At 41.4% G+C, this 137782-nt stretch overlaps 2 protein-coding genes and 1 non-coding gene across 4 annotated transcripts; 2 read left to right on the top strand and 1 right to left on the bottom strand.

The window, feature by feature from the left end:
• The first annotated feature begins 17441 nt into the window (after nucleotides 1-17441).
• ROS1 (ROS proto-oncogene 1, receptor tyrosine kinase) lies at nucleotides 17442-97831 on the top strand. Its single transcript, XM_016198704.2, has 44 exons — nucleotides 17442-17580; nucleotides 23740-23784; nucleotides 24470-24529; nucleotides 26229-26255; nucleotides 28823-28883; nucleotides 29701-29849; nucleotides 30515-30653; nucleotides 33386-33587; nucleotides 34227-34303; nucleotides 35752-35874; nucleotides 36038-36222; nucleotides 37236-37333; nucleotides 40584-41080; nucleotides 42383-42595; nucleotides 43340-43450; nucleotides 44487-44665; nucleotides 45209-45400; nucleotides 48038-48138; nucleotides 48948-49162; nucleotides 49479-49639; nucleotides 50005-50149; nucleotides 52333-52595; nucleotides 53283-53346; nucleotides 53650-53852; nucleotides 55441-55646; nucleotides 56772-57058; nucleotides 60116-60295; nucleotides 61682-61884; nucleotides 62862-63006; nucleotides 63772-64004; nucleotides 64107-64283; nucleotides 67718-67886; nucleotides 68540-68657; nucleotides 69710-69900; nucleotides 71573-71656; nucleotides 74618-74753; nucleotides 75949-76111; nucleotides 77575-77639; nucleotides 78574-78703; nucleotides 84183-84280; nucleotides 84498-84701; nucleotides 86028-86162; nucleotides 92804-92967; nucleotides 96750-97831. Exons 1-44 carry the CDS (start codon nucleotides 17458-17460, stop codon nucleotides 97058-97060), a joined length of 7032 nt encoding a protein of 2343 aa, XP_016054190.2. The 5' UTR covers nucleotides 17442-17457; the 3' UTR covers nucleotides 97061-97831.
• Nucleotides 63051-63123, top strand: LOC148093117 (small nucleolar RNA SNORD36). The gene has a single exon (XR_015714593.1). It is a non-coding gene; the product is annotated as a small nucleolar RNA SNORD36 (small nucleolar RNA).
• Nucleotides 97832-107103: 9272 nt separating the features above from the next.
• On the bottom strand, nucleotides 107104-114722 carry VGLL2 (vestigial like family member 2). Of its 2 annotated transcripts, none has more exons than XM_087817579.1 (4): nucleotides 114566-114722; nucleotides 112104-112410; nucleotides 109564-110112; nucleotides 107104-108449 (listed from the first exon to the last, which is right to left on the bottom strand). In XM_087817579.1, exons 1-4 carry the CDS (start codon nucleotides 114644-114646, stop codon nucleotides 108406-108408), a joined length of 981 nt encoding a protein of 326 aa, XP_087673705.1. In that variant the 5' UTR covers nucleotides 114647-114722; the 3' UTR covers nucleotides 107104-108405. The 2 variants fall into 2 exon arrangements, with proteins under 2 accessions (XP_087673705.1, XP_087673704.1); XM_087817578.1 differs by having other exon boundaries at nucleotides 107104-108305.
• Between the last annotated feature and the right edge of the window lie 23060 nt (nucleotides 114723-137782).

Below are 137782 nucleotides of genomic sequence, written 5' to 3'. Positions count from 1 at the left end.
GTCCAGGGCTGAGTAGGACTGGGTGAGCAAATCTTCCCAGTTCTGTGGTTTGGTCAGTAGGCCCAGTTGGGCCTCACACTTCCCACCAAGGTCTATTGGTAACACTTCCCATTTTTTCTTTATGACTTAGGTTGTTTATAACTGGATGGGGGAGATGGGTACTATTTATTGGGAGCAGTCTTGGAGACTGCAGCTGTCATAGGCATGAAAATAACTTGAACTGTGTGGTTTTTATTATTTGGGAACTGATTTTCCTACCGTCTTACCCATCTGCACCAAGGTGCAGCCTGCACTTGGCGAAAGGCAGCCAAGTTGAGGCACAAAGGTAAAGTCCTCACCACCAGAGAGGAGGAAAGCCACTATCAGAGCTTCATATCAGAGTCTGTTGACTCAGGTTTATGTGCAAAATTAAGTTTACAGATTAAACAAGCTTGCTTATCAGGCTTTTGCTGGCTACTTTCGATTACTACTGTGTTCCTAGGGTGGGGTATACTAGAAGGAAAAAGGAAAAGGGAACTGTGGGAGGCTGGGAACCAAGGACAGCAGAGGAAGTGGTAAGAAAACCGAACAGCATATAAAAACCTTAGTCTTGGTGTGCCTCGTGCTGTACAATAACTGAAGTCCCTGAACCTCAGGGCAAAACAAAGGTGATTTCTGCTCAATATATTCAGTTCAATTAGGTGAGAAAATAACTCAGTTTTAATGGATTGCCATTAAAGATAAAAAGCCACTTAAAATGGTTAACTTCAGCTGTTTGAAAAATCATTAATACGCCATACCTAATTCCCCACCCTTGTTTGATAAATGACTTATGGCTTCATATTACTCTTTTAAAATCATTACTATATTTACAAAGTCTACTTTTTTGTGCCCTTCTAAAAATGTACACCTTATTCCTTTCTGCAGTTATCCAAGTAATAAATCCAAGCTCATTATAATGGGTTCTAAGGTCTTTGCTAAAAGCAGTCAAACATGGAACTGCTTTAAACAAAGAAGTGTCTTCAGTTTAAGCCATTATGTTAAATGCTCCATTGCTTTACACAATGCTGTGAATTTGCAATATTTGTATTTTGTATTATATAATTGTAGACTTTGACCAGAAATATATAGCTACGTAGTAATCTGTGGTAAATTTATATTATATATATAGCTGGGTTTGCAAAATTTCTTTCCAACTTAGAATGCTAATAATGACTTTTAACTTTAATTTCTTCAGTTCCAATTTGAGGAAACTGTGACTGTGAAACTGGCTGGAAATAATGTTTCTAATATTATTAGAAACATATGTCTTCCAAGGTCTGTACTCTGATCTCTGCAGTGGTCATATTTACTCAGATGCTTAAGTCTTCTGCACACTGAACTGGAAGAAATTGACATGAAGATGAGTAGGCATCTTTATAATATAGACTAGAAGTCTGCTAGGAATTATTTATCACATAAACTCTAAAAGCCAAAGATAACCAAAATTTTAATTATTTTTCTACTTAAAATGCAATATGTGATTACTGTAAAAGGGAGAAAAAATTCAGAAGGACAGAATTAAAGTCTTTTGTTTTCTTAATTCCTTTTCTGCACCCTCCCAAGATAACCCGTTAAATTTTTGTGTGTATTTCTCCAAAACTTCCAGAATTGAGCCTTGATTTTGCCATAAGAATGTTGTTATTTAGCGCTGGCTGGTGTGGCTCAGTTGGTTGGAGTGTCATTCCATACACCAAAAGGTGGCAGGTTCGATTCCCGGTCAGGGCACACACCCAGGTTGTAGGTTCACCCAATGGATGTTTCTCTCCCCCACCCCCAAAATCGATAAAGCATTTAAAAAGAAAGAATGTTGCTATTTAAGTATAATTATTATATAATGACTATTGACCATCATATAGATAAAATTTTGAAATGCAAGATAAAATTTGGTTTAATATATGTAAATTTATGAGATGGCCTTTAAGAAACCATTTTGCAGTGTTAGACCTGACTCATTTTAGATTCCATTCTTTTGAACAAGAAGAACTGGTTAGGTCTGTTTTTCTTGGTTTTCATAATCTTTTCCTGGCTCAATTCAGCTTTACCCAAAATTGTTATATACCCAGTTAAAACTTGCTTTTGCACTTAATTATATATTTTTACTTTTAATAATTCTAAGATAAATTACTTTTCTACTTTTTTTTGTAGGAAAATAGCGAGTATAGACAGTGGTTTAAACTCTGATGAAAGCAGTAGCTGCCTTTGTCAAAGCAAGAAAAGCTTTTGGGATGGTTGATACAAAGTTCTTTGCACCTGGATGGATACAAAGGCTTAACAGCTTGTCATTTTACACTTTCTAGTACATTAAAGAGGTAGATAATTGATCTCTGTTGATTTACAACCAAAATTCTTGGCATATCAAATAGGGTTAGTGAATATAAGGAGAGTAATTTTCAATTTTATATTTCCAATTATCAATGTTTAATTGAAGTGAGAAAATAATAAATGCATCTAACAAGAATGTTGTAATATTATTAATATATATTTAGTTATTGTCATATCAATATTTACATTTGTGTTCCTTTTAACCCCTCTTCTTCTTAAAGAAGTTCCTTTAACATTCCCTGCAATACTGGTTTGGTAGTGATGAATTCCTTTAGCATTTTCTTGTCCGGGAAGTTCTTTATCTATCATTTAATGTTAAATAATAGCCTTGCTGGGTAGTGTAATCTTGGTTGTAGGTCCTTGCTTTTCATCACTTTGAGTATTTCATGCCAATCCCTCTGACCTGCAATTTCTGTGGAGTAACCAGCTGACAGTCTTATGGGAGCTCCCTTGTAAGTAACTAATTGGTCTTCTCTTGCTGCTTTTAAGATTCTGTGTCTTTAGCCTTTGGCATTTTAATTATGATGTGTCTTTGTGTGGGCCTCTTTGGGCTCATCTTGTTTGGGACTCTCTGTGCTTTCTGGACTTGTGTGTCGATTTCCATCACTAGGTTAGAGAAATTTTCAGTCATTATTTTATTAAATAGATTTTCAATTCCTTACTCTCTCTCTTCTCCTTCTGGCACTCCTATGATGTGAATGTTGTCATGCTTGATGTTGTCCCAGAGGTTCCTTAAACTGTCCTTATTTCTTTGGGTTATTTTTCTTTTTACTGTTCTGTTGTCCACTACTTTGTCTTCCAAGTCATTGATTCAGTCCTTTACTTCATCTAATGTGCTGTTGATTTCTTCTAGTGTATTCTTCATTTCAGTTATTATATTCTTAATTTCTGATTGGTTCTTTTTTATGGTTTCTTTGTCCTTTTAAAAATATATACAGTCTCTTTGTTGAAGCTCTCACTGAGTTGATTTATTCTTTCCCTAAGTTCATAGAGCATTTTTATAACCAGTGTTTTGAATTCTGCATCTGGTAGATTACTTGTCTCCATTTTGTTTAGTTCTTTTTGTGGAGTCTTCTATTCTTTTGTTTGAGAACTGTTTTTTTTGTTTGTGTTGTGTTTTTGTTTTTGTTTTTTGTCTCCTCATTTTGGATGCCTCTCTGTGTTTGTTTCTATGTACCAGGTAGATCTACTATGTCTCCCTTTATGTCTGTTATTATTTGCTTTATATATTTAGGTATCCTGTGTTGGATGGGTAAAGGTTTACAAGGTTTATATCCTCTTGTTGGATTGATCTCTTTATCATTATGTCTCCTAGTCTTGATAGGGTGGCTTTACGTAGTAGGTGTTCTGTGGGGCTCAGTGGTACAGTCTCTTTGGACACCTGAGCCAGGCACTTGTGTAGATTGTGTGTGCCCTCTTACTATAGTTGAGCCTTCATTGCTCTTGGCTTGTCAGTTGCTGGGTTTGACCCTCAGGCTGACTGGGTATGAGAACTGACCACAACCACATTGGGGGCTAAACCCATGGAGCAGGATATTCCCGTGGTTCTGTTGCCTGAAGAGAACACCCTCTGAGTGTTCCATCTGTGAAGCTAATTGGGTGTTGCTCTGTTGTGGTGTGAGGCTGGCTGTATGTTGCTTCTGGTGCCTCTTGGGAAGGACTCACCTGAAGACTGAGGTCAGCCACTGCCTGTGCTCAGCTCAGGGCCACCTGGTAGGAGCTACAAAATGATCCTCAGTTGGCGGCTTTCTATGCTTGGCCTAGAGGCACATAGGAGATACCACGGTGTTACCTGAGGCCAGCTGCAACCCACACTGGTTTGGACCACTCAGCAAAAGACACAGGGCATGCTGAGGCCAGCTGCTGTCTGCCTGGGGCCTGCAGAATTTGGAGAGTTTTTAAGAAATCTGGCAGCACAGGCTGAGGATGCCTGTGAGGCACAGCTGCTGACAGAGCCAAGGGCAGTGTGTAAGTTGGGTGGAGCAGGCTCTTAGGGACTCACCAGTGTGAGGTGAGCGGTGTTTACCTGGTTATGCAAATTCAGATCTGAAGACTGCCTGCCCCTGCAGGCTGTGCAAGGGGAAGGCTCAACATGATGACAGTGGCAGCCCTCACCCCAAAGTGACACAACTCAGTTTCTCCTCATGTGTCTTTGGTGCCTTTTGAGCTGCTGTCCCTTTGCTAGAGCTCAGGGTGAGTTCCTGTAAGCAAGTGAGTCTGTACACCAACCCTTTAGGAGGAGGTGTGGGTTTTCAGCAACCCTCAGTTTCACCAGGGTAGTATGAAATCACTGCTGATCTCACAGCCAGCTGCTGTGGGGACTATTCTTCCTGTCACTGGATTCCTGAGCTGGGCCAAGTAGACAAAAAAGGGACATGCTAAACCTAAGAAGCTCAGGGGAGGCCTGTATGGAAGGCCCTACAAACTCAAAAGTAACCACAAAGGATGATCTGAACATAAAAATTCCTAACTAAAATGAGTCATGGCATGTAGTCATGTCTTAGGCTGGCAGCTTCCCTGACAAAGGTCAATCTTTAAGTGAGTCTGTTATTTGTTTCCATCTAAAATAACATACCTTTGGAATGTCAGTGTGATATCCCTTTTCCAGATCCCTCAGAGTAAAGCCTCACACCAGAACATGAGACCACAGAATTTATTATTATCTTGTTCTAATACTACCTCTATGTGTTGAAAAAGTTAACTATCCTGTACCTACCAATGTAAACGTAGTATGTGTCTCTTTTATTTTTTATCCTATCTCAGAGATTTCTGTACTTTGCTTTCTCTCACCTCTCTAATCTACCACCAATGAGTTTCCTCTAATCCCCCCTTATACCTTCTCCTTAGGTTCTAGTGTATAAAATAAGCTGTAAAATTGCTATTCTCCAGAGCATTTTCTCAAACTATTGAGATTTTGCTTCTCGGCAGTTGTCATCAATTTTATTCAAATAAACTCTTCTAAGACATTTTCTTAGGCTGTATGCTCTTTCCTTGAGAGGAGCCTGGCATGGGGCTGAGACACCTAGCTCCTTGGTAGGGACCTCTCTAGCCAAGATATCCCTCTCAATTCTCAACCTCCACACATTGGTATGGGACTAGCTCATTTTGCATCTCTGCCCTTCCTACCAATCTCAACTTGGCCTCTTTTTCTATCCTTAGTTATAAGAATTTCATTCAGCTAGTCTTCAGGTGGTTCCACAGGTTGATTTTTCTATAATTTAATTGTAATTTTGATGTGGTCATGAGAGAAAGGGAGCATGGTGCTTACCTACTTTGTCATCTTCACTGGAACCCCCTGTTAGGTGCCTTTTTTTTTTTTTTACCACAATAGGAAGGTAAATAAATAAAACCCAGATACCTTAAAACACATCCTATTGATTATATTTTGATGGAGGGCAAGTGTTCTGCTCTTGTAGTGCTAAGGCTGGGGTAGAGCTCTCCAGTTTTCTCACCTGTGAGGTAGGACCCGTGTCACTCTTTCCTGCTGCCTCTTGGGGTAGGGGTACCAATGTTCCCCAGACAAGCTCCTGGTACCCCTTGTATGAGGAGCCCCAGAACAGCAGTGTGCTGCAAGAGAATATTACACCCCGGCTCTAAATCACTTTCTGTACTAGGCAGGTTAATGTGTCTCCCAGCCTTGGTTTCCTCATCTGTACTTGTGGATAACAGCCATTTTGTAGGGCTGTGAGGATTAGCCAGCTAGCCTTGTGAGTAAAGCATTCAACAAGTGCCCATTGTTATGATTGCCACCTCCAGACCATTCTAGTTTGACTTTCAGGACCACTTTGATAGCAACCCAGACTCTCAGGGGAAGTTCCTGGGGACAAATCTTAATGAGCAACCAACAACAGGCAGGTTATCTGAATGGACCTTTGAAATTGGTTATAAAGGTGAGCAACCATACCTAAAGAAAATATCAAAGACACAGCTCTCAGAAGCATCATTCATATCAGAAGAGTGTTTTGCCCAGTCTATCAAACAGGAAGTTATTATATTAACTTCAGGATCTATTAAGAAACTGTCAGTGGGAAGTCCCTGGCCTCTTGTAAAAGAGAAAATAATTATATTAACTAATTAGCCACTGATCACTTCACATGTATCAGGCAATATGATTTAGATAACGTATTACTTAGCCCAGAAAATACATGAATTTCTTAAGGAAAGAAGCTTTCACAGTCCTAGATATATATATTTTATTACTCAAAGATCGTCAGCACCAAGTGGACTGAAGTCCTGGAGGGCACTTGTTAATATTAAAAACAAACAAAAATGACTTTTTAAAAACAATCTAATTGTAATTGTACAGTGGTTTAGGAGAGGCCTACAAGTGGACATTTAGAATCACAAAACAAAATCCATAGAGCAGAATAAGACTTTAAATGTACGCTCATTACCTCTTAGATTAGACATTCACTGTCTACATGTTTGAATTTCGGCAATGCCATGGTAAATATCTGATTTCTGAGTCAACACAGGCAAGCGAAAGACAGAAAACTAAGATTAGGACCAAAGACCCCTGCAAGAAAACAGATTCCAGCAGGAAGAGCCCTTAGAAATCTATTGCTTTTGATTCATGGACATTGTGACCTGACATAAAAAAGGAAGAGTCTGTGAATATATGACACTAGGTTCCTGCTTAGTCTGCGTGGTTCTTTCCCTCCTTTGCTAATTTATCTTTACTGGGTTGTTGAGTCTATACTGTCTCCTTATTAACAGAAGGTGAAAGCTGCCCGGGAGCGCCAGTTTGAAGCTTTCCCAGGCAAGCTGCTTTTCTCAGCAGTTTCAGTGTTACTGTGCAAGAGAGTAGCCCATGCTTTCCCTATCCTTACCTTTAATGATGTGAACAAACAATAAAACAGTTTCCAAAATCGAAGTTAGCTGCTGTTTGCAGGAAAAAGTATACATTTTCTTCTAGACTCCATTTTTTCTGTAAATAAAGAAATACATATAATTTATGAATATCAGGTCTGCAAACATTGGGTTTATGATAATAGAACCAATGCGAATTAAAGGTAAACTGGTTTTGTGTCCATTTCTCAGATAGGTAATAGTTAAGAATGTTCTAGAGGGGACTTCAGCATTCAATGAGAGGTTGTACTAGAGTTATGTTTTCTCTTTTAAGAATTTTAACATATTCATGTGTTCAGATTGTGTGTAAAAGTAATTTATTTCTAAAAATCAAGTTTAAGTTAATGTAAAGAAGATTTGAGATTATCCTTAAAATACCCCTGTCCCTCACCTGAATTTTGATATCCCTTCTTAAGTGGAGGGAAAGGGGTAAAGTTATATTCTATGAAATGTCATGGGCTTGTATAGAATCTGAAAATGTAACCTATTCTGTGGTTTTGGTGGAAAAGATGAAGAAATATTAAATTTTGTGCATTTTAAGGCTTCTAAGATTCCATAATTGTCAGAGCAATTAAAATAAAAAGCTTTATAGAAGGCTTGAATCTAAATTTGTATTTCTTGCCTTACACCTGTGGATAGGAGACATCAATAGTTAACCATACGTGGCTGTTTACCACTATGAAACAAAGCTCTTGATCTCACAAGTAGTTAATTGGCCTTATCTATTTCCCCATTAAAGTACAAAGTCCAAACAAAAGACTTGGTTTCATTAAACAGCTTTTATTTCAATTCTCTTTAGGTTTGTGGGTGTCACACTGCCACCCTGTGGACATGAGGCCTATCAGCTCTTAGTGAGGTCTTAATTACCGTATTAACCAGCACTCCGCCTAAAAACTATGCAGGGCCATCCGCTGTAACAAATGTAGCACAGGTGGGTACTGGAATTATCAGGGGGAACCCTTGTAAAGCATATGATTGTCTAATCACTATGTGTACACCTGAAACTAATTCAAAATAATATTTAATGTAAATTGTAAAAACTTCTAAAATGTACCACTTGGGTGGGAGATTTTGATAACGGCGATGGCTATGCATGTGTGGGGGCACTAGGTATATGGGATATCTCTGTACTTTCCTCTTAATTTTGCTGGGAACCTAAAATTCCTCCAAAGAATAATAATAATAATAGTATTTAAAATATCACACACATACACACAAAGCGGGAAAAATAATGTGCCTGTGTGTGTATACACATGTATATGTAATAGCTTTAAAATTAGTATATGTAAAGTTTTCAGGCATTGTTCACCATGGGGGAATTAAAAGAATGACAGATTCCTTCTAAAATGAAACTATGTAAAATGATAGTTACTGCATAAGCAAATTTAAAAACATGTAACTATACCTTCAGGAGAAACCACAAAACTCATCCCTGGAAGTGAGCTTTTCTAGAATTGCCTTTTGAGCTCAGTCCCAGTCTAGGATGACCAACTGTCCTGGTTTGTCTGAAATTAAAAGTTTTCTCAGAACAAAGGACTTTCAGTGCTAAAACTGGAAAGTTCTGGGAAAAACCAAGAAAAGCTGATTACCTTAAGTATGACACATATTGGTTTCTTGCCCAGGGATTTTAACATTATTAGTTTCAAGTAATTTGTCCTAGGCTTATCAGAAACCATGGTACTCTCTTTAGGGTAAAAGGAGAGTCTGATGAATTAAAAGTAAACAGAGCCAGCCCTGGCTGGGTGGATCAATTGGTTAGAGTGTCATCCCTCTGCCAAGGTTTTGGGTTCAGTCCCTGGTCAGGGCACATACAAGAATCAACCAATGGGTGCATATATAAGTGAAACAACAAAAATTGATGTTTCTCTCTCTCTTCCCCCCCCCCTCAAATCAATCAATTATTTTTTTATTAAAGCAAATAGAGCCAACATCATTAGCAGTATTATTCATAATAGCCCCAAAGTGAAAACAATCCAGAAGTCCATCAACTGTTGAGTAGATAAATAAAATGTGGTATATTCATACAATGGATTATTACTCAGCAATAAAAGGGAATGAAGTACTGACACATGCTACAACATAGATAAACCTTGAAGACATTATATTAAGTGAAAGAAGCCAGGCACAAAGGCCACGTGTACGATTCCATTTATATAAAATGTCCAGAATAGACAAATCTGTAGAAACAGAAAGTAGATTAGTGGTTGCCAAGGATTGGAGGGAGGGGGGCTGGGGAAGGACTGCTGATGGGTAGGAAATTATTTTTTGGATGAAGAGAGCATTTTGAGGAAATTATTTTTTGGATGAGGAGAGCATTCTGATTAGATAGTGGTGGTGATTGCACAACTCTGTGAATATACTAAAAGCCACTGAACAGCATACTTTAAATGGGTGGATTGGATGGTATGTGAATTATATTTCAGTAAAGCTGTTTGGGTAAATAGATCCTTGGGCTACTCTAAACTTTAAATGAATAGTATTAAATAAAATACATACACTTCCCCCTTAAAAGGAGCAGGACCATTCTAATGAGATATTCCAGTCCAAAAAGATGAAGAATGCTGATAACCCACTGCAAATATTACCTGGCCAAAGGCAGTTTAACGTCAGAGTTAAGGTTATAGATTTTAGGGTCAGATAAATACGGATTTCAGTCACAATTCTGCTATCTCCTGTCTATGCGAAGCCAAGAAACTTTTTTAACTTTCTCAGGCCTCAGTTTTCTCGCCTGTAAAATGAATATACTAATAATTATTTACTGAATAGTAAGAGAATGGAATGAGATAACCCACATGAGCCATTTCTCAGTGTGTAGGATGCAGACACTACCCATTAAGTGTGTTAAGAGGATGTGCCTCATGTTTGTTTCACAATAGCTGTGAGTCTCTGTGAATCCATAATTCATGGTAGGAGAAAGCCACCAGAACTATTCTGCATTATACATACGTTTAAAAATAGAGAAATTGAACTTTGATATATAAATAAAAAAACCAAATAGCGTATCTTCAAAACTCCAGTTGCAGGCTCTCTCTTCCTTAATGATTATCTTTTAAACAGGTCTTGTGATCAAGGCCCCCAAAGCCCTTCACCTCCCGGGGATTTCACCGGCTTCCACGATGATACCACAGCTCTGTGCTGCCCCGGTTCTCTAGGCTGTCTGCTGTTAATGTTCTGACACCTGCTGTTTCAACTCCCCTGTTTCTCCAAGTTCAGTCTTTGGAATAGATAAGTAAATATTATATTATTTTAAATTATGTTGTAAATATATTTTAGTAACATTAAATTATATTATTTAATATATTTAATATTTAATTATTGCATTAACACATTGTAATTAAAATATTAACTGTATTTTGATATCATTTAATTAAAATATTTTTAAATATTTAGAACACTTAAATATTTCAATAGCATTTAAATAAATATTAATGATTTTAAATATAAAGTTATATTATTCTATACCCCTATTTTAGAGGGGTTTTAAAACCATTTTGCACTGTAAGATTACTTTGGATACAATTGGAACCTCTCTCTGACGTATATGTTGCAATATCTGCAAGGGCAATGCTGCAGATAAAGACATGCAGGTTCTTGCTAAATCCGAAGTCATGGGTTCCTCGTTCTTCATCTCCCCTGAGTTAAACAGAAGGTCTATTATCATAGCAGCAATAAGAACTTCTAAAAATAACACTTTGTTCTGACTTGTGATCTTTACTTGTAAGTTGTCAAAGTGCCCTGTTGAAAGTATGTGAGAGAGACTGAGAAACTTTCTAAAGGAAACTGTGCAAATGTTTTTAATTTGTGAGCAGATAACCTTGTTATATTAGCAAAGACTAGTTCACTGTTGCAATTAAAATCACAATATTACAGCTCATTTAGTAATAGAATTATATAAAGTTTATATAATGTTATAATATCTAAAATAGCAACCTGCAGGCTTAACTCTCTAGCTCTGCAAACCTGTCCTTTTTTCTCTTTAGAACTTATTTCCATGACATAACTTAATACATGTTTTACCTGTTTATATCTATTCTGCCTTCCTCTGGCCCCTGCCCCTGTGAGGACAAGGGATGTTAACCGTTGTCTTCTCAGCGCCTTGTGTGCCTTTGGCGAGCAGTAGGCCCTCAGTAACGGTTGGATACTCATTCAACAATCCATTATGACTAATTTAAGCCTTAACTGGAACACCCCGAATATCTAAAGTGACAAACTTCTTAAACATGTGGAGAAATTGATTAAGAACGTACCGTGTGGCCAATCCTAACACTGAGATTGAATCTCTTATCATCTTCATTGGAGGCCAACAGGACTTAGCTAACGAGCCCCCAAGCTCACTAAGCGCCAAGGTGGCGCCGGGCTTGGACACAGGCTGGCGTGGGGCCCGTGTTCTAATCACTGCCGTTCCCAGGAGACGGGAACGCTGAGGGCTCTGGCTTTAGAGAACTGTTGTGGGGGATAAGAGAAATAAAGTTATTTGAAACCCAGTAGCATGCCTACCACCTATTAAACTCCCCATACATATTAAGAGTCAAGAACCATTTCCTGATTTACCAAGAACAATAATTCTTGAAGCAAAGAAATCTGAAAGAGTCCCATTTTCCTCTTTCCTAGGTGAACTTTGATGTACCCTTGGAAGGGCATTTTTAAGTCTGAAGTCAATATTCAAAGCTAATTGGTTTTGTGCAAAGGGTAATTAGTCATAAACAGCAAACGTTCATAAATGATATAGTGGGTCATTAGTAGGGTTTCCTTTTTAAATAAATTGATTTCTCAGCATCTGTAATAAGGCCAGTAGTTTCCCCATGTCACTCACAGCTTAATAATGACAATGATGATCGCACATTTCTTAAAGTGTATGAATTCTCTGAAAGACAAAAGTCCTGGGGCTTGGCTCTCATGAGTCGAAGCCTCTGCCTCCTTCAGCTGCCCAGCCGCCCTCGGGTTCCCTGCTTGAGCCGGCCCCACTCATGCTCTCCCTGCCGCTCGGCCCACCGCCTGCCCTGGCGTAGTGGCTTTCTTTTTTCTGTCCGGATATTTAATGCCTGGAGTAAGGGTTTGAAACACGGCCGATTCTGGCCCAAGAATTGTGATGGGGCGAGCGCGGGGTGTGTGGCGCAATCTGCAAGGCCATCGCGGTGCTCTGCGGCCCTGCGCTTGGGCCTCGGCGCCCCAGGCGCTGGAAGAGCTGCATGAACAGCAAAGGCCGGTGCGCTCTGAGCAGCGAGAACCGTGGCAGCTCAGTTGTAGACTCTGGTTTCTCAATGTCTGAGCTGGGAGAGGGGGAAAGATTCAGGAGCCTGACGCTGCTGTTAAAACCTTTCACCTTGTTACTAAAGCGCTTTTCACTTCAGGGCTAGCTTCAGGTAAAATGCTTCAGTGGTTATCCAATATCCGGCCTCAATGTCTGGAAATACCTTCCAGGAAGACACTGTCTACAATTACTCTTAAAAGGCTCCAAAATGCAAATACTTTGAAGATTTAACAAGTAGAAAGCAAGACTTTTCTTAGGAACAGGCGTAAAGAAGGCACTGGGTGCCTGGAAGACACGGGGGTAGGTCACCCTAAAACTGTGGGCAAGCTCTATGGGGGCCAGGAAGTGGAAGGCAAGTATTCACCTTGGAGGCCAGTGGGCCTGACTGCCCAAGGTTCAGCCAGCAGCCAGGGCACGGGAGTCAGGCGTCAAGGAGCAGATTATTTGTAAAGATGTCTAGCAGAAGTTTACGGAATCTTATACTCTGGGCAGAAACTCAATAAATGGAAGTGAGTCACATGGTTAAAGTGAGAAATACAGCAAAGTCGACTATGCAGTCTTCACCTATGGGATGAGAGTGCCTTAAATTCTGGGCAGTGGGAGGACTGAGAGCCCAGATGGGTCGGGGGGCATGGGTGAGTTAGTTCACCTGGGAGAAGATGGGGGCTATGGGGGCAGGAGGGCAGGGAAGCAGACAAGAAAGATGCTACGAAATGCAATCATTTTTAGCTGTGAAATCAGTCTAAAGAAATCTACATTCTCATTGCAGTGTATGTCTCTTAGACAATATGTGAAATAAAGAAAATTATCAAGAAACAGGTGTTTTTTTTAAAAAAATAACACTCAGAGAAAAATACTTTGGTATATTTTTATCCACTTTTTCCTGTTTTGTTATACATACAGGGTGTGCAAAAGTAAACTTACAGTTGTGAGTATGCAAAATGTGGCTTATTCTTGTATTATTTTATTTATTTATTATTGTATTATTTATTTGTATTATTGTAAACCTATTTTTGCCCACCCCTGGAGATGAGACCAGTCTCTCAGTATATAAATATACACAAGTATAAATATACTTCTTTCTACCTCCTCTCACAGCATGAATTCCCTCAACCCATTAAAAACTCTTCACTGGGCTGATTTTTCAGTAACTTAAATAATGCACACAAAGAAAAAGCAGCCACTTAAAAATAAGCCTTCTTGAACTCTATGCGCTCCCTACTTGGAAGCGCAGGGAAAGGCTCAGAACAATAACAACAACAACAGTAATAATATCCCCTGAGCTCTAGTGGTAAATAAATATATGAAAAGAACTCCCAAAGGCCCCAGATCCTGCCTTTACATTGTGACATCGTGTTTCGTTACACCAGGCCAAAGGCCCACCTTGGTGGATACCGGTTCCCTCCTGAAGCCACAGGGAGGGGACACCCAGAACGAGAGTGTCAAATGACCCACTTTTGCACTTCAACCACCAAGGTTCCAGGCTAGAATAAAATTTTGACTTGATGATAGTATAGCAAAAACCAGTTGCAGGCCAGAAACTGAACTTTTGTGTGTTTTTAGCTTCCTTTCCTTTAGCCTGGAAGCTTGGCTTTCGAAACTCAAAGGTTAAGTAAGTAATATTTCCCTTGGTGACATTCTGTGGCACCATCGCTTCCCCCAGGCATGAAGGTGAGAGGCTCTGAGGGCAAGGAACTTATATGCGGACCAATGCCCCTTGATTTATGTCACCAAATATCCCTCCAGAGAAAGAATTATTGCTCCGGTGGTGTCAGTGTGTCAGTCTTTGGCCAGTTTCAAGGTTCAGCTTCTGTGCTGTGGTCGACCATGATGGGGTTCCTAGTGGGTCTGATGAAGCAGGTAAGAGATGATGGCAGAGGCCTTGAATGTGGACATGGGCCCCTCCAGAAATAGTACAAAAGGTCCTTGTCTGGGACTCCTTTTGACAACTATAAATTCCCATTTCCCTGGAGTTATGTAATGCTGACAGAGTGCAACTGAGTTTGAGGAAGTACATTTTATATTTTCAATACATGTAATTTCCGAACTCAGATATAGTTGATCATATTAAATCTATTCCGTGCTAACCCATTGTACAACTCATTCTAATGAAGCAGGGTAGGTCATAGGAACACTCCAACAATTTCTCCTTTCTCAAGGCCACCTCAATCTATGATCCAGGCCGTTATTTTAAAATATGATCTCTTAATTGCAGAATTGATCCCACGGGAAAGTTGATTTATCATAAGGGATTTTACAGGTGTTTCAGTCTTATTTGTTAGGATAAAAATTTTAATTCAAGGACCTAAATTTTTGTTCAAAGACACTTGGAGGGAACTTGTTTAGTCTGAACTCTTGTCATATATTTAGAGTATCTGATTTTAACTTGAGGTGAAATTGGAGGCTTATAAGTCCTTTACTTTCCAATCCTTGTGCAGAGTATTTTAAACATTATTTTTAAATTTATTTTTAAAATCTGTAATATGTGCATACTGTACAAAATTCAGACATTACAAATGGGTAGTCAGTGAAAAATAAATCTTTCTTTTTCTCCCTTGAGGAATCAACCACAGTTGCCTGTAAACTATAATCCCACGTCCCCCCATGCCCCATCCATGGGGCTTACTGTACAGGCCATCCTTGTTTTGCGAGACAGTACAGGACAATAAAAATGACTGTGCGTGCCAAAACCATGCAAAGTGATCTTAATAATGAGTGGGGGAAATTAGGATTGTTCCTTGTCATTGCTTCATCCTACAACTTAATTCAGAGAGAGCCCCTTTTCTACATCTTGCACACGCCTAAGTTTGGATCAGGATCCAACATTTTATCCTTTGCATTTTCAAAGTCATGAACTATCTCCAGTGGACTGTGAAGTTTTTGGCCAGTGTTACTTCCTCTGGGACATCTTCCTTTCCATCACGACTACTTTCCTCATTATGTCAATACATTTACCTTTTGCTACGTACCTAGAAACTGTCGAACAACAGCAGTGTCAACATTCTCACGATCAGCGATTTCTTCTATAACTCCACTGACACTGCTTTTCCTATTGCCATATAATTTAAATATAACATTGTGTTACTTTTAGATGTACAACATAATGGTTTGATATATGTATACATTATAGAATGATCACCACAATAGGTTTCGTTAACATCCATCATCTCACAGAGTTACTTTTTTTTTCCCTTGTGATGAGAAATTTAAGGTATACGCTCTTAGCATAGCCATCATCCTGTACATTACGTCCCCAGGACTTTATCTTATAATTGGAAGTTTGTACTTTTTGACCACAGTTCACCTAATTTCACCAACCTCCTCCCCTACTCCCTGCCTCTGGCAACCACTGATCTGTACTCTGTATCTATCAGTTTTCATGTTCTTAGTGAAGTAACAGTTTACAAATATTATTTGTGCTAATCAGGTAAAAGGCACTGGTAATGCAGTGAAGAAGGTACATTTTGTTGGGATGAAAAAGCCCCTTAGGCACAGTAGATTATTCTCTGATTTAAAAGTGTATTTTGTAGAAAGAGGATCATATTCCTCTGACCAAGAAATCGAATGGTTGTATATTCTTTAATCTACATTCTTTAAAATGCAGAAAATGAACAAAGAATAGGTGGACTGTGCAAAGTTGTTTTTAAGAAAACAAGTTTTAGGGGTTAATTATGGAGTCAGTACCATTCATCTTTATGTTGTATATCAGTTTTGTCAACATTCACTAAAAGATGTCAGCTCAAAACAAAACCTTATGCATGTGCTGCTCGCAATGAGAACCGCATGCTATTAAGAAAAGGTTAAGTCCCAGCCGGTGTGGCTCAGTGGTTGAGGGTCGACCCGTGAACCAAGAGGTCCCAGATTCGATTCCGGGTCCGGGCACATGCCCAGGCTGTGGGCTCGATCCCCAGTAGGGGCCTTGCAGGAGACAGCCGATCGATGTCTCTCTCACCATCGATGTCTCTATCTCTCTATACTTCTCCCTCCCTCTCTAAAATCAATAAAAACATGTTTAAAACAAAATAGAAAAGGTTAAGGACATTAGTATCATTTATTTAAGAAGATAAGGAAGTTTATTTGATACTTTAGATTGTCATGAGAAAGAACACCAACACAAAAATATCTGACCTTAAAGAGTTAACCCTCAGCAATCTGAAAAGTAGTTACCCAGAATGACTCACTGCTGTATTTTGCAGATTCCAAATTCTTTGTTTAAACTTCAGCTTAACTTTATCTTGATGCTAGGCTAATTGACATTTTTACAATATTTCCTTTTCAAGACAGCTGCACTTGTACACCCTCGAGTCCCTGTGGTGGCTGCTTTCGGCCCTCTGTCTCGCTAGACCTGATAAGGGAGCCAGCATTTTAGTTAATGTGTAGTGAAGTTCTGAAAGCACTCTCACAAACTTCCCCTTCTTCCCTTCGCCCTCGGGGTATTTGTGTATTAATTTCACCTTTGTTTGCTTTTTAATTTTAAAATATGCTCTTGGTTGCAGAGGGTTCTGTTTTCCTTTTCTGCCTCATCATTAGATTTAGGCGCTTCTCTTTTTCTAATAATTCTTTATTACAATAGTGCTCCTGTTTGCTAAAGTATAGATGGTCAAAACCTGATTCCCCGCATAGCTGAGCAACCTCAAGACAGCGAAGCGGTGGATGACCCACGGAAGCGTCCGGGCTTCAGACTGCGCCCATGTCACATGCTGCTGAAAGGCCATGAGCGTTTTATACTTTGTTTCCTTTCCATGAGAAGCGCTCTCCTAAGATCTCAGCTTTAGTCAGCGGGTGATTTTCTTTATGGGCGTAAAACAAAGCTAAGTTACAAAATAGATGCTATATGCATGTTACAGGCTATCTAGGATTCAAAGGTCTAAACTAAAAGTTTGGTCTAAATATATTATTTAAAAAAAAAATAATCTGCTGGCCACTCTTTCAAGCGAAGTGATGAAACCCAAAGAAGTCATGTAGCGAAATGGAGAGAGTGAGAACGGTCACCCGAGGAGCCGCTGCGGGAAGGGATGAAGCGCGGTGCCCGGCCTACCCTGGGGTCTGCCCGCGTCCTCACTCTGGGCTGCGTGTGGATTTCCGTGGCTCAGGGCACAGTTTTAAACAGCTGCCTAAACTCATGTGTAACTAACCTGGTAAGTTTTACTGGTCTACGATCTGCCTTTGCGGGAACTAAAACATACAGAAGTCAGCTTATTAGAAAGGGTTGAATTATTTTCACCTTACAAGAAGTTTTCTCACGAGAAAGATTCGATTTTCAAAGGAAGTTAGGACCATTTATAGTTATAGAAGGTAGGGCAGGGCTATTTTATTTCTTTATCTGTTCATAGATTTTGGGAGGGCCGGGATTTGAGTACAGAAGGATTAAATGGAATCAGTTTTTCATGCTTTAAAAAACTATCCTTTTAAAACTCACTTATTGCAAGGTCATTTACATTTGTCTTGAAGCATGAAGTAGGTCTGGACACAGGGCGATGGCTTCTCGTTGTAAACATCAGTGCTGTTTACCCGGGGTGTCTGATTGTATGGGGCGGTAGGTGACCAAGGCGCTGGGTGCAACGCCATACAGAACAACATTTTATTTTAAAGGCACGAGCTGTTTGTATATTTTTCTATTGCTATCTGTGCATTTGTAATTTTTTCAGGAATAAGGGATTTTTTTGAAATTTAAATTTATGATTTCCCCCCCTCATTTCTGGGTGTCAGCCCTCCTATATATATTATTTCATATCTTTTTAGTTATTAGGGTTAATTGTACTTAAAACAGTCACTGAATCAACTTTAAAAGCCAAACATGTGCTAGCCAGGGAAAGATACACTCATCTAAAGACAAAGGAAATAGCATGATAGCTTACATGTGACACTGCTTAGAGTCGTGCTTGAAAACATAATGAAAATAAATAAAATACAATGCTCATTACTGTCCTGAGTTATTGGAGATAGAAGTCAAGGGTAGATTAGAAAAGGTATTTATCTGTGTTACTCTCTTTTTTGTTTGAATTTAAACGACAGCGTGTATATTCATGGATAATAGTATTTTTATATAAACCTTTGCTAAAAGCTTCATTGTCATTAATGTGGAACTGTATGCTTTAGGTTTTTGCAGTTGTAATTCAAACTTAAAAATAGAAGACTGGGACAATTAAATGTGGTTTTTTATTAAAAAGTTTAAATTTTTTCTCTGCTTTTAACAAGAATACATATTTATTGTAAAATACTTATAAGATAGAGAAGAAACAGAGAATAAAGGGAAAAAAGCCCCTACAATTCCACCACTATTAACCTCTGATTGTGTTTTCTTTCAGTGTGATTTCCTCCCATGTGTGTATAGTTTTACACACAGCTGTGCACCCAGCTTTTTCACTTAACATTACATTATGAGTTTTCCCTTATACTCTGAAGTTTTTATGGAAACAGGATCTTTAATGTATTTAGAATATTCCATCGTATGGGTGTATTGCCATAATCTCTTTTATTTATTTGATTTTATTGTTAGTTAAGTTTAGTTTTATTGTATCTTTTTGTGTGGGCTCTTTGATTTTGGGGTTTGGCAGCTGGAGCAGACAGTTTGTTCCTTTGCTAAGTCGCCTTCCGTTCACCACCTACAGAGACAGGCGCCGCTGATGTGGTGGCGACTGCGAGAGACACGGTCTGCTGGTCGGACTAGCGACCCTAATGAAGGTTCTCCATCTGGGGCTCCCACGCAGGGGCCGGAGGGACAAGGGCTGGGTGAAAGGACAACGCACACAGCAGGGACCAGGGGAAAGCCTATGCAGAGTGCTCTAGTTCATTATGCTGTTTGGATTTTTGTTCTGTGTCATCCTTTCAGCCTGGGCATTTGCTGTGAAGGTCATCTTTGATTTTACTGGGTGGTTCTTGATATTGAGACATCTTTGCTTTTTAGAAAGAAACAAAAGAGTATTATACAAAGGAATGTTCAAAGTTGCTGTCCAGAAATGCACAAATGCACAAATCGTAGTTCTATGGGTGAGCATGGGTATTTTACATCAACTGACTTAACATTTTTGAATTATATGTGCCAAGTGCTGCAGAGAGCAGAACATAATATTCTTCAGAACACTGGTACTGTGAGATCCTTTGTGAAAAAGAAACAAAACAGATTCATGGTCAAATAATTTAGGGAAATGCTTTTTGCCATACCCTCTTTTTATATAACCACAGGGCACAATAGCGTATGAGTGGCTTTGTTTAATTGCAATTTTCTCACCTTTTTCAGCAACAAAACCCTTTTTTTGAGTAATGAATCCCAACAACTGTGTAACTAGTGTTGAGGAAGACTCTGTTAGAAGTATCAATTCAGTTCAATGAAAGACTGTTGGAAGCAATAGAGTTCAGAAGGTTTTCTTGTTTTCAAAAGTACAAACATTGATAGTTTTCTTGGATATAATATGTAACTTTATAACAAGATAATGGAACAAAACCATAGTCCAAAAATTCCATACGCTATCCAGAAATGAGCACAGTTTGCCTTGGTGTAGGAGTAGACAGGCCAATAAAACAGAACAGAGCCCAGAAATGAGACCATGTACACAGGGGAGTATGGAGTATATCATAAAGCTGACAATTCAAAGTGGGGCTATCAATTCAGAATGAAGAATGGCTCTCTCCTTCAGTAGGTGAATAAATAAATAAACCATGGCACATCCAGACAATAGAATGTTATTCCGAGCTAAAAAGAAATGAGCTATCAAGCCATGAAAAGACACGGAAGGATTGAAGTGCATGTTGCTAAGTGAAAGAAGCCAAGCTGAAAAGGCTACGTGCTGTACGATTTCAGCTCCTTGACATTCTAGAAAAGACAAAACTATGTCGACAATGAAAAGATCAGTGGTCGACAGCGCCAGGGTTTGGAGGGGGGAGGTGAGGGGAGGATGAACAGGCAGAGCGCAGAGGGCTGTTGTGGCAGTGAGAAGGCTCTGCGTGATGCCCCAACGATGGCTCTGTGCCATTTACATTTGTCCAAAGCCACAGCGTGCCCAGCACCAGCAGTGAACCCGAGCATAAACTGTGGACCTTGGGTGATTAGGATTTGTCAATGTAGGTTGATCCTTAGTCAAAATGTACTGTTCAGGAGAGTGGTGTTGGTTATGAGGGAGCCGGTGCATGTGTGAGGGCAGGGTTAACATGGGAAGGCTCTAGCTGGGTCTCAGTTCTGTTACAAACCTAAAACTGCTCTGAAAAATAGTCTTTAAAAAAGGTTTTGTTTTTTAAAAAAATAAACCCCCCAACTCCTTACATTACTGTCAGATTCAAATAAATTCCAGGAATTATTTTTTTAAAGGTGTGATTTAAATACAGACAAATAACAAAAACACAAAAAGACTTTACCCCATAAAATATTAAAGTTAATTAGGAGCAAATATTTCTGTAATCTTTGAGTGGGAATGTCTTAAGAAGCCTGATTCAAAATCCAGAATCCCTAAAGAAATTATTAATAAATTTGACTGTTTAGAAACTTAAACTATAGGACAGTAAACAGGATACAGTGAAAAAAGTTAAAAATGGAAAAAAGGAATACATATGATAAATAAAATTTTATCAACCCTTATATATATAAAAGTATTTAAAACATGTTTAGAACATGAAGGCCTACTTCAAAAAAAAGAATTATAAATGGCTAAAAAGCATGTGATGTTTAACTTAATAGACACCATAGAAATGCACAGTAAAAATGAATTATCAACTTTTCTTCTATCAGTTTGGCAAAGATAAAAACATTTAGTTGGCAAAGTTTGGATAAACTGGCACTTTCATGTACTGTTTGTTAGGATGTAAATTGATAGATTTCTAGAGAACATGGGTTAATAAATAACAAAATTAAAAGGAAAAATATACTTTTAACCCTGAACATCAAGAAATTTATCTGAAGAGATTACTGCATAACTAACCAAAGATATGTCTGCAAAAAGCTGTTTATAGCAAGTTTGCACATAATATTAATAAGAGACTTCTAAGAGCCTGGCACTGTACCATAATAATTAATGCATTATTTAATTGAGTCCCCACGGAACTTCATGAATTAAATATTATTTTCCTTTTGCCTCAGGTGAGAATACTAAGTTTGGACAGCAGAGGTTAAGTTTCAAAATACCACATCGGGAGTAGTGGGATTAAAACACAGATCCTCCTGCTCTGTTTCATTTATTAGGGCAGGAAGTAAATGAAATCAGTTCCGGCTAAGGTGGGCAGGATAGAAAATCTTGTGCCAAGAAGTAGGTGGTGGGGTAAGAGGACTTGAGATCCAGAACTGGGGCTGTGTTTTAAGCTGATGATTTGAGCAAGTGGAACTAAGGTAAACTGGGCAGCTCCCAAAGTGAGAAATGTGAATTTGGGGCAGATTACAGGAGGCATCGGTGCTTTGGTTAAGAGCTCGGGTCCTGGAGGCAATTCCTGTCATCCCCCTTCAAATTCTAGCTCTTGGGCAATTGACTACACCTCCTGTTTCTCAGCTGCACAATGGGGTTAATAACAGTACCTACCTGACAGGGTTGTTGAGTTGCTAAGTGAGATTTAGTGTAAAACACCTTGAAGAGTGCCTGGAATGGAAGAGTTCCTCACAAATTGTTAGTTGTGATGACGAAGAGGAGGGGGACAGAGATCCAGTGGAGATCAGGGAAGCTGACAAATGCTTCCTCAGAACCCCACACACCTGACTCTTGATGCCACTTGTTATATTTAATCTTGAGAGCTGCCCACAGAAGGACTCAGCACTGTTACGATAGGGCTCTATGGTCAAGAAACACCTCTGATGCCCTATTGTTTACACTGGAACACAAAAACTACCCAGGGTCCACCCTTTTGCTTTTATGAGCTAACAGATTTTTTGAAGAAATAGAAAAAAATTCGACTGCAGATTCACTGTCTTACACTCAATTGTATATGATCGTGGTTCAGGCATATAAAGGAGAATCAGAAGCTTCATATTGAACAAAATCATGGAAACGAAATACTATTAAGCGCGTAGTTGCACAATTAATCTAAAAGATACAGTTCTTACCAAGTATTCATCATCTAAAAACAAAAGCATATTAGGCATCCTTCTTTACATATATAAGTGGTTGGGGAATGGCGGTTAGAGGAATCTTTATTCACACATCAAATGAGAGGAAAAAAGGCAAGATGTGTTCTTTGGTTCCTCTAGTTGATTACTTCTCAAGCGCAGCCCCACAATGCGAGGCCCTGGGCAGTGCTTCCAAGGACAGTGCTTCCAAGGACTTCTGAGCATTCCTAAGCAGCAGCCACCCTGAGTTCATGGGTTTATTCCTTCAGCACGCATTTCTTGTGCCCCTGTTACCCTCAAGCACTGTTCTAGGTACAGGGGACTTACATGGAAGGGAGAGAGAGTGCTCAGTGAACTTAGTGACCAACATCTTTTTTCTTCCCTCTGAAAAGCATGGGATGTTCAGAAGTCCCCAACGGATGCTTACCCCCCTCCTTCCCCTCCCCTTGGATTTTCTGCCGCCTCCTGGGACACGTCTTGCTTATAATGCTGAGTCAGCCAAGGACAGAAGGTGTGCTCCTTGCTGGATTGATCACTTCTCCGATTCAGTGGTTCAAGCTGAGCAACTTTTAAGGGGAGGTTCTGACCCGTTCCAACAAGAAAAATTCACTTAGTTTTCCACATAATGTTAAGTACGTATCTGGTTATCATAGACCCAGTATTGCCATCCTTTGTGAGCCCTTCTGTTTATGAAGGACCCCATTCAAACAAGGAACGGGAGAGAATGCACACTTTAGAGACCTTTCCCCCCTCAGTTCCTATGTCTTTTATTTTTCCCCAGCACAAAAAGATCTTAAAATTTGTTAAAATGTGAGAAATAAAGAGTAATCTGATGTTTTATGCTATGTAAAATTCTCAATGTGTATTTTTTTCCTGCTCTTAACAAGATTGCTTTAAAAAAGGAAAAATCTGCACATAGTTCATGTTTAATCCAAGAGTGCTCTGACTTGATTACCTGACGAGTGTCACAGGCTTGTTGAATACTGTGTGAGACTCTCTCCAATGCCCGCAGCCCCTCCTTACAGCCGCACCCCAGCCCACCTTTACCACTCTGCACAGTTCTTAGACGTTGCATCACATAATGTGTCCTGGCATTTTGTCTGATTTCATGACCGGCTTAATGACTTTAAGACATTTTTTCTCCTCACTTTACAGTTAGAAAACTCTGAGAAGGCAGCACTATTCCAGGACGCTTTTTTAAAATGAAGGCAGGGTGGTTATCACTGAGCACGATATTGGGAGCTGGTGTTTACTGCTTGCTTCCTCATTGCAGGGCAGACCTCTGGACGGTGACTCGCCGTACAATCTGAGGGAACCGGTGAGTCATCGCTTCTATGGTTAAGAACTGTGCGGTGTTTGCATTGATAAAAAAGGGGCAATGGTCAGGTTTTATTACACTAAGAACAATTCCTAAGTAAAATCTCATTTATTTGTCCCTGCTGGGGGAAGAGCAATAAAAAAATAGTTATGAATTATGGTATATTCAAAAATGAAGTCAGGGATAGTGTAAGTGGGAAGAGCACAGGACCAATCCAAGTCCATGATTTTGACTCTGCATATTGGCATGGCTTTGGGCAAATACTTAATATTTCTGAGACCTAGTTTTATTATGTGTTATCTGAGAGGGTTGGATGAGACAGTCTCCAATGTTGCTTCCAACAATTAGATTTATGGTTTTATTACTTTTCTGCACCTGTGTCCATTTATTCAACAAGTATTTGGTGACTCCAAGCGTAAGTATGAACCAGGCGCTGTGCTGGGTAACAGAGACTGAACTCCACTCAGCACCCCTGCCACCTTTCAGTGAACCACACCACCCTGCTGTCTGTAGACAGGACGGCTCTGCTCATAACCCCCAAAGATCCTGGTTCTTTTGAGGCCACAGATTCCTGGGTAGATTTCTATTTCTCAAATACCTTTTGTTACTATGTTACACTTTCAGGTGACAAAAAAAAGTCACACTTGTTCAGTCACCATGCATGGTCTCTTACTGTCTCTTGCAGTGCATCCAAGGATGTCATTTTTGGAACTCTGTAGATCAGGAAAACTGTGCTTTAAAGTGTGTAAGTATTAACTATATTTCTTTTTTGATACTAATGTTTCCCCTCAAGAGAAAAGTTGTCTAAGTGGATTCCCATTTGAATTTCCATTGGCTTTCAGTTAGTTGGCTTGACTCTAAAGGGAAAATAGAGTACATAGTAATCTGGAAAAACTGAGATCACCATTACTAACACAACTGGAAACCAAGGAAGGTTAACACAAACCATGAAACCCCAGGGATGCCAGTTGCTGCCGCCTAGAAAGGCCGTTTAGTGGGATGTAAGGTATTTGCTTCATTTCCTGGTCCTGCACTTCTCAAATGTTAATTTACACTTAACGGGGGATCTGTTGAAATGCAGATTCTGATTCAGTAGGTCTGGGAGGGACCTGAGACTCTGCATTGATAACAAGCTCCCAAGTGAAGCGATGCTGGTGGGCTCCAGACCCCTCTTTGGAAAGCAGGGCCCTAGGTTATGTCCAAAATATCTCTGTAGGGAACCTGGTAGCCATTTAATCCAGAGGTCACAAGCACCTAGGTTTATTTCTCTTTCTGTAGGAAATACATCCCCCCGATACTTTATTTTTTCATTTACCTCGGCTTTGCCCCTTAGTGTGTGACTTAGGTAAGGTGCTTAACCCTTGATACTGTACTTTCCTCATCATTAAATTAGGATAATAACCGCATCTCCCTTCTAAGGACAGTGCTTGATGCACCGTAATTACTCAACTGCACAGATAAAAACTGTGTAATTTAAAAGTGGGTTGTATTGCAGGTTGTTCAGGTCACAGATTAAATCAGTAAGGTTTTGGTAACGTTGGGTAATATCATTTTCTATCAATTACTCAAATTGTAGCATTGAGATGTAAATAAGGACACTGGCCTCCTCTGTAGCCCTCCTGGCTGTTCCTGTGTAGATGTCCCGCAGATCCCCTTCACAGGAGCTCACTCACACCCACTCTCAGGGTTACGACCGGGTGCTTCATAGGGCGGAAGTTACCAGAAGGAGAGGCAGGAGCCGCCTGGACTTCAGAGCCATTGCGCGCCCTGCAAACCCTCCTGCCTCTCCTTGGCAGCACTCCTTAGAAATGGCAGTTGAAATCGTGGTTTGTCTAGTTATGTGCTTTGTCCCAGCATGTGAGCCCGTCAGGGCGGAGGCCCTCGGTCCTGTTCACACTGTTTCCGGCGCTGAACACAGTGAGGGGCAGATAGTAGGTGCTCAGCCAGCACTGAAGAGCGGGTGGAGGGAAGGCACCAGCTGTGCTGAGAAAGGGCCCAGGAGCAGGGTGGGCGCGGGCGTGGGCAGCCCGGCGGGGCGGCCTGCTGGCCTCTCTTAGCTGCAGCAGCTGGTGCTTTTCATCCCGGTTCTGTCCCCCCTGGGCACCTGCCAGCACCCCTTCATTCTCTCACTGGGCCCATCACAGATGACTCATTGCTTGACTGGGGCGTTCTGGAAGGCATCACGCTCCCCATTTTCTCAGTGATACAAACAACATAACTTTCCAGCTGTTTCTTCGGTGGCCTGTCTGGACAGAAGGGCCAGCTCTGGGCTCCCTTGTTTTGAATTGTTGAGGTTTTTTTGTTTGTTTGTATGTTTTTATTGGTTGTTTGCCGATGGTGGGATAAGAAATTTATTCGGAAGAAATGTAGAGCTAAGTGTCGTTAAAAATTATATACAGCTTTAAGGATTTTAACTGGTTTTGCTTTCCTTTTTTCCCGTGCAGAATGATACCTATGCCACAGTTTGTGAGGTAAGTTGGCAATTCCTATAGAAAGGATGTCATCCAGCTCCATGTCCTTATGCCTTGTTCAAAAGCTGGTGAGACAGGAATGAAGAAACCTGGTCATTGCTGGGGCACAGAGACACTCTTGGGATGACTCTGGGCGTAAAGATGACTGTGTGATTCCATTCTGACACAAGTACTCACTGTGTTTTGTACATCTATGTGCATATATATGACGCACATAAAGAGGCATAGGTGTGTATATGTGTACACACATTCATATATACACATATATTACTCTGATCTGGTTTGAAAAAACCTAATTCCCGAAGCCCGGGTGGGAGAGAGGCAGGAGCAGCTGCAGGAGTGTCCTTATTTCTGCTGATTTTATTTTTTCCCCCATAAAGCATATGCTCTATCATTAAATACAATGCATTAGAAAAGAACACTTTAGTTGCATTTTTTCCCCCTTATTTGACAAACTCCTTTGACAACATTTTGAAACACAGCTTTTTTCTTTCCCTTGCTACGCTAGTAAAGGAGTTGCTGACTCTGGCTGCCCAGGGCTCCTCTCACTTCGCGCCACCAGGTCCTTCTCCAGGCAGCTCCCCCAGCACTTGATTTTCTCTACTCCTTCAGAAAGACCTTAGGACTTTGACCATTTTTTACTCAATTTTCTTTAACTTAATTGGTTCTTCAGGATTCATTTTAGATTATTGACAACAGGTATTTATAACTACTTTATTTCTCAGTTCAAATGTCCTTAAAACCAGAAAACAGAACTAACTTATCTTGCCTGAGGAAGGGGTACAAATGACCACCCATTAGTAAAAGAGAAAAATTCCCCTTTAATAGAGAACAGAAATAAAAACAAAACATTTAAATTGGAATGCTTTCTCAGTAGTCTGTGATTATTCTGTACTGAGTGGTTTTTCCTTGGGAGTGGAAGCTGGTGGGTTGGCTGAGAAGAGGTAAAATGCGAGGCAAAAGTTGCCCCTATGTAAATAGACAAAGAAAGGTCTTTTCTGGTTGAGATTAAAAATACAAAACCAGAACCCTTTGATGTGATAAAAGCAAAGTGAGCTAAAACAAAAACAAAAATTCGGGCACAAAAACAAAACCAAACAACAAGAGCCCCAGGAGGACGGTGTGTAGAAAGCCAGAGAGAGTTCAAGCCTCACGAACGCCCCGGGTTGGATGGCTGATGGGATAGTTCCCTCGGATCCATTACGCTGCCCAGTAGTTTGTGTTTCCATAGTCAGTGCTAGCTATATTTCCAAATAAACGTTATTCCATCTCTTTTCTTCTTCCTCAGTTTTTTTTTCCTTGCTGCCACTTGGTATATTTATTCCTTACAGATAATAAATGCGTTGAATGCAGTTTACTGAAACCTGCAAAGATGTGAAAAGTATATTAAACCCTTAGGCTAAATAATCCTGAGCCCAAACTGAGATGTTTAAATTAATCCTTAACTGAGCAAACCTGGGCTTATCAGGCTCTGCTTCCTCTGCGCGCACAGATCAAATATTGGACAGCTAGTGTTTGAAAATCGCAGCCCTCTCCCTGGGGTGATTAGGGCAAGTGCACTGTCATCACGAGAAACAAGAGCATGTTGTCCTAGGTATTATAAGTTGAATGAGACCAGGAAGACTGATCATGATTGTGTTGTACTTTTACAATGTGTGTCTTTTCTCCTTTTTTGTTTTCTATAGCTAACGCTAATACATCTGTTAAGAGGTGCAGGAAATTTGTGTCTCAGTCACCAAAAATGTTTACTCCGGCTTTGGTTAATGAGATATGTTAATCATCATTGTGCTTTTGTAGACCTTAACATTTAATGTTGGTATTCAGACCTCCATTAAAATGTTCAGTTACTATAAGGAGTATAGTCAGTTTTTAATTGTTCAAGAAAGGCATGGGTATATGAGATAAATAGGTATAATTTTAGGCCAGAGTTTTAGGTTATTAGCTCACCAAACCTTTGACCGAGATGGCAAATATAATTGCATTGTTGAGCTCAGTGTTTTTTCAGACTGAGGTGTGACCCATTAAAGGGTCATAAAGTCAATTTAATGAATATAGTCCCAATAAGCAAATGAAATGGGATAAGATAGACTAGACTAGACTAGACTAATAGAACTGAACAGAACAAAGACTGCATCACAAGTACAGGATTTCTTTTTGGGGTGAAGCTGTTCTAAAATTAGGTTGTAGTGATGATTGTACAATTCTGTGAATATACTAAAATGCACTGAGCTGCGTGCTTTAGACGGGTGAATTTTATGATGCATGAAATGGATCTCAATAAAACTTAAAACGGGAAGAAAAGTAAATACTGTTTCTAGAATGCATTTTCCCCAACCTGTATGTGTGCACTAAGTTGTTTCATTTCATGTATTTTGGAATCTGAGACATGATTTTAAAAGTTTGAAAGGTGCTGTTCTAATCCCACTGGCAAATGGGAAGTTTATTACTGTTGCAATAATTGGTATACAGTTATATATCAGGTGTTCAGATTTCAGAATTTAGTTGAAGCTTATCAGCCCAAGCAGTACAAAGTGTGCCCTGACCGGCGTGCGACCTGTCTCCCGCAGCGAGAGTCGTGTGAGGTCGGCTGCAGCAGTTCTGAAGGTGCATATGAAGAGGAAGTCCTAGGTAAGTGGGCGTAGGCAGAGTTGGCGTAAAGGCAGACAGACAGACCAATGGACTAGGATGGAGAGTCTGGAAATAAAACCTTCCATATATGGTCAAATACCTTTGACAAGGCTGCCAAGACCATTCAACTGGGATAAAGACAGTCTTTTCAACAAATGGTGCTGGGAAAACTGGATACCCACATGCAAAAGAATGAAGCCGGATCCTTAATATACAAAAATTAACTGAAAATGGATCTATAAACTAAATGTAAGACCTAAAACTATAAAAAAATCTTAGAATAAAACATAGAGCAAAAGCCACACAACAGTGGACTTGGCAATGATTTCTTGAATATGTCACCAAAGGCACAGGCCACAGAAGAAAAGAAAAAATAGACAAATTGGACTTCATGAACATTAAAACTTTTTACAGTAAAAACAACAACCAACAGAATGGGAGAAAATATTTGCAAATGATATGTCTGACAAATGATTAATATCCAAAATATATAGAGAGAACTCCTAAAACTCAACAACAACAAAAAATAAATCAATCTAATTTAAAAATAAGGAAAGAACTTAAATAGATGTTTATCTAATGAAGATATAAAAGGGGCCAATAAGCACATGAAAAGATGCTTAACATCCCTAATCCTTAGAGAAATGCAGATCAAAAGAACAATGAAATACCACTTCACACTCATTAGGATGGCTACTCTTAAAAAAAGAACAAAACCCCCCAGAAAAGTAAAAGTGTTTCAGAGGATGTGAAGAATCCTGTACACCGTTGGTGGGAACGTTGGCACATGGTGAATGAAATCCTGTTTTCTCCCCAGAAAATGCAGACCTCCCCACTGCACCCTTTGCTTCCTCCATTGGAAACCAAAGTGTGACATTACGATGGAAAGCGGCCAACATCTCTGGAATAAAATACATCATCCAGTGGAAATATGCACAACTTCTGGGGAGCTGGACTTACACGGAGGTATGAAAAGCTGCCCAGGTACTTAAACACAGCCTCCCCCCCTAAAGTTAGTAAAAATGCCAAATTACAGGTATAGACATTCTGGAGAAGATTCAAGCATAAAATGAGTGGTTTGGAGCAGGTGAATTTTAGTCTCTGCTACTCTGTAACATGTTAATGCTAAGTAAGCCCTTTGTTTTTGAGGAAAATATATTATAGGACAATACATTATTCCTTCAGCACAACATCACATAACCAACTACTTGTATCATTGGTCGTTATCTGCCCATCCCATTTAAAATGATTCTAACTAGGACAGAGGGCAGGAAGGTCATCAGAACTGTCCCTTTTAGGAAAGCATGAGCCAGTTCAGAGAAAAATATTCCCAAGACACCAAGAATATTGACATAGAAAAATTAAAGTAAATCCTTGTGGTAAATGTGAAATAACTGAACCCATGATTTCGCACTGTTGAAGAAGGGAAGAGTCTCTATGTGAATTATTCAGACTGACACCTGGAGGGCTCAGCTCTAAGCTCCAGACCTTCATTTCATCTGGTCTGGCAGGTGCCGTGTCACCCCTTATCCAAACAGCCACCCATCGTCTCCAAATTAATCTGTGTCCTGGAGTCACAGTGTATGGTGGTGATCCTGCAAGTGCTGACGATTGCTCTCTTGTTGATGCAGGCCGTGTCCAAGCCATCATATGTGGTAGAGCCCCTGCATCCCTTCACCGAATATGTTTTTCGAGTGGTTTGGATCTTCACGGCCCAGCTGCAGCTGTATTCTCCCTCAAGTCCCAGTTACAGGACTCATCCTTATGGAGGTATGGCATGCACACGCGGCTTAGGAAACAGATTATTCCAAAGCTTTGGTTTAATTTGTTTTTATTTTAAACAATGAAATAAACCTATTCCTTTAATTGATCCATTCAACTATTGAGTTTCTATGTGCCAAGTAGTGGTCCAAGTGCTCATCAAACCTCTGTGGTCAAAGCAAAAATCCCTGGTCTTTTGGAGCTCCCATTTCGGTGGAAGAGAAATTAAGCCGTCAGCATAATAAGTAAGGAAAGTATATTGTAAGTGGGAAGGTGCTGTGCACTATGGTAAGGGGAATGTTTGGAGCAGGGTCTGTCCTTTGGGGGGTTGGAAATGGGGGGTTGAGGGGAAGGAGAGTCAGGTTGCAGTGTAAAAAAGGTGGTCAGAGTGAGGCTCCGTGAGCAGTTAGGAGTTGTGGGAGGTTTTAAAGCAGAAAAGCAATTGTTTTACACACTCCCTAAAAAGACAATTTTGGCAACAACACATGGAATTGATTGAGGGAATGAAAGAGATTGCAAAGTACAGAGGCAGAGAGACCAGCTGGGAGGTTCTTAGAATACATTTTATAATACGTTTTATCGGAGATGACTAAAAGAAATAGTGCGCATGTTGGTCCTTTTTTGGTCTCTCCTTTTGAAGATGTGACTCATATCAGGAGAAGGGTGCATGGATGCCTGGGGCAGGAGAGCTGTGTGGCACCCTCACCCTCAGCTAGCTGAGGGCACCTGTGAGGGCTTGCTCCAGGCCAGACGCCAGCTGCCCCAGCCCTCAGCTCCGGAGATTCAGCTGTGCGCAGGGGCCCTCAGGTTGAACTAGGCCTTGGACCTAGGTAGGCACAGCGGACAGATGAAGCTGATTGGGCATGTCCCCCTTCCCCGGTTAGTGTCCCTTTCTTGCTGGTTGATTTTCGGGTAAGTGTGGCCATTTCTGCTGGTTATTCCGTGACCATTCCCTCAAGCTGACACTGGGACTGGGCTGGGGCCATGTTTGCAACGTTCTAGATCCGAGTAGAATACATGCAGCCTTCTTTGTTCAGAGAAGTGCCTCGTGTACTTCAACTGTGCTGGGTCATTTTCCAGTGCTGGAGAGATACCATGGGCCAGGGCCTAGGGCTGGTCAAATTAAAGTAGTTAAAGGAGCAAATATTGCTTTCCATCTCTGGGCCCTTCTCCTGGCTATGCAAGCCCACCTGCCCTCCAGGTGCCCCAGGTACCCTTTCCATGGATAGCACCTCATGCTTCAGTTCTCTCGCACTTTTCTAGCCACATCAAAACATAAAGTTACCTGCGTGTGTTCCGTTGCCTCATGGCCCTATTCTTGTTTAGCTGTGGGAGTGATATGATTTTAGATGGCATGACTGCCTTGTCATCAGGGCCCTTCTGTAGATCACTTCTTAACCCAACAGAATGGTTTTGGGCAAGGAATACCTTGCCTGACCTGACCAGCCTTTCAGGGAGGGTTTTTGTGGGGAAAATTTGGACAATAATTGCACCATGTAGGTGGTATCTAACTTGCTCGAAGTGGAGCAGATGATATCTAGGCATTAACCCTAATGAGTTAAACTTTTTGACATAATTCAGTGGGTGGTCATTCCTACTCCCTTCTTCACCACCGGGACGGAGTGTACAGAACAGCGGAGTGAAGCAATGTTTGTGTTTACCAAAGACTAGTCGGAGAGTCGGGGAGGGGTTGTATCAGAGAAGGGCTGCGTCGATTAAAGGCCATTTTATTTTATTTTATTATTTTATTTTATTTTTAACTTTATTTTTATTGTTGATACTATTACAGATGCCCCCTACCCCCCTTTCCCTTTTTAAAAACCCATCCAGTGTGAGGGCTGAACTACCTCATTTCTCCCAACTCTAACGAATCAGGGGTGATACAGAGCGTTTGTCAAAATGTTCAGAGGGCGAGAAGTCTACTAAAGAGCAAAGGGACATCAAAGTACGTCTTTCTTTGGAGAGAGGAAGTAGAAGAGTGTGGTTTCAGGGGCTGGGAAAAGTAGGTGGAGACATGCATGTTAGATCATTTGTTTCCTTTCTGTTCTGTGCCACTTAGGTAGCTTTTGAAGTCTATGAGTGGATGCTGAATTAATTAATTCATGCTCCTTTAATTCTCTGCAAGGGAGGGAGTGTAGCTAAAGTACAGTCAACCTGGATTCCAAGGGGCCCTGGGATCCGGGGGAAGGAAGGTTGTCTGGCTCATCAGAGGTGGTGCCAGCAAAGGTGAAGCAGACTGTTCTAGCTCAGGCTTATCTGAACCCATATCTTCAGCTGGAACTAGTCAGGCATAGCCCTCTAGTGTGTGAAAAGGCCCCGGGACTTAATTCTTTTAACTAGTGCTAATCATTGACTCAGTTTTGTTACAGATGCTCTTCTCCCTCCCGACTTGGTCTCATCCCACATTCAGTTCTTTTAAGTCTGGAGATTTTTGACAACTTTTTCTTAGAATATTTATCCTATTTGTATAGTTCCGCATTTAATTCTAGTCCATAAAGTAGAAGTGAGGACAATAACGTTTGAAAGAGTCCCTTGGGAAAGTAGCTAACTCGTAAGATTTAGGATCAAGAGTTGTAGCTCATAGATATCTTACCACCTTCTCTCTATCACTTATTTGGAATATTAATAAAAGTATTTCACTTATGTACTTTTCAAAAAAACAGGACATTGTTTTCTATCCTATTTAAAAACATAGGCCCTGTACATGTTCCTGCTCATCCTGTCACCATTATCTCTTCTAGTTCCCGAAACTGCTCCTTTCATTAGAAATATTGAGAGCTCAAGTCCTGACACCGTGGAAGTGAGTTGGGATCCACCCCAGTTCCCAGGCGGGCCTATTTTGGGTTATAACTTAAGGCTGATCAGCAAAAACCAAAAATTAGATTCAGGAACACAGAGAACCAGTTTCCAGTTTTACTCGACTCTACCAAATACCACCTACAGGTAAGAATTAAGTGATGTAAAGAAAATGTAACCGGCATGGCTGCAGGCGTGAGAATTATTTAAGCAATGTGGCTAAAAAATAGTTTAAATGTATTTTGAGGAGTTCCATTGAATATGTACTGTTGGGGTGAAGGTATTGTGTTTTTCCTCAAGTTTGCATGCTTACCAGATCACCATCTTAAGCAGAAACATTCTCAGGTATTTCTATTATATTCAGAGGATCCTTATAAATATGGGCTAATAAAAGACATCATAAATACCATGATGTTTAATTCAACATAAAAAAAGTAAGGAGGTGAAATTCTGTTAATGGTATTTTTTATTAACCATTAAGGGTTATTATTTTATTATTGTTAGCTTCTCTAGCATTTACTAAGACCCTTTAAATTAGGGTAGGAATGGGGGTCATGTAGATAGCTGAGTTCAGTTTTTGACCTCTGTGACCCTGAGCTGTTCTATGGGAAATGCAAACAAGGATGTGATTGATGGTCATTTTAGTGCCCAGCACTGGCACCAAGTAACTAGATACATGCATTGTCACATTGTCCCCCAAATAACACAGTATTGCTCCTTCTATTTTTATCTCTTGTTCACACCATGCCATGTGAAACACATCTCTCCAAATTGTCTTTGGAATAGGTTTTCTATTGCAGCAGTAAATGAAGTTGGTGAGGGGCCAGAAGCAGAATCTAGTATTACCACTTCATCCCCAGCAGGTATGGACCAAGGTGCTCTTCTGTTACACAGAACTTGGGGTGGCAAGGATGGGTTCAGATTTCAGAGGTCCTGGGTCATCTGGTGTTCATCCAGATCCCACCTTTTCTACTCAAATGGACACTGACTTTTTGGTACTTGGTAAGCTTTCAGTTTGACAAATAGAAGTAAGTTGTTAGATGGAAAGAATTCACATTAAAATTTAGGAATTTAAAAATTAAAACATTCAGGGATTTTAAAAAATGGCCTCAAGCAAATCCTTGGTTTCAGGTAAAATCACTAGTGACTATGACTCACATTTACACACTTAGGGATAACATATAATCTTTCTGCCTTAACCCCCATTTTATATTGTGTATCATCATTTAATATATACCAGATATCTTTTCTTCCAGTCTCCTTAAGGTTTTCAAATATATCTGGACTTAATAATTTTTTACCATTTTGTATATTCAGTCTACCAAATTAGCTTTTGTTATTATTTTATAAGTACCTTTTTTTGGCCTTTGGCATTTTAACAGTTGCCTCGAGAGACTGAATACTTATTGCATGATACCTAAGTGAGCAAAATAATAAATGAGAATGCTTTCTAAGAAGCACCGGAAATATTTGCGGGGAACTAGTAAAAGAGTTTTGAATAACACAGAGATTAAGAATTTTAGAAGCCTGCTGTCTGTTTTCACTAAAGTCCCATTTGCTGGCTTACTGCCCCTTACCTAACTGCGCACACCTATGCCCGCGGGGATTGAATGTCATCTGTCACCAGCCTTTGTTTTCTTTGGCTGTTACTAGGCTCTGGGAAAGGAGAGGTATTTTTGCTATGCAAAACACACGTCCAAAGGTCAAGTCAAATATAGAGCGGGCTTAAGGTTGTCGTTGCTGTGATTATTGCATAACATTTATTAATTGCCCTAAAAGCATTCACCAACCAGCACACCTTTCATCAGTCTCCAGTGGAGCAGGACATCAAGCAGAGCTCTGCAGTCCTCAAATTGCATTTCTCCAAGGATTTATCTCCTGCCTCAAAGGGAGAGATGTTGAGGACAAATTGAAGACAACCAACATCTGTCTCTGTGTGTGCGGGCTGTGTGACAGTGCACCCCGGCCTCGGCTGGACCACCTCCACAAGCAGTCAAATTCTCATGGCTGCGCACAAGGGGCTGACCTTCTCTAGGGGCAAGGCTTTGAGAACAGTGATGCCCATGTGATGTTATTTTGAGGGCATTTAGGGGCACACACACATGCCACCCACTTGACTGACTCTGTACTCCCTACCCCAATCATAGAATAAAGTGATTTATACCACAGTTGAAATGCCCCAGTGCCTTCAGAGAAAATCTGACCAGTCTCTTTCGAGTGCTAGTCCCCTTGCTTTGGAGGGTGGCATTGATCTGTTTGTGTCAATATGCATATCGTTGGGGTTGTCTCTCCGTAAATCGTGTTGTTTTAGTTCAAGAAGAGGAACAGTGGCTCTTTTTATCCAGAAAATCTTCTCTAAGAAAGAGATCTTTAAAACATTTAGTAGATGAAGCACAGTGCCTCCAGTCAGATGCTACACACCCTAATATTACAGGTCAGTATAATAGAGGGAGATGTTTCCTTAATGTGAAAAGAAAGATCCACATTGACTTCTATTTTAATCTCTTTATTAAAAATTAAAGAAATAAATTACCTTTTAGGTAGGTTTTTTGTCTGGCACTATATAATAACACACATGTATTTACCTGGTCTTCTAGGAATATCAGTTAATGTCCACCAGCAAGCTGTTTATTTCTCTGGAGGATCTCTCATATGGGCAAAGGAGGCTTCCAACATGTCTGATGTGTCTGACCTGAGAGTTTTTTACAGAGGTTCAGGATTAATTTCTTCCATCTCCATAGACTGGCTTTATCAGAGAATGTATTTCATCATGGATGAGCAGGTTAGTCTGAGACTTTAAAGTCAATAACCAGATACTGATATTCACATGTATGTTATGGTATATTTATAAGTAAACATAGTTCTTTCATTCAATAAATACTCATTGATTATTTACTATGTCTTAGAAACTAGGTTAGCAATGAATCATAGGTCTGGCCTATAGGAAGGTCTAGACTTGTCCTAGTACTAATCTTGACCTACCATTAAATCATCTTTATTGTGATTTTTAGAGCCATGAGTTTATGCTAATGATAATTCATCTTCCATAAGATAGTGGTGGTACATGTTTTATCAGTGGGTAGGACTGCCCATCATGGTCAAAATTAGCTGCAAGCATTTTAAATTTAAATTATATAATAACCAGGGGTAACTTTAGTAGGTCTCCAAAAACCAATATTACTGAAATCTGAGAAGACACAGTCTTTTTAAAAAAATATTATTATTATTATTATTATTTTTTAAAATATATCTTTCTTTATTGATTTCAGAGAGAGGAAGGGAGAGGGAGAGAGAGATAGAAACATCAATGATGACAGAATCGTCATTGATCAGCTGCCTCCTGCATGCCCCTGACTGGGGATCCAGCCCGCAAGCTGGGCATGTGTCCTGGCCGGGAACCGAACTGCAATCTCCTGGATCCTAGGTCAATGCTCAACCGCTGAGCCACGTCCGGCTGGGTGAGAAAACACTCTTGAGGTGTTTCAAGTTTCTTTCTTCAAAACGGCAGGCTTATCGCAGTCCATATGGTTGGAAATCCATAAACTTGGATGGGCGTAACTATTAAACATAGTTGAGTGCCTTCCTAAGACAGGTACTTGTATTTCATTGATGCCAGCAGGATATGAAATCATTACATTACAGGATGTAAAACTGACTTTTAAGGGCATTTCCATGTTTTCAGAAAGTGCTCAGTGACCTGCACAATTCCAAGCATAGAACAGATGCTCAGGAAATATTTGGCCAAACTGCGTACAGACAGACACTAATCCTACTGATGAAATTTTGATTCCCTAGGCTTATGTCTGTGACTTAGAAAACTGCTCAAACATTGAGGAAATCACTCCTCCCTCAATTACTGCACCTCAAAAAATTGTGGCTGATTCATACAATGGGTAAGTGAGTTAGCCTTGTAAGTATGAATTGGCAAGAAACTTCGGGAAACTGGCTTGCTAATAAAGCATCACAGTACCAGATGGGTCAATCTATGTATCTTATCTCAAATTTAAATGAATCCAGGTAAAGTGTTCATTCTACAGGGCCAGGAGGGAGTTTCTTTCAGACTTGATCCACAGCTTCACTAGTTAGGTAGTTTTCCCTTTCTCATTCACAGTAAAATATGGGTATATGTGAAAGACCTCTTGTCTGGGACTCAGAGACCTGAGTTCTAAGTACTCTCACTATTTTATGGTGCAACTCAGGGTCTCATTGCCCCCTCAAAGAAGCCCTTCCTGCTCTATTTCCTCCTTTCATTGTACCATTTCTTTTGCTGAGCAACTCAGCACTAGTTAATTTCTCTGGTCTGGTTCTTAAATCTATCAAGAGGCTGATCAAGAATTCCTAGGAGACAAGAATGGATGGTTAACGACAAGTAAAACTTTTCCATTACAAATAACTATTTTTCCCTTTGCTGCAAATGAAGTGGACACATTTTAGCTCAGTTGTGCTGTTAAATTGCAATAGCGCCTCCAGCACATAACTTCATGTCTATGACCTTTATTTAATCCATCCATATGGAGATGACAATACCCCTCTGGGTTATTGTGAGGCTAAAATGACGTGTTCACTGTGAATGTATTTTGTGATCTCCAAATGCACATAAATGTGCAGAATGAAAACATAGGAAGTTACCTTGTAGTTTATTTCCTAACAAAGACCAGATAATTATAGGTTAGTACCTAATAAGCAAGCCAATGTTTGTAAGATTAAACACTTTTTCTTTCCTATAGGAATAAAGTTATTTTCATTTTGAATGAAAAAACAACAACAGTCCATAATACCTTTTATTTTTCACAAAACAACCTTCCTGAATAAAAGATTGCTCATTATTGATTTAAAATCAAGCCTTTCTAGTCATATTAATTCATAATTTACTAGATATTTATTTTAATATCTTAGGTTTGAAAGAATTACTGAATTATAGAAAAAAACTTAAAACCCTGCAATGTAGGGCGTCCTTTGGACTCTGGGTCTTATTTTCCTCATTTGTAGAAGTCTAAAATCCTATGAAGTGTACCTTTGTTGCTGGCAATTACACAAAACTACTCATTCTGAGGATAATGAACTTAAATCAGTTTCTCAAAATGCATCTCAGCAAGGTCTTTGGTGGCTCTTTTTTCCATAAATTTAAGATTGATTTGTGCTTAGGTTTTGAAATGTGGCTAGGAATAATAGTGATAATTAATAGTTATTAGTCACTTAATATGTGATTTCAAGCGCATTACTTCAATAGTTCATTTAACCCTTGCTCAGCCCCTATGATGTAGGTACTTTTAATATCCTAATTTTATAAATAGGAAAGCAAAGAACAGGGTGACTTAGTAATTGCCCAAGACCACACAGCTATTTGGGGATGAAACCAGTATGTGACTTCCCGCCCCAGGGCCTGTCTCCTAATCATCTCCCCAGGGACGTGAGATAGTTGGTTCTCCTGCTATTAAACATGGTTTCCTTCATGCTGTTGTTTCCACCATGGAATTATTAGCTCACTGGGCCTGTACTTACCATAGACCTTTTCCCTTCCCCGCCTTCCCCGCCTCGTCCTCTTACCTCTGTGTTCTTCCTCCCGCACCCCAGCCCTACGCATCTTTTTTTTCTTTTTCTTTCCCCCCCCCCAAATGGCAATGAACATTAGAAACAGGCTCTGCTTCCAGCCAGGCATGGCTCAGCGGTTGAGCATCGACCTAGGACCCAGGAGATGGGGGTTCGATTCCCGGTCAGGGCACGTGCCCCGTTGCGGGCCTGATCCCCTGTTGGCGTGCAGGAGGCAGCCGATCAATGACTCTCTCATTATTGATGTTTCTCTCTCTCTCTCTCTCTCTCTCTCTCCCTTCCTCTCTCTGAAATCAATAAAAGATATATTTTTTTAAGAAAAGAAAGAAACATGCTCTTCTCCCGGCTTCAGTATAAGAACTGTAATCTTCGCCCCATATCTTTTTCCTTCTGTCTACTCTGAGGCCCCTCCAAACTCCCTTAACAATTTGAATTTGGGAAACAAAAGCAGGGAGTTAAGATGAAGTCGCTTCTGCTTTCTGCCTGCCACAACTCCCCCTTAAGCTCAAGAACATAGGTTCCTATCTCAACATGGAGTTTATATCTCAGGGAATGTTCTAGCGCAGGGTCTTGTGCGTGTTGATAAAGGTTTGGAATAGTCTTCGGGACGACAAGAGTGGGACTGAACAGGACGAGGTCGATGATTTGACAGCGGTGATGAGAGTTCGAATCCTGCCAATCCATGGGTTTGTGATAAGAAAGATTTACTAAGCAAAGGTACGCTGTTGTCAGCATCTGTCGCCATGACCACAAGTCCAAAATTAGCTACATTCTAATTATTAGTTTTATGCTTTAGTTAAAATTCTGACAGATTTGATTATCAATGAAATGTTTCATCAGTGTTTCCTTTTTCATTATTAAAAATTCACCAGCATCACTACCTTGATGCCTGGCTCCAAATTATGTGTTTTTTCAAAATTCTTCCATTGGCTCCTTTCTTCTGATTACTAACTAGGTGGTTCTTCTTGGCTGTTTTGCTCATTTGTGTGGTATTTCTTCATGATTTGTAGAGTGGTAACCCTGTTGCTTCAATGGTAAATATTTTAAAAAGCTTAGTCTACTACAAAATGCAAAGTAGTTTTGCTAAATATGTATTTATGGTAAAATAATAACAAGTTTTTAAAAAAATGCTTGAAATGTTTTTGCTTTCTTCCATTTTATCATTTACAATGCATGGGAAATTTATTGACAGAATTAGACTTAAAAATATGTGGGGTTTTTTGGAGAAAAGTATTTTATAACAAATAGCATGTTTCGCTGTGTAACCATTATATGATATGCTTTCCTTTAAGAGTAGGTTCCATTTAGAAAACCTTTAAAGACCCTTTTTGTTTTTAAATTCTATGATTCTAAAAAGTCCTGTATAATACTGAGGATGCTGAGCATTATAAATGAGGCTGACATTTTCCAGTGTTTCAACTTCTAACTTAAAAGAATAGTGTACCTTTAGTACATATCTTTACTCTTTTGCCCCTTGGGAAGCCCTGCACTTATTAACTCTGGAGATAGCAGTGACTTATTAATTCTGATTGCACAGCTGATAAAGCAGTGGGCTGAGGAGGTGATTCATCTGCCCCTCGTGTCCCCGCTCAGGTATGTCTTCTATCTCCTGCGAGACGGCATTTATAGAGCAGATCTCCTGGTGCCGTCGGGTCGGGGCTCGGAGGCCGTGCGCATCGTGGAGAGTCGCTCACTAAAGGACTTTGCAATAAAGCCACAGTCCAAGCGAATCGTTTACTTCAATGACACCACCCGAGTCTTCATGTCAACATTTCTGGATGGCTCTGCTTCCCACCTGGTCCTGCCTCATGTGCCCTTTGCCGACGTGAGGAGCTTTGCCTGTGAAAACGATGACTTCCTTGTCACGGATGGCAAGGCGGTTTTCCAGCAGGACGCTCTGTCTTTCAATGAGTTCATCGTGGGATGTGACCTGACACACATAGAAGAGTTTGGCTTTGGGAACTTGGTCATCCTTAGCACATACACCCAGCCGTACCCCCTGCCGGCCCGCCCGCAGCAGCTCTCGGTGCTGTTTGGCTCCCACCAGGCCCTGGCTCAGTGGAGGCCGCCGGCCCTCGCCATAGGAGCCAGTGAGTGCCCCCTCCCCAGCGCCCCTATGGCCTCCCTGGGGAAAGGAAAGAAAGCCTGAACTGCTTGACACTCTCACTCAGTTTTGAGAACTCATAAGTGATTATTCATTCATCAACCACAAGTGCTACTTAGTTCAAAAAAGTTTTTACATGTTTATTCTGCATTTATTAGTTTTGTATTGGGAGGCTCTCTATATTTTCCACTTCTATCCCAACAGACTGGTTCAAACATTTATTGAGTGTCTATTAGGAGCCAGGCACTGACATTCTAGTCCGAGTAAATATTAGCCAGGGGGATAGAGTGCTTGGGTTGAGATTTTGTGTCCATCATGAACTTCTGTCTCTGGAGAGGCAGTCTGTGTGGTGGGTAAGTAGGTGGGCTCTGGAGCCAGTCTGCAAAGGCGGGTCTTGCCATTTATTAACAGAATGACCCTGGGCAAGTTACTTAACAAGTCCATGCATCAATTTCCACTACTGGAAAATGAGGATACTCAATATGACTTTCTATGGGATTGTCATGCAGATTAAATTAAGATGCATAAGTAGAACACCTAGCACAGACGTCAGCAAACTTTTTCTTTAAATGAAGGACCAGACAGTAAATATTTCAGCTCTGAGGTCATACGGTCTCTAATATAGCTACTCAACACTGCCTTTGTAGTGTGGAAACAGCCATAAATAATATGTAAATGAGTAGCTGTGGCTGTGTTCCAATACAACTTGATTTATACAAAACAGGCAGTGGGTTATATTTGGCCCCAGCACTGTAGTTTGCCAACCCCTGGTCTCCTAGACTATTTGGCAAACATTGTTTATTTTCTACTTTAAGACAAGATTAATTATGCCTGCTTGATGTATATCTCATAGACAGCTGAAAAGAATAGGCAAATTATTTTGTATTGTTTGGCTTCTGGAAGGAAGGTGCTCTGCAAGCACCGGGGATTATATTAGAGAGTCACCACAAAGCGTTAGTTTGTTAGGAGCCTGGTTCCACCTGGCGGTGCGAGAGAGCACCCCTCTGACCAGTCTCTGCAGCCAAGCACACAGCTTTGACAGGGGAACAGTGTCCTCTGATTTGTGGGGGATAATTTCTCCATCAATAAGCAAAACGAGTGGCGTGGGTAGAATGGACACTGTTCTAGACATGCTGTCAAACCAACCCTAATGATTAGTGGGGAACAGGTATTGCTGCTCAACTACCCTCCCATCAAGGTGAGGCTGTAGATGAATTTACTGACAGTCTTTTGTTTGCCCTTGCTGATGTCATCCTGGCCAATAATATTGGATAATTCTTCTGATTAGGCCCTTCCGCCTGGCAGAACTGGACTTACGAAGTGAAAATATCAACCCAAGACTTCCCTGAAATCACGCGTGTATTCTCTAACATAAGTGGGACGGTGCTTAATGTCCCCGAGCTGCAGAGTGCTACAAAATACGAGGTTTCTGTGAGAGCAAGTTCTCCCAAGGGGCCAGGCCCTTGGTCAGAGCCCTCGGTGGGCACTACCCTGGTGCCAGGTGAGAAAACATTCTTGATTTAGGGAGTGATTCTGGCAAAAAAAGGATTACTACCTGTGTTCCCTAAAATTAATCACTCCAAGGTGGTAAAGGAATTAGAATGAGGGTGTGATGATCTCTGGAGTATGAGTTTATCTGAGATTAGGAAAACACATAACGCATTGTGTGATATTATGTGTCTAGCCCACTATTTTAAACTTTCCAAGATAGTTTGTGGTAACAATGTAATTTACTTCTTCATGGTTTTCTCCTTTCTAATGGTTTATTAAGCCATAGCACTCCTTGAACTCTGAAGGTCACGGGGAGAGAAGTTGAGGGGCTGTGAATTATACTAAATTCCATCCTCTTGGCAGAAAGAAAATGGAAAGATAATTGTACCATTTATTCTGCTGTTGTTATCACAGTTGCTTCTGGGTGCTCTGAATGGAACTGTGGCAACCCATAGCCAAAGCAAAAAAAAAAAATCTGCCATGGTCATGACATTGCTATGGAGGCAATATCTCCACTCATTTTTCTTCATATTTCAAATATTTACATAAAAATCAGAAAGTATGTTTAATATGATATGTAATTCTATTAAGCAGGTACAATTGATACAATTGTTCATAGTCTTCCACAGTATTTTTAAAATGTTGATATTCTTTTACTTTATAAAGGAAACCTTAGGGTATAAGATGTGTGCCTAAAAAAGTGTGCTTTCTGTGATATTTCTTTCAATTTCTGTTTTTCTTTTTTATCAAATAGCTACAGAACCACCGTTTATCATGGCTGTCAAAGAAGATGGGCTTTGGAGTAAACCATTAAATAGCTTTGGCCCAGGAGAATTCTTGTCCTCTGATATAAGAAATGTGTCAGGTAAATACCAAGTCCCTTTACACTTGGAATGACAGGTTTTTACTCATTGGACTTCCTAAGCTATTCAATAAATCAAAAGAATTGAGTGTTTTGGTATTAGGCCAATAATGAAAGGAGGAAACCTTGACTGAACTATACTGCCAGTGGTAGTATTAAGAAAATGTTAGTTCTCAAGTAGGGATGCTATTTATTCTTTCATAAAATGTGAGGTTACTTACTGATTTATGCCCATTTCAGGAAGGCTTCAATATCCTTCTCATGTATTTTAATCTATCCATGTTGTCTCACAGTAACAACCTATCATGTTCCACTAAGACAGCTATGCTTCAGTAATTTATTGTGAGTTGGCTGTAAGACCGGAGCGTGGAAAGGCTGCATGAAGATATAAATAAAGAATAAGAATTTCCTGACGAATAGTATCGTTAAGTAACAAGTAGGTAATTTTGCCAGAAGATATTAGAACGAAGAAAAGTCTTCATTATAGGGCGATATATAGTGACCTTGCCAGAAGATGGCATCTTCTATAATTATCTAATTATTCAGTCTATTTGGTTGGCCATTAAAAGTACAACAGCATTTCTGACCAACAAAGGAGTTGGGCTTAGGAGATAGTGTGGCACTAATGGAAAGGCTGCTTTGGAGTTGGCTTGAATCTTGGCTCCCCCTCTTTGCACCTGTGAGATCTCAGGCAGAATAGATAATCTCACTGAGTCTCAGGTTTTCCATGTCAAAAATGGGGATAATTCCTATTTCATAGCTTTGTTTTAAGAATTAAGTGAAATATGTAGAAGTGCCTTGGATCAAGTTCAGGAAAGAAGAGATGCTTAATGAATATTAGTTCCTCTCTCTAGTTCCAGGGGTAAAGATTTTGGGATAATATTATTGAAATATTCTTGACCAATCCCTGAAGTTCTAGTAACCATCTATGTCAGCATATACTTTATAATTAGATTCAGGGGCATGTGTGATTTCTTGACTTGCTATGCTTATGTCAGCACATAAAAAAATAACTGCTGCCAATTCACTTTGTTTTGAGACATGGATTGGTATAACAACAGCCTCTACTACAGTGACATGAAAGGGGACGTTTATGTGTCGCTGCTGAATGGGACGGACATCTCAGAGAATTATCACATATCCAACATCGTGGGAGCAGGGGCCTTAGCTTATGAGTGGCTGGGTCACTTTCTCTACTGGGCTGGAAAGACGTACGTGGTAAGTTAAAGCCTGGCAGTGCCCACGTACATCAGTGACTTGAATGTTATTTTCATGATTTTTTTTCATACCAGTGTACTACCATTGCTATTCTTTATTTAATATTTGTCTTTAAGCTCCATGAGGGCAAGAACTGTGGCTATTATGTTTACAAGGTTTAGCACGCTGCCCAGCACATACTGCCAATACATATTTGTGGTTGAAAAATGAATGGATAAATGCAGCCATGTAATAATGACTGCAGTAAACTATTCAGAAATCATGTCGTCAGCCCAGCCGGCGCGGCTCAGCGGATGAGCGTCGACCTAGGATCCAGGAGGTCACGGTTTGATTCCCGGTCAGGGCCCAGGCCCAGGTTTCGGGCCCGATGCCCAGCAGGGGGCGTGCAGGAGGCAGCCCATCAATGACTCTCATCACTGATGTTTCTCTCTCTCTCTCTCTTCCTTCCTCTCTCTCCAATCAATAAAGATTTTTAAAAAAAGAAAAAAGAAATCATGATGTCATTTGAAAATCATTAACTGATCATGTGATTATGTTTTATAGATACAAAGGCAGTCTGTGTTGACAGGACACACAGACATAGTGACGCATGTGAAGCTGCTGGTCAATGACATGGCGGTGGATTCGGTTGGTGGATATCTCTACTGGACCACACTGTACTCAGTTGAAAGCACCAGGCTGAATGGAGAAAGTTCCCTTATACTGCAGGCACAGCCCTGGTTTTCTGGGAAAAAGGTGACAAGTTAGAAATAAAATCTGATTATTTAATAATTCTGAATAGTGCCGTTGTAGTTATGATAGTACTGTTTCTGCTTATTGTGGGTGGTTAAGGTAGAATCTGAAAGGAAATATTGTTACAGTAAGGTCTTGGTGTAAGCAAAATTCTCTAACTTTTATTTAATTGTCATACGTGTTTAGTTTAAAAATTTAAAATATAACACGGAAATGTTTGTAGTTTGCCTTACCTCGAATGGTCCACACTTAAAAGCGTTTTATTTTCTCATTGTTTTTATAGACTCATGAATTCTGTTGCGTATATTTAAACTTGTTGGGTAGTAATTAGGTGTTTTTTATTTTTGATCAGTTTTGGAAGTTGACTGCTCTAGAAACTGTCTGACCCATAGGCAAATTATTTGGCTTCTCTCTGTGTATTTTCTTATCTGAATAATGGGAATATTAACAATTATTCTCAGTTACCACTCAGGCTTGTTGCAAAGATTAAATGAGATAATTCATGGGAAGTAATGAAAACAGTTCTAAACACATGGTAACTGCTTAATAGTTAAGCTCTTATTATTGTAACTCAGCCTAAATAACAACTTGATACAGGAATATTTCTAAAACAAATATTATTTTTACTTCCTCAGTTTCTAGAATCAGTGCCTAGTTTTCTTGATCCTGTTTAGCTACCTTCTATGTATCCATCTAAATTTCTGAATTTTTGTTTTTTCTGATTATAATAGTAATATATGTCTACTGTAGGAAATTTAGAAATTACAGAAAAGCGTGAAGAAGAAATAAATCATTCATACTCTTTCTATCTAGGATATTTCTTAAATTTTTAAAATGTTTAAAGTTTTTTTGTTAATGGAAGTAAAATATGCATAATACAGATATATCAAGTCATTTATAAACAAAGAAACAAATTATTGAGTCAGTTGATCCTCAGTTTCATAGGATATATGAATAATAATTCACAAGACATTTAAAGGGACCTGATGTGCATATAGAAACTGTAACATAGATATTTAAAAGAAATAGATATTTACACACCATATCCAGAAATTAATCATTCCTATCAAAAAATAAAATTTTGGAGCTGCTTGAGTTTGAATACAAAGAAAGTATTTTTTATGTCTCAATAATAAATGTTGGGGGAGAGCACTTTTATTTTTGTAAAAACATATTAAAGGTAATATCTCAAGAGTAACTTCCTATCCCTGGGGCTTTGTCAGTAATTTCTCCACGGCTCTGAGCTGGTGTTGGAGCTGTTTCCACTGAGGAAAGCTCCGGAGTGGCCCTGGGGCTTTTCCATAAATGAGTAGATCTTAGGTTTCTCAGCATGCTTGGTGATATACACCTTTCTTTAAACTCCTACTCAAACCCTGTCAGAGGCGGCGAGTGTTGCTGCTGCCTGTGAAACCCGTGTTCTGGTCCACGGCGTGATGTCTTATCCCTCTGCCTCCATTAATGCTACTGGGCATTTTGAAGGCAACGCATTTTGCGCCAGGCAAAGTTCTCTCCATGTCACTGTCCTGAATGTTAGTCACAGATTTATCACGGAGTCATAAAATACTTTGCAATCAACAGTTCTGATAAAATAGTGAGACAGTTATTTGTAGAAAAATTTACAGTATTTGTGTGATGCTAAAAATATAGTCATCGGCCTTAATCCTGTCTGATACCTCTCAGTGCCTAGACTGCCACAGGGAGAACCCACTACTCTGAGGTCAGACTCGGGCAATCTCAGCTTGTTTGAAGAATACCTATAAAGCCAAGAAAGCAAGAAAGATCTCTTAGATTGTAATTTGTATCTCACGCAGCCTAGTCCATAGGAGAAACACTTTCCTCAGGCCTCTTCTAGACAATTGGGCATAAAACTAAGACAGGATGGTAACAAGAAGTCAAAGAGAGAGTAGTAAGAAGTGGTTTTCAGATGTCAGCTAGAAATAGGACTTTATATATATATGACTTTATCCAGTTATAACACATAAAAACTCTGTGTATTGTATTTTTAAAATGTGTCAGGGTGGTTTTGGTTATAATGAACAGAAGATACAATTTAAAATGGTTTAAACCATTGTTTCTCAAACTTGGTGATACATTGGAATTATGTGGGGAGTTAGCGAACATGCAGGGGACTGGGTTTCATCTCCAGAGACCATACTTTAATAGGATGCAACCTGGGAATTGAGATGTTTAGAGAACTCCACAGGTGATTCTAATGTGCAGCAGTGTTTGAGAGCAACTGATTTAAACAATGAAATTCTTTGGCTTATGTGGCTGGAGAGTCCAAAGTTATGGCTTGCTTTAGGCGAGGCTTGACATGACACAGAGGCTCCAAGCTCCTGATTCAGTAGGACCTGGAGTGTGGTTGAGAATTTGTAGTTACAAGTTCCCAGGTGATGCTGGAGGTAAGTATACAGAAGTAATAGTCCCTGCCTTTTGAAGATTTTTAGGAAACCAGTACACTTAGATGCAAACTACGTTGAAATAGGCATACTTATATTCAGTGAAAGGTGAAAAACAACACTGAGTTTATTATTCCAAAGAGGATCTTAAAGAGAAATCTGTAGCTTCAGTGTGACTTGCTCACAAAGCTATCCTTCAGATGAGTATTCGATTTGTCTCCTTACCTTATGTTCTGTTTAGGTAATCGCTCTAACCTTAGACCTCGGCGATGGGCTCCTGTATTGGTTGGTTCAAGACAGTCAGTGCATTCACCTGTACACAGCCGTTCTCCGCGCGCAGGGGTAGGTAACGTCCCTCGAAGGCAGTTGATTGAGAAGAGACTGACTTGCCCCTCAGTTGTGAAGGAGAAGGCATGAGAATTCATGCTTTCATTAGACAGTTACTATTATCCACTCAGTTGCAGGCGTTGTGCTTGTGGGGAAAGATAGGTCTGTAAACAACAGTAATTACAGCAAAATATGTTGAACACTGTGATGGGGTAAAAAAAACAAAACAACCTTGTAAAATTCCCTGTCATTGAGAAAAAACTCTAAAGGCAAGAAAAAGGGACATCTGTAATATTTTAAACAAAAATAAAATTTAAAAAATAATAATAAAAATAAAAAAATAAAAAACAGTCTGTTTACTTGAATTCCCTATTCTGAAAGGAAGCATTCTGACTAAGCTATAGAAGCTGGTAGGTGTGACTGAAGCACCAGAGAGCTGTGACTGGTACAGAGAAAGGACCACACAGGTAAGGTAACGAAGCAAGGAAACCAGGAGCGAGGCCGGCACCTCTCAGCCCGAGCCACCGTCCGAGGGCTGGGCCTCTGGTGTAGGCTGTGCCCAGGAATCGCAGGTCCCTATTAACACCTGTGTGGCGCTCTGGCCATTGCAGTATCACATTAATAAGAAAGGCCCTAGAAAACTTGCTTTAGGGTTACTTTAAGAACACTGTAAAAATCAGCTTAAGGCTAACCTGAGAATGATGCCCATTACTGTTGCAGGGTATTTTCTCTGTTTCCTATGCACAAACACACGTTTCCCCCAGCCCCTGAGGTTCCAGCCCTTCCCCCCTCCAGGCACAGCACTAATGGGTGTCCCTTCACAGTGCTGGGGAGACGACCATCACAGAGTTTGCGGCCTGGAGCACCTCAGAAATCTCCCAGAGTGCCCTGACCTACTACAGTGGCCGGCTCTTCTGGATCAATGGCTTTAAGATTATAACTGCTCAAGAAATTGGTCAGCGAACTAGTGTCTCTGTTTTGGAACCGGCCAAATTTAATCAGTTCACGATTATTCAGACATCCCTCAAACCTCTGCCAGGTACACAGTCTTATCCTGTTTACCCTCGCTCCCCCATACTTCCTGTTAAATAAATGTTCAGGTCGGGATTTTTTTCTTAAGAATTATGTTTTAAGAGGAAAAAGGCTTTAGTAGCTTCTGTTGGTTTGCTTATAGTCAGTTTACTCTTAATTCAAATGTACAGTTGGCAATGGTCAAAAAAATGATTTTCAGGACATATTAAAAGAAAGGACATTTTTTCGTACTATTAGTAATTACTATTAATTTCCAAGTTTTCTGTGAGGATCGATAACCCTAAATTCTTTCTCCCTCTGTTCTTTTTTTCATCCCCTCCCAGGGAACTTCTCCTTTACCCCCAAGGTGATCCCAGATTCCGTTCAAGAGTCTTCATTTAGGATGGAAGGAAATGCTTCAAGTTTTCGAGTCCTGTGGAATGCTGTCCCGGCAGTAGATTGGGGTGTCATTTTCTACAGTGTGGAGTTCAGCGCTCCTTCTAAGGTACGGCCTTGGTTCTAGTAGCTTCCATTTCTCAAGCAGACCTTACCGTCTGCATCAGCCCTGCCTGCACTGATCCGTACCTTCTTCACCCAGCCAAGTCCGTCTCCTTGGTCGTTCCATTAGCATCTGTCAGGATTATTCCTGAGATCCTTTGTCTACAGCCAGTCTCTGGCTGCTTTGTGATTCGTGCTAACAGCTGCCCAAAGTGTTAGACTCTTTAACTGGAACTTGCCAACATCAGCATTTCCAAAATTGCAAGGTTTGACTTTACATGTGAACCGAAGTTTGGAATTTTTAGTTAAGTTGGAATAAAAGATTTTATGAATCTCTCCCCAAGAAAATAATGTTTTGTGCTTATATTTTAGTTCCTGGCTAGTGAACAACAGCCTTTGCCTGTATTTACTGTGGAAGGTCTGGAGCCTTATGCCTTGTTTAATCTTTCTGTCACTCCTTACACCTACTGGGGAAAGGGCCCCAAAACATCTCTGTCACTTCGAGCACCTGAAACAGGTACAGGGGTTAAAATCTTTAAAAAATAAAAAGGAAGAATCTTACTTTGCATGATCTAGAATGGATAGTTAATAATTTTTTAGAATAACTTTTGTAGGTGTGTTTAGATTCAATACCTTTTCAATTAGTTTTTGGAGATTAGCATAGCGCCATTAAAATAAATCTGCATAATTTATTCCAAAAGCATATTTCAGAGATTTTTAAAAAACTATTTCACTTGATTGTGATGATACACAAGACGTGGAAACATGTTTCAGGTAATATATGAAATGCTTTGTAAGGAAAATGGGCATTTAAGCAGAGAGAGTTCTGTGGAAGGCAGGCTTGTAGGGAGATGTTCTCATAGAAGGTAACTCAGAATCTTCCACAGGCGAATGACTGATGTCTAGATTTAATGTTTTTCTTTGGAATATATTTAAAAATGGATACTAGCCATATCTTTACATGTGTCTATCACTTTCAAGTGTAAAAAGCATATTTATGTGTATCACTCCGTCTTTATTAAACATTTATTACATACTCCCATGTGTCAGAAACATCATTTCATCACTTCATTTGATCCTTGCACAGCTCTGAGGTAGGTAGACAGTGATTTTATCTTCATTACGAAAAGGAGAAAACAGAAGCTCAGTGGTTGCCCAAAGCAAAATCGCCAGTAAGTGACTTAATCTGGGCTTTTCACTATAGTTTCATCAAATCTCCATTCAGTCATTTTTGCAAATGTTGGCAAATGATAGCATCATATTGACTTAATTTATATAAACTGCCTAGCACAGGACTTAGCAGACAGTAAGAGCTTGATAAGCAGGGTCATCCATTGTAATTTTTTTTTTTTCTGTTAAAATTCTTTCAACAATACTTTTCCATGAGTCTCATAACAGGAACATAGTGGAGCTTGGGCAGGTTGTGGAGCAGTTAGCATTCGGGTCAGGTGTGCTATCTTTGAGATTGTGTTGGGTTGTCATCCTTGATTGGATTCTCCTGTGGAAATGGACTTGACTGCATCCATCAGGGGGTGTAGTGAGGGCTGGGTCATCAGCACTCTGCTGGATGTTGGGGCCAATAAGAAAGACTGATCAGATTTGGCCTTTGCCATCAGGAAATTTACAATATAGTCAGGAAATTATTCAAATCAACAAATACTTACCAAGCACTTGCTGTGCACCAGTCCTATATTAGAGTTGGGGGGACTTAACATGAAATAAGAAGATAACGCTTATAAAATAAGTAGAAAAACACATTCTGCCAATGATAATAGAAATAAGACAGTAATGACTGAGTAGCAAGTGCACGGAGTAAGCAGGCAAGACTACTAAATCTTCACCTATATCAAGCTGCCTCAACATACTTGAGAGAGAGCAATATGTATGTACTGATATGGCCAGGGAAGTCCTTCAGGGGGTGGAAATTCTAGCTGGGCCCTGAGGAATGAAGCAAGAGGCGTGTCCCATATTCCCATGTGAGTGCCATGTAAGAAGGCCTAGAGATTGGATAACAACGTGAGTGTTGAACATTAAGAAGCAATGTGATTGGAGAGGGGAGTGGGAGGGGACGTTGTGGAAGAGTCTGAAGAAAGAAGAAGCATATATTAGGTGGAAAGAATTGAAAATCAGGCAGAAAAATTTCTCTTGATTAAGAGAGAGAAATTAATTAAATGACTGAGCAAGAGTAAATTGCTTGGTTTGGCTCTAGACTAAATGACAACCCTCAAATCATAGTGTTGGGGTACATCCTGCCTCCTGGGAGACTTCAAGGTAAGAGGGCCTAAGATCCCTGATATGTTGTATTTTATGCCCTGAACTGGCTGAAGTTACTAGATAGAGTTTCTGCCCTCCTTCCTGGTGACTTCCATTTCTACCTCCAGCTTAAACTAAACCACTCTGTGAGGATGAGAGTAAAGACTGTACTTTATAAGGAGAATCGATCACCTTCTCTCTATACAGGCCACAGACAAGAAGCTGTACCTAAGTGGTAGTAAGAGGGATTTGGTTTGCTGAAATATTAAGAGGTTCCTGAAGAAATCTATGGAATAGTCTCCCCTGAAGATATTTAAGAACAAGATAGATATACCTCAACTATCTGGAATGAGAAATATTTATTACTAAGTTGCTCCATACTCTCATCATGAGTGGTAAAAGTCAACCTTCTATCTTTTCTTCCCCGTCTGTGTCTTTGCCTTTCAGTTCCGTCGGCACCAGAGAATCCCAGGATATTTATATTATCAAGTGGAAAATACCACAATAAGAATGAAGTTGTGGTGGAATTTAGGTGGAATAAGCCTAAGTGTGAAAATGGTGTCTTAACAAGATCTGAAATTTTCTATCAAATATCCAACCAAAGTGACACCAACAAAACATCTGAAGACTGGGTTGCTGTCAATGTCACTCCCTCAGTGATGTCTTTTCAACTTGAGGGCGTGAGTCCCGGGCACATCGTTGCCTTCCAGGTATGAGAGTGAAAACGGGGACATGCGGGGGGGGGGGGGGGGTGTCTTAACAGTGCAAACACAAAGCTGGTTAAGGGACCAGGTTAAGAATTCTGCCACCCTGTCAATAATTTGAGGCAAACAAACTGTGGCCACAGAGGTCGAGTGGCCGCAAAGAGACAAAGGAGAGAGGGTAAAGAACGTCTTGACAACTTTCTTGCTTTGAAATTCAGGAAAACCATTCTTTTCTGATGCAGTCACCATAGGCCATTATCCCCGTAGGTATTTTATGTTTAGTATCGCATTAGATTCTCATTCTTTATTGGGGAAAGAAAAAGCCAGGCCTGTGGGTGTATCGATGAATTTCCAAAGCTGCACGGGTAGGAAGCGGTCGTCCACCGTCCAACTTGCAGAGTCCTTCCCACCAAATACGTCACTGCTGGTGGGTCGTCTGGGTGGCCGGGCGTGGAGCTGCTAATGGAAATAAGCACGGAGGGTCTGGGTCATTGACCTGTCACAGCTATCAGAGGAGAAAGAAAAAGCTACTGCTATATACTTAGATGTAAATAACTGTTTGAGACATTTAATACTGTGTATGAAGAGTGTGAAAGGAAACACTCAATAATTTCTTCGTCTTAGAACTTAATTACTGTCACTGAGGACACCGTGGAATGCAATTTTTTGTATCTTTTTTTTCCCTCTCTTTAGGTTCGAGTCTTCACATCCAAAGGACCTGGCCCGTTTTCTGACTTGGTAAAGACCCAAACATCAGGTACTCTCTGAAACCCATGTAAATAATAGTTTGTGTTTTAAAGAGGTTTTTAACCCTTGGTTTTCTCAGGGACATAAGCGCCGTCTCTGAGCTGAAGTTCAAGTCAAGTGAAGTAATGGATTTTTATCCCCATTAAACACGCTTCAATAAGCCCAGGCTTAGCCTGTCTCCACTGAGACTAGTGTAGTAGATGGACCAAAGGAAACCTATGGATTTCAAAACGACCGAATATTCAGTTAAGGGATCTAGGTAAACTCAAGTTATTTTTCTCATACATATTACCTACTTGTGTTTTGTTTTCAGAAATCAACCCATTTCCATACCTCATAACTCTTTTTGGCAACAAGATAGTTTTGTTAGATATGGATCGAAATAAAGTTGTATGGATGTTTTCGGCAGAAAGAGACGTCAGCGCCATGGGATACACAGCTGACAACGCAAGGGGGTACTATGCCCAGGGAGGCGCGCTCTTCCTTCTGAACATGCACAATCAGTCCAGCTCTGAGGTACATCGCTGTGTCACTCTTTGGGAACGAAGGGTGTTAACTATCAAGGCTGTTATTAAAGGGCTTTCGGTGGAGTTGTGAAAGGAAGGAAGTAGAGCATTTGCATATCACACTGCCCCATAATTAAAATGACTGGCCTGTGGTTGAGCCACTGAGATTAGAGTGGTTGAAAAGGGCAGATGCCCTATAACTACTTAGTCACAGATGAGCTCAGGTTAGGTTTTGGGCAAATGTCATTCAGGATTACTTTAGCAGAAACAGTTGTTGGGTTTAAGGCACTGTGTTAGTCCCCGGAATAATGGTAAAAAAGAAAATTCATCGTCCTTAAACAAGCCCAGTCTAGTAGGGGTCTAACGCTAGGGAGACAGTAGTGCACAGTGTGTAGAGGGTGAGCTTTGGAATCTGACCACCTAGAATCTAACTCGGACTCCACCACTGCCTGGATCTGTGACCATCAGCAAGTTATTTAATGGCTATGGTTACGTAACAGCCCATCCTAGGATTCCTGTGAAGATCAAATGCGACAATGCACGTAAGGCACGTAGCACAATGCCCGGCATGTGGCAGGCATTCAGCGAATGTCTGACAGTGGAGAAGGCAGGCAGAACACGGCGTAAGCGCCGTGCTGAGCGCAGGGTGCCGCGGGATCAGAGAATGGGTGTTCAGTCCAGGTCGGTTGTGGTACGACAGAAAGACTTCTTGGGTGCGAAGATGAACCAGGTGAAGGCGGGGAAAAGCTGAGGAAGCAGCAAATGCAAAGCCAGGGAAGCGAGGGCCATCGCATGTTCAGGGAGCTAGAGTAGAAGGAGCTTAGAGTGGAGACAGAGGCGAGGACGGAGTGAAAGGCGGGTGGATGAGCTGGAGGGGGGCAGGAGCCTGCAGATAATGGGCCTCCCTTTACTGTACTAAGGAGCCGAATGTTAATCTCGGAGCCAACAGCAAGGCATTAAAGAAATCAGCGGGTCATTACCATGATCGAGCTGTGTTTTAGAAAGACCTGTCAGCGGTGTGAATAATGACTTAGGGAAGAAGGTGAAGTCTGAGACAATTAGGAGGCTGTCACAGAAATCCAGCTGGGAAGGCAGGACATGAGCCGCAGTGAAGTGAGAAAGGAGAGGCAAAGCTGGGCCGATACTTAGAATGGGACCAATTCCCAGGGGGTAGTAATGGTAGGAAGACCACAAGGATAGACCACAGCGGGTGGGAGTGCTCCTTGGGTGAGCACTGGGAATCTATAAACATGGAAGGGTAGGAGAGGAGGGGGTTTGGGGCCCAGAGTGATGAACTCTATTTCCGGGGATCACTCACGTGTGGTTAGTAGGCAGTTTAATATTTGAATCAGGAACTCAGTGAGGGATCTTGCCTGAAGATGTGGATTTGTAGCTCTGGTTTATGGATTACAGTTGAAGCCACGGTAGTTGAAATCGCCCAGGGAAGAGGCCCGCGGTGGCGCACCATCCAGTTCTTGAGGTTTTGGATTACAAAAGAGAAGTGCAGGAAATACGTAATATGAGTGGATACAGAAAACTCCTCAAATCTGACAGAAATGACCACTATCTCCTTGGCTGTGTTTTCTGCCTGATTTAAGATTTTCCGAGATGCACTGGTTTCTGATATCACAATTATTGCAATTGACTGGATTTCAAGGCACCTCTACTTTGTGCTGAAAGAATCACAGAATGGAATGCAAATATTTGATGTCGATCTTGAGCACAAGGTGAAATATCCCAGAAAGCTGAAAATTTGCAACAGAAATGCAACAATTGTCTCTTTTTTCGTGTATCCCCTTTTAAGGTATGTGAAGTGTATCCATTTCTATAGTGATGAAATACAGAGACATATTTAATATAATGAATTTGATTTACTATTAGAAGTCAATGATGGGAAAATAAGATGCTTAGGGTTCTTGTCTCACGACATTAACTTTATTTATTTATTTATTTATTTATTTATTTATTTATTTATTTATTTATTATTTATTCACTGATCTGCCTAAAACTCAATGATGGTAGGGACCTTTGTATATATATATATTTTTTAATATTGCAGATGTCCCTTTTTCTCCCCAGTGACCCATTCCACCCTGTCCCACCCCCCTCCCCAGACCTTCTCCCCACCATTGCTCGTGTCCTTGGGTTGTGCATATGTGCATATCAATTCTTTGGTTAATCTCTCCCCCTCCAACATTAACTTTTAGCAAGTAATTCTACATATAAATTATGAGCCCACAACCACAAATATGTAAACTGAATCCATACTAACAATTTAACTAACCTAAAGTTAGGTTAATTACCAGCAGGAAACCAAAGCAGACTTTTATATCAGTGAATTTAATATCTTTAGTTGGTAAGGACAAGAAAGGGACTGAGACAATAGCAGAAGATGAGCAGTAGGTATCTACCATGTCATGCACAGTAAAAGCTATTCTGGGCTCATCCATCTTTGATGTCCTCATAAAATGAGTTTTAAGGCCTCCATTCAGCAATTGAGTGGCAGTTTCCCAGGCTGGAAAGATATATTTTGTTTGTGCCATAAGCACAGATATAGTCCATCTTGAAACCTAGACTGTTAACTAATATTAAGAAGCAGAAACAAAATTGAGAGGAGGGGAATGGAAATGGGTGATGATGAAAAGTTGCAAATATACTTTATATTTACAATCATTAATGAGCCACTTAACAGTGTCTAAGGTCATCATAGTCCAAGGCTTTAGTCGTAAACACATTTATTGAGAAATCATTGGAAAATGCTATAAACTAGATTTCCTGTGGCCTCCTCCATCTCAGAAGAACATGTTCTCTTCAAAGGCTGCATTTGTCCCCCCCCCAATTATTAGAAAATGATTGGTCTTCTTATGAAACTAATATTTGAAATGATGTGTTTTACTCATTAAGTTGGAAGGTATTTTCCCCCCAATAGTCGCCTGTATTGGACAGAAGTTTCTGAGTTGGGCGCTCAGATGTTCTACTACAGTATCATCAACAAGACCCTGCACGGCATTCTGCAGCCCACGGCCACAAACCATCCAAATGGAAGGAGCCGCTGTTCTTGCAATGTCACTGAATTCGAGTTAAGTGGAGCAATGACTATTGATACCTCTCACATAAAGAAACCACAGATATACTTTGTCAAAAGGCAAGAGATCTGGGCCATGGATCTGGAAGGATGCCAGTGTTGGCAGGTTATCATAATGCCTGCTCTGCTTGGTAAGACAACGTATGTGTACGTAGACCTTTATTAGCAGTGGCAGCCCCTCCTGTCCCATTAAAAAGGGCTTACATCCCACATGTACACAGAATACACACATGGTATTTACTCTGGACCATGCCAAATGCTCTTGTAGAATTCAAATGAACTTGTTTCCAGAAAAATTGTATATAGGCATCCATAGAATTTTCTGTATCTGTGGAGATTTGTTTTTGTTATTTTATAATTAACAGTAGAGCTACAATGTATTGAGCTTCACTGTATATTCTAAGTATGCTGCTAAATGCATTATCTCATGTAATCTTCACAACACCCCGATGATGTAGGTACTAACGTTGGTGATGGTGGGAATGGCACTAGGAGTTAGACTGGTGGAGTCAGACTGGACCTTGGTTCAGCAACCTTGGTACTTGAGTTCTGGCTAGGAAAGAATTCAGAGACGAGGCTCAAACTGTAAGAGAAAATTTATTTAGAATGTCACAGAGGTAGAAGTGAGTGGTAGAAGAAATGGGCTCAGGAAACAAGTTACAGAGGCAAAAGAAGGGCCCTTGGAGCTTAGGAAAGAGAAAGGTAAAGGTACTATACCTGGAGGGGGTTGGAAGAGGGGGAAGGGAAAGGCTGGCATGCTCCCAGGAGGGAGAGGGTGCTGGGTCCTCTATCCTAAGGGCTTTTAAGGGTGGAAATTTTAGGAGAAGTCCCTGGGAAGGATCTAAATAGAACAACTATCAGTTTTCCAGGTGTGTCCTTTCATGGTTGTGGTCTCCACTGATTGGCTGGTGCCTGGGGACGGGGTAATTTGTCAGTGCAGCTGGTCCTGAGGTCAGTTGTGGTGTTGTTTGTCTGGTTTTGCTGCTTTTCTGGGCCTGGAGCTGAAACACAACTCAAGCCTAGATATATTTGATGTGGGTCAGAACCTCAATGTCCTGTGGGCTTAATGCTTAAGGATTATTCTCTGGCCCTTTTATTTTCCCCCAAGGGGGTCTACTACATGACTAGCAACATACCAAGGAGGAAAAGTCAGAGGAGGGTCGGAGCGCATGACCAGTGGTATGAAAGTCAGGGGGTCTAAACGAAATGATCAGTGACATGCTGGGGAGGAAAGGTTACCCTGGGGATGAGGTCCTTGTTTTTCCAGTTGCTGGGCAACCAGGACTTTCTACCCTGCTGACCTCCTGTACCTGGCCCATCATCCTTGCTTTGCTCATGTCTGTCTGACTGCCTACCACATTTTGCAGATGAGGAAACTGAGGCTGAGAAAGGTGAGGTAATTTGTCCAAAGGGTTACAATTAGTAAGTAGATGAGCTGGGGTTTGAAATTGGGCCATACACAACATCTATGATCTTACTCCCAGCACCCTATTTTACTTCAGTGTTGATGATTCCATTGACTCCACATTCAGCATGAGTTGGTAAATATTGGAAATTCTCATGCTGGTGGATGAAACATTTGAAAATCTAAAGCAGTTTGAAAGTCTCCAAATTGGAGTCATTGTAACAGAAAAATAGACATTCTAAATTCCCTCATATATTCTTAAGAGTCTATTTCTCACTGTCCAGTATGCTATGTTGTAGTTTCATATGGTGGTTTAGGTTTAAATTAATTAAAATAAATAAAATTAAAATTTTAATTTCACTGTCACACTAGCCACATTTTAAGTTCTCAAAAGTCACAAGTGGCTAATGGTTACTGTATGGGCAGCTTTGATATGTCTTTCCATCACCAAAAGTTACTGCGCATTGCTGATTTATATAGTAAAGTTTTGAAATTGCAAATGTGTGTGTGTGCGTGTGTGTGAATATGGAAGTTATAACTGCTCATATGGTTTTGTTGACATGCCATCCACAGTGTTTTAGAAACAGTTCTGAAGTTCTGATGGACTCTCAATGGGCTGCAGAGTAGAGATAATGTTTTGAATTTCTCTTATTAAGAAAATGGCTTGTTTTTGTTGAATCTGTAACAAAGATTATTTTCTTAATCAAACTTTAGTTAGGCTCCTCTGAGCCCTCTTCTCAACTAGGCCTGGACCTTAGCCTTCCATGTCCATCCTTGCTCACTGCAGTTTTAGCAAGAATCCTGCTGAGTCAGTTTAGAGAGAATTCCCACACCTTTGATAAGCTCTTCATACCCCACCCTTGATCTTGACCTGCCTTTACCAAGATCTTACTAGGCCAGTTTAGCAAGAATCCCTTACCCTTGATGCCTCCTCTTAATAATTTCTTATCCACTGACCCTCTCATGGCATGTTGGTTATTAATCTTCAGCCGTGTCTGTTATATCGAGTTGAGCACATCTCTCTCCTGTATTATAGCTCCCCCTGCGATATTGCAGTAGTGTTCTGGTCAGTGCAGGAGGCCTCTGACTTCCTAGGTCATCTTTTACTGCAGCTGAGAGTGGCATTAGGTCTTTCGGCTGCCTGCCATTTGAAAACCCACACCTTTTTCATGTTAACTATTATTAAGGCAGATTTATTTTGTTATTTCTAGAGTTGATTTTAAACTCAAATTTAGGATGTTACATTTGTTCCTGTTAAATTTCAGTCTGCTTCCTGATTCTGTTGTGATATTTTTGAATTCCCGAATATACTAGTGACAGAAAGAATTGTGTAGTGTCTGCAAATTTGATAAATATGTTCCCTGTGCATTCATTCCAAATCATTGATCAAATACTGAGCAAGGCGCTGAGCCCTGTGCCTATCATCTATTGCCTCTCTTCAGTTAGGCGTTGTTTGACTTAGAGTCACACAGGTAAGCTGTAAATCCTGGCTCTGCCCTTTACCAGCCTGTGGCCTTGACATTCTTTAACTCATCCAAGCTCAGTTTCTCCTTCTACAAAATAAGGCCAATAATATATAATATTTACTTTATGGCTGGAAGTGGAGTTTAAATGAGAACATATCTGGGAAATTTTTAGCCTAATGACATAAAATGTGTTCTTTTTTCCTATTGAAATAATATGAAGATTCAAAATTTAGCAGTTATGATATAAAAAAAGGATTTCACATTGTCTAGAGTAGAAATCATAAGATTTATGTCTTTTATTTTATGTTTTCCATAAGCAGGAAAAACACTTGTTAGCTTAACTGTGGATGGGGAATATCTGTATTGGATCTCCGCAGCTACGGGCGGCACCCAGGTTTATCAAGTAAAGAAAAGCCGCGGGGCCACCCCCTCCCGGGTGGAGGCCCCGAGGAGCCAGCGCGTCTTGGCTTACAGTTCGCTGCTGCAGCCTTTTCCAGGTAATCAAGCCACAGTCTTCTCCAGCTTGTTCTCCCAGGTCAGGGTCAGGAAAGTCTCCGAGCCTCCTTGTCCGGGCTGTTTCCCCACCTCCTCTGTTGTGCTCCCGGTGTTGCTCCAGGCTGCCAGGGTCTGGCCTGCGCTCTGAGGCTGTTTGCCTCGGGGCACAGCTCATCTCGGGCTTGGGCTTGGTAGGCAACTGGAGACCCGGGAAACCCTTGGCCTGCTGTTCTCGCTGCCTGTTAGTCCCGAAAGTTCCCTTCTTTCTATCTTCTTTCTTCTTGGATGGTATTTTAGACTCCCAAGGGTGTCGCAAAGCATAACATTTCAGATCTTTTTCAAGGTCACGTCCCTATTTATAATGAGATTATGTACATCAGTCATTTAACATGCGTACCTTTGTGCTACCATTTTTATTAAGTTCTTGTCTTTTTTAAATGTGTCACTCACGAAGTTTTTAGTGTTGTGCCCCTAACTCTATTTCTCCCATAAGCCCTGTGGATTTTATTGTGCAATTCTGTATAATGCAGTGACTTTTAGGAATGCATGTGTCACATTATGGGTAGAACTGACTATATATTTACTACTGCGAATCACAATTTAAAAAAATGTTTGAAATAAAACAACCAACCAACCAAAAATAAAAATAGCATTACATTGATTCATGGGTGACATTCAAACCTAAATTGGTTTTTGAGTTTTTTCTCTCAAGCTTTCTTTGCTAGTAAGGTGCCTATGTCGTTCTAAATTAAGTATAATTCCTCACTGAAGAGGGAAAGAAATGAAGGAAACACACTTAAGTAATATTTGCTTAAATATATTTACTTGTAAAATATGTAAGTTACAAAATATTTAAAAATTGAAGATTTTATAAATAAATTGAATGCACATTTTGGTTAAAGAATCCATTTTCAACTTTGAGAAATTTAAGAGACTTAAAAAATCCGTGTAATAACATCTATTTGAACTTGAACAGACACACGCATGCACGCACATCCCTAAAAAGAAAAGTCCTAAAGCTAGCATGACTTTTCATAATTGAAACTCTTTTAAAAATATGCTCTCATTACTTCAAAATAAAACAAAGGCCAGCTGTATTTTGCTACTGGCTGGGTACACAATAAATGATACTTTAGCGCCGTCTGCTGGAAGCACTAAGCAATTATCAGTTACCTTGCTCCCTTTTTCTGAGGCTTAGAGCATCTTCGAGATGGATGGGGGAAAAACTTGTCTTTCCGTCCCGAATAACACTTCCAGCACTTCAATACATCATGCCTTATAAGTTAAATAAAAGATAAAAATTATATTATCCTCTATGTTAAATAAATCTGTTTTCTCTTTTACCCATCTGTGTATATATTTAATCTTTTTTTTTCTTCTTATTTTAGATAAAGCATTTCTATCTCTAGCTTCAGATGTTGCAGAGCCAACTATACTCAACACCACTAACACCAGCCTCACAATCAGATTACCACCTCCCAGGACAAACCTCACTTGGTACGGCATCACCAGCCCTACTCCGACATACCTGGTTTATTACAAAGAAGCTAATGGTGGGAAAAACAGCTCTGAACCAAAATATAAAATGCTGGTAAGACTGGAGCTGGTGGTCATTGTCTTTTCACAAGATATCCTTTTCTGATGTGAAATTCTCAGTCATAGTATTTTCTATATCATTTTTTAAAATGTGCTATTATGTAACCTGTAATAACTGGTTCATCAAAACATATTATGTTCTAGTCTTCTTGTCTTGGAGTAAGTTAAGCTCCAAGGAAGTATATTAACTTACCAGTTGGTAGATCACCACAGTAACAATTTCCTGACTGTCCTGAAAGAACTGGGTTTGTTGCCCTCCCTGGTTATCTAATTATCCCCAGAAAGTGACACAGACCTGTTCTTATGGCCTGTCCGGCAGATTGCAGATTGAGGGGTAAGGACTGCGTCGCTGGACGTTTCCATGAGAGCTAATCTGTCTTGTTGTCTTCGCATTGATTAATATGCATCAAAGGTAGTGATTCCCAGCCTTGTGCACATTGGAGCTTTTAAAATCTCTGGGTCCAGAATTCAGTCAGAATCTCTGGGTGTGGGACTCAGGGATCAGTATTTTTTTTTAATTTCCCAGATGATTCCAAAGTGCAACCAAAGTTGAGAACCATTGGTCTAAGAAAAGTCTTTTTGCTTAAACTTTATTTCTAAGAATTACTAAATAATGTAGCTTAATCTGTTACTGTATTCACGTTTGTGTCACATCCTTCCAATGCCATCTTGCCGAATTTCTAATGCAATGCTGATAAAATAGTGTCCTCCTCTGGGAATCTAGCTTCCTATGTGCCATGAGTCTGTCGCAAAATTGACTGAAGGCTGTCAGCCATTTAGCATTTATTCTTGTAGCTATTAAACAACTCAGGCCTGTGCAGTTAGAACAGAGAACATTTTCATTCATGATCCAAGATTAAAAAATAAACATTTTTGAATATTTGAATCTTTAAAATCTCTTTGATTAATTAATTTCTCCCCATTTGCGCAAAAAAGAAGAATCACATATTGCTTTTTTAAACTTAATTACAGGAGTTTCAGGAGAGTATAGCCCTTATTGAAGGTTTGCAACCATTTTCAACATATATGATAAGGATAGCTATAAAGAATTACTATTCAGATCCTTTGGAACAGTTACCCCTGGGAAAAGAGATTTGGGGGAAAACTAAAAGTGGAGGTGAGTTATGGGCTTGGTGTGGGTTGCGAGAGTGGAATTTTATGATGTATGTGATGTGTATGTTTTTGCCTGAATATTAAAGTAATCTTTATTATGTGAGCTTTTTAAAGCTTCATAAGAAAAATGTATTGGTTGAAAAATACTTTGATGACCTAATTTTTGCTCTAACAGCAGAAGATGATAAATAATATTCCATCAAAATGAAAAGCAACTAGAAGCCAAAACACCAGAATCAATACTGTTTGACCAAGAAGCACATTCTTTGGTCTCACCACACAGTGTCACCCTCTTCCCGTATATTCCCAGGGCTCTGTGCTCACGGTGAGACAGGAAAACCACGCCTTTTCTCTATGCGAATTTTACTGAAGCCACTGAGATTCAAAGTAATATAACATATTGCCTTAAAGAAAATGGATCTGGAATCTAAAAGGGTGTTCTTAGAGGTGGCGATTATTACGAAGGGATGCCATTTCTTTCAGATGTCTCATGAATCCACAGAAATCGCTCCAACTTGGCTGTTCATCATCACGGGCCAAATCCTGGAGCTAGAGTCAGAGAAGGATTTAGTCACCGGGCAAAAATAAGCCAGAGCCTTTCAGGCAGCCTGTTCACTTAGCATTATATAAGAGGCTGGCTCTCCTGCGGGACATCTGTCACTCATTCTGCTCACATGATCTCGCTGTTCCTCAACCAAGACCCCGTTACTTCTTTCCATGTCCCAGTGCTCTTGCGACATCCCTTGTCATGCGTTGCTATTTCTTTCAGTCCCAGAGGCTGTCTGGCTCATTAACGCCACGGTGCAGTCGGACAGCAGCCTTGTCGTATCCTGGAGAGAGTCTCCCGAGCCAAACGGGCCCGCGGCGGCGGTGCGCTATCAGCTGGCCATCTCGGGCCGGGGCCCGGCTCCCCCGGCGCCTCGCAGGCGCAGCGCCTACCCGGGCGGCCGCCTGGCGCTCCTTGTCACTGGGCTGGCCGGCGGCAAGCTGTACGTGCTGAAGGTACAGGGACCAGAGTGGGTGCCTTTATTGCCATTTTCAAGCACAGGGGTTTGAAAAGGTTAAGCAATTGTTTTTTTTGTTTTGTTTTGTTTTTACAAAAAGGTCCTGGCCTGCCACGCCGAGGAAATGTGGTGTGCTGAGAGTCACCCTGTCACTGTGGAAACGTTTGACACGCCAGAGAAACCTTATGCCTTGGCTCCAGGCAACACTAGTTTGCAGTTAGGTTGGGAGGCCCCATCTAATGTGAACCTCATCAGATTTTGGTTTGAACTCCAGAAGGTAGATCACACCTTTAATGCAAAACTTTCCTTTATGCTGTAGAGTAAGTTGAGAGCCCTTTTGCACATCTCTAGAGCATTCTCTTGTATGAATCAACAATATATTTGACCACATTCATTGATTCAGGTTTGCCATATAGAAGCAGTGAGCTGTCTAGGCTAATTTCTGACAGAAAGAATTCCCAGAGAGACTCATTTGCTCTTAAAAGGCTCTATGTGAAACGGTATAAATGATGGTTTATGGATTTCATAATATTTTACTTCATTTAGATGTTATCAGCATGTTCTCTGGTTTAAAATCCATAGCAATTTGGTGTTTTCTATTTTAACAAAATGAAGGACATGTATAAGCAAATAATCAAAACCTTGTTTAGAAATGTCCTTTCAACCATTTAAGGGCTGTATAGCAACAGGGTAGAAGTAAAATATAAAACCATTTTGATCTTGGCATGTAAACTCTAAATGTTTCTTATCCAAAAGTCTTCATGCTTTAACCAATATAAAAATATCCAGTGAATTTTAAAATATCAATTAATCTAATTAATTCACTGCTAAGGAAAGTCTACATTGATTTTATATCGCTACAGTTAAGGTGGATTATTACATTTTTATAGCTACTACATTTAATTTTCATCCTTGTAAATGCCTGTGTCCACATTTGTAAAGATTGGCTGGAAATGTTTCGTTCATTGGTAACTTAAAAACAAATCAGTATAGTTGTGGCCTCATTTTTCTTTAAAAATGAAGTTGCTCTCAGGATGTTTTTTAGATTTTACTACATGAGTTTATTTTGTGATCTTGTACTTTTATATAAAAACTATGAAATATGTGAAACAATAGTAAATGTTGAGTTGATAACACCAAAGGCCATAGTTGAACGGGACTTTTTCTATCAAGCGTGTTTATGGGGATGTGTTGCCTATTTGAAAAATGGTCATCTTATAAAAATGCAGTTAAATTGGAGAAACTGGGGGATCCGCTTGTTTTTGGACATCTGTTTAGATGAGCTCAACTCAGGTCAGTTTAAAGTCAAGGGGAGGCATATAAAGCTCATTTCCCAGGTCAAAGGGATGAAATGGGTAAGGACCTTAGAGAAGATCTCCAGCCTCTCGTTTTACTGATGAGCAGTCAGAGACCCAGACAGGCGCCAACATGAGTCAGCGCTCACCAGGCAGCCAGCCGAGGACCCAGGGCCGACTGCCCCTGCCCAGCCCTCCCGGGCGCCGGCCATGGAAGGAGCCGAGCCCGAGTCGCTAGGCCGCCCCGCTCCTCGTGTTCGGGAGGAGCACAGCGGGGGGGCTGCCTGGCTCAGTTCTCGTGACTTCCATACGATGCTTTTGTTTCAAAACTTCCTCTTTCCTTACACTTGCTCAACACAGGTTTAGAAAGACCGCTTCACAGTCATGAAGCTGAAATTGTTTGATACAGTAATTTCTCCACGTGTGACCCCCTGTAGGTGCTAATTGATGAGCACAGCCGAAGGTGATGTTAATTGATGAGCGATATCCAGTGAGAAAGTTGTCTACTTTGAACCTACCTTATAATAACAGGACAGCTGGGAATGACTCTCTAAGTCTCGGCTGAAACTCTGAGGCAGGTGATCGCAGTGAATAATCCTCCTTTTAGTTAACAATTTTTTTAGAAAGGAAAGGAGACAAGGTCTCTCTCTTTTCTGTCAAAAGCTCCTTACATGCAAAATGAGAGAATTCAAGCACATGGCTAAATTTCTATCTATGTCTTAAATGTCATAGATCTTTTTTGTTCTAACAGTGTACAAAAGAAGAATAGATTTGATTTAAGATTGGAGAAAAATAAGTAATTTTTCTCTTTTTTCCCTTTTTCCCATGGAAGCCCATTGAGACCGTGTTTTCCTCAGCTATCTGGCGGACTCCCTACCAAAACCCAACAATTTTGAAGTCCCAGTCTCTGAGACACCATAGTCTGCACTGTTCCCCACCCCCACCCCCCTCCCAATAATTTGAAAATCCCTCTGTGGCAGCCTCCACCCCGCACGTCAGCCTCTGATGCACGGGAGCTTCTGGCCCTTGTGGGATTTACCCGACGACCCCTCCCCAAGCCTGTGGTCTGTCCAGAACATTCGTTGCTGTGATGCTCTATCGTTTTCCAGTAGCAGCCCTGCTCACGCATCTCCTTGACGTTTCAGCCCTGGGTGGTGTGGGGTGTTGGGCCATCCAGACAGTCACCAAAGGTAGTTTCTGTAGCAGGTCATTAAGGACGTAGTTCAGAGGGCTGACATTTTTGAGCCAGAATCAATCTCTCTCCCCCTCTCTTTCCCCTCTCTCTCTCTCGGTAGGTTCAGAGTAAATGTTAAGGATCCAGTATATCTGTTTCCTTAGGTTATATGTCTCAGTGGGACTGAAACGTTTATTAAGTTTCTCAGGCCGTGTCCCAGACATCTGCATTTCTGTCTCTTTCTCAGTCCTTCTGTTCCCCTCCCCCCTTTCTTTATGTAACAAGGTGGCCTGAAAGGGCGACAGAGAATCATTCCTAACTGAAAAAAAACTGATATAAAGTGTCCATCCAATGAAACGACCTGACCTTGGAGTGCTAATGAAAAAGGAGATGTAAAGCAAGGTCTGTTTATGGAAGCTGACCTTCCTAGGACACTCGACTGGCGAAAATGCACCAAGAGCCCTGGACAAAATGCCACATCCTATGTCTGTGCTATTGTACATTGAAAAGCATCGCCATTTTCAAATAATGACATCAAGGGTACAAATACACGGATTTTTAAAAATATAATGTCACAGAGGAAAAAGTTTAAGACAAGTGTAATCAGAGACCCAGCATCTGAGGTGGAATGAAAGTAAGATTTCCTCCATAACTGCTCCCCTGGCTGCTTTGTGGCTCGGTGACCACGGGCAGAAACGTCCTTCTTTCTGGAATCTAGTCTTACTTTGTGTAGTAATAAGGAATGCTAGTTAGATGTCTGAAAGCGTTGGGGAAGAAAAACTAAATGTTTTAATCTATAACTCACTGTGGGCTTCTTCACAGAACCAAAACATGTAAAATTATTATTGTTTTGAAATCAGCCCACCTGTGGAATTGAAAGCGTCACTGTCTGATCCCCCATTGTCCCTCGGCGTGAAGTGCCTCCTCCGGCATCCTGGTTTAACGTAGCCTGTACAGTGGGAGGTCAAGCTCTGGATCTCCCCCAGCCACACGTAGTCAGAAGTGCACGACCCCCTCGGACTTACCCCGGGACTGTCCTCCAGTCAGTTACGGCTTGTCATAAAAATAAAGTGGCTATTGGCAGTGGGGATGCTGTCTGGGGCCAAACGTAAAGAAGCTCTTATTTTTAATAGAGAATGCATTTTATTCAAAGTTTCGTTGCTTGCCTTGGTGTGTGAATTCCTGCGTTTAAGGAGGTTTTCTTAAAGAAACAAAGATGTTCCCGGAGTCTTCTTTCCCCAGGGGCAGCACAGCGAGTTTCGCCGCGTGAGAGCCTCGTGCAGCCGAGGCCCGGCCCACGTGTGCAACATCCCGGGCCTGCGGCCTTTCACTCCTTACGGCGTCCGAGCGGCGGTGGTCTACGGGACGGGCGAGAACAGCACCTCGCCGTCCGAAAGCTTTAGGACGAAAGGTGAGCGCTCACGTCCAGCTCCAGAAAACCCTGGCAGGCCTTATGTCACCAATCCCAGAGGCTGACATGTTTTTTGAAAGAGTAAATTACTATTTCTGAAACTTGAGTGAAGAAATTGAAAAAAGTTAGGAGTCCTTATAGACAGAAATGAGATAATAGTCACCTGGGCTTGCAAGGTTTTGAACAAGGCAAAATCATTTCGCCTTTCAGTGTTCAGATTTCCCGTGTAGCTGTGACATTTTGCAGTAAGAACTAAAGGAAAACAGCATTACTGAGTGTTCGGCCAATGTTTACTTACTGACTACTACAACCACAGGCTAAAGATTTAAAAAATCAAAAAAGTATATTAAACTAACTAGTGTTCTAAAAGGTATACCATAACTCTGAGTTGATCTTATAAGAATCAAATGCTCCAAAACTTAAAATATTTTCTTTTTGTATCACTAATTTCATATCAAGCTAAGATATATTGTTACTCTTATCATGAATCCATCACTAATCAAAACTTCAGATACTCATTTAAAAATATGCACTTATATGAAAATATTTCTGAATGTTTCTTTCCTCTTAGTAAATATAGTCCAAAGAAATATGTCGTGCAGAATATTTTCTAATTCTAATATATCAATCAGTGTTTTCTTTTGTTTCCAAAGCTGGAGTCCCAAGTAAACCAGGCATTCCAAAATTATTAGAAGGGAGTAAAAATTCAATACAGTGGGGAAAAGCTGACGATAATGGAGGCGGACTTATGTGCTATATCCTTGAGATGAGGTATGTCTGTTGGGAAAAGTGCTTTGTAAACGACAAAAAGCTAAGCAGTTCATTGTAAGGTGTTATTAGATCAAAATTAATACTATTTACCAATATGTATTTTATAAATAAATATGAAGGATCTTTAGTTTAAGGACCTTGAATGTGTCATTACTCTCTGCTCAGATCCTAGCAGCTGGCCTTGGCACTCCAATTACAAGGCAGATCACATCAATCTTCTCAAAAACCTGTAACTGCTTGTCAAAACTTTATGGAAATAATTCCATCACTGGCACATGTAACTTGTATTACTTAATATCTATTCTGTTCAAGAAGCTGAGCTGATGTTTAATGTTAGACGATGGTATGCATGTACATTTCTGATGTTAATTTGTTTTAGCAAGATGCATAATGTCTGGGGAAATTTGTCAAAGAGCTAGGTATTCTTCAGAATGTAAAATCAGGAACAGGTCACCCAGGATTCTCTGTCCACTGGGAAGATCACAGTTTGCAGTGTGTTCTCGGGGCCTGAAAATATGCCTTTGATGAAAACGAATCAGCTGATGAACATACGCAACCTCGGGTCCAGCCGGTATGAGGAGCTCTGTGAATCATAACTGGCTCAGATGAACTGATTTCATGCCAACACAGAGGGAGAATTTCAAATTCCACAGACACGCCCCTCACGGGACTATGAAGCTATCTTTTTAAGAAGCTCCAAGGACAAAAGTCACTTCCATAATTATAGTCCTGGATACTTGAGCTTTAGATCTATTTTTGCTTCATCTTGCCTTGGCATTCCCATAACCTTAAAAAATTTTCCTGCTTATGCTAGAGGATTATGTTAGCCATATTTCTAACTGAAACCTTCTTGAAATTTTTGTTACTGTTTTTCACAGAGAGTGAAATACATTCTGACCTGCAGAACTGTCTTGGTGGCCTGAGACTGTGGTTATGCTCACCAGTTAGGCCTCACCGTGGTCTTGTAGGACCCCTTTTACGTGTTCCCCTCAATAACACATATATTGTCTCATAAATGTCCTATATTCATGGTTTTGCTCTTACTTTTGCAGAAAAAGTACTTCAAATGATTCACTAAACCAGAACTTAATGTGGAAGATGGCATTTAATGGATCCTGCGGTAGCATTTGCACCTGGAAGTCCAAAAACCTGACAGGAACATTTCAGTTCAGAGTAGTAGCTGTAAATAGCCTGGGATTTGGTGAATACAGTGGAATCAGCGAGAATATTTTGTTAGCTGGAGGTATGTTACCATGTCTGCCTACATACTAACTTATTACGCAAAGCTTCCAAGAGAAAGATGGTGCATTCATAACATCAGCAATAAGTTGAGTAACTGTATAATTTATCATCTACCGGACTACGCATTTCATCCGATGTGCTCTTCTTAAAGCATCAACACCATTGTCGTTTTTCTCCTGTGTAATAATCAGCCAGCTCTTCACGCCACCTCGCCCAGTCCGTGCTTCTAGAAAGAGCCCCGCTGCCCAGAGCCTGCTGTTTACCCAGCCTTACTGCCTGTTCCCGGCACTCTCATCTTCTCCACGATGGGCCTAAAACTATGCTGTGTCTCTTTCTTAATATTTCCATCTTCCACTGCGTGTCCGATTTCAGTTCGTGACACATCATCTTTCTAGTCACATAGCCTAGAAATCTCAGTGCCGTGTTTAATTTTTCCCTCCTGCTGATTTACCACCTCGATGCCTGTCTGATGAGGTCCCACCTTGCCGTTTCCACTTTGCCTTTCCTAACCTAAGCTGTGGTTTCTGGCCTGTGCTCTTGGCTTAATGCTGACTGTTGATCAAGCCAAAGCACAGCTGGATCGCTTACCCCCTCCCCGAAGTGCCCGAAAAGGCCCTCCGCTCACTGCCTTCAGGACCAGGTTCAAACTTCTGGGTGGCATTTGGGGCTTTCTGTGGTTTGCCCTCCGTGTGCGGTTCACCTCTCCCAGCACTTACCCCTTTGCTGCAGCCACATCGGACTGAAAACCTTTCATGACACTAGGCCTTCAGCCTTTGTTTCTTTCAGCCTGGAACGCGGGTCTCCTCAGCCTACCAGTCACCCCACTGCCTGGCATTTCCTCTCTCTCACTTTCTGCCAGTTGAAATTCTTCTCATCCTTCAAGGCCTAACTGAAATGAACTCATGATGCTAAACTGATAGTCTTCAGGCTAATAAATGGTTGCATTTTACACACACACAGCCCACTATTCTACATGAAACTTTCATTGGTGTTTTTCAAATAATAGTTATCTAGATAAGTGTTCAACAAACTTTCTCTGGAAAGAACCAAATGGTAACTATTTTAGGTTCTGCAGGCTGCATCTGGTCTCTGTAGCATATTTTTCTTCTTCTTTCTTTCTTTTTAAAATAATACTTTAAAAGTCATTCTTAGCTCCTGGGCAGTGCAGAATCAGGCTGTGGCCAGATTTAGCCTATGGCCTTAGTTTACCAAGCTCTGTCTACATGTTTATCTCCTCTACTCAACTGAAACTACCCAAGAGAAGGTACCATGTTTTATGTTTATATTCCTCAATTCAATACCTAAGGGATTAAATGTGTATGAAGACGTTATAGAGAAATAATAATCCCGACTATATAACATATGATGAAGACTGAGACTTCTTGTCCCAAATTCATTAAAAGGATTATCCATGTTTTCTGGGTTACTCTAAAGTAGCAACCTGGGTGGGTACATCCCTATGAGGTAAACTGGCTCTTTGGCGGGTGGGAACCCACATGTAAAAACACTGATTTTTATTTCCCATGGTGTAAATACTCTCACCATAAAGGACTTCAAGCTACATAGTTTAACTGGCTCCTAAAATACCATTGGAGCCAGTTCTGGTATGTCAGGCAGCTCACCTGGACCGTCTATTCTGTAAATTAATTTCTTTTTCTCATTTATTTCTTTAGATGGTTTTTGGATACCAGAAATAAGCTTTATACTTATTGCTGTAATTGGAATATTTCTGATTGTTATAATCCCATTGATCTTTGGTAAGTAAAAAAAAATTTAAATAGGTAATAAATGATTTACTTGATTACATTACTTGATTTATCTCTTAGTTTATTTAATCTCCCACATGAAATAAATTCATAAAATTTACAATGTTACCTTTGGCTATGCATTCATAACCATTATGTTTTGTGAATTGTATTCTGGATCTAAGAGCAACTATTTTATGAACAATATATCTATATTTATACTTCATGGTATACTTTAGATAGAACTACTTGTGAGAACACTGACTTTAACTTTCTTTAAAATAGTATTTGTTCCTGATTGTGTAACAAGTGTTTTGTGGCTTATAGTTTTAAATAAATAAACAATTACTCTGGGTATATAAAAAAAGGGTAGGATTAATGTGAGACCAGTGGCAGTGCTTGGTTGGGATAGTCTGGGTCTCCAGGCAGACAGCCTGGTTTGGAATGAGCAGGGCCTCTTTTGCAGAAGATCCATTTCTGGCTTGTAGGATCCACTCTCACTTTCAGATGTCCGACTTGCCTCTTTCAAATCCCTGCTCATTTATATATGCCTAGGGAAACAGAAGAATTAGGGTAGATAGATAGAAAACTATTTCCCACTATTCCTTTTATACTAATGTGCTAGTCACCGAAGTCCTTTTAAAAAAAGATTTAGCTTAATGATGAGAAGATACGGTGACAACCCCAAATATTGGGCCTATCTGGTTATTGCAGTGACCATATATCCTGGTTCATTCCTATTATTTCAGCACAAACATTAGTAGCACTTTCTTTCAGTCCCTATAATGTCTTGGTTTGGATTATAAGATGTATGGTCACCCCATCATTATTAATATTATGAGTCCCTGACATGCTGAAAGATTACAAGAAAAACATATTTACCAGAAAAGGACACTCAAGTACATATTCAGGAAATCGTGGCTTATTGTTTTCATAAATAAGGAAAGGTCAGAAGAGACTGTTTAAGGAAAATTTACAAACATAAAGTTGAAATCTCTCAGGATAGAGAAAGCCAATATTTCACTAAATGTTCTAGATACTTTCCCCCAAACCAATTGGAATCATAAGCTGTTGGAGAGCATGTTGAAACTTGAATTGAGATTTCTTTTCAAGATTCCACCCAGATAATATATGGAACTCCTTCAGCTAACTTGGAAAGCTAAAAATTTCAGCTGACCCTGCCAGGATATTAACCTGTGGTTCCAGGGAGTCTAAGTATTGCACAGCTGATGTTTGTGTCGCTAAGCCAGCCCCTCCAGAGTTACGCATAGGACTGCAGTATATTTGACAGTTGGCATATAGGCTTGACTGCTTGTCTGCTTTCCTACGGGGAAGGAGTCGTACATGGAGAATCTTCCGTTTACCTTTGCTTGCCTACTTGTACATCACCGTTGTTTAAGCTCGTGACTCTAGTGGATGAACATGAGATAATTTCAGACAGCCTATTGTGCTTTCAAGACGTCCTATGGATATCTGACTTTCTCAGAACTTAAAGGTCTCTATTCTATTTGGAACTCACAGATTTTTGAGTATAGCTAAACTAGTCTGGTTATTTAGGAAACGTGCATGTGGTTTTACTGTTAGGGGCGTGTAAGTGCCTGAGAAAATTCTGAGTTATTAAAATAATGAACAGTAGCAATTGTTTTAAATCTGTATTGTGCTGAGGGCTCTCATCAGTCATACTTAAAAATACAAAATTGAAACAAGGGTTTAAAAATAAGCATTGACAGCCTTTGCTGTGTGGAGCAGTCATATCTAATGTGCAACATTAGCCATATGCTGGGAGCAGAGGGAAAGATAAAGCAGTAAAATATAATTGCTGACCTCGGGAGCTTGCCATTTAATGAGGGAGGTAAGACCTACCTGTGTGAAAAGATAAGTAGTGATATATGTGTTAAAAAACAATAAAAGGCAATGAGTGGTACCTGAAATACACAAGCCAGTGACATAGAAGTGCTGAGAGCCACAGTTAGTCTTATAAGCTCAGAGATGAGAGATCAGTAGAGGCTGCAGAAGTCTTAGAAGATGTCACTGAAAGTGGGAGACATTAACCTGGGCCTTTAAAAATGAAGAGAAGTGGTGAGAGCATTTTGTGCTTGAAAAATTGCATTAGCAAAAGTGCTTAAGATCTATCCCTGTGTGTTCCCTCAGATGGAATTTCACTTGAATAAAACTCAAACCTATTGAAAACAGAAGCTCCCATGGAATAAAGTTCAAATTTTCATGATCATCTAACAAAGCATCCTTGCTGTTTTCAGTTTCTGAGCCAATATTCTAGGATAGATGGATGATCTTATTGCTAGAATTGTGTTTTAATCTTTAAAAATACCATTTACTTTTTATGATTATAAAATAATATTTGCTCACTGTATGAAGAAGACAATACAAATCACCCGTGATTTCACAACTGGGGAGACTCCCTGCTAACATTTGGTGGGGTTCCCTCCAATAATTTCTCTGTGTATCTGAATATGTGTATATAAACAACAATGGATATATGCTCTTGTGCTCTGCATTTAAAATAAGCATGCCGTTATAGCCATTATATTGCAAGCACTCCTCCGGTCTACTAAGGAGTAAAACCTGGACATATCTGGACTCAGAAATGAATTTGTTTCACTAATAATTATTATATAAGTGTGTTTTGGTTTGACTTTGGTTTATGGGTGATTTTGAGGAATAAATTCTGATATTAAGACACTTCAACTTGTTTTTAACTGCAATAAGAAATATATATATTAAATGTTACTCCAATATGTGACGAAAAGTGAGGTTGTATAAGCTATGTGTTTTTCTATGGCTTTGTACCTAGATTTAATTAGTTTTCTTTATTATGGGCATATTTTTCAATCAAATTCTGTTATTTTACCAATGGTGTCCTTATAGGTAAGTACTTAAAATGTATTGTTAACGTGTCCTAAAGGAAACAGGAAGCAATGCTTTGTTTTATATGATGTCTTTGCTTCTTTATAGTCTGGCATAGAAGATTAAAGAATCAGAAAACTCCCAAGGAAGGGCTGGCAGTTCTCATAAACGAAGACAAAGAGTTGGCTGAGCTGCGCGGCCTGACAGCTATGGTGGGCCTGGCCAACGGCTGCTGTGCCATACAGTGCGTAACCGGGCGTCATCCTGGGGCACCTAGAGAAGGGGCGGGCAGGATCACCCCGGGTTGTGCCCACTAGTCTGGCATAATTGCTAATAACACACCCTTCCACCCTCACACGTGACCTGGGATAGATGGCAAATAATGTGGTTATCCTATCCTGAGGAGAGTAAGCGAAAATCAGTTGTTTTCCAGTGTTTTACCACACAGTTCAAAATAAATGAAACAAGGAGTTAAAGACCACATTGAGGGGAGTAGATGGTAACGTGATAGGTTCAGCTGGAGGCATCCGGGAGAGAGGAATTTCAAGGGTCTCATGTGTGTGCTAGTAATTCAATCTAATTCTCTTCAGAAGTTGTATGGTGGTTGCCTACAAAAGCTCTTTACGTTAGATGAGTTTTGAACTTATGTTGTCATATAACTAAAAAAAATATTTAAATGGCTTTTTATACAAGACACTATATTATGCTCTATATAAAAGGGGATTATATAGTTATAGGCCTTGAAATTTGTAATTTAAGACATAAAAATGAAGGATTTGGAGTAGACACAGAAGTGATCTAAATTAGCTATTCAGAGGTGACTTTTCCTTGAGAAAATACTCAGCACATCTGACATTTGAGATTCTCTTTTAAAAACCCAAAGCATTTTAAGTGCAGATGCATTTATTTCCCTCATAATATTCCAAGTGAGAAGCTTGGCTTCCTAAAAGTTAACCTGATGGAGATGGATCTGATGTCTGTGGCCATAGTAAATTTCGTTTTATATAAGAGATCAGGTGTGTGAAATAGTAAGGTAAATGCTTTTTAGATCATAAATCCAGATGTATTTGCTACTAATTTGCAATTGCTTTTTATACAAATTGGTAACCTGAAGAAATTAATAATTAATAACTGTAATAAAACAAGCTACAGCAAAAAGTCTTGAGGCAATGCACACATGGGCATGTTTCTATCAAAATGAATGTGCCTTGAAGCAGTGACATGGTCTGCCTGGGGTTTAGAATAGGGAAGGAATATTCTGGTTGGTGGGATAGGGAAGTAATAGGAACACAAAATTCCACATCACTGTATCTCATAGAATGCACTACAGTGTTGCAAAGCCATGAGAGTCCTTTCTCACACTCTTTCGAACCCTGACACCAACACCATGGTGTAAACCACATGTATCTTGGGAGACCAAAAATATTGTTATTTTCTAGCACTCTTCCAACCCAAGAGGAGATTGAAAGCCTTCCTGCCTTCCCTCGGGAAAAACTGACTCTGCGCATCTTGTTGGGAAGTGGGGCCTTTGGAGAAGTGTATGAAGGGACAGCAGTAGGCATCTTAGGAGCTGGAAGTGGAGAAACCAAAGTAGCAGTGAAGGTAATGTGGTTTTCACTCCTTGACATGGATGGCAGCGTATTCACATGGATTTACCTGGATACAACTGTAATGAGAGATGAGTGATCTTAATTGAAGAGAACTGGTAGAAGGTAGAAGCCTATTCATGGCTACAGATGTTACATTATTTTCTTCCATTTCCTACATAAGGTCTGAAATTAATAGTAACCTCTATGGTTACTAATTAGTTAAGACCCAGCAGTTTTCCCCTTTAAATATACTAGAAGAAAAGTGGGGATGTTAAGCACATCCTCAAAGTCTTAGGTAATAGGCAGATTGTAAATATTTTAGGCTATGGCCATATCATGTCAGTTGCAACTCTGCCACTCTGTCATTGAGTATGTAAACCAATGAGTGTGGTATGTTCCAGTTAGATTTTATTTATGAAAACTGAAGTTTGAATTTCATATGATTTCTGTGTAATGAAATAGTATTCTTTTTCATGTTTTTCAACCATTTAAAAATGTAACATGTCAATTATACCTCAATAAAGCTAGAAAAAAATAAAATAAAAATGTCACAACTATTTTCCAATTGCAAGCTGTACAAAAATAGGTGACAGGGTGGAATTGGTCCTCAGGCTGTATTTTGCTGACCGGTACTACACAGTTATCTATCATGGCATATTAAATGTAGTTTTAAGGAAGCATTGGATATATACTCAGGTTTTTGCAGAACTTTCTTTTGTCAGGAGAGATGATGAATCTTTTATATAATTGAGCAATATCCTGATCACGGCTTGTTAGGAGTTTATTGCTTTGAGGGTGAGCTATACAATGAGAAAAGTTGGCAAAATTTTCTCAACTGGTTTAAATAAGTGTCTATTTTTCTCACATAGCAGGATGACTGCTGGCTTTAGTGCAGTGCCAGTAGATCTGAAATTCTCTTGACTTTGTACATGTGTTGCCTCATGGTACCAAGATGGTTGCCAAAGAATCAGGTATCACATCTTTATTCAGGCCAGAGCATTCATCGACCAGAACTGAGACATATTTGCAAAGGAGGCTGGAGAATTGCAGGACATGGTTTTCATGATTATCTCAAAGCAATTGCCTGGGACTTGGCACCTTGCATCTAAGAAACAAATTAGGGTATTGTTAGCAAGGAAGCCAGGGAAACAGATATTGAATAGAAAACTCTGAAAATTAAGAAAGTAGCTTAAACACCAAATTTGTTCTCTTTTTAAAATTTCTACATTTTGGAGAGACTTTGTGTAAATATTACTAGATCTTTTATCTATCAGGTATTTCTACTTAAATACTTTCAGTAACAGGAGCTATCTTTTGAACAGGCTTGCATAGCACATGTATATGCATTATCTATTATCTACTTTGAAATTTCTGGGTGGATGGTATAAAACAAAAGAAAGATGATCTCCATTAACTCCCTGAGCTCACAGAAATGTCTGCTATTCTGATTCTTGGCTGGTTTTTTATGTTGCACAGACTTTAAAGAAGGGCTCCACGGACCAGGAGAAGATCGAATTCCTGAAGGAGGCATATCTGATGAGGTATCAGGGCAGCTCTAAAGTAGTTTTCCCTTGGTATGGGTAGGAAGATTTTACAACCAATTGGTGGATTTTTAACATTCAAAATCACCTGACATAATAAATCATGCCCCAAATGAACATGGCTGGAGTTTGAATGGAAATATGTCTGTAATGACAAGTATCCCGTAGAAGCCTGTCTTCCAAGCCTGGGCACAGGCTGTCCTCTGGCAAAAGGTCTTCCTTCCTTTCACCTTCAATGAGAAGCATGTTTTGCAAGTGACTTCTGAAGCTGATTAGCTTTAAACATGCTTATGATCTTCTGAATGTGTAATAGTGGTTGAAGTGGACTGAGAAAGAGAGCGTTCTCTTAAGTACAGTGATACCGATGAAAATATCCCTTGTCTTGCTAAGCTTGTGTTCAGTGTTAGAGTCAGTTGTTGGGCATGAAAACTGCTCTAAGACATCTCAACAGGAAGACCCGAGGAAGTGGTCCCAAGCTGTGGGTTCTGGTTATTAGATTGGGGTTTACTTGCTTTGACGTCTTGAGGAAACAGTTGTAGCCAAACCTGCCTCTCTGAATTGTTTCTCTAAAACAGAGAGAATAATATTTCATACTCGTGGTGGCCAAAACCATAATGTTATCAAATACCTGTTGAAAAAGGAATTTAGTTCAAACTACTTTCTTTTCTGAAACATAAAATTCTTAATATAAACATGATTTCTTCTAAAACCCACCCTGCTCTATCCATGTGCACTGGCCACTAGGGGTTGCCGTATTACCTCTGTAAGGCAAGAACACAGAGCAGCACTGGGGAAAAGGAGGCGCTCATTTATCAGAGGGAAAAATGAGGGCTTTTGCTGAAAACTGGATAAGCAATTGCTCTATTCCGTAAAGGCCCTCAGCTGGACTTCTGTTGCGGTCATGTCATCCCGCCTGTCTCTTTCCACCTTCTAGCAAGTTTAATCACCCCAACATTCTGAAGCAGCTCGGAGTTTGTCTGCTGAATGAGCCCCAATACATTATCCTGGAATTGATGGAAGGAGGCGATCTCCTCACCTATTTGCGGAAAGCCCGGATGACAACGGTAGGAAATGGGGTCCCCAGGATTGGTTTTGTAATGCAAATATCCTATAATGTCCTGTTAATTTTCTTTCAATTCAATAGGCTACCATTTTGGCCAACGGGAGACTTCCTTGGAAAGAATTCTTATATTTCCTTTATGTTGAATTAAGACAATTAGCACCCTGGACTTATTTCTGGCATCTTCTGGTTATTTGAGCCCACTTTCAGTATTTTACAGGAAAACAGGCCCCTCGCAGCCAGAATTATGTTTTCTGGAGAACAGAGATTGTGTGGAGTTGGAAAAGGCACATCTTTCTCTGTCCTTAATCTATGTCTGTCGCTCTCAAAATGATGTTTCCAGTTTTTATGTCTTTACTGAGTACTGGACTTATAAGTCCCCACCCAATTGACATATCTGTTTGGATTTTTAATAGGCATCTCAAATTTATTTTGGGCAAAACCAAATTCTTGATTTCATACATTCCCCTCCATGCCATTCATCCAGCTTTTTGCTTTCTCTTTTCCTGCGACCACACTGACAAGTCCTGTCGGCTCTACAATTCTGCCCACAAAATGCAGCCCCAGCCCATCCTCTGTTCTCTCCCCAGGACCCAGAGCGGCGCCTGGCACAACGGGGACACTGGAAATTCTGTGGAATGAGGGTCATGGGGTGACAGCACCCGGCGCACCTGCTTTAAACCTTAGGCGAGGAACACATGAGACCAAACAAGTAACTGACATTTAAGCCCATAGATTTAAAGAAGTTGATTTTCATTTCTATCAAAGAACACACCCTATGGCTAACAAATTTAGATATATGACAAACTGTGTTTTATATTAGAAAACACAGGAGCTTTTCACTATCTCACCCCATGCTCCCATCCCCGCGTCCCAGGCAGCTACACGTTTCTCCAGGTGCTTACCTCCAGGTTCCTAAGTACCCCGCTGATGCTGCACATTGATTTGCAACCTTGGGGAAATCTACTGCCTGCCTGCTATGAACGGTGAGGGTTTAACCCTCATAGGCTTACTCAGGGACCAGCCCAAACCCCACTAGCTCCACACACAGAAAACTTTGCCCCTCATTTCCCCCCAGAGTATCACTATGTTCAGGTAAATCAGCATTGCAGGCTTATGTTACGATGGCTGCTCAGTTGCCCATTTGCAGCCGAGTACCTCAAATACGGTGCTTGTGTTTTTTCCCTTAGGCTAGCTTAATAAACACATCTTTTCCCATTTGCTTAGTTCCCTATATACCTCAGCTTCCTCACAGAACCGTAACACTTCTCTCCATGTGGTGAGATGCATCGGAGAATCCAGCACGTCGCAGCTCTTTTCCTGGCCACTTCCCTCCTGGGGCCGGTGCGGGTGGCTGTCCTCTGGGCTGTCTACACAGCGGCTATCCCAGGGGGTTCCTTCACATGTACCCTGGTGATTTCCACGTTGGACCTTTGTTTCCTCTGTTTCATGACTTCTTTGCTCTGTTTTAGAAAGAGAAAGCATTGCCTGTGAGGCTAAATTCACCTTTTCCTTTTTATTTTTCTTTCTGAGAAAAATGTCCTTTATTCTTTCCTCACACTGGATTAACAATTTGGCTGATCCTAGGTTGAAAACCCCCTTTGATAAAAAATAAATCCACCGCATCTTTGTTTTCTAGCTTCTACAATTGCCTTTAAGGAGTCTTTTGTCACTGTGGCTCCCGCACTGGTGATCAGTGATCTGTGTTTGCCTCCTTCTCGGGAAATTTTAGGAATTTCTTATCTGTGGTACTTTTCACACAGCACAATACTCAGCCTGGAAAATTGTCCCCCTCAATTCTGGGATTTTTTTTCATATTATTTCTTTGATAATAAAAAAATCCCTTTGTTCCCTCTATTTCCTTGTTCTGGAAATCCGACAGTGAGTAATGAACAGCTTTGTTTTATCACTTTGTTTTATTTGCTGCTCTCTTCTATTTTCCAACTCTGTCTTTCTGCTCTCAATTCTGGTATATTCCCTAAATTTTTTCATAGAATTTAAAATTTGAGTTTTACACAGACTTCATTATATATTTTGACAGCACCTTAAAATAGTTATCTGGGTATTTGTCATACGGGCAAAATCTTCTCTTATTTTTCCCAAGATACTAATTATACTTTTAAGTAGTTCATTGCCCTGCATTGTCCTGATTTCCTCCTTTCTTCTTTGTTCTGGGATCTGTTTGTAATGTGAGATTTTCTCAAACGTTTGGCCATTTGTGGCTGGTCTTCATATTTAACAGTGAGGCCTTCATATTTGATGGCTGATTGGAACCTGTGTGTCAGTGGCAGCTTCCTTCTGGTTGTCAGGTGAGACCCCACTGTTCTGTCAGGGGTCCCCTGATAATGACAGCATTGGCTGTCTCCAGGCATGTGCCCAGCTTCACCTGAGAGGACCCTGCAGGTCTCCTGTCTGGGCAATAAAGCCTGAGCCTCAGTCCAGGGGGCCAGGGGGAGGAGGGGCTGGAGGCCTCCAGGCGCAGTGTGTGGATGCATCTTTAATTTCCCTCCCTTTTCAACCCAGTGCCTTAGTATGTTTGCTGCCTTTGAATTTAGTGGTGTTGTGGTTCAGTTCCGTGTGTGTGTGTGTGTGTGTGTGTGTGTGTGTGTGCAGTTTTCCTCAGAGGAAAGCCTCCAGCTGCAGTGGGGAGATCTAGGTCTAGTTATCTCTTAAAATAAACTTCTAAACTTTCCTCTTGCTCCGAGCCCTGCCCCTCACCTGGGCATTCAGAGATACTTGCTACCTCCAATTCCAGAGCCTTTGTGGGGTCCTACAGTGACAAACAGCTTCCTTCTCGCCTTCTCCCTCTGCAGGCGGTCCGCTTTCACCTCGCCGGGCTCTGCTAAATTCCCAGGCCTCCATCTGCTTTCCATGTTCCAACGTGTTTTGTTGCTCTGTGTCTATTGTCCTGATCTATTTGCCCTTGTGAGATCATAAAAGCTTCCCCTTGACTAAAGTAAGGTTTGGGGAGAGAGTGGAACTAAAAATGTATCAATCTCCCATCTTTACCAAGAAAGTTTATCTGTAGTGTTTTTAAAGGTTTTTTTTTGGAGGAAGAAAAGAGGCTGAAGGTAGACTAAAAGAAAAGATAGGTCCACATTTTCCAAACTGTTCCTATGCACCCAGGGTCCTAACGGCTCTAATGATTAGTTCCCAAGTGTATTCAGCTCTCCCACTGCTTTTCCTGCCAGCTGCCCTGGAGCTTCCATGCTTGTCTCCCTTGGCCCAGCCATATAGGACAGGGTGCTGTTAGGTGCTCAGTGCCAGAATCAAGGCCAGAGCCCTCAGCGGAACACCACAGGCTCCAAGCCCCCATCACGCTGAGTTCATCTGGGCCAGCCATCTGTCCACCGAGCGCTCAGAGGCACATTCCAGAGACACCCTTTCCCCATCCCTGTGCCGAGACCACTGGTCTAGTCCTTCATTTTCAGGGTATCAGTTTCTGCAGCTATAAAATGAAATATTAAATTAAAAACTTACTCAGGCTACTTTTTAGCTTTGATATTCCAACACTGCATTAAGATAGAAAAGAGTAAAAACAAACGAACAAAACCAAGCTATCAAAATAATACAAATACATACCCAGGAACAATTTAATTCATCAAATCTTATGGTTCTTGCTTTCAATGAACTTGCCATGTGGTAGATAAGTCACATATAAATAACCCATTTAAGGTGGAAGTGGGAGGGCTCATTAGAGTGGAGTAGAGAATCTACTGCTGAAGCACAGAGAGAGAGGTGATTTTCATCTGAGGAGTCCTGGAGAGACTTTGTGGAGAACCAACCAAGGTGGGAGACAGAAAACTCTCTGAAGCTACACCCACATGAGCTGTGAAAGGCTTTGACCAGGGATAGACCTGGATGGAGGTTCAGTATGTCCAGAGGGTTTAGCAAGGGATGATAGATGGTGGCCCAGGGCAACATCTGGAGTCAAGAAAGCCCAACAAGGGCTAATGAGGTGTCCCCACTGGTTGTCACATAGGCTGTCAGGAGCAAGTGATATTTAGAAATCTAGGCAGGCACGCTGCATTCTGGAAAATCTGTCAGCAGAGAACAAGGCACTAGCCACCAGACTAAAGTTCAGGAACAGGGTTCTCTGTGTAGACATCTTCACAAGGAGGGTAGGTTTTACCAAGAGCAGAGCAGAGCCGCTTCACAGAGGAACTGGTAAGCAGCTGGAATACCCACGCATAGGCCGTGAGCTTGGCATCTGGTGGGCATGAACAGGACTGCAGGGGGCTGACTCTTGGGAGTCAGTTCTAGCCTAGTTATCAGACCTAGGTGTGGTTGAACAGCACCATGGCAATGCTGCGTCCCAGCATAAGTGTCAAGATTCTTCCTATTTGGGGGACAAGACATGAGCTTGCTGGGGATGCAGAGGGAGCAGCACTTAAGAGCCCCTGTCCATGAGGAACCGGTAGATTTGAAGCTTGGGAACCGTTATAGTGCCTAGTGTAGGGTGCAGATGGAAATCAGGCCTAAGGAAGGCCTTCCAGGAAACAGTGATAGCAGGGATCTAGAAGAGAGGCTGAGAAAAGCAGGGCAGCGTCCCCGTGTGGCCCAAGCACAGGCTGAGAGGAGGTACTGGGGCAGCCTGGGGCTGCCATGGAGGCTGGCTCAGGAATCTAAGAAATCCTGCAGGCAGTGGGTCGCAACGGAATGAGCTAATTAAAACAGGAGGCTGGAGACCTGGGAAGTTGGGGATGAGTCGGGGTGATAAAGGCCTGAACCAGGGTAACTGCAGGGAAATGACAAGGGACGGAGAGCTTTTTCCATATGGTACTAATAAAAACTTCAGTTGGCTTTTGTGTGTGTGTGTGTGTGTGTGTGTGTGCGCGCGCGTGTGTGTGTAAATCATTGTAGCCAGTACAGACTCAATTTATTTGTGCTGGCTCTCCTAGATGTGCCCTTGAAATAAAGTCTGTATTATACGGGGCTCCTATGAGGAACAAGCTCATTGTCACAACTGACATGATAGCATGACACTGGGTCAATAATGAAACTGGTGAGCGCTGATTAAACTGTCATTACTGCTACTTATGAGAGCAGCTACTGTTTATTAAGTGCCTTTTATATACCAGCCAGATTACATATCTTACCTGAAATCCTATCAAGTCAGAATTACTATTTCCATTTTACCTGTGAGAAAGTTGCTGAGTGAACAAAGCAAAGTGAGCCCGTTCACACAACAAGAAAGTAGCAGAACTAGGTTTCAAATCGGGGCCTGTCAGAACTAATACCGTGTTCCTAACGAAGGTCCCACATTGCCTCTGCTTACTCAGTGTAGTCTTATTTACATATTTGGGTAGAAAGCATATAGATGTAGCTCTTTTCCTCTTTGCTTGAATTCCTGTAACCATAACTAAAACTTTCTTTATAATATCATGTATATGTGTGCATGTAGCCACTTATACATGTATATGTATATGTGTGTTTTGTGCAAACTGGAAAAGTGCCTGTAATCTTTCTTTCATTTCTTACAGTTTCATGGTCCTTTACTCACCTTGGTTGACCTTGTAGACCTGTGTGTAGATATTTCAAAAGGCTGTGTCTACTTGGAGCAGCTGCACTTTATTCACAGGTACAGTGATGCCCTGGATACAAGTTTCTTATGGATATTGACACCATAGCCATCTGTAGTTTGGGCAAAACAGAAAATAATTAAACATTTTCATTCCTTCAAAATAGCAATAACTTCTTTTAAAACTGTCTCCTCTATAGACCTACTAGCATTACTTGTCTGATCTCTGGAACTTTATTATTATTATTATTATTATTAAATATGGCTTTTGCCATAGGGATCTGGCAGCTCGGAATTGCCTCGTGTCTGTGAAAGACTATAGCAGTCCATCACGGATAGTGAAGATTGGGGACTTTGGACTGGCGAGGGACATCTATAAAAATGATTACTACAGAAAGAGAGGAGAAGGACTGCTCCCTGTTCGGTGGATGGCTCCAGAAAGTTTGATGGATGGAATCTTCACAACACAGTCTGATGTATGGTGAGCTTAATAGGACCCAGAGAAACGTGGGCAAAACCATCCAAGGTCAGAGCCAAAAGGGATCTTAAAAGGTCTTCTAATCTTGTGATTTTTTATTGTTGAAAGTATTACAGGTGTCCCCCATTTTCTGCCTCCTTGTCCCCCTCCACCCTGCAGCTCAGGCCTTCCCCACACTATCGCCTGCGTCCCTGGGCTGTGCATATATGTACATAAGTTCTTTGGTTAATCTCTTCCTATCCCCCCACCCCCTCCCCTCTGAGATCTGTCAGTCTGTTCCATGCCTCTGGACCTATTTTTGTTCTGAGTTTATTTTGTTCATTAGATTCCACATATGGGTGAGTTGATCATGTGATATTTGTCTTTCTCTGATTGGCTTATTTCGCTTAGCATAATCATCTCCAGGTCTATCCATGCTGTGACAAAGGGTAAGAGAGCCTCCTTTTTATAATTGCATAGTATTCCACTGTGTATTTGTTTTTAATATGAGAAAACAGAAGACCAGAGAGATTATAATTTGCCTTAAGCTAAAGTGAAAGCTGGTGCCTAAGGTGGACTATTCCTGGGTCTCAGCAGTTTACATGCCTCCCTGCAATCAGTTTTGTGCACGTGAAATAGCTACATTTACTTCAGGTATTTTATTACTCCCCTCAAATCTAGAGGCTTTGACTGATAGGAATTGGTACCTATGAAGTCATGTCTAAGTATGTGTCTAAATGCCTACTATTTGGGGATGTTTGGTCATTAATTTATAAGTAGACTTTAAATCACTGAACTCAAAAACATTAGGGCATTGGGGAGGTTTGGAAGTCTCTTTATTATTTGAATAGGACCCCTTATTTTTGCTTTTGATGAAAACTACTCAGAATGTAAAAATTTATTCAATAACTGGTGCTAGGCACAACTGGGGATGAGATAAAATTGGCCTCGGTGCTACCAGTTTTCTTCATGCCTCTCTCTCCTCATTTACTAGCCCTCAAACTCAGAAGAAAAAAAGCTGAAATGCTTTCCTGCTCACCCCTAAGTATGCCTGCGTAATGGAGGTCTGCACTCAGGTTCAGCCAGGAAGGAGGAGCAAAGTGTGTGTGTCTGTCTGTCTGTCTCCCCACTGAGCCTTCCTATCACCTCTGAAGTGTTGCTGGTAGGCAGTTGCTTGTTCTACTTTTGCTTGTGATCAACTTGCTTCTAAGTCTCCCATTTGCCTTTATGGAACCAATCATTCCAATCACAAAGGAGAACCCGTAGCCCCAAGAATATTATGTTGGAGAAACTACTGTTGTAGTTTGTTTGCAATAAGCATAATTAAAGCAAACTCTCTTATATCCTTAGGTCTTTTGGAATTCTGATTTGGGAGATTTTAACTCTTGGCCATCAGCCTTATCCAGCTCATTCTAACCTTGATGTTTTAAACTACGTGCAAACAGGAGGGAGACTGGAGCCACCAAGAAATTGTCCCGATGATCTGTAAGTTATAATTATGTTAACATAAGTACCCAAAAAACAGAAACATGTGCACATGCAATCTTATGCCTCATTGGTATGCAATTTTAAAATAAAAACTGGTCTTCATATATTTGTATATAAAGACCAGTTTAATATAAATTGATTATAACAATTCACTAGATACACCATAGTTTCTTTTTACTTATATATACTCATGAATATTTCACTTCAAAAACAAAATTTGGAATAGTAGAATATATTTATACTCCTGATTAAGTGAATTCTAATAAATAAATAAAAACTCTTTGTGGTGTGTGTGTGTGTGTGTGTGTGTGTGTGTGTGTGTGTGTGTACATTTTATTTTGGAAGATATGATTGGGCTAATATCTTAATCTGTAAATTAAAATATTCTATTAAGTAGGAATATATTGTTTAAAAGTTAGATCTCATTTGTTGGCATAGCTGATCTTGGGATATAGTACTATTAAAAATTATGGAGGTTATTGCCTGTTTATGAATTTAACATGTAATGACTAAGTGTTAGGACTCTCTCAAATTGACCCCAGCCACTATTGAATTCTAATAAATTTGAGATCCTCAAAGAGTAGGTGATTTTGATCTAATTATAGAAGAAAAACAAGACAAGTTATTTTGCTGAGTACTAATCCACCTTTTTGTGAACAACCTCAGCAGAAATATTCTTGAGACTTTTCCCAAGATGTGTTTCATCCAAGAAGTTTCTGAAAGAACATACAAGCAACAAGGATAGATTTCTCTGTTATGTGCACAACACCATGCTAAGGATTGTATGATATACAGAGGTGTTCAAAACAGGGGCGTGGCTCTTCAGCAGCTCAGAATGTGTTTTAAAAGAAAAGACACACGTGGAGCAGCTGGATAACAAGCCAACACGTAATAAAGTGCTAAACTGTGTGGTACAGGCAAGTGGAAGAGGAATTAACAGTATGCGGATACGCACCGCAATTGTACTGCCTGGACTCTGTTGTGTTATTTAGAGGATTATTCAGACTGGAGCCAAAGATGATTAAAACTGGGCGCCTTGGTTGGATGTCTCTTGCTGGTGAATATTTTTGTATTATTTAAATCTTCCAGCTAGAAGATTTGAATCTCTGCTTGTTTCTGGCTTAGCTTTTACAGCCTCCGGGATATTTACAGGGAGATTAGGTACACACGTACCTGAACAACTTTGGTGGCAGTGCCTAGAATATACCTCAGATATTGTAGGGGGAGATGGGAGAAATTCTGTAGGCTAGGGGTAAGAAATTATACACAATTTGAAAACCTTTGATCTAGGGTTTGAGGAAAAACCCCAGCATACCTAAGTATGACATATATTTTTATTAAATAGCAAACTAATCATTCTTTTTGCATGTTTTACATATATATCAAACATTCAGAAAATTTCCCCAGAATTTCAATCCCATGAATTTTTCATTGTGCTGTTAGAATTTTACCTGGCATAGGCACTTCAGGAATCAATCACTGAATTATACATTCCGATTGATGCACTCATTTATATTGTTTGGGGAGGAGAGAGGTGGATAATTAATTATCTATTGTGGAGCAAAAGAAATGTAGGTTTGTTGAACTTTGCTCTGATCTAAAGTTCTCCAAAAATGCTCCTGGAAGGAAGAGGACAGTGTGTGCTAGGAAAGTGCCAGGAAAAGATAATATTCTACATACTTTTATCTTGATTACTCAGTTGGCTACATTATTGCTCTAATTTTGTAAAAATACAGCTTCCATGAAACCAAATTTTCCATTGGTGGTTTTGAAGTTCATTTGAACATCAGTAATTAAACAGTAAACAGTGTCCCCTTCCAACCTTCCCTCCAAGTGCTGCATGACTCTCAGAGCCCCAGGAAGGGTTAACTCATTGCCAAGCAGGAAAACAAGCTGTGCTGGGAAATGGAGCTCTGAGCAATGCCATTCAATCTGGCCATGGCCTTAAGTTGTCATGATAAAGATTAACTACTCTCCTTAGAGTACAGAGGGAACTGATTTTTATTTGAAGCAGTTCTCTGAGATCACAGGCCCAGCTTAGAGGGTGGAAAGTCTGCGCTGAGCCAGGCTGCACCTTCTATTCACGGCTTAAATTCTCAGCACCTGGATGCACTCTGGGTCAGGCGAGCCCACAGGTAGCTATGCTGCGCTCGGCTATCAATGGAATGCAGGAGCTCAGAGCACTGCCCCTTCTCCCCAGGGCCTGGGGTGTTTGGTGGGAAGCCCAGTCGCCCGTATTCCCCTCAGCCTTCAGTTCTCACAACCAACGCAGCCCTCTCAAGGGGAAGCGGGTTCCCAGGGCAGTCTGCTTCAGGGAGAGCCCTTTGGGGTTCTCTGACAGATGTGTCACAGTGGCAACTGGAATTGCCAGAGAGTCTCAAGTGGAGGGAGCAACAGTGGGAGAACATGAGATTCACCATCTTATTTTTACCCCTTAAAAATATGTGCACCTAGATGCTAATTGAGCCTCTTGGGGATTGGCATAGTGAGGAAGGGAGTTCTTAAAACCAGTATTTTATGTGCTTTGTTTAAATACCTATGGAAACTCACCCTTCTTAATACTGAAAGAGGCCGTGGAGTTTTTATCTGTTGAAATGTAATTGCTTCATGAATCCAAGGCCTTTACTCATAGACACTAAAAATGAACATGGTTAATGAATCTCACGCTATTTTGAAAAGAAAGATTTGAAGCAAAGAGGAGTAAAGGGTTGGCATAGTGAATGAAGGAATTTGCAGAATGAGTTATTTCAAATATGATGAGTGTGTATCTGTGTAGAGCTGGAACAACCAGCCCAGGTAGATTTTAACAACAGTAAAGTACCTGTACATTTATTTAGACTAACATGCTTGAATATTTGTAACTATAAGTTAATGCAAGTATCTAGTGCATGATATTGAATTGTGACTAGTGCCTATTTGTAAGGAAGTACCTCTATGCCAAAGGAATAGTTGTTATTAGTTTACCCGAAAGAGGCAAGAAATGTATTTTCAGGATTAAATTCTTGAAAGCGTCATCATTTTATTCCACTGCCAGCTTACTGCTATTTAAGAGCTCACGTTGTACTCTTTTCTTTTAAATGACTGTTGCTTTGTAGAGTTACTCTTTGCTTAATCTAGGGTATTTCAGTGTTCATTTGTCCCGGGATGCAGGGAGGGAAAGGTTTTGTATACTAACAGATCATATGTTTTTGCCATCAGATAATTAAGAACCATGATTAGATTCCATGTAAATTAAGTTTCTGTAGATAAAAAATAGTAATATCTGCTTAAATAAATTACATAGATTAAACAAGAGGCTGAATTTTGGAGGGTGGTGTGAGGGGGTGAGGTGCAGTGTGGCTAAGTGGCAGCTGTAAAGATAGCCTCTCCCCCCCCACACACCCCCTTATTCCTTCTGGCTTTTTCTTTCTTTCTGTCCTAAGTAATCTCCTTTAAGTGTCTTAAAATCCTTTGTAGAATGAGGCAGGTCATAAGTAAAATAAGTAAACACTTCACAATTGCAGTATGCCAATTCTTGAGAGTTTCTATCTATTTTTTGCCGATATCTTTGAAACATAACTTTATTTTTTGAGAAAGGATATGCTTCCTGTGGAGAATTATACTTTACTTTCTCTTTTCACCTCCTAAAACAACCCTTAGGCTAGTCATCAAGATTCTACTTTAACTATTACTTAAAATATTTAGCAATATTTTATTTCAAATCTAATCATTGGGATCTTTGTATCATTCCTGTTTCTAAATGCCACAGGTTATAAAGAAATATGTAAAGGATTAGGTTCTCAGTCACAATTCTAATTTTTTAAAAAATAGAGAAAAATTTGGCACTCTATATCCAGAATATAAATTCCTTGTCATAAATATGAAAAGACAACAGATCAGTACTAGAAAATAGACCTATTTCAGGTCTCTCCATAGTACTCCATACTGAGTGCTAACTCTGACCTGAGGTGCTTGTCAAGAAATGAGAGAGATGGAAGTAGAATTTACATACCACATTATAATGAAATGGAGATTATAATTCCTAAAATATATACCAGCTATTTTAAATACAATACCCATAATGATTTCCAGATCATTGTCACCTATGACTGAATATATTCTTGTCCAAACCACAGTTATCTTTCACTTAGTCTTCTTTAATAACTTTCTTACTTCCAACTTGCCTCTCTACAACCCATTTTCCACATGTAGCAGTTAGTGTAATCCTTTAAAAATATAAAAATCATGCCTGTTTAAAAACTTTCAACAGCTTACCATTGTAGCGTCATAAATCCAGCTCCTGGCCTTGTCTACGAGAGCGGCATGATCTCCCTTCCTCCTCTGACCTCATCTCGTGTGCTCTCCTCAATGACGGCTCTTCAGCCACACTGGCTTTCTTTCAGATTCTACAATGTGCCAAGCTCTTTCCAAATTTAGAAATTTACACATGCTTTTCGCTCTTCTAGTGTGTTCCCTGACTCCCATCCGCACCCTACTCCCATGACTAGCATCTTATTTTCCCACAAAGTTCTTTGGCTTAAATGTCACCTCTGCAGAGGGGCCTTCTGTGAGCAACTTACCAAAAATGTTCCATCTTTATTAGATTTCACATTGTCTTCTTTAGCACTTTTTTAGAACTTGCAATTTGTAATTTGATATTTATCTGTTGATGTAGTAGTCCTAATATTTTAAATACTTCCCAATTTATGTTTCTTTATCAGTTTCTCACTCCCTGTCCCCAATTTGCCTCATAGCTCCAGGAAAAAAAAAGAGAGCAGGCACTTGACCTTTTTAGTAAGTCAGTAGACTTGGAAACCAAGCCTGGAGGAGGGAGGGTTATCTAGAATCCTTTAGATCCTTGTTAGTATATTAAACGCCAGTTTTGGTGACTATGGCCTACAAGTCTACATAAGGATGATCCAATAGAAAAAAGGGAGTGAGTAGAAACACCATGCCTGCTCAGCCCTGGAGAAGTGTAGGAAGAAAAGACCTTGACAGATGGAGGCAGGAGGATGAAGATGTTGGATATCTAGATCCTGCAACCTCCTCTGTAGGGTTCAGTCAGATTGGGTGTGAGCAACATCAAGGGCATGGAGCAACTGCCCAGTGCTCCCAGTGTAAGAAGATGGCAAGGAGACCATTGAGCAGGGAACCCCTCACAATTACATGGAAAGCCAGCATCATGAAGGAGGTAGAATGGCATGTCCACACAGAGAGTGTCTTAGTGTGAACTTTTAATCTTCCTTTGTTTCCCACATGGTGTGATCATTTTGTTGAAAGCTAGAGATTAGGCCAAGGAGCACCCTGTGGGCATGCAGAGGAAACAGGAATGGATGCCCTGGGCCTCATCAGCAGACAGAGGACGTGGCGCAGCCTCAGAACAGAGAAGGCTATAGCTAGAAAGATAAAGGGAAGACCAATTTATTGGGGAAGGGTCCAAAGATAAGGTAAAGAGATCATAGACTGCAGACAGCAGCTGGTGCCTGCAGGGTGGACCAGACCAGTCGTTGCTATGGAAGTCCGGATCATTCCACTGCGAGACCTGTGAAGTCCAAGGGACGGTGGGGTCCAAAGGATGCTTCGCTGTGCCCCTGTACGTCACACAAGACCTCACTCAGCATATATCCTGGCACCAACTTGGAGAAGAGGGCAGAAGGAGTAGAAGTGGCCTAAAAACAAGAAGGTGGAACTATTTTTCAGAAAGACTGAGCATTACCTACCAAGATTATTGAAAATATTGAATAGGTTTTAAACTGCATTCATTAAATGAAGCTCATTTTCTTCTGCCAGATGGGGGCTCTGAGAAAGACCTAATTAATTACAAACAAAAGCTACATTTTTCCTGCTCCTGTGAACTGTAGTGAGATCAACTTTATCACCTTCTTACATTTACTCTGTGTATCCCTCTGAGGACACAGAGTCACACTGCCACATCCCTAGCTCTTGATTACTGCTAGTGTAATAAATGTTCAATGGATGGATGGATGGATGGGTGGATGGATGGATGGATGAATGGGTGGATGGATGGATGGACAAACGAACAAAAACTGGTTAAGAGTGCTGCACAGACATTTCTTAGACAACTAATCAAGGAAAAGATAATATTTAATCAACCAGCTATTTGCGTATGGGGAAACTGAGTCTCTTAATTCCCCATACACAAATTCATTATTGGTTTTAACCAATTCATGATTGGTTTTAATAATGAAGATTAAAACCATTAGAATTGAATCTGGTTTCTGCCTCTGGTTGTGCCACTAAATATCTATGTAGCTTGGAGTAATCTTAGATTTTGTTTTAGGATTAAGGCATGAATGTAAAGGTTTTTAATCTTCAATAAATTTTATAGCTCTTCATTTTCTTATGTGTTAAGTGAACATTTCCCATCTACCTATCTTTCTTTCTGGATTAAAAACTGTTAAAAAATGTCAGCTTTTCAAAAGAAAGGTGTTAGCTAATAAAGGTAGTAATATTGCAGACTACTATTAAATAAGAAACCAAAAGCATTGTTCTGGTTCATTTGTATTAATTATGGAAAACTGGCAATAGCTCAAATTCTTTTGCTTCTGAAATGACTTTACCTGGGCTATGTTATCAGTAATGCTTGCCTAATGACATCCAATCACTATCTACTTTCATGTCTTTACCCACATATCCAGGTGGAATTTAATGACCCAGTGCTGGGCTCAAGAACCTGACCAAAGACCTACTTTCTGTAAAATTCAAGACCAGCTTCAGTTATTCAGAAATTTTTCCGTAAATAGTATTTCTCAATGCAGAGAAGAAGCAAGCCCCGGTGGAGTCATAAATGAAGGCTTTGAAGGTCAGTTTGAGTCTTTGTTCAAAATTTCCTGGTTTTCTCTCCATTGTGGACTGAACAGGGTTAGAATGGTCCTACTGGGGAGGTGGGCTTGGACTCTGCCTCTGTTCTCGAGCCTGTGCTCTCAGACATCAGAGACATGGCTGGAGTAAGGGAGCTGCCCACATGCTCTCCCCACTTTGTTATCAGCAGTGTGCTGCACAGCTAGAGTGAGAAAACGTTACTTATGGCTACTAGAAAAGAGACATCAATTTTATATTAACTTTATTTAGGTGCCAACTTTTGGCAGACTGAATTAAAATCCTAAATAGTGTTCAAAACCATGCAGAAACAGATATAAATATGCAGAATAATGATGCAGGAAGAGTTTAACTGGGAATATAACCAAACTTTGATAATTTAGACAGAAACAAGCAATTCTGTGCCACAGACACATAATTCTAGGAAAAGGGAAATTCTTATTCTGTTATTTACAATGCATGCAATTCCTGAAGATAAGGAAGGGTAAGAGATATAAAAATCACTAAAATTTTTATCACTGAGAGGTGACTGAAGAAAAGTGGCAGAGCAGAGACAATAGAATGAAAGGCAGGGTTTGCATATTTGTAAAGGATGGAAGTCATTGAACAGGCCCTTCTAGGTAAGCCTACACTTACTTACCTTTCTAATTAAAGAGAATATGTTTAATAAGCATTTGCTGCTTTGCAGACTGGTGGGCATATTTAGCAAAGCAGTGTGATGCCTGTCTTCATTGTTATTGTTGGACACATAAGAAGATGAGAAAGCCATGGAAGGACTTTTTTGGGGGGGGGGGAAGGGTATTAGGATTACAGGAAGCAATAACACCATGCCTATCCCATGGTCCTACTGACCTAATAGGGTGGAGAGGGGATAGAGAGAGAAGTAACATATCTGGGCATCTAGTAAAAATATCCCAGTGACTTCATCCAAACATTTGTGTAAACATCACCTCATCAGTCCCAGAAAGTTCTACAGGAAACAAATCTAAATGCTCCTCTGCTGTTCTAAACATAGCAAGTCAGCCGGCATATGTCTCGTCTGTTAATACCCTGTTTTACTTGGAAGTCTTTATTTTAATATTTCCCTCTTAAAGAGAGGGTTGCTGAGTACATGCTGTCTTTGTTCAGGATCTCTCTTTTAAAGTTTGACCTGCAGGCTTTCTATTCAGTAGTTTTTAAGCAAAAATAAATGAACACCCCCCCCCCCACCTGCCCCACTGCACGTCTCTTTATGCAATAAGATGTACTGATTGCTGAAAGCTTGCCAGGGTCAAGTTACTAAATATTGCTCTAAGTATCACGAACCAACATAATAGTTAGCTAATGATTTTTCTTTGACATATGGCTCCAGAATTTGTATAAAGCATTTATTTGCCTTATATAAAAGGGTTTGTGTTTTTTTTTTTACAAATAACTCAATGTTGTTAAAATTGGCAAAAAATTTTTAAAATAATGTTTCATTAGAAAGTTTCCCAATATGTTATTTAATGGAATAAAAATATGGATAGACTTATATTGTAGATTTAAGTTTTTGTTGAAATTCTAAACTTTTCTTTAGCTTAATTTCTTTTCTTTTTTTAAAAAAATGTTTTTATTGTTATTTTTAGAGAGAGAGGAAGGGAGATGTATAGAGAGACAGAAACATCGATGAGAGAGAGACATGGATTGGCTGCCTCCTCCACGCCCCCTACTGGGGATTGAGTCCTCAACCTGGGTATGTGCCCTGACGGGGAATTGAACCCAGGACCTCTTGGTTCATGGGTTGACACTAAACCACTGAGCAACACCAGCTGGGCTAGCCTAATTTCTTTAAGCCCTTTAAGAACAAAGTAATTTCCTCAATAATCTGGGCCACTGGACTACTTAAAGTCAAATATCTTCTTTCTTTTGCTCCCTTTTTGATAGTTTCTATTGATATGATCATATATAGCAATTTAATCTTATGAGTTTCTCAATGGCAATTAGTACATGTTGATAATAATCATAAAATTTAGATCCTTCCATAGATATTTAGCACTTTCACCCTAATCACACCTGGCATTTGATAAAGTTATATCTATGGGAAAGTTATTTTACAAAACACTATTTGACTATGTGGTTTGAAATAAGCTATGATGATGTTTGAACAATGAAGAGGAACATAGGATGATGCCAAAGAGCTTGTGAGCCTGCAGCTGAGCCATCCTGTTCGTCATCAGTGGGGAGGGTCTGCCAAAAAAATGAGCTCATAATAATATAGAGTAGGAGCAGTAGTTCATATGCTCTTGTAATAAAATAAGCTTTGCATCAGGTATGATACTTGATAAATAGGTAGATACATTAAACCCCAATGGGAAAAAATAGATACCATGATGCTTCCCTTAGTCCTTTGACATTTTCTCATATTTCAGTTTAAATTCATTTCAAATAAATCCAACCTGGATGTACATCAGGGCTAAGTGCAGAAGGCTGGCAGCTCAGCAGGCCTCACCCTCACATTTGGATGCTCTCATGTTGGAAGAATGAGTAGGAGAAAGGGAAGGACCATCATCTAGCTGCTGAAATAGTTCTGAATTTTCAAATATACTGTATGAAAGAGCAGTAATATTTCTGATTATAATTTTTTTATCCCGGTACTAGTACCCAGAGGTTGGGAAGTGTTGATAAAAAAATTCCCACAATATGCATGTGTGTATTTATCTTGTATTGTGCGTTTATCTTTTTGATTGCCTAGGATATTGTGAAATGTTCCAGAAGCTCTATTACTAGGTTTCACCAAGAGTTCTTATACTTTCCTATGTAAGAAGGTCAGCCTGTAAGCAGAGAAAGACAAAATAATAGGAGCATAATTGTTAAGAAGCTCAGTTACCCTCTGGCTGTCCATTTTCCTGCTGCCACGCTGACATCACGCACGTGTGTCTGAGTCTTGCGTCTCAAGGCTCCTGTAGGGCACACTGCCCACCCGCGTGGATCCTCCTCACACAGCACAGCAACTTCACCTTTCCCTTGGGGAGGGAGAATGAGAGGACACAGGCTTGAGCCAGATAGTCCGGGTTCCAGTTCCAGCTGTGCTACGTGACTTTGGGCAAATTATTTAACCCCTCTGTGCCTCAATTTCCTCATCTGTTAAATGGGGATCATACTTGTATTTACCTAATAGAAGAATATGTTACTATATGTATATAGCTTAGAATAGGACCTGATATATGGGAAGTACTCTATGAGCATTAACAATAATTTTTATTATTAATAGTATGTATCATGTCATTTTCCTTCTACCACCATCCTGCCATCGGAACTTGTCAGGCCTGTGTTCATGTCCTATTAGCCTTTTGAGGTCAGAAGCCTGCTAGTTTTAAATTTGCCAATACTGTTGATGGTTTCATATGCTACTTGTCCCAGGGGACGTCTGAGGAGGGCCAGCCATTGGCTACCTAGCTGTTCCTCAGTCCACACCCAGCGCTCTCCTGCCTCAGGACCCTGGTTCTTACTGTTCTCTCTCCCTTGAATATTCTCCCTAAAACAGCCACATGGTGAATTCTCTCACTTCATTCAGGTCTCTGCTTGAATTTTGCCTCATGAGAGGGGACCTTGGTAACACCTCATCTAAAATAATAGCCCCTCTCCCACAATTCCTTTCTTGCCCCCTTTTCTGCCAAATTTTCCTTCATAAATGTTTGCTGAACTAAACTATAAGGTTGGTGTTCTTATAATTCTCATTCTGCCTGTATATTACAAATAAAGGAAATCAAACAGATGCTAGAATAACTTATATTTTTTGCACAGATGAAGATGGCAACGTGGTTTGTTTGAACTTAGATGACAGTGTACCAATTGCTTTAATGGAAACCAAGAACCAAGAAGGGTTAAACTATATGGTACTTGCTACAGAATGCAGCCAAGGTGAAGATAACTCTGAGGGTCCTCTAGCCTCCAAGGAATCTGAATCTTGTGGTCTGAGGAAAGAAGAGAAGGAACCACATGCAGACAAAGGCATCTGCCAAGAAAAACAAGTGGCTTACTGCCCTCCTGGCAAGCCTGAAGGCCTGAACTATGCCTGTCTCACTCACAGTGGACATGGAGATGGGTCTGATTAATAACTCGGTTTGGGAAATGCGGAATTGAGATTAAGTAATTACTGAAAGGAAATCCTAGTAGAATGATAGATGCTGTGGTGGTCTCTGACTCTGAATTATCACTGGAAGTTTCCTGGATTCTAATCTTGGTTCTGAGAGCCACTTGGTTTTAGTTCTGACAATCCATTTACCAACTGTCTACACTTCAGCAAGATTCGAAGGTGTACCACTGAGCACTTGGAAAGCTTAGGAAGACTCATGAGCCTGGAAGGGAAACTGCTCCCTCTTACCCTTGGGGTCACTTAGACCATTGCCCACCCTTCAGTATGCACTATAACAGAAACATCTTGGTCAGATGGTTAGAGACAAAGTAGGTACTTTCAAAGACTTGAAGGAGGGGACTGAGAAGCATGCTCAGGTGCCCAAATGAGCTACAGATTATCCCAAATAAATAAACAACTCTGCACATCCCAAAGGAACCTGCACCTATGACATAAGAAATCATTTGAAAAGTTACTGCTATAATAAAATACTGTCTTTGATGACTATCCTAAAATATTTTAATATTGGAGGTTTTGAAATAATAAAAATAGGACCATGAAGATGTCTAAATCCTAAAGCTTAGCATTGGGTTGTATAAAAATTGCTCTGTGACTTCTGTGCTGTCATGGATATTAGCTAATATAAAGACAGTTTTTATTTGCCATATCTATTTTATATATACAGTACTTAAGGTTATATTTAGTATCAAATTGTCCTTAAAATTAAATATAAATGATAACACAATGCTAATTCAAGCTCTGTGATTTTTTTAGCAACTACATGAAATAATAAATACCTAAATGAGAACTATTTAAAACATTCTTCAGTGAAACACTCTAATTTAAAGGCAATCTTTTTTTTTTTTTCCAGCTGCCATTTAAATCTGAAGTCTTAACTGCCCTAGTAGCAACACTAATGAAGGCTTTCTGGGTCTTACACAGTTGCAGTATACAGGATGTTTGCTAGATATAGAGAAGAACATGTTCATTACAACATTTGCTAAAATCTACCTTGGGAGAAGACCCATGGATTTTGTTCTGAGCATTCTGAGGGCTGTGGGCTGCACATGGGCAGTCCCACGGAGTGGTAGCTGTGTCCATGTCCCCTGCGAATCAGTGTGCAGTGAAGTCTCTGTTGTCATGGCTCTGGATGCATGTTTAGATGCATGGCCCTTTTCTGCCTTGGATAATTTAGTTCATTTTTAAACTCGCCTTCACACATGGTTGGCTGATGGGGAGGAACACAGGGAAGCCCATGTGTTCTGTGGTGAACAGCCTCCAAGTAAAGGTCCAGGGTTTGTGGCCACATCTGCTGTTCCACTGAACAAGGCAGAATGTTTGCTCTGATCTTCGGAACCTCTAATGGGCATTTATCATTCTTTGCGGTAGCCCAGCAAATGACACTGCTCCCCGAGTTAGGGTGCTCCTCCACCTTCATCCCCGGGGGGAAGCGGGGTTCCATTTGCTCCTCCAGGATCTCTTGCAGCAAGAGGGCAGGTATGTGACCTGCCCCCCACCACAGGCTCCTAAGTGAGAGCTAAGGATGCAAAGAAACAGGGATCACAGAGAGTCTTTCCTGGTGACGGTGGCAACTGCAGTGGATCTGGCACAGCTGCAGGGTCCAGGGCCAGGAGGGTTGGCAGAGCAAGTCTAGAGCCTGGTTCCCCTGGCAGCTTGGGTAACCAGACTGACCGGCTCTGCTGTCTGTTTCCAGCCATTGCTCCTGGCTCCATAGCTCCCAGTCTGCGATTCTGTCAGTATCCCCTACATCCTTTTAATAAATGTTAAGTCAGCCAGAGTCACTTTCCCTTGCTTGCAACCAGGGCTTTTGCTCTGCCAGTGCCACGGGCTTTTATTTTGAAAAACACAAAAGCATCAGAAATGTATAGAAGAATTGGGTTTTCAGTACAAAACATTTCATTTGCATCACAATTTGAACAGTAAAGAAATATATAGAATATCTGAGGGGAACAGCCCCTAAAATATCATGTTTCAACTAAAATATAAGTACAAATTAGTAGTCTTTTTTATAATTCATATTGAATAATATTGGTAGAAATATCTAATGCAAAATAAAAATAGACAATGGCTAAAATTTCAGGTAAAATTTATTATGCGTAATAGTAATTGATAAAATACAAATGGCTGGTATTATTAAAAACTATTTAATTCTGTAAAAGTTAGATTTTGTAAGTAAGAAGAAAAATTTGGCAGTGCTCCAGTAGCACTTGTTGAAATGTGTTTCTCACTAAAATTTAACAGAAATATAAAATCTTATTGATGAATCTTTTATCTGAAAGATCTTATCTGGGAATATTAGACTTAGGGGAAATAATGGCTTGGGTAAATGAAAACAAAACAATGCAAAAGCCTATTGCTAAATCAAATCTTTATTTTAAATTGTTCAAGGATAAATAATAATCCATAACGAAAGTATTCAAGTTGAAAATGAAAAACATTGTTCATGATTTAACATGGCCAACTGAACAGAGATTTACCTAGGTGAAACTAATGTTGATATAATTCTGATGAAGACGCTTTACTGGAAACATCTTGAGTAAAGAGCCTGTCCATGGCCCCAGATCCACGCTGTGCTGCTCACCCACGCTGGTTTTCCCTGGCCTGTTGGAATCTCCTCACCTGTTCTTTTCTGCTTATCTAAACCCCACTCATCCTGTAAGATCAGCACATACCCCAGTTTTTCGGAAGGGCTTGTCCCTAACTCCCTCCTCTTTCCTTCTCAGAATTACCGCTGCCTGTCTTGTCATCACATCTCATTCAGCAGTAACCGCATGTAATCCTGTCCTATTTCTATATAGCCTACCTACTTAAGCAAAGTGCAAGCTTTCTGAAGATAGTGTGGTGACTTTTAACCCTCTGTATCTTCTCTAAGCCAAAGTAGATATTCATGTTTAATGGATTAATTGGCTGATTTTCTCATCACCATTTTCCAACACATTTCACAACATGTCCTCACTTGTAGCTCATAAGGGATGCCAGAAAATTGGTGTAATGCCAATAGGGACTCAAGAAGATTATTCTGATGCTGAGTTATCTCCCAGGACCCAGATAGACAAATTATAGAAGTTAGGGGACTGCTTTGAGCTTCAGATCAGACTTCGGTGGGGCCTGAAATTCTGGAAGCCCCTGAAATGGTGGTGAATGTATGCTAAAGGGGCAAAAAGTTATTTTATCATTATCAGCCTTCTCTCTGTCTCAAACCCACCTTTTATGCTCATAATGGCTTTCATGGATATGGGATAAATTTTAAGGTGTCCTTGACTTCTCTTTGACCTTCTCTTCTTGCTAAAAGGAAGCCAGTTCAACTTTGCATTTTGCAGTCGGTTAGGGCCATGTGATATCCTAATCAGATGACCTATCCCAATCCTTACGGGCTTCTTTACAACCAGAAGAATCAAGGTGTCAAAATATAGCACCCAAACTCTATTGTAAATATTTTAGGATATTTTCTTCCAGCTGTTTGTTTGTTTTCATGCCAAATGTGAGCTTATTTTTATGGCAGGAGTAGTTGTATCTAGCATTTTTACTTAACATGATAGCATGTGCTTTCCCCCTTATCATTTAAAATTCTTTGTTAATGTTTCTAATGACTGTAAAAAATCCCTTAGAATGGTTTACTGCTCCCTTGTAAATCTACCCACTCATTCATTCTTTTACTCATCCAATAAATATTTATCGAGTGTTTACTATGCAAGAAACATTGTTATAGGCACTAGGAACAGAGCAGTAAACAAAGTGTCTGCCTTGATGGAGGTTACTTCCCAGCATTCGGGTTGATGGAGAAGACATAATAAATAAACAGGCAAAAATATATATGACAAATATTATATATGTCACATGACAGAGGATGCTGAATGCTAACAGAAATATAAATCCAGGGACAAGGTATAGACAGATGGTGAGTGAGGGTAGCTGCTGTTTTATGTTGGGTAGCCAGGGAATCTACTCTGATAAAGAAATACTTAGCAAAAACCTCAAATAAATAAAAGAATGGGTCATAAGAACATGTAGTAGAGGAAAAGTCAAGTCCAAGAGCCCTCCCTGAGGTGGAAACGTGCTTGATCTGCATAAGAAAGAGCACCAAGGCCAGGAGTGAAGTGACGGGAGTGGTGCTGGAGGTCAGATCACGCAGGCTGTTACAGGCTGAAAAGGAATTATGAACTGTGTGACATAAACTGGGACTATCCCAGTCAACTGGGACATGTGGTTACCTTGTGAATGATATCTGACACAGTTCATAACTCCATCCTTCAAACACATTGTTCACTTGGCTTCTAGGATTCCACTCTGTTGATTTTTCTACTACTCTTTAGCTCCTCCTTCTTAGTTTTCTCTGCAGATCCCTCTTCAGCTCCCTAATGTCTAAATATGGGAGTGACTCTCGCCTCAGTCCTTGGACTTCCTCTTTATTGATGTACACCCCAGTTGAACTGAACCAGTCTCATGGCTAATCTTAGCCTCATCTACATATTGACAACTTTTCAGCCTGAACACCTCTCCTTAATCCATCCATCTACAACTGCATACTCAGCTCTCCCCTTAGATTTCGAACAATCATCTCAGAACTAACATCCCTTTGATTGTCACCCCACCTCTCAAAATGAAGCCTTCTCCTGCAGTCTTCTCATCTCAATGAGTGGTAACTTCCATCCTTCCTACTGCTCAGTGATGGTCTGCTCTGCAAGCCAGAGCTGATGGTAAGAGAGGCCAGCCCAGATCTGGGCTTGCTAACATCCACAGGTATGAGGCAGCCCCGAAATAATACAGACCAGATGGCTGCATTTAACCACTAGAAGCGAAGGGACCCCCATCAGTGTAGTGATGGGCAGGCAGCCAATGGGATTGACTGTAGGGAGTTATGCAGATGGTTAATAAAGCATGTTGGCCCTGGGGCAAAGCAGATGGGTAGCTTAGCATCTACAATCAGAAAAAGGCAAAAATGGAGGAGTAGGAGCTGATGTGGTCACTCCAATAAAAATTATGACCCTTGCACAGAGCCTAGATCTAAGCCAGCTCTCAGATCTGTAACCCATTGACTGAAGACGTGGACAGGTCCTAGGAGAAGACTGCTATGACATCATCACCGTATATACTGTAATGACACCCCCACAGGGAACTGTGGCCACTTACTCCAGCGACTGTGCCCTGGAGAAGGAGGGAATTCCCAGCCATTTCAGACAATTGGAGGCAGGTTCTGAATTGACAATGGTATCCAGAGACCTGAAGCATCATTATAACCACCCCAGCCCCCCGCCTCTGCTAGAGGAGGGTTTATGGAGTCAGCTATTAAATTAAGTCCTAGTTAAAGTCTAACCTACAGTGTGTCCACTGGGTCCATAGCCCCACCGGCGGTTTTTCTCATCAATTCTAATTGAATGCAACTTCATTATGGTTTTCCCTCGGGGGATAAGTCTGACGCTGCCCTAGATCCTTTTCTTACTCCTTTAAGACAGTCCGAGTGGAAATGTGTTTTTAGAAGAAATCTTCAGGTATCATGAGCTCTGTTCTCTCCCTCTCCCTCTCCCCCTCCCCCTCCCCCTCTCCCTCCCTCCCTCCTTCCCAAAATCCGTCTGTCAGTGCCCTTCTCTTGGAAGACAAGTGGCCTGAGGTAAAAGGAGATTTCACACCCCACAAAGCAAGGTGAGAACTTTTAGATAGCGCTTCCAGAGGCATCAGAAAATTCTGTTTAGAAGCAGGTACAATGAAAAAAATCATATGATACTAGAAAAAAAATATATCCGATTGTTTTCTGGGATAGATTATACATTGTGAGCGAAATCACTGGGACCATTTTGAGACACTGGGGGACAAGCAGAACGGGGGCTTACTCGGAGACTTTAAGAACAAAGCAAGGGAGCAGGAGGCCCACTGCCGCTGCTTTTCTAGGGGAAATAAATGAATTCCAGACAGGCAGAGGGATTTTGGACATCTTATTTTTGTGTTAGAGGAGCTTAATTTCCTAAGAATACATTGGAAACTCATAGAAATACTTCAGTTTGAAGTGGACACGACACTATATTATGGAGAACTTTAGATATTTTCTTACTGATTTAAACTTGTATTTTAAAGTGAAAAAACCCAAATAAAGGGTAATGTTTGCCAAAGTAATAAATATTCTGGTAAATTCAAGATATATTTCTCTAAACAATATGCTTCTCTACACATTAATTCTTCATTAAATTGGCTTCCTCCTTCCCCCGAAAGAGAATTTGTACGTCTTCTTGAAGCGAGCTCCGAGTGGCAGAGCCCCGTCCCGACTCTGCCAGTGGCCGCCTTGCGGGGACGTGATGTTTCTGCCGGAGTGGAGGTCAAGGCTGGAAACAACTGGGAGTGTTCCTGAGGCTGCCTTGCCTTTTTAGGCTATGAGGGTCTCTCTGTGTTCAGGATAACATGATTGACAGCCCCACTCCAGTTCCAATTAGCACCCTATAATTTATTAGCTTCTGCTTTCAGATTATGCGCTAACTTCACAAATATTTCAACCACGGAAACAGCAGCTATCAAGTGTCTCTTTCCTGATCCAGCCTCTGGGGCTGGAGTGAAATACAAGGAAAGAGCGGTACAGTTGGTCTGTCAAGTGAGAATAATCATTTGTGTCTGAGCCTGTCTGAGGGCACGGTTCTCTGATTTCTCTTTAGGCCCGCACCAGTGTGCGTGCGCGCGCGCGCGCATGTGTGTGTGTGTGTGTGTGTGTGTGTGTGTGGTGTTTGTAGGTAAGTAGATTTTATTGTGCAGATACTGTGCTTGCATCATTACAGTTCCATTTCACTTATTCCTGGGAGATGAAAGAGAGCTGGTGTGGAGAACATGTGAAATTTGCATTTGCTTAACCTTGTTGCTTGTGTAAATATCAAAACTTCCATTCAGTACAAACAGCATCTGTAATAACCATGCTGCTTTTACGACGTTATTCCTTTTCTCCAGATTTTAGGAATATGTAATAAATAAGGAATAATAATAATAATCCTAAAATACTGTCAAGGAAGAATGGAATATATAGAGCAAAGCCTTTGACAAGTACAATCAAAATGTGAATTATTTCCGTGCAAATTATCAACAGACTTCAGGCAGTTTTATATAGGAATACTGTTTTACAGTTTTATTTTAAAAGTCTTTTCAAATATCTTTCCATTTTTTCTTCCATGCTTTGACACCTAACAAATTACATTTAAAATGCATTCTATGGAAATGCCATTTATATGGAAAGCAGTTTGTCGGTTTTCTTTTTAATGTCCTCAGTCTCCAAAGTAACCAGTAAAGAGCTCCTTGTTCATTTTGCTAGAAGGCGTATAGGTGCCCACACAGAGGCAGGGTTTGTGACTCTAAGAATACTGGAGGTTAAGGTTACCTTTAGAGTTGTTTCCCTCTGAGGCAAAGGGCAGAGGAGATGGAGTACTTCCCCATAAAGAGTGGCCAGACCTGCTTCCAGTCGGGGAGTCTGAGTCCCAGTACCCACCACTCCTGCTCTCCCTCCACCCAGGCCCAAAGGATTCTTCAGTCATTGCTCGAATTTGCCATCCATTGAAATAGAACTTCAAAGGGGAAACGGGACAGGATAGCAACTCCTTTTAAACTAAAGGAGCAGAACAGATAGAGTTCCCAGTAGTTGGGTGACTGAATTCTCAGCCAGAGGGCAATCGGCAAAAGGATTACTTGGTGGCGGAGAGCTGTCTCTCCCCCTTTCATCACCTCTCCCTCACTGGTGAGGCCAAGAGCAAAGGAAAAACTGCATGAAGAGGGCACAGAAGATCCCAGTGGGGACAATCAGGAGAGTCCAGTCTTTCTCTCAGGCCCCCAACCAGGTATAAAATAGGTAAACGCATCATGTTTGCCTTTTTTCATGCCATCCTCTTACGTCTCCTTTCCTTGAATGTCATTTTTTAACCGCCAGGGCCTTCTCTACATCCATGGTTTCACGAATATTAGCAAGACAGGCAGGGGAATCCGTATTCTGCATGACGCGGCGGGCCTAAAGAATGTCAGTGAGGGTTAATTCCCCAAAGTTCTCTTTGATGCTCTTATTACACGGAATCATTACAGTTTGGGGTCATCTTGCATTCCTACTTTAGGAACATATAACACGGAGGGAAATGCTCTTCTCCATGTGTCCTACGTGCCTGGTCACCGGAGCCCCGCTCAGCAGCCCGGACGGTCTGTTCAGGACTGCCCCAAAGGCCAGTTCCAGTGAATGAGTCCTCACCAGCAACCTGATAGTCAGGTCAGATGCAGCTCAAGAGAGAGGTCTCAGGAATCAGACTCCTGTGGCTGGGAAAGTGCTCCCTGTGGGTTCTGATCAGAGATCTGTGAGCGCTACTGCTGGTGCAGCACAGGAAAAGAGCCTCTTTCAGTGGGGACTTTGGAGAAGATGTCTGGTGGAAAATGCACTGCTGTGCTTTCTGCTCCACTGTGTACTCAGTGACAACTTCTAAAAAGCGAGCTGGAACTTAACGCATTTTACTCATGCTTGCATATTGCAGCGATCCATGCCAACGGAACATGGATTAAAAAAATCCACAGAGAAGTCCAAAGTTAATTTTAGCTATTACTTCAATGTCCAAACTTCAGGCTAACTCTTACATGACTTGGTTAGGTTGGGTGTGGAGAACCTCAGAGCAGTGAAGGCTAATTCAATACTGAAGTCAGTGGAGAGAAGCATTAAAATATCCTCTTGGACAGGGATGGAAATCTGCATCTGACCGACTGCTCTACATCTGACGGGGGGTCTGGACAATGTCCGATGGTAGTTCCCTTGAGGCCTGGGATTCTGTAGGGTCTATGGTTCGTCAGGCTTTGCTGCCCTGCCTCTTCCCTTCCTTAGTCATCTACTGGGGAGAAGAAATGAAGCCCACAGTTGAGAAGCCAAAGACAAATCAGAAGTGGACAAGCAGTCAGCACGGTGGGTAATGGTGCAGCCCCGGCACCCGGGCTGCCTGGGTTGGCATCCTGGCTCTGCCACTGACAAGCTCTGTGACTGGGCAAATTATTTCTCCTCTGTGAGCCTCAGTTTTCTTGTCCGTAAAAAGGGGATCATAATAATAAAAATCACCCAGAATTATTGTGAGGCCTTAATGAGTTGACCTGTATATAAAGCCCTCAGAGTAGTGCCTGGTATATGAAAAACAATGAACATGAGTTATTACTATTGTTATCACATCTTATGCAGTATAATCATATAGTACCTTCCATCTGAGCAAAACCCCTAATAGGCTGTTGTAATGACTGTAATCTATGTCAGAGCTTCCCAACACGATAGGGAGAGGGAGTGGGTAACTTTGTTAGGCCATGCTCTGAGTAAGTTCCCTTAACTGTCCCCAGCTCCTGAGATTATTATTCACGATACATTATATTTGCCTCTCATGTTACAATGAAGGCCAAGATTTGAACTGATATTTTTATGTGTTAACAATCTACAAGGGAAACTTGGGCATAACACAAAATATCTCTTTCAAGAGATACACAAATAATTTTGGTGTCATGAGAAAACCATTTCTTTCCATATATATGGGAATATATATATATCTGTATCCACACACACACACACATTGTCTAGTGGTAGCTTTGGTTTCTTAGCTTAGCTTATTCAAATATAAAAATGAACAATATTTCAAAGACACTTTTTAACCAATGTCTCTGCTGGCTTAAGAGTCTAGAATTTAAGAAGTAGCAATAATTCTTTTCTGGAAAAGAATAAATGTGTATCTGACTGAACGGTGTGCAGGGTAGTGCTTCCTGTGCCATCTCTATTTCTGACTTCATGAATACAAAGAGGTAAGCCCTGGGCTGCTGCAGGCCATGGTTGATCTTCTGGTTTGTAAAACAGAAGGGAGACCCATGACTTCCCATCTCCAGGCTTGATGTCAGAGCAGAGGGGTTAAAGGGTTTGACAGAAGAGCAAACACTTTGGAAAAACAAAAAGTCATATATATATATATATGTGTATGTGTATATATATATACACACACACACAATAAAAACAGAGTAATGTTACTTTTTGACAGCAGATCATATACTATAAATTATTTTATTCTACTAGAGAAAATCTAAGACATTTATTTTCTCTCTATGAAACAACACAGCGGCCTGGTAGTAAACAGACACCTTTAATGTTTATTTCTTCTTCCTCGCTTCCTTCAGCTTTGCCCACACACAGGCCCCTTCCTCTGTCCCAACACTAAAGTGACCACGTCATGACCACAGAGACTGAGAAAAATATCCGAGGTACTGGAGACTCCATGGAGCAACCCTTCCCCTGGTGGTGACTCCTACTTCTTCGTGGAGACAGCTGGGGTCTCCTGATGCTTTTTTTTTTTTTTTTTTCATCCAAGGGAGGAAAGAGCGAGGGACAAAATTTGTGGGAGAGAAGGCAGAGAAGGGTTTCTTCTTTCATCGTAAAATGTTCCTCGTAAAAAATATGATGTACACACACACACACATATAAAACATATCCAGTGCGATTGCCATTGTTCTGCCAGACACTGGGAAGTGCCACCTTGGTCGATGTATTTCTGGAGTTTTAAACAGTTGTCCTACAACAGCTGCATTTCAGTAAGACTTGGGCAGGTGGCTCCAGACGATCCACTTGCCACTCACATTCAGGCTGAGGCTTCCGCGTTCACAACCCGAAGGGAAGAAAGTGTGTCTTTGTGCCTGGAGTCGGGGCTGCGGGGAGGGAGTGGGCGGGAAGGGAGCTGGAGGCTGCGAGGTGAGGAAGAATCATCGGCTGCTTTGTCATTCTCTGCCGCAGTCTTCAACGCAAATACAAATACACGTGAAGTCTGAAGATACCGATATCAGTAGTGCTATGATCACACTACTCAATGAAATAATTCACATCAGCATAAAAAATATTCACACCGAAAAGTCCTTTTTTTCTTTCCCTCCTTCCAAGAAAACTTCTATCACCTAAGTGATCTCACCACAGATATTTCCAGTGATTTGCCCAAAAGTCTTTAACGTAATTCAGAGTCTTTGGATCTGCTCTTTTGGCAGAAAGAATTCTTTTCAGATGAAATGTCTGAGATGTGTGTTTTGGTTTTCCCGACACAGGGAGGGGTTCGCAGTCTCTGCCTTTCCCCGTGTCTTCATCCTTGACGTGAGTGGCACAGATGCTGAGCCTTCTGGCCGGTCAGGAGGGAAAGGGAAGGGGGAGCCCTGGTCAGCGGGTCAGCTCAGGAGGGACGCACCACAGAGGGAGTAGCGACGAGCTGCAAACCAAGATCAGAAGCTGTTACAAACCCACTCGATCCAGCTCTGGGTGTCACCAAGTGCGCTAGGCAGAGACCTACAGGGAGGAAGGTGGGCTGCCTAAAACCAGTACAGATCCTTGCTTTTGTCCTGAGGCTGCAAACCTGAAAGCAGAGAGAAAATAAAAGGGAGACAGAGGGAGAAGAGAGAGAGGGAGGGGAGAGAACGGGGTGGGGAGGGAAGGCACAAGATATTTAAGGAAAGAGAAAGAGAAAGACAAACACTGCTGTTTTATTGTGGAAGTCACAGAACTTATCTAAAGGGCACGAATGAATGTAAAAGCAAAGCCAACAGAAATGCCAAATCTCCTCCTGAGGGAAGGAGGCTGGGCAAAGCTACAAGGCAATGGTTGTATTTATAACTATTTTTTTCATCTGCCTAAAACTAAAGAAAGCAAAAAAGTAAACCCTTGTTTCAATGTACCTTTCAAATTCAACTCTTCAAGCAGAGACTTATTATTATTGTTTAAGTCATATTCTTGTTAAGTTTTATGTTCCTAAGAGATCTAATTTGGCAATTAAGTTGATATTAAGAGTAATGTTTCTTATAACTGTCACTAGGTGGCAAGACACCTCCCCCTCCCCGCAGGCGGCAGAGGATTTTAAACTACACCCGGCAGGTACTTTAGATCAGACTGTCCAATAAAACACATGGGAGCCACTGGCATAATTCCAAATTTTCTAGCAGCCACATTGAAAAACAGTAAAAAGAAACAGGTGAGACTTAGTCTTAATGATATATTTTACTTAACCTAATATAGTCAATATGCAATGTGATAAAAATAATTCAACATGCACTCAATATAAAAATATTAGTGAGATAAATTTTACTTTTTACTTTTTTTTGTACAAAGTTTTGAAATTTGTGTATGATGCACTTCAAGCACATCCCAGTTCGGCCTAGCCACATTTTTTTAGTGCTCAATAGACACATGTGGCTAGTGGCTACAGAGCCGAACAGCGTGGAACTAGAACCTTTCCAACAAACTGCGTATTTTTAAAATCCTCCGTAATATTTCCCAGCTAGGGCAGGGCAGGGTCCTAGTTTCTCATTCTGCCCCACTGAGGACCCCGGGTCCTCTGCCCCCTGAAACACGACCCCGCCCCGCAGACTCTCAGACACTGCGCCGCGGGGGCTCCACGGGGACCTACAGGGGGTGCAGGGCTCGCCCGGGGCGGGGCGGGGGGCCCAGCTCGGCCAGGCCACTCTCGGGCTTACCTGAGTCCACGCTGAGGCCCAGGCCCTGGGCCACGTCCCCCGCGGGGCCCGCGAAGGGTCCCCCGGGCGCGGCCCACGCGGCGCCGCCCGGCTCGCCCTTGGCCGAGAGCTCGCAGGGGGGGCTGCCCGGCGCGGGGCCCGGGGCGAGCGCGAGGCGCGCGGGGCGCCCGGAGGCCGCGGGCATCAGCAGCGGCCCGTAGCGCGGGTCGAAGTGCGGCGCGTAGACCTCGTGCACGGCGGCGGGCCGCGGGTAGGCGGGCGCCTGGGCGCCCAGCGCGCCGCCCAGCGCGTAGGGGTGGTGCGGGTGCGCGTGCGCCTGGTGCGCGTGCGGGTGCGCGGGGTGCGGGTGCGCGTGGGGCCAGGGGTCCGCGGCGCCCTGGTGCAGGTGGCTGTGCAGAGCGGCCGGCGAGTAGGGGTCGGCGGCGGCGAAGGGCAGCTCCGAGTGCGCGGCGGCCAGCGGGCTGCCCAGCGGCGTGGGCACGGGCGCCTGGTACGCGCTGTTCCAGAAGGAGGCGGGGAAGCTGCGCTGGCTCATCGGGAAGGAGCCGTCTTCAGGTCGGCCGGCGGGGCGCGGGAAAGGAAAAGAGGGGCTCGTCACCTGCGGGGCCCGCCCTCGGCCCGAGAGTCGCAGCCTAGCCTCGGGGCGGTGCCTTTCTTCCTAAGGGGGCCGTAGCCTGAGAACTCAAGCTACGGGCGCTGCAAAGTGGGGGGCCCTATGGGTGCAGGTCCGTTCCCTCGGATTTTGCAGACGTGTGCGGTGCGCAAACCCGTGGGCCGGCTGGGAGAGAAAGGGCGGAGAGACCTCCTCCCCAGGCCCCAGCTTCGGGGTTCAGGGCGCTTCGCCCAGCTGCGCGTGAGCGGCCTCGGGGGCGGCCGGCCTCCCGCTGAAGCTCCGTCGCCCCGCTCTTGGTCGGCCGCCCTGCCATCTCACTACCCCCTCTCGCGTTTCAGCCTCCCTCGCTCTTGAAAATGTGTCTCTGAGAGACTAGAAGTCCATCGACATATTTCAAAGTCTTGCTATTATTAGCCTCCTTTCTAGAAACCTTCTTCCAAATATTTTTTTTCCAAGAACTCGAGCAAAACAGTGAACTAGACACACTCAGGGCAGCTGTATTATTTGCACAAAGGGGCAGGAAGGAAAGTTCTTTTACGTTTTGATTAACAAACTTTCTGCATCAAAGTGTGGATGCCACACTTATATCATTATTATTGTTGTTATTATTATTATTACTTTCAGTATCACTGTTGACCCGGAGAGTCTGGAAGCATTTTAAGAGAATGGCATTTAGATAAAATGTGTTGGCTTTAGTGAGGAGGGAGGGAAAGAAAGACATTTAATTCAAGAGGCCTTTATTGAGCACCTCTGGGGAAAGCATCTGTACACATACTAGATAATTTAAAATACTTTAAAAATACGTTCAAAGTAATGAACATCTTCCTATTAAAATATTTAAGTACCTGAATAATAAAAAGAATGTTCTTTATTTAAAACTGATGCTTTTGGAGCTTGTCTAGGCAAGGCTTTTACAAACTGTCAGACTCAAGGAAAAAAAAGGGAGGGTAAGGGTGGTCATTTCCCCCAAAATGCAATATTTGTTTTCTTTTAACAACAAAGTCCTGATTTCTCAGCTTGGTACACATTAAAAACTAAGCTTAGTGAGAAAGTTTACAAATAGTTAACCCTACCCTTGTCTTGGTAATAAAAGGGGCTCAGGTTTCAGAACAGAAGGGAAATTTAGCTGACCTGTCCAAGAAATCACTGCCCCAAACCAGATAAAGCAGTGCTTTCTGGGAAGGGTAGAGCAATCAAGAAGGGTGTGTTTTGGGGAACACCCTTAGAGATATTCTGGCTGTACCTAAATTCTTATTTTTTTGTTACTTTACTTGCTTATTGAAAAATGTTTTCTGCTTCAAGATTTCCCAAGTAATTGAAACCTGACAAAAGGCACAGACAGGTTTTAAGAGACTTTCTTCAGTGGGTTTTGCTTGCAGTGGGGCTTAGGACCATTTCTTCTGGACAAATTTTCAGAAACTGGGTAGGGGCCCTGTAAGTTGTAGTATGTGAAGGTTCTCCCCCCTCTTCCTGGCCTTGGAGAGTATGGGAACCCTCAATTCCCACAGTGCATTTACATACATTTTTCTGTTTGTCTTAGGGCCATCTCCAGGGATAGTTAAGAGGAAGAGTATTACTCTAATTTTAGAGGCCAGTAAATAGAGTGACCTCACAGAGGTTAGGAGACTTGCCCAAGGTCATATTGCTAGGAAGTGGTGGAACCAACACACCAAACCAGTCCTCCCAATTCCAAGGCTGGTGTGTTTTTATCTAGGTCACCGCTCTGCTCGCCTCTGCCTCTTGGAGGAGAGAGCTTAGGCCTGTACCTATTCCTTCCTCGATTTCCTTACCCATTCCCAGATGCCCCTCCTCACTTCTTCTCTGGCACCTAGTGTTCTTTCAGCTGCATCCCCCTGAGCCCCCCTAGGCGGACCCCAGGCTGAGGGGGCTCTCCATTTGGCCCTCGCCAGTGGAGCCCGATACTCACCCCGCCAGGGCCCAGAGCCCCTCGGCGCTTTGCTGCTTGTACAGCTTGGGGTGTAGCTGCTAGGCTGGCTCAGGGCCCTGCTGAAGTGCTCGTCCACCACGGAGCTGATGTCCCCCTGGAAATACGTGAAGAGCACGCAGCGGGAGTTGATGTACTCGGCCTCTGGTGGGCGCTCCTTCTCCGGGCTGCCTTCTTCCTCCTTTATACTGGCCGGGGTTTGGCTGGAAAAAGAGGAGCTGCCACTGCTGTCGCTGGGGCTGGCGTTGCACTCTTGGGCTTCCTGCATCTTGGAGTAATAAGCTAGCTTCTGCTCAGAGAGAGAAAGAACAGAGCAGTCAATTTCGAAAGAGATGGCAAATAGGTTCAGACTCCACTTCCTCACCTGATCCCTGAGGTGTCCCCTGAACAGGGGTGGGTTTACAAGGGGGCAGACTGCCCTTCCCGATTTCCCTGTCACCCGGCATCGGAATCGCTGCCGGGCCACAGGCAGAGCTCCGAAGGTGTCAAGGTGAAGGTTGTGGAAGACACCTAGGTAACCAGGTCATGAATGGAGTCTGACGGCGGAGCCAGGCTGGAGCAGATGTACGGGGGTGGGCAAAAGAAGGTTTACATAAAACAAATAAATACTGCGATAATACATAACTAGTAATGCAAAAATAAACTCTGTTTCCCGTACTCACCATTGTAAGCCTACTTTTGCTTACCCTTGTATTTTTTAAAAACCAGCCTCCAAGAGTAAAGGGCAGCCAGTCCAGTTAGGGTCTGACTGTTCCCTGCCCGAGAATCCAGGGCAGAGGCCCAAGAGGCAGGATTAAGCATCCTCATGACGGAATATGAAAATCCACTCCACACAACCGGGCTGTAAACTAAGCGCTGCCGCCGAAGGTTTGAAATAGTTCCACTTAGGAAAGAATCGTGCGGGGGTAAAAAGGTGAATGACACCCTGACGTGGGTCGTTGTAATGCGTGCGAGTGGATATTTGTTTGGTTGCCCACACACTTTCCACTTAAAAGTCTGTCTCAGTTTTTAAAGAGAACTTCTTTTGAGTAAAGGAAAACCAATGGCTATGAGAACGTCCACCCTTGCCATCTCTGGGCACACTGAGGAAACAAGTAATAAAAAAGGAGCAGCAGAAGATCTTGGCCGTAAATAGTGACTATCTGATAGTGATTTTAAAAAACGAAGTACAACTGATGAAAACATTTTCTTAGAAATGAGCAATGGACTGAATGTAATGTTAAAGCATTGTGCAGGCAGGGATGGCCTGACCATACCAAAAATGCACAGAGATCTTAATGCGATAGATTGGTCCAGGGCCAGCGAGGAGAAATGAACAAACAGAAAACCAGCCCCCCTCTCCTCTTTGCAATAGTTCCAGCCTAGGAAGGAAGTAGGCTGGGACACTGAAGTCAAAGCATTACTTAGCAATATCACTACTCCTACCACATTCCCCCTTGGCTTACCATGAGGGACACTGGTGATTCCTAAAATTAACATTGAGACTCAACAAACTCCTGTCTGGGAAGTGAAAAGGGGGGGGGGGGGAGGCAAAAGCGGAATAAACATTTTGAATTTGCAAGCAAAATTGGAGAAAGCCTGGATGCTGAGGTTGGGGTGCATTTCAGTTCCCCCAAAGCAGGAGTCTAGGCCCTCACTTTCCAACCTGGTCCGGCCTCCTGTGGCCCCGGATGTGATCTTGGTCTTTTCCTGGACTAGTGTCCTCAGTTTTCACTACATCAGCCGTGGAAACAGAAAGAACTGTTCACCAGACACAGCCCAGAGAAAAGAGAAATAGGAATAATTAAAGGAAACTTGAGTTTGCAGAGCCGAGGCCCGGTGGTCTTATTAAAAGTGGGTTTGTTGAGGGCAGGGCAGCCCTATCAGTCCTTCACCTCCTGAAAGGTAAAGTGTTATCTATGAAGCTTGCCTCTGCCCAGCTGTACCCCAATAATACTCCCCCAAACTTTGCAAAACAAAGATTATGAAACCAACGTGTTTCCTGTGGTTCTCTTTGTAACAAATTCTCTGGTTCTGAAATTAATTGGTCTGACAGTCTTAAGAAATAAAACGGAAAAAAATATATATGCCTTAGCTAAGTTTGCAGGGATGAGAACGCGGGTCTTCGCATCTCCAACAGAAAGACGGAGACAGGCCTTTGCTCTGGCTGGGGCCGGAGTTTGGTTTCCCACGAGCGGGCTTGGCGCCGTCTCCCCGCAGGCGCGACCCTCCTCCGAGCATTCCCCGCAGAAACGCGGGCGCGCCCGGGGCTGAGCGCCTGCCGAGGGCGAACCGGTTAGCTCGGCGGCGGGCGCAGCGCGGGCAGCCCGGGCATCGGGCGGTGCCCGCCGCTGGTCGCGCGCCCGGGCCCGAGCGGAGGCGCCGCGGACCTCGGTGCAGGCGGCGCGGGCAGAGGCGCGGGCGCGCCACGCTCCCCGAGGTCCCGGCCCGCGGGGGGCACGTACCTGGTGGTAGGGGGTGTAGGCGGCTGCGAAGTAAGGCTGGTGAGGACCGTAGACTTGGTACATAACATCCAGACAGCTCATGGCTCCCCGCAGCGGAGACGGCTCAGAGTCCGCTCGTCAACTCGCGGCCGGCGGGGCGCGGGGCTGCTGCAGGGGCCGCGCTCGGACCCCGGCTCCCGGGTCATGGGCGGCGGGGCGAGGGGCCGCGCGCTCGGTGCCTCGGGATCGCGCCCGAACGCTCCCCTCCCGGCCCCGCAGCTCCGGCCGCGACCGCGCTCCGCACAGAAGCGCCCCGGCTCCCGCTAGTGGGCATTTAAACCCCACGCCCGGCTGGCGTGCTGACGCCACCCCAGGCCGCGGAGGGGAGGGCAGGGCGGGGACGGGAGGGGAGGGGAGGGGGGAGGGGAGGGGAGGGGGGAGGGGAACGGGGGCCTATGGAGAGCGAAGGACCAGGACCCGGGGATTTGAGGGTGTGTTTGTCGGGGCTCCCCGGCCGCCAGGGTCGCCGAGCTGCGCAGCCTGGGGACTGAGCCCCGGGCTTCTCGCCTTGCGGTGCAGGGATTCCCCAGGTTAAAGGTGGAGAGACCGGGGCCGAGAGAAGCGGGGAGGGGAAACGAGGGTTCTTACATTTGAAAAGCGAGAGAAAGTGGGTGCCTGGTGGGGAAGAGCCCTGCGGGAGAGCCCCGCCCCACCCCGCAGAGCTGAGTGCGCGCGTGCAGCCGGGGTCGCGGGGGCGGACCCTCTGCTCCAGGCACCTGCGCGCGGTGCTGGGCGGGGCGGCGCGACCCCAGGGCCTCCGGGAGAGCCCGGGCCTCGCAGGCGGGGTGTCTGAGGAGTGCGGGGCTCCTCCGCGGGCAGCGCAGGGACCGGCGCCTGCAACAGCTGCTCCGCCCCACTGCCTCGCGCCTTCCCACCGGCGCACCCAGCGCCCGCGCGCACACCTCAACTCCACTCTCGGGGCGGGTCCCTTCTCCCCGCCCGGCCCGGTCCCGCCCCTTTCTCTTTGAGGGGCTGCACCCTAACCCGCTGGGTTCGCGCCGCTCACGCCCGGCCTCCGGCTGCTCCGGGGGCGAGCTGCTTTCGAGGAGTCCCCCAGGCGGGCCCCAGCCCCCGGCGGCCCGCGGCTCCTCGGCGCGTCCTGGAAGGTTCGGTAACTTTGAGACAAGGACTCGCCAGCTGCGGGAGGAGCCATCCTAGTGCCTGCAGGAAGGTCAGAGAGGCCTTTCGCTGCCTCTTCAGCCCCCGGTGCTGCGATTCTGCTCATTTTAGAGAGGTGGAGGGTGTGCGCAACTGTGAGGCGCCCCCCCCCCCCCATTGTCTTTCCTGCCCGCAGAATATCCCTGGCTCCCGCCTGCTACCGGAGACGCTGGACGCTCTCCGTCCGGGCCAGGCATCCCTGCCCCGCTCCCTGGGGAGCGCTGTGACCGGGAGCCCTCCGTCCCACGAGGTCTGGGATGACTTGAGAACGGCTCCCCTATGGCTGGTCAGGTGGCAGAGGCTGTTTCGGAACTCATGGTGGGCCAGACTTGGGGGGGCAGAGGGAGGGCAGAGCTTGGGAGCATTGAGAGCCCAGACCCAGGCCAGAGGCAGCGAGGATTACCAGTGCAAGAGAACGCTAGTTATCCCTGAGTTTAAGCGCAACAGAAAGGCTGACATCGATTCTCAGGCTATAAAACTGCGAACAAACGCACACTTATAGATCTATTTATCTCTAAAACGTGACTATTTTAAGCAAATTGTTTTAGGGTGGAATTTTTTGTTTTGTCCGAATTATAAATGGGTAACGGCTCCATGTCCCCAATTCGATTTGTAAATGGTGAGCCCGCCTGGGCGATCGGAGAGTTTCTTTCATTAACTATGATGTATCTATTTGAACGAAAATTAAAATAAAAAAATAAAGGCACGCCTTAATCCAGTTTTACCGAGCCTCTAATCCTAGAGGCGCTGAGCTCTGCGCGCTTTTGGAGCCTCGGGCCATCCAGGCGCACAGGTGAACCAGAACATCTCTCTCCTTCCTACCCGAGTCCTACCGCCCAGGGGTTTCGGAGATCAGCCGCCGCTTATCTACCTTTCCTCCGGTGGCAAAAGAGGGAGCTGTCATCTGAAGAACCAAAGCGCGCCCCCTGAATGCGGGGAAGTGGGCGTGCGGGTTCCAGTCTCGCTCCCCAACGCGGTACACCCCAACTAGGGCCGCTCCACCGCACCCCGCGCAGGCCTGGGTCAGGTCTCAGGATGTGCAGGACCCTAGGTGCCCACGCGGCCGCCGTGCGCGGGGCAGATCGCTGCCCGTCGGCGCGGCCCCCGCAGGCCACCCTTCCCCCTTTTGCTCAGGTCTCCCTGTCAGCCCCTGGGCAGAGAGGCTCTACTCGGGCTTCCTCCTGTTGGGGCGTCTGCAGGCGGAGCACCTGCCCGGGAGCGCGCTCCGGGCTGCGCAGCCCGGGCTCCAAGCTCCGCAGGTGACCGCAGCGCTGCGCGCAGAGCGGCGGGAGGCGAGCTCGGGCGCGCGCCTCCCAGGAGGAGGATGCCGGCTCCGGTCCGCGCTCACCTCCCAGCAACCACCTGCTGTCCCGTATACCCATCACTTCCACGTTTTTATTTCGCTTTGGCCACGGAACTAGAAGAACTCTGACTTTCCCACAAATTCGGGAGACAATAACGACAAGGACCGTAGGAGCAGCGATTCCCCACATTTTGAACGAAGAAAAGGAAGATAATTTCACTCCAGTGGCCTCAGGCTGCTTTCGGCTCACGTTTCTCAATCTCTCATACTCGAAACAGTTTTCCAAAACCCGGCCAGAGCTAAGTAAGGGCAATTATTGTCTGCACAGGAGTTACAGGGACACAGGGAACTGGGCCAGTGAGCGCCAGCCTGGGGTCCAGGCAGGGATGCCCTACCCTCCCCCAAGCGCAAAGCGAGGGGGAAACAAACATCCCGCAGTCTAAACCGGGCCCGGCGGAGGCGTGTCAGCCTCTCCCGCAGCTCGGACCCGCCGCGCTCACCCGAGGTGGTGCCTCTCAACCTGCTGAGCTCCCCTCCCGCGTCTACGCCCAAGTGGAAAACGAAGCGCATCAGCCGCACCCTCCTCCAGCCATTCAAAACACCAGGACGCAACACTTCACAAAAGTCGGGCTTTGATTCCCACCCTCGGGAAGGGGCCGCAGGAGAAAAGAAAAACCTGGGGGGAAAGTCTCTCTCTTCCACCCACCTAGTTATTTTAGGAGGAGAGACTGCAAACCAACCAGTTAAATGTCCCGGAGCTTGGGTCCAGTGGACAAATAAATTAACACCCCCAGAAAGATAAACCGTTACCAATTGCATCTAATCGAATTTCCTTTTAAGTTCCTAATTGGGCAGAGACACGATCAAAACTCCCTTTAGAAATGGATTCCACTGTACGAAGCTTCCTAGCAATTTACTGAGCTGCCAGGAGGGAGTTTGCCACACGAGAATGAATTCCATTACAGTTTCCTTTGAGTACCCCAGTTCTAAAGCACAACTCTAAAAACATCTAGAACTGTGGAAATAAAAGTTACCTTTATTCTAAAAGTTAATTAAGGAAGTTAAATTACTTTTGGATGAATGCATGTTTCAAGATAGCATCACCATGAAATTTTTTCTCTCCAGAAGGATTGCCTGAGTTTTTGGTAAGCTAACTACATTCCCTTCTGAAATTTTCTGTCTACCTTGTCATCTTATCCTGAAAACAGCAAAGAAGCCGCTTAAAGGAAGGACGTATGAACAGAACTGATTTGGAGAACTGACCTGCAGCCAGCCCAGGCCCTCCCTCGCCCAGGGTTTATTAGAGCATTGAGTTTATGTGTCTTATTCAGCCAACCGAACGGGGACAATACAGTGGTGATCTCCTCGACTTCTAGACTCCTAAACCAACCTGTGCCTGTTTACAGAGCAGAGCTGTGTTCGGAATTTGGAGAGTAGCTGACAAAGTTTTGTGGATTCAAACTATTAACAGCATTAGTTGAAAACATGTTTGCAGAAGCCAGCTTTTTCGGGCATGGAGTGTTCCTTAGCAATGATGCTCTGGTAATTAATGGTCTGAGTAATTAAGAGTCTGAATGGCGATTTTATTTTAAAGAAATAAGAAAAGAGGAATTCCTGTGCTCTGAAAACTCACTAAAAAGCTAAGTGGAGGAATTCCAGGCTGACCTAGTGAAAAACCAAGGAAAAGAAGGTTTAATTCTTTTCATACAAACTTAAAGTGCTTCTTACCAGTGTTTTCAAGTAAAAATCCTTCATTGTCTGACTTAATGAATAGATGAGATTACTTTGTAATTATTGACATATATTTGATTATTACAAAAGTGTTAAACTTTCCCCCCTTTATATTTTAAAGCTATTTTCATGTCATGTACAAGTCAACTTCAGCTTAGGTGAAATAATCACAACTTTCTAAATTTAATTTTCTCTTGAATTTATGTTGCCATTAACACCCAGTTCTAAGAATACAAATATATTTTATTTATATTTCAGAAATGAGTTCTTTTAATGAGTCTCTATGAAATGCATACTATAAAGATATTATACAAATATAATTCAGATGACCCAAACTTTTAGAAATGATAAAAAATGTTAAAAATAGAAATTTGTAATAGATGTGTGTAAAATATTTTGGTTTGTTAGATTTTTACAAGAGAGGAAAAGTTAGAAGGAAATCTACATTCTCTAATATTTACTTGGACACAAAGAGTTAAGTCCAAGAACATGTAACAATTATTTATTAATGGGAAGAAGTTGTTTTTCATCATTATTTAGCTAGCAAACTCATTTTACTTGCCTGAAATTTCTGACAACAGTGAAAAAAAAAATTTTTAAGACACACTCTGGCCATAACAGTGTAGAAACTAGCATGTGTGTGAAACTCCTTTTGGAAGGTACCATAGAGGAATCTGCAGATTCAGAAGGTGGAAGTGGACTGAAGGATTTAAACTGTTGACTTAGATATTTGACAGTTTTGTTGTTGATCCATTTCCCAACTTCTGTTTATAAACGTCATCTCAACAGGATGCTAAAGGGATTAGAAGGAGGCCGAAGTAATCACAGAAGGTGAGGATCCCCATCTGAGGGTGATGTTCTGTCACATGCTTCAGGAGATCTTGAAACAGCTTCTTAGAAACTCAGAGGAAGTTCCCCTTGGCATTGTGGAGGGATTTTTAGCACTGGCTGGTAGACTGGCATTGTCTCCCGGATTTCTTCGGTAACTGTGACTGATTTTTAAGCAAATTTCATGATGACATAAATGAATTCAGATGAACTATGCCTTAAGTAAAAACACGTAGTCTGAGGTTCAATAGTGCATCAGGACACAGCCAGAAGACACCAAAGCAGAACACACTCTTAATTTTTGTTCTTAACTTCACACTATAAATACTGTGCATACTATTTTAAAGTGAAAGTCCAGTTGTTAACTATGAAATTTAAGTTTCATCGGCTGTTTGTTTGTTTGTTTTATGAGAGGCATGAATCAACCAACTTGTAAAATAATCCAAACCGTGACATTTGAAAAAATTTTTAAAGTTTAAAAAATTTGAAATGTACAATTTAATAAATAGCATATCATTTTATATGCCTCATGCAGGATATTGGCACACATGAGTCCAGGAGGAAATCTGGTAGTTCTCCAGATAACTTGGAATGAAAACCAGCTAACTATGACCATATAAGAAATCAAACTGAAAAAGTCAGGTCTCAAAGTGGCTTTCACCAAGGAAACTTCTTTTCATATTAGTAGGTTAATGTTTGTGCTCCTAAGCATAGCTAATTCTTTCTCCAAACACATGTGCTCGGAATGTGGTCATGACCTTAGTAATGTCTGTTGATGTTTGTAAATATTTTAAGAAGAGAATGATTCTGCAATGGTTCAAAACAAACATATGTTTTCTCCCCTTAGCTTTCTTTTTCTCCCTGGGAATTCAGGGGCAAAATAAATTTGAAGCCCTGATCTGCATCAACGTACAGAGTTTTGTCCCTGGGTATATGGGGGAGTAGCTATCGCAAGGCACTACGCTTTATTCTTTCAGGTAAACTTTTGTGTAATGCAGCCTAATAACACCATTACCAAACAACTATTGTTGTTAGAAAAATAGGTTATATCTGTGCATTTAAAATAAAGTGCTAAATTAAGGCAACCATACAAACAAGTTAAAAAGAAACAAAGGTTCTTTTTCACCTTGGGTGGTAGATCTGTAAACTGCAGAGAGTTATTTCAGTAGAGAGAAAATCCCAAATAATAGGTGTCAAAAAGAAGGCATTTCAAAGCACATGTTGTCCAATAGTTATGCAGGCAAGTAGCTGGAGAGAACCCCAGCCTTTTAGAATGGGAGGGGAACGGGGAGGGGGATGTTGCTGATCGCCACCTTTGAAGCACTTGAGGTGTGGTGGCAGACTTAATCCCCGAGTGCCTGGAGCTCTAAAGGTCACATACTTTGGGATCTCAGCCCACTGGCCACATTTCATGCGACACTGCCTGCCTTGTCTGTGAAAGCAATACAGCCTCAGCCTGATGACATTACTCAGTTACTTTCTTAAGAATGGAGGAGACTAAAGCGCAGCATCGAAGAAGTGATGGGCTGGAGAGCAAGACCCAGTGTTCTGACTGTGGTGTGACTCGCAGTCTGTTCATCTACAAAAGAAGAAACTGGACTAGGTGATCTCTATCTAAGGATATTTATGGCTCCAAACTCTGAAAACTCATGTTAGATTTGAAAATAGTACATAAGTAATGTTTATAAACATTTCTGATATTATTTCCAACCTAAGATCCTTTTTGATAAATAGCACATTATAAACTACTTCAAAATGAATAATTTTGTTTCCAAAATTCTCACATAGCAGGGACATATTCTTAAAGGTTGGACAGAATTAGCACTTCACAAATATTTTATTCAGTCTTTCTAACAGCACTATTATCATCTTCATTTCACATATTAGGGAGTTGATGTTTAGGAGTTCAATAATCCTTCAGAGGTCACAGAGCCAAAAAGTGGGAGAGCCAGTACTCATATTTGCATTTTACTGACTCCACAACCTCTTCTCTACTAGCTGGCTAGCATAGTTTCCTACTCTGACTCACAAGAAGGATTTACTTGGATCTAGGCTTTGTCTAGGGAATTGCTCCATAAATGTTCAGTTAAGATCTTAATGGCTGTATAATGTTCCAATATTAACTTAGCAGGGCCTGGGATTTAAGCATCTATTAATAGCTTATATCTTGATAGACACTGAATTGCACAAATAACTTTGATTTGGTACTTACCAGATTGCAATAGGTTATCATAGCAACGTGTGGGCTTTTTTGGTATTATTTCCTTCTATATGTAACAAGTACATTCTCATTATAGTCTGACAATAAGAAATCAAGTTTATAAATTACATTTACTACATAAAATTAGGGGCTACTGGCCATTTTCCCTAGATTTATTTTGAACTAGATATTCTTATATTTTATAAACAATAATATGGGTCAGAGTCCCATTGGATAAGTGTATAATTCATAACGTAAGTCCTGACCACTGCAGAAATGAAGAACTGAACTATAAAATTAAGAAATTTTACAGATAAGAAAAGTGCTTCTTTTTTTAAAATTAAGCATTTCCTTGTCTGTTTTAGTATTTTTGTCCCTAGTTTTAGTGTTTGGATGTTCTTAAACAATATACTGTTTAGTTTTGTGTGTTTATGAAATTTATGTAAGTTGATTCATACTACATATAGTCTTCTGTGACCTGCTTCTTTCTCTAAAATTTGTTTTTGCTGTTTATTTATGCTGATGTGTTAAGCTGTAGTCCATTTATTTTCTGCTGCGTACACTGCTGTATAATAGTCTGCTATGGGGAACAAAACCACAGCTTATTCTGTTGTTAATGGGCATTTGAATTGTTTATAATTTTTTTTTATGAATATGTCTTCTAGTACATACTAGAATTTCTCTAAAGACATAGCTGGGAATGAAACATCTAGTTATAGAGTTTATGTGTGTTTAACTTTATGAATTAATGCCAGTTAATGTACTTATGATATTGATTGTACCCATTTGTACTCACACCAGTAGGGGATGAGAGAGTTCCAGTTTCTAAACATTCTTGCTAGCACTTGGTCTTATCAGTTTTTAAATTGGCCAATATGTTCCCTCTTTTTATATTTTCTAAAAGATTTTGGTTATAATGAAATATTCTAGCAAATATTGTTTGCAGAGGTTAACACAAAACACCCGAACCTATTCCTGGAGTTGTTTTAAAAGACATTGTATATATCTGTTAATGAATATTTAAATCTCTTCACCTTGGAAGGATCAGAGTTTAGGAAAATTATAGCAGCAAAGTATCCCCACGGGTTGGATCTAGCATTGTTTATCTTTTTTGTGCTTGTGTTATCTAGATTCTTTTTTATGATGAAAGTAATTTACATCTGTGCTATGGGGTAATTCACATTTGTATATGAAGTCTAATAAAAGTTAAATACAGAAAAAAAGGTAGATACTAATTCACCATCTCCTGACTGGTCAGTAGTCTTGGAAAGTATTCAGCAATTTGTAAAAAAACCCCACAACTCTGCTTGTTAAAATTTGGGGATTTCCTTGCTGGGGAGGATGGGTAGACTAGCAAGCTCTTTGGGAAAGTAGCTTGGGGAAATCACAATCGCACCTCAAATCTTATGTTTCTCAGCTGCTGGAAAAGGAAGGAAATCTACTTTAGCATAGGTAATCAAATACACTTTGCTCTGAAAGTCAGGGAGCACAGAGAATAATTATCTTACTCAGGAACAAGTGTTCTTTGTTTAACTGTTGCATGGTTGATGCCCACGGTTGTTAAATCAGGTCACCATTCCAATTTATTCCAATGGATTATCATGGCAATCCATTCGGGACACATTTCCCATAAAACCTTTATTGCAAAGGTTCAGCTCTTTTACAACTGCCAGAAGATTAGGTTACTGCTTGTAGTAACTGCTCATTTATGTTTTTCAGTCCCGTAACAAGGACTTTCAAAACATTTTACTTAACACATTCCATTTCTACATCAACAAGATAGGCTTCAAGTGTGATGCATTTCCAGACTGGCTTAAATTTGAGACATAAGTGCACTTCAGAATTTAAATGGAGTGGAATAAATAAACGAACCATACAAGAGTGACCTAACTTGCATTTGCATGTCTAGGCTAACTGCTCAGGTTTATCAAAAGAGTCTGAGATACACCAAATACTCACACTTACTCTTGACTTCTAACTTGCAGTTATGATGTAAATAAACTTCACAGGTGGTGAGTCAAAACTGGAAGACACAATATCTTAGAGAAAAATCACCAACTAAATTGCAAGATTTCTTTATATTTTCTTCCTTTCTCTTTTTCCTTGGGTACATTAAGACAATTTTTTTATAAAGGTATAATTTGCATATGGAAAAGTTTATCTTTTGTGTACAAACGCTGACAACAACAATCAAAATACAGATCAGTTTTATCACTAAAAAAGAAAAAAATCCCCTCAAGCTCCTTTGTAGTCAACTCCTGACCCCTCTCACTCCCAAACGCTGACAACCACTGACATGTTTTCTGCCCCTGTAATCTGCTTTTCCAAGGATGCCGTAGAAACAGAATCATGCATTATGTAGCCCTTCTTGGTGCAGCTTCTTTCACTTAGCAATATGCATTTGAGAATCTTTCAGGTTGTAAAAGTGAATGACTACTGTCTTCCTTTTTACTGCTGAGTAGTATTCCGTTGTATTGATGCATCACAATTTGCTTACCCATCCACCTGTTGAAGAACATGGGGGTTGTTTCTAGTCTTTGAATATTTCTTTTTTACTTTCCATTTCTTCAAGATAAAGAAGTAAGTCACAATTTATACAAGAATAAAACTAATAGGTTATTTCCCACTCACATAGTGATTCTCTTTTAGGCCTGAGTTGTGAGCTGCCTTTAGATAGGTCTCTGAGCCTGTCCCTCACTTGTGCTTTCCTTTGGCTTGCCTCCTAAGTTAGAGAATTGTTGTACTATGCTACACTTGAGTCTGCCTTTTCAAACCTTTCTACAGATTCTCAAAATTACTACTAACGCTCTCATGGAAACATGACTTTATTTCAGAACTCGCATTGAAATAATACATTCAGTGGTGCGATTATTTGATTAATTTCTATGCTTTTCACTTGCTTTTAAACTCCATGAGGAGACCATGTCTTCTCTTGCTTACTTATTACCCCAGGACCTAGCATAATTCAGAACCCACAGTAGGCTCTAAATATGTATTTCTGGAACGTACTAATACTTGTACCATTACTCTAAGCAGATGAGTTTGAGAATTCTCAAAATAATTTCTCGAAATTATTCATCTATCTATCATCTATGTATGTATGTATGTATGTATGTATGTATGTATCTATCATCATCATCATCTATCTATCTAGATGACTAACTCCTCTTATTTCCTCATTACCTTTCTCACATTCTCCTTAATTCCTTTGGTACTTTGTTGTATAAATAATTTCTTTTTTTCTTTTTTTAAATATTTTTCCCCTCTCTCCAATTACTGCTTCCCTTCATCCTGAAAACATGTGGTGCCCCATCATTTAGGAGTCACCACTGAATGTTAACAGTCCTCCTTCCACGAGCTCAGGTAGCCAGGGCCGATGGGGGCTCAAGAGTCGCAGAGCCCTGGGATAAATGGGTGTGTGGGTGGGAATGTAGGTAAGGAGGCTGAGAAGGGCACTATGTTAGGTCATCTGAGAAGCAGTATCTGAAGGAGAAAAAAAGTCTGGGGAGGTTATTGACACAATTCTTCAGTCTAAAGCCACAGCAAGATGGAAGAATACAATCTCGGCATTAGCACTGCCTGTTCTAGACATTTAGGGGGCTGGGGTGAGAGTTCAAATGGAAGCCCAAATACCCTTTGTTTAAATATTTAAGAGTTAAAACTAAAGCCAACAAATGTAAATGGAATAGGATATATTCTCCTACCTTGAAAATATATTTTATGACAATAAATAAAAAATATGAGTGACATCATATATTATCTGACTTAAAGTAGGCAAAATAAATAACAACTGCAATTAACTATTATTGCACATGTTTAGATATTCTGTTGATGAATTGCTGATGTGTGGATGAGTAACAACATAGCAAAATATGACAAAACATTTTTCTTGTCTTCATTTTAGCAAAATTACTATGTTGTCATGAAGATATTAACAAACCATGTTTTCTATCAAAAATAATGTCAAACTAAACAACTTCCTTTGAGGCATTGTAGTTTTTTGATAGTTTTTACTAATTTTAATTTGGAAAAACATTGCTTTCCTAAGGCAGTAGCAACTGGATTTATCAGTAAGGTTGTTAAAGGAATAATTACATTTGGAAATAAACCATGAATTTTACAAATCAAGTTCAAATATTGATATGGTTTAGCATATGAGAAATTACCTTTGTTACAGAAAATATTACATTTTAATTTTATCATATAAATTGCTCTCATTTACATAACAAAATTTACTATCTCTAAAAGCAATGTCTAAAGTACATTCTTAAGTGCTTTTTTTTCAAAAATTTAAATATATATTCCAAAGAAAAAAATAAAAGTACATTGACCAACCATAATTTAATCTATAAAGGCCAGAAAATAGTATAAATAGAAATTCATTTAATAATTATTTATATGTGAATTCACAGTCAGGTGAACTTTTCCCCTCATGTTGTAAAATCCTTATAATATATTGGAATGTTACTTTTATAACACATTTTACATATATATATATATATATATTTAAATATATCTTTATTGTTGAAAGTATTACAGGTATCTCATTTTTCCTCCCAACTGACTCCCTCCACTTCACTCCCACCCCCTCCCTAGGCCTTCACCCCATTATTGACTGTGTCCATGGGTTATGCATATATGCATATAACTTTTTTGGTTAATCTCTCCCCACCTTCCATCCCCCTTCCCTCTTTCCACTGAAATATGATCGTCTGTTGCATGTGTCAATGTCTCTGGATTTATTTAGTTTGTCAGATTCTTCTGTTCATTAGCTTCTTGTTAAAGAAGACCCTTCAACATTTCCTGTAGTGCTGATCTGGTGGTGATGAACTCTTTTAGCTTTTTCTTATCTGGGAAGCTCTTTATCTGACCTTCAATTCTAAATGATAGCTTTGCTGGGTAGAGCAGTCTTGGTCGTAGTTCCATGTTTTTCATCGCTTTGAATATTTCTTGCCACTCCCTTCTGGCCTGCAAGGTTTCTGTTGAGAAATTAGCTGACAGGCATATGGGTGCTCCCTTGTAGGTAACTAATTGCTTTTCTCTTGCTGCTTTTAAGATTCTCTCTTTGTCTTTAACCTTTGGCATTTTAATTATGATATGTCTTGCTGTGGGTCTCTTTGAATTCCTCTTGGTTGAGACCCTCTGTGCTTCTTGGACTTGTAAGTCTATTTCTTTCCCCAGGTAGGGGACGTTTTCTGTAATTATTTTTTCAGATAGATTTTCAATTTCTTGCTCTCTTTCTTTCCCTTTTGGCATCCCAATAATATGAATGTTGGGCCTCTTGAAGTTGCCCCAGAGGCTCCTTTACTATCTTCATGTTTCTGGATTCTTTTTTCTTTTTGATCTCTGGTTGGGTGATTTTTGTTTCCTCATGTTCCAAATTGCTGATTTGATTCTCAGCGTCCTCTACTCTACTGTTCATTCCCTGTAAATCAGTTTTTTTTGTGTTTTTTTTAAATATATCTTTATTGATTTCAGACAGGGGAAAGGAGAGGGAAAGAGATAGAAACATCAACGATGAGAGAGTCATTGATTGACTTCCTCCTGCACACCCTCAACTGGGGATTGAGCCTACAACGCAGGCATGTGCCCTGACGAGGAATCAAACCGCAATCAATTGGATCCTAGGTTGACACTCAACCGTTGAGCCACACCCCACCAGGCTGTAAATTATTCTTCATTTCAGTTTGTGTAGCCTTCATTTCAAATTGGTACTTTATTAAGTTATTGATTTTCTCAGTTATTTTCATAATAGTATGCTTAAACATCCTTATAAACAAAATTCTGAACTCTGTATCTGTTAGCTTGCCTGGATCTATTTCATTTAGTTCCTCTTCTATAGATTTCCTCTGTTCTTCCTTTTGTGACATGTTTCTTTGCCTCCGCATTTTGGCTGCTTCCGGGTGTTTGTTTCTATGTATTAGGTAGAACTGCTATGTTTCCTGGAATTTGTAGAGTAGCTTTATGTAGTAGGTGTCCTATAGGGTCCAATGGCTCAGCCTCCCCAGTCACCTGAGCTGGGCCTTCTAGGTGCTCCGCTGTGTGGGCTGTGTGCACTGTCCTGCTGTAGTTGAGCCTTGGTTGCTGTTGGTGTCACTGGGAGTAACTAAACCCCCAGGCCAATCAGCTGTGAGGACCAGCTGCCACTACAGCCAAAGAGCTGCTGTGCTGGAGACACCCCTATGGAGCAGGATTTACTTCAGTGGGGCTTTGGTGTTCACCAAGTGCGCCTCTTGAGTGTGTCACTTGTGGATGTGGTAGGGTTGTAATCCAGCGTGGTCGAGTCTGACCACTGGGTGCACTGTCTCTGGGGCCTCCCGGGAGGTGCAAAGTCAGCCTGTGCCAGTGCCTTGCCCAGGGCCACCCAGCATGAGCCACACAGCAAACCATAGTTGGCTGCTACTTGTGCTGGGCTTGGAGGTGCCCAGGAGAGGCCAAGCTATGAGCCAGTGCAGGCTGCCACTAGTGCCAGGCCTGGGACCGCTTATCAAGCCATGTGGGACCCGCTGCTGCTTGTTTGAGAGATTTTAGGAAAGTCCTAAGCATGAGGCTGGAGAGGCCACTTGCACAGAAAAGCCCCTGGAAATGGCCTGGATGAGCTGCAGGTGGGGAGGGGTGGGGCCTCGGAGAATCACGGGGCGGGGCCAAAGGTGGGAGTCGGGTGCTGGCGACTCAAACATGGCGCCTGCCTGCCGGCTGTGCAGGGAGGACTCGCCACAGGAGCCATGGCCTCCGCCAGCCCTTCTGCCTGGGAGGAAGCCGCCCTCCGCCTCTCGCCCGGATCTCAGGCAGGTTAGTTCCCCCCGAGTGTCCCGGGTCCTTTCAGGCCACTGCCCGGCGCTGGGCTCAGAGGGAGCGTCCGAGTGAGTCCGCGCCGGGCCCTTAGGAGGAGCTGCTGGGGCTCCCGCAGCCTCCGCGACCCTCAGGGACAGTCCCTGCTGGTTTCACAGCCTGAGTTGTGGGGACGTCTCTTCCCGGCCCTGGGGCCCTGGGCTGGGGGCCTGCTGTGGGGCTGGGACCCCTCCCTCCTCCGGGAAACCCCCACCGCTGCGTCTCCGCCCCTCCTCCCGGTCTCGGTGCTTCTTCAGCTCCCTGGTTGTGGGGCTTCTGTGCAGCCAGGTGTCAGGAGGCTCTGAGTGACGGTGGTTCTGTATTTTAATTGTCATTTTGATGTGGTTGCGGGAGGCGGCGGGTGCAGCTGTTACCTACACCGCCATCTTGATCCCCCCTTATATATTTTTAATTTAAATACTGTCTTTTCATTTTTAAAAGTAAAAAAAAAATTCTTAGAAATTGAAATTGCTAAAGTTCTATCTGTTGGTTTTTGGTAAATTTGCTAATGTTATTAATAGCAAGCAACAGTTCATACCAATAACTGTGGCTACTACCAGTTCAAAATTAACTTCATTTCCTGCCAATGCTCATGATTCACTCTTCAAGGATCTTCTGTGGTTTGGCTTAACTCTTATTGTGCATCTCATAGCTTGACTAAATTAAATTTAATTGCTTTACAAACAGTCAGGATTCTCTGGTCGCGTCCAAGAGTGGCTTGGAAGTTACATTTGATATGCTTCATGGAGATGTTCTGTCTTTGAGTGGGTCCACAATATATTGCATGTAATTTTTAAATTGTTCCCCAAAAGTCATTATTATCTGCATAGTTGAGGCCCTGTCTCTTAGTAACAAATTCAAAGTATGTGTTGTACTTGGCAGAGAGAATATTTTCTGGTTTTCAGCTAAAAATGTGGCTTGTATACTTTTCCTTCACCAACAACATTTGTGTTCTTATCTTAAGCTTCCCCTCTAAAACTTTTTAAATTAATGCCTAAAATTTAAAGTTATTGTTTCACTCTTCACATAAGTCAAAACCTTTACTTTTTACATTAGGTATAAATGCAAAGAAATATTCATTGTGATATCCTTGTTTTCTTTTCTAACATCTTGACAATATATAAATTCAATGGTATTTTTTCCACATGGGTCCTATCTCTGCTACAAATTAATTGGACTAACACTTGCTTTTCAAATTTTATCTACAGTAATTTCTTTCACTTTATTATTTGTTAAATTAACCTTGCTTTGAGTTCTCCACACTAGACAGTGATTCTTTGCTTTATTATTATTTTTTCATCTACCTGAAATGTTTTGTCCATTCTGGCTCAAATTTTGAAATCCCTTGTCTTAAATCTAGAAAATTTCCACTATAAGCCCCTGCTTGCCCCTTAATAAGAGAGTAAATTATAAACAGGTTCAATGTATTTTATGGTTTATTTGTAGTCACGGGAGGTGACTATCTGAGTCAGGGCTACAGCCTTTTATTTGCCCCTACATTTTTTTCTACCCCTTCCTCCTTTTTGTTTCAGTTCCTACAACTTTAGAGGAAACTGTATTTGAGGATGGAGGACAAGTCTGTCCTGGTCCTCTTAGGGAAAGAACAAAGCTTTCACTCCTTTCTAGTAGAAAGAATAATTAGGATCTTAATGGAATTTTAATTTTTATACATTCATATTGATCTTATCCCATATCCCTAATCTTCCTGAGAGTGATTGAAAAAAGATCAAGAATTGTTATTCTTCTTTCCTAATTGATGTGCTTTGTGGGTTGTTTCTGTTGGTATCATGCACTCTAAGGTTTATGAATTAAAGCTTGCTAAGAGTCATGCTGAGGGCTGGTACAAGTGGTCCAGGATTCAGTGCCTAACCCAAATCTCTTACTCGGTGTGAAATGTGCAAGCAGCAAAAACACTGCCTCGAAGTAATGAGATACAGGTTAGTCATGCTGTTTTACTTGCAACATAGTCCTTTTTCCTGCATGTTTTTGAGGAGGTGGGGGAAAAGGTTTATCATATATTTCATTATTATGAAAAGATGAAAAGCACAAAGGGAGGGGCATTTAAAAGCATGGATCCTGAGGAAGGGAAACTGAAACACGGGATTTATTGAACGTTGACAGTAGTAAGAGGATGGCTAACTTTCTGCTTGTATGTGCTGTGCCATAGCTAAATGTTTTTCTACATAAACTCTACACTTAAATGTTAAGAATTGTTTTCCATGTGCTAGCAAAGTGAATCGCATTGCTTTTTGACACACACGCACGCACACACACATACCCTCTACCTTTCAGATCACAGCACAAATCAACTGACTTACTTTATAGTTACTTTGTCCCCATTTCAGTTCATAAGGATTTGAGAAAATGACACTAAAGCTTAAATGAGAGGAGGAGTTCTTCATAATAGAATTGAGGCTACTCAATGATTCCAGTTCAGTAGTCATTGACTAGTGAATGGAAAGATGAGAATTTTATTACGTACACACACACACACTGGTGGCATCGATGTAACTTCTTCAGGGAAATGACATCATGGCAGAAACATACGCCAGACAAACTTCCCAGGTGCTATATATTTTATCATGCCCCTACTCTGGATCGCAGCTGACTGGTGTTACTTGAGTTGTGGACAGGGCTAATGTAATGTGAGCCGTCCATGAGTGCGGAAAGAGCCCTAGACTTGGAAACAGCATGTGAGGTCAAGTTCCACCTTGGCCTCTTATCAGCATTTCTACCTGGGGCTGCTCACATATTCTTTGACCTTTTCTGTTTCATCTCTAAAATGGGCATAATACCATGTTTTTTTCTCATTTTCTAGGGTTTCAGATGAAGTCATGAATGTAAAAAAGTCTTTGTAAATATTGTGCATGGTTCCAAAGGAAGTTACTATTACTATTATTATCACTATTAACATACGTAAGGCTTTTGAGAAACAGGACATAAAAATAGTGATAAGGGTAACCAGGAAAGACATACACGCACTAAGTATGGAGAAAAATGGATCATGCTGAGAGATTTTGAAGAAGCATCATTCCTCACTTTCTCTCAGTGACATTCATGGCTCCTAGGGACCCATGGCTCCTTGATGAGCTTCCTGAATTAATCTCAAAACAATAAGGAAACTTTGGATCTCTTTTGGGCTGCCACATTGCTTTTTCTTTCTCAAGACATTCCTATCACTCCCAAAGTTTGCATTATGCAAGGATGCTGAAGCCTTGAACTCCCCTGGTGAAGGCATGGGGAAAGTGGCTGCACACTGAAAAATGCAAGGCATCTGGAAAGAGTGCCCAGAGGCTGTAATGTGCTCCAGTGACCAACTGGCTGACTGTATCCTGTTCTCTCATTCTTTTATTCCCTCCAGACATCCTTGGTTTCTTTTCCAGCCCCGAGAAGTAATGACTTCTTCATCTGGCACAGCCACTGGAGAGAGAGAGTGAGGGCCTTCCCAGGCCACCCCAGCCATGCCCTGTTTCTATTGGCCAGAGAAGATGATAGACAAGCAGCAGATGCTGCCGTCAGCCCAGCGCCCTTGCTCAGTCTCTGGAGATTATTGATACTCAGCAGAGGACAGTCAGCTGTTCAGTAGAGGAGTACCAGGGTCAATATAGCTCCCAAATCCAGGAATATTGGAGCTCTTAAAAGGCAATCACTCCTCACAGCACTATGCACAGAATACTAATATCCAGATAGTCATCACTTCAAAACTTGAGGCTAAGTATACCACCCCCCCAAATCTGCACTCAGACGATCAGCTGTATAAAATCCACTGATCTCTCCATTCCTGAGAGGTCCTAGTATAATTCGAATGGTACCTCTTTCCTGTCCCATTTCCTCCTATCACCTCAGTCTGTTTCCAGATTTAGTGACTGCAGACACTTCTGTCAAGTGTTGCAAACACCAGTTTGTGAAACACTATCCAAGATTAGTGTCGACCTGGCTGTAGGATGCATGGCGAAATCCTTTCATTTTGCGTAATTTTCTCTCAGGAACTAAGGCCAGCTTACTACTTGTCAGTGTGCACACAAATCCCTAACATGCCTGCAGCACTGGGCCCTAGTTTTTGTGCTCTCTGTTTATAGGTTCGGGGGGAAGCTGGATGGGGAGGGACACTTTTTTCTATGAACCAGACACTCCTAAATTCAGTTCGTGTGTAAATGCACAAGATACTGGCCTCTATGTGGGTTCTTTAATGAACAGCTGAGTGGTTTCTTATGCATTTCAGTCAATGATCGCTGTAGACTGAAGGTGGAACCTGGGACTGATTGAGGCAGCAGCTGCTGACATCCATCACTTTCTCACTGGCCAATAAGAGGGCAGGGCTTTCTTAGGGGCCAGATAAGCTGACTGCTGACTGACAAATGAAGAAATCATTACTCAGGCTTGCAAGAGACACCTGGCAATGCCAAAATGAAACACGTGAATATGACAGTGCTCCTTTGACAGGTCAAATACTTTTCAGATTCAGAAATATTATGTCTGTTTACAGTGTGTCAGTGCATAGTAATTCTTTATTATCTGATTGCATGGTTTAGGGTCAGTGTTTTATTTTAGGGAAAATAACATAACTCATAGAGTTGCCTAAATATATCCTTAATGTTGAGGATTTGAGAGATGAAACAAAAATTATTTCAAATTAAACCTGACTGGTAAAAATAATGAATCCCAGAGGAAGCTCTGGCACTAGGGTGACCCTTCAAAACTGTGTGCAAAATTTAGGGGAGGGAGCTGAATCTTGTACACTTCTTTATTGTCCCATCTTTGGGTGCAGGATGCCACTAAAGCTGTAAGATATGCACTGGTGACACAGTCACTAACATCAAAGAGAAGCTTAATTATGGCTGTCCTTTGTAGGCCAGGATGAATGGTGGAAGATGCTATATTAGAATTCTACCAACTGATAACAATGAAGATAATAGGATATTGAAATAATAGAGGTCAAGTGTTGTCACTTAATGATCAGATTCAGGGTGAGTGCAGTAATTGTAATGAGCAACAGGTTCACACTGGCAGCCAGAGGAGGCTGACCTACAGAGAGCTTTAAAGATGCTTACTAGAGTATGGAGTTCTAGGTTCTAGATATTTGGGTGTCCACCACAGGTATTGCTCAATCTGTAAAAAATAAATCAATATGGATGATCAAGAAGTGGAGGGAAACTTCCCCAATAAAAAAAATCATGAAGCTTTGCCCAGTTTCTGACTATGAGTTAGTTTTCAGACCTGGAATTCATTAGATTGAAGGAATGATCAAGACTCCAGGAGGAAAGTCTGAAACACTATAGCGAATGGTTTCTCAGCCCTTCCTCCAAGGAACCAATGGCCATTCAGTCATGTAATCATACAATGGGGAAAAGGAAATATGTACATTCTCCAAGAATTGTTGGACAGACATTCCTAGGTGACATGGAAACATGGAACAGACTGACAAATATCAGACGGAAGGTGGGAGGGGAGGCAGGAAGAGATTAACCAAAGAACTTATATGTGTATATGCATAACCCATGGACACAGACAGTAGTGCAGTGAAGGCCTGGGTGGAAGGGGGGGCAGGAGTGGGGTGGAAGGGGTCAATGGGAGGAAAAAAGGGGACATCTGTAATACTTTCAACAGTAAAGATAAATTAAAAGAAAAAAAGAATTACAGTGTGAGCATACTGTCCTGTTCAAGGGTTTGCTAAATTCCCTTTACTGTTTTGTTTCATGTCAATAGTAAGTTACTTTATGTTCTTAGAAAAACATCAAATAAAGAGCCCATCACAAGCAGATAAAAAGAAAAGAAGAAGGAATAGAACTCAGGCCAGGATCAGCTGTTTCCTCTGCCATACTGCATGGATGTAAGAAACAAGAATCCCTTTGCCTGTAACACATGCGTCATCCTCATTTAAGCAACACAGATTTATGGAGAGAGAATTGCCATTTCCTTCTCTGTGGGTCCAAACATACTACTGTTTTTGTTGTGTATACTTACAGAAGCTTACTATTTATTTTTTTCAATTTTTATAATTAATCTATGACCAGAACACTTATGAGTTGAGTATAGTTACAAGTGAGAAAGCAAATGTTATAAACCCAGACATTGTAAAAATAATGATGTAGTTTTCAAAGGTTAGGACATGGAGGTGGGGGCAAGATGTAGAGGGAGTTATAGGGATACTAATTTCCTCACATGACAGAGTACAATGTCAAGATATACTCTCTAATATTAATGAAGCAATAAATATAATGTCAGTTATTTAAGTTTAAAAGGTAAATAATAGAAGAATTAAAATAATATCAGCAAAAAGAAGGTATTAGGTAGGATTTATGAGTCATAAGAACTTTTGAAAGTTAACACATTAGAAAAATAGAGCCATGAGCATAATACTGCAGACATTCATTTAAGGGACCTCATTTAGGTTGGATAAACATTGCTCTTCATGTCTTCTCTAACATACTGACTGATGATGATGCCACTCTAGACATTCCTGCCCTTCAGTGCCTACCAATTGATTATAAACTCACCCAAGAGTAAATTGGATTGCCCTACACATGTTTATGACCAAACAAGATGAGAAAATTCCCACATCTACATATGAATACATATGTTATTATAATGGATGGAATTGTGTCCTTCCTAAGTGTTAGGCCTTCACATGACGAAGCCTTAACCCTTAATGTGACTATATTTGGAGACAGGGCATTAGAAAGGTAATTAAGGTTAAAGAAAGTCATAATATGGGACCCTAATCCAATAGGTCTGATAAGGAGGAAACACCAAAGACCACAATCTCTCTCTCACACACAGAGAAGAGGCCCTGTGAGGACACAGCCAGGAGGAAGCCATCTTCAAGCTAGGAAGAGAGGTCTGACTAGAAACCAATCCCTACGGTACCTCGATTGTCAACTTCAAGCCTCCCAAACTGTGAGAAAATAAATTTCTATTGTTTAAGCTACTCAGTCTGTGGTGTTTTGTAATGGCAGCCCTAGCAGACAAATACAATTATTATGCAAATACACGTTATGAAGTACATATTGTCATTAGGTAACTTGATTAAATTTTAAATAAACTAATAAAATATAAGTATGATGTGAGATGTCTTTGAAAACCCAGTTGAATGTTTTGGAAATGCTTTGTTGAATGATTTGTTAAAGGCAAGTAACTAAAAATATTGCTGTTGAATTAGGTATGGGAAAGCTACCTGGGTTGATTCTGCACAGAGTTGCTTTGTAAGAGGCTTTAACTCCTCACTCCACTTTTTAGAGAAATGACTAGACATTGTAGACCAGGCATCCTAGTAGTGGTTGATACATTACAGGCCACAGGACATTCAAAGTGGCAGCTTCATCTTTAATAAAAGAAAAAACTGGGACCAAGCATCAATGATCTATCTCTCTCATTTATTATATTTACCTATGTTCATTGACTTTTTCAATGACCTGACCAACTACTGGCTCAAAAGCTTCTACTATTTTTAAAATTGTTGTGGTAATTCTCAGAATAAAAATTAGAAGGAAGAGGAAGAGGAGGGAGAAGGGGAGGAAGAAGGGGAGGATGGGAAAGAGGCAGAGGAAGGAGGGGGAGGAGGGAGGGAGGGTTAACTGCCACTTCTAGAGAGTAGGGCTGGGACGTGGGGTGTGAAAATCTATTATTTTCTATCTACTGCTACTCTGTGCATTTGGGATTTTTTATCTACTACTTGCAGGAATTACTTTTATAGCAAATACACAAAATCTCCATAACTTTTTATTCCAAGTAATTTCATTGTGTAGAAGGTTACAGTGCAATGGATTATTTATTTATTATTTATTTTATTATTTTTATTTTTATTGTTCATAATATTACAGATGTCCCTTTTTCTCCCCATTGACCCATTCCACCCCACCCCCTCCCCTACAGCAGACTTTTGAGTTCATTCAGGTCTGTGTTTGAACCCTGAAATTACTGTGGGCTTGTGTGTGTGTGTGTGTGTGTGCGCGTGTGAGAGAGAGAGAGAGAGAGCTATGACACTTTATTTAACTTCTCTATGCTACCCATCATCTGTAAAATGAGGATCATAATAGAGAATCTACTTCATGAAGATTAAATGAGTTAATATATAAGTAAAGCATTTAGTTAAGGAACAGGCATATAGAAAGAAATTAATAAATGTTAGCTATTAGCATTTTATGAAAATAAACATAAACATACCAATAAATCTATATACAAGATACTTATTACAGCATTATTTTGATAATAAAAACTTGAAACAACTCAAATGTCTAGCAATGAAAAAATATTTAAATTAGTTATGTTATATTTATAAGATGACAGCTGTTTAAAAAAATCTTGTTTCCAAAAAATATCCATTGACAGGTGAAAATGCTGATTATATAGTCTTAAGTGAAAAGGGCAGGCATAAAACTATCTGTATCTGTAGTTTTAGCTATATCTGCATACATATGCATATATATGCACTATATACACATAAAAATATATGCATATATACATACATATATACATACATACATATACTATATATATATATATATACACAAATATATATATAATCCCAATTTTATAAAAGAAAAAGTTTATGCATATAAAAAAGCCTGCAAGGAAATAACTAATATGTTAATGGTGGTTGTCTCTTTAGGTGACAGGACTGTAGGCAGTGTTTACTATTTTTTCACACAGCTCACACCTCAGTGGGAGGTAATTTCTACAGGTTCTCATTTGAATAGAGCACCTCCCTAAAGCAAAAGCTCGCCCACTGCCTGTGGTCAGCTCTCACACCCGGCCGGGGTCCTGCTGTGGTCAGTCAGCTGCATCTGTGTGACTGAAGGAAGCCCCTGATGCCTGAGGAAAGAAGAGGGGGGAGAAGATGAGCGGAGTGGGGTGGATGACTGTGATGCTCCTCAGGCCATCCGAGATCAGCAGCAATAACGATGACACAATGAAATGTGGGATCCAGTAGGTAAGAAAATGACCTAGAGATTCCACAGGTTCCATGAGAAACGAGGAGTTAAGAGAAATGAATAGAGGATATATAACTAGATGTGTGACTTAGGGGGCTGCATATTTTCACAACTTCCACTCCTCCTTTCAAAAGATCAACCAGGCATCCTTTGGCTCTGCTTCGTCCTTCGGATTCTTCTGTGCAGCCCCACTCTCT

This window comes from Miniopterus natalensis, chromosome 5 (genome assembly GCF_054644295.1).
Source record: "Miniopterus natalensis isolate mMinNat1 chromosome 5, mMinNat1.hap1, whole genome shotgun sequence".
Taxonomy (NCBI): Eukaryota; Metazoa; Chordata; class Mammalia; order Chiroptera; family Miniopteridae; genus Miniopterus; species Miniopterus natalensis.
Note: the sequence above shows the minus strand (reverse complement) of the source record. Positions and strands in the feature narration are given on the sequence as shown.

Bases quoted from the DNA above. Each gene is read 5' to 3' on its own strand.
- ROS1 (XM_016198704.2), top strand. From the start codon at position 17,458: ATGAAGCGCGGTGCCCGGCCTACCCTGGGGTCTGCCCGCGTCCTCACT. The intron at 28,884-29,700 runs GTAAGTGGGCGT...TTTTCTCCCCAG, and splicing joins ATATGAAGAGGAAGTCCTAG to AAAATGCAGACCTCCCCACT. The intron at 64,284-67,717 runs GTAGATCACACC...TTCTTTCCCCAG, and splicing joins TTTGGTTTGAACTCCAGAAG to GGGCAGCACAGCGAGTTTCG.
- VGLL2 (XM_087817579.1), bottom strand. From the start codon at position 114,646: ATGAGCTGTCTGGATGTTATGTACCAAGTCTACGGTCCTCACCAGCCT. The intron at 112,411-114,565 runs GTACGTGCCCCC...CTCTCTGAGCAG, and splicing joins CCTACACCCCCTACCACCAG to AAGCTAGCTTATTACTCCAA. The intron at 108,450-109,563 runs GTAAGCCCGAGA...CTCTGCTTTCAG, and splicing joins GGGCCTCAGCGTGGACTCAG to GTTTGCAGCCTCAGGACAAA.